The 144,179-nt window shown below is 42.3% G+C and overlaps 5 protein-coding genes across 8 annotated transcripts in view; 1 reads left to right on the top strand and 4 right to left on the bottom strand.

Moving 5' to 3' along the window:
* The window catches only part of cacng6b (calcium channel, voltage-dependent, gamma subunit 6b), an 8,313-nt gene extending 6,741 nt beyond the window's left edge, over positions 1 to 1,572 (top strand). Inside the window, exon 5 of the mRNA XM_004550711.4 lies at positions 1 to 1,572. This exon is cut by the window's left edge and continues 33 nt beyond it. Within this exon, the coding sequence (XP_004550768.1) occupies positions 1 to 188 (188 nt within the window). The 3' untranslated portion in view covers positions 189 to 1,572.
* Positions 1,573 to 6,635: 5,063 nt separating this feature from the next.
* cacng8b (calcium channel, voltage-dependent, gamma subunit 8b) lies at positions 6,636 to 34,942 on the bottom strand. Of its 3 annotated transcripts, none has more exons than XM_004550709.5 (6): positions 34,588 to 34,942; positions 16,278 to 16,567; positions 15,336 to 15,560; positions 12,385 to 12,468; positions 9,805 to 9,945; positions 6,636 to 9,182 (listed from the first exon to the last, which is right to left on the bottom strand). In XM_004550709.5, the coding sequence occupies exons 3-6, from the start codon at positions 15,556 to 15,558 to the stop codon at positions 8,380 to 8,382; spliced, it is 1,251 nt and encodes a 416-aa protein (XP_004550766.1). In that variant the 5' UTR covers positions 15,559 to 15,560; positions 16,278 to 16,567; positions 34,588 to 34,942; the 3' UTR covers positions 6,636 to 8,379. The 3 variants fall into 3 exon arrangements, with proteins under 3 accessions (XP_004550766.1, XP_004550767.1, XP_076746161.1); XM_004550710.4 differs by lacking the exon at positions 34,588 to 34,942 and adding an exon at positions 33,765 to 33,906; XM_076890046.1 differs by lacking the exon at positions 34,588 to 34,942 and adding an exon at positions 18,274 to 18,296.
* A 4,499-nt stretch (positions 34,943 to 39,441) lies between these two features.
* On the bottom strand, positions 39,442 to 53,797 carry cacng7b (calcium channel, voltage-dependent, gamma subunit 7b). 2 transcript variants are annotated; one of them, XM_004550708.2, is made up of 6 exons: positions 53,534 to 53,797; positions 48,439 to 48,634; positions 48,050 to 48,136; positions 46,985 to 47,125; positions 44,128 to 44,273; positions 39,442 to 41,386 (listed from the first exon to the last, which is right to left on the bottom strand). In XM_004550708.2, exons 2-6 carry the CDS (start codon positions 48,632 to 48,634, stop codon positions 40,931 to 40,933), a joined length of 1,026 nt encoding a protein of 341 aa, XP_004550765.1. In that variant the 5' UTR covers positions 53,534 to 53,797; the 3' UTR covers positions 39,442 to 40,930. The 2 variants fall into 2 exon arrangements, with proteins under 2 accessions (XP_004550765.1, XP_076746159.1); XM_076890044.1 differs by lacking the exon at positions 53,534 to 53,797 and having other exon boundaries at positions 48,439 to 51,804.
* Positions 53,798 to 55,615: 1,818 nt separating this feature from the next.
* On the bottom strand, positions 55,616 to 74,711 carry prkcg (protein kinase C, gamma). Its single transcript, XM_004550707.2, has 17 exons — positions 72,597 to 74,711; positions 71,358 to 71,689; positions 67,831 to 67,862; positions 67,642 to 67,724; positions 66,662 to 66,773; positions 66,008 to 66,136; positions 65,748 to 65,904; positions 65,311 to 65,512; positions 64,596 to 64,793; positions 62,558 to 62,731; positions 62,192 to 62,283; positions 61,677 to 61,739; positions 61,368 to 61,506; positions 59,515 to 59,595; positions 59,225 to 59,332; positions 58,391 to 58,531; positions 55,616 to 57,609 (listed from the first exon to the last, which is right to left on the bottom strand). Exons 2-17 carry the CDS (start codon positions 71,597 to 71,599, stop codon positions 57,448 to 57,450), a joined length of 2,115 nt encoding a protein of 704 aa, XP_004550764.2. The 5' UTR covers positions 71,600 to 71,689; positions 72,597 to 74,711; the 3' UTR covers positions 55,616 to 57,447.
* A 7,351-nt stretch (positions 74,712 to 82,062) lies between these two features.
* On the bottom strand, positions 82,063 to 142,340 carry grin2db (glutamate receptor, ionotropic, N-methyl D-aspartate 2D, b). Its single transcript, XM_004550706.4, has 16 exons — positions 142,063 to 142,340; positions 126,232 to 126,571; positions 125,724 to 125,930; positions 124,457 to 124,723; positions 121,028 to 121,356; positions 119,752 to 119,866; positions 110,200 to 110,405; positions 109,443 to 109,611; positions 107,915 to 108,068; positions 107,333 to 107,458; positions 106,219 to 106,448; positions 105,704 to 105,864; positions 102,220 to 102,289; positions 102,012 to 102,129; positions 97,788 to 98,023; positions 82,063 to 95,690 (listed from the first exon to the last, which is right to left on the bottom strand). The coding sequence occupies exons 2-16, from the start codon at positions 126,517 to 126,519 to the stop codon at positions 92,478 to 92,480; spliced, it is 5,889 nt and encodes a 1,962-aa protein (XP_004550763.2). The 5' UTR covers positions 126,520 to 126,571; positions 142,063 to 142,340; the 3' UTR covers positions 82,063 to 92,477.
* Between the last annotated feature and the right edge of the window lie 1,839 nt (positions 142,341 to 144,179).

Here is a 144,179-nt window from a genome sequence, read left to right as displayed (position 1 = left end):
ACCAGTCTGTGCTGGCCTTACTGTCCAGTGACCACTCCATACCTTTACACCATGAACTGTCCTGGTCTGTGGCCTGCGTGGGCTCAGCGGGAGGCATTCTTATTTTTGGAGGCGTCCTCTTCATCATTCTCGCTCTTCCTTTCAGCCCATGGCAGAAATGTTTTCCACACAAGAACAGCGACACCTAGCCCTCCGATGCTGCACACAGTATTCACGACGTCTTTGCTTATGAGGAAGGAGAAATTGATTTCTGACAGCTGTGATGTCAAGCTTGCTCTTGGCATTGGTTTTGCCAGAGAAGCCATACTAACTTGGTCTTAAATTTATGAAAGGGAGTCAACAACACATACACAACACAGCATGGCCTGCAGAGGTAGATTTTGCAACGAAGTGCTTTTGTTCATTTTAGCATAAAATCGAATGACTGACGGGGCTACTGCTGACTTTTTTAGTATTTACTCAAACCTGCGTCACAAATAGGTTTGTTAGTCCGCCTGTAGCTGTACAAACATATAAACCCAACCTTTATACTGGGATAAGTCGTGCAGATGCTTTTCTTTTTAATTGCTAAGACTTTTTTTTTGAGGTTTGAAAATGTTCATAGTCTGCTTTGTATGAAAGCTCACCTCTCCCTAAAAACACAGTTAAATTAGAATATACAGTGTAGTCCATGCCCTGGAGAAACTCTTCTCATACTAATGTTTTCTGATGTGACTATTGGCAAAATTACAATATTTAGCTGTGCATTTGAAGAATTCATTACATTACACCATAGTTTAAGTTTGATGAGGGCACAGTTAGGTTAGATCATGACACAAGTTAGAACGTTTACATGACCTAGATTGGTATTACAATAATTTAAGATAAGGGGAAAATGTTTTGTTGATCTACACACTCACTCATTTCTCATGCCTACTAATGTCAACTGACTTTCTAATCTCCGCTTGCTGTTCTTGGAAGAATGTGACACAAAATAATGCAATAGCAAAACCAAATTTGGACTTTAATCTGTTCGAATTATAAATAAACAAGTGAAAACTTTGGAATCAGGCTGCTTAATATTGTTATTTTTTATTTCTATTTATATCATGCTTAAATTGACATATATCAACATTAAACAGTAGCAAATGCTTTGTTTTGATAGCGCTAGTAATTATATCATGTACATGTTATATGATTACATGTACATGCAGGAAATTCTGTTAAGCTTTTTAAATCTTAATATTTTATGTATTACTATTTATTTTATTACCTGTGTTTTACACTTGTGTAAATGCTGCTTCAGTGTAGCAGATGAATGTAAGTTGAATGAAACAGATGAAACACTATGTTGATATCAGAGAAGTATGTGGCCATGCGTCCTCTGTATATAAAAGGATTTGTTTTGTGCTTTATGAATGGTCAATGCTTGTGGTGTTGTCTCTAATCACTCTATGTGCAATGCAGTAAATACAATTTATTTTTGTCATAGGATGCTAACGTCTCAAACAGGAAACATTGGTTTACAGTATGTAAACTGTGCTCAGTATATGGCACCACTATTGGTTATTATTAAAACGATTTGACATAAAATAGCTGCCTTCCTTTGTTCTGCTGGCACGACACCATGTCTGCCCTCCAATTTGACATTCACCCATTTTCACCCCTTTGCAGAGTGACTCTTAACCCCTCTGCCAAACACCCCCCTCCCCCAGACTCCACTCCTCTATAATTAGGCCAGAGCTCATCGCAATGCATTTCACTGCAGAGGTTGGGAAACTTAATACTTGAATTTTAACTATGTACCCCTATCCTCATACCTATGCGGCCTCCCCGTCTCGTTCTGCCACCCCGACCTCACTGCGTCACCGCCAGCATGCCACCCGAGTTTTTTGCTCCATCCAAAAACCGACTGATTATCTCAGAAATAACAAATCTTCACACTCATCTCTCTAGAGACTACTTGACATCCTGGCAGTCACATACATTCCCATGCATGCATGTGTGCATGTAGACTCACATGTTTTTACCTCCCCAGTGGGCAGAAACTGAATCCACATGACACACTATCCGGGTTGTATATATAGCTGTTTAATAGTTCTACTGAGACTGCATGAAAAGTGGTTCGTAGGCACTTGTTACGTGTTTGTAAATGGAGAAATGCTTCCTGGAATTCTTTATGATGGACCTGTAGACTGAATGTGACAAGTAAAAGAGCATGAAATGATGAAGGGCTGTCATTATTGATTGTATATATAAATATATATGTATCTATATGATATATATGATAAACTGTTAATGGTGCTTGTGCAGTAGATTTGTTTGCTTTGGCAGTCCCTCTCCTTAAATGTTTCATCACAGTCATCCTTATTGTGACTGCAGCTACGTTGCAGTAAGTATGATAATATGCAGGGAAAGACACTCACTAATCCTCAGGGTGCTGGAGCACTTCTAGGATTCTCAGGCCCCTTGTCAAGGATGTCACTGCTTCCTCCTGCTCAAATGCATCTGGAGTATCATCTCTTGTCAGTAATGGGAGTCTTTGAGCTGCCACTCCTCTGCATCCCTCTGAGGAGAGTAGTGACCGAAGCACACCTTTACAGTATTTTGTAATCGTTCATGCAAAAAACGTGCATGAGGTACCAGATGGCCCTATGAGGCGGAAAAAAGTTATTTGGAGGTAGGGCTCAGTGAATTAACTTTCAGTTGCTCTTCTCATTATCTTCTCTGGCAAGTACCACCCATCTGGCACTATCCATATATTTGCAAATATTAGGAGCCTCAAGACTGACAGGGAAGGTTGAAATCGTTTTAGGATCACAGCAAACAAAACATTAGCTAAGAGTCCTTGAGCCACAGTAACTACTAAGAGCAGTGTTTATGACAAACTGTTTGTGTTATTGACAAGTGGTGAAATATCACAGTTGCTGTAATGTACTGCACTCACTTTAAAATTCTACTCTACCAAATATTTATGGAAAATAATGCAACGATTGCTCCAATACGTCAAACAGTTAAATCTGGCTTTAGCAGATTAAACTGCAGCATTAAAATTGCGCCTGTATGTTAGTTAAAGGATGACGATAATAATCCTTCTTCTTCGTCTTTCGGCTGCTCGCTTGAGGGGTCTCACCTGCCTCCATCTCAGCCTATCCCTAGCATCCTCCCCTGTCATACCAACACTCTTCATATCCTTCACAACACATCCATAAATCTTCTCTGTGGTCTTCCTGTTTTCTTCCTGCCTAGAAGCTCTATCTTAAACATCTTTTGTCCAATTTATCCACTATTCCTTATGTGAACATTTCCAAACCATCCTAACTTTGCGTGTCTAACTTGTCAACTACTCAACCTAACTGCTCCCTCTGATTTTCTCATTTCTAATCCTGGCCATTCTGGTCACGCTTAGTGAAAATCTTAACATCTTCAAATCTGCCACCTCGAGTTTCCTGTCTTTTGGTCAGTGCCACTGTCTTCAAAACATAGATCATAGCAGGTCTTAATACTGTTTTATAAACTTTCACTCTTGCTGCTATAATTCTGCCACTAACCACCCTGACACCCGTTTCCATCCACTCCACCCTGCTTACACCCTCTTCTTCACCTTTTTTTGTGCTCTATATGCTGCTTTGCATGGTATTTAAACTCACCTCCACCTTCACTACATCTCCTTGCAACTTTACCTTTTCTGTCTAGCTCTCATTCACACGCATGTAGTCTTACTTCTACTAAATTTCATTCTTCTTCTCTCTTGAGCATACCTCCGCGTCACCAGGTTCTCTTCCACCTGGTCCCTACTCCTACTTCAAATCACATTGTCATCTGCAAACATCACAGTCCTCAGAGACTCTTGTCTGACCTCATCTGTCAGAATGTCCATCACAATCGCAGTATGATAATAATCCAACTATTTCATAACATAAAAGTGACAGAGGCCATCATGAGTACCTTTAGTTTTGATGCTTTAAGTAAATTTTGTTGTAAATACCTTATCTCATGGCACTTTTTTTAGATTACTTTGATATGGATCAGAGTTTGTGAAATGGTCTCTTGACCAAACAGTTGAATATGCTCACATCGTGTTCAGACTACTGGCTTCAAGACACGTTCAGTGGAGGCATGTGATGTAACGTGCCAAACTGTCGCACAACACTTGGAGCTCGGTGACAGTCATGATGGTGTAGAGATGAAAGCTGGGTTCTCCTTAATTTTTTAGCTCTCTAATGATACGGTGAAGTACTAACTTCAACTCTGCAACAATGTAACTGGCCAAGCTTTGGCATTTTACCATTTTGTCACTTGCAGAGTGAGCAGAAAAATCAATTGCTCTCCTTAGCTGTAATTGAAAAAAAAATTTTTTTAAATTATGCAAATATTCGCTTATTTCAAAGTATTAAGTGCAAAAAAGGATCTTCTAGTTAACTGAGAAGTCCATTCTCAGTCATGAACTAGACTTGCAGATCTCACTTTCAAGGTCATAGTTTGGTGCACTTCTGGGTGGTTTTCAGCAGCATTCTGTTTTTAGATTGTTCCTTACAAGTACCACTGTGTCTCTTGGCACTTGTTTCTCTGCAGTGGGTGCTGGATTTCTTCCAATGTGTCAAAATGGGGATCCTTCAACTTGATTTTCCTTTTTGGGAAGTGGATGAAGTTGCAAGGAGCCAAATCTGGTGGTGAGCAAAGGTTGTGTTTGTCTAGCCAAGAAATTTTGCGCTTTTTAGTGCACTCTGAGTGGGACAGTGGCACGGCTGCCCCTCTGTTGGTCTTCCTTGGTCTCTTGTGTTCTGGGGGCCTCTGGATGTCTGGAGTCTTGATCTCCTCCATACCTGCTTCATGCCCTGGAGGACGGGGCTGTGGCCCCCCCACACCCTCTAGCAGATCATTACATGAAGGAACCTTTTAAAAAAACAAGCGCATCCATGCTCACAGGTGTACACACGGGTGATCACACCCACAAACTACACCCTTTTTGGCTCCTACCTCAAAGCACACTGTGTTCTGTTGATCTTATGTGCTGCACAATAATGTTTAATATTTAGTATTTACTGTCATATTCCCATATATCATTGTGATGTTGTTTATTCTATTACTCTTGTTCTCTTCTGCTTGTTTTCTTTTTTCTTTCTCAACAGGTGATCCAGGTGATTGATATATGCATTTTTTTCTGCCCATTCTGTTGGTTTTTGTTTTTTGCCCTTCTTCCCCGTCCCTCTTCTCAGCTGTTTCTCTTTCCCTCTTTCTTTCTCCCCCTTCTTTCCGCCAGTCAAGTCTGTCCCGTATTCAGCAAGTGAAAATAAAATAAACAATAAAAGGTGAATCAAATGGACCATTATGGCAAGGCTGGGATGGTCAGTTTGGTAAAGTAAATCCGTTGGGCATCTTTCTTTGCCTTTAGACAATAATTCTGATGGCAAAAGAGCCAAACGGGACAGGCAAGAAGAATAAAATAAATAAAAAAATAAAAAAGGTTGTGTTTGTCTAGCCAAGAAATTTTGCGCTTTTTAGTGCACTCTGAGCCAGCACGAGGTGTCACACTCGTATGCCCTACAGTTAAGAAGGTGGAATATTCTCCCTAAGACGTTACAGCAGAACTCCATCTTTACAGCCTGTCCCTGGGGGCTGAATTCACAATGGTGAGCCCAAGAAAAGGAAAAGAAAAAGAAAAGATGAACATAGTCTCACTACTAATCTTGAAATCTGCAGACTCAACTCAGAACAACTGAAAACCACTTGGTCTCACCCAGCACCCCAGCTTTCATAATCAGCAGTTATCCTCCGCACAATATTTAGGTGAGTCTGAAACAGAAGTTGATGATTGCTCTCAGGTATAAGGTCCATGACCTCTGCCAAATTGCAGGTCACGGTGTAAGTTGTCTATAGGGAACTCTTGTTGTTGTTGTTTTTATAACTTTTTGATCCACTTATATGGACTGGAGAGTCTTAACTGACAGGAGTCATACTCAGTGCTGCGTTTAGCTACTGTTGCCCATCTGCTTCAAGGTTTGGCATGATGCATGTTCAGAGATGCTCCTCTGCATACCTTTCACCTGCATACCTGCAGACCATTCTCTGTAAACCCTAGAGGTGGTTGTGTGGGAAAATCCCAGTAGATCAGCATTTTCTGAAACAGACTGACAACAGCAACCATGCCACTTTCAAAGTTACTTAAATTGCCTTTCTTCCCCATTCTGAAGCTCGATTTGAACTTCAGCAGGTTGTCTCGCTGATATCTGTATGCCTAAATGCACTGAATTTCTGCCATGTGACTGGCTGATTAGATACTTGAGTTGACAACATAATAAAGTGTCTATCAAGTTAATGCCTAATTAACTTGTTTTTGTCAACCACCATAACAAATTAAAATAAACTAAATCATTTTATATATGAATATGCACTGAATATGAACGGAATTAAATCTGAATCTTTATGATTCAACTGTGTTTTTTCACAGCCTTCTACTGTAGCGCAACAACAGGAGAAAGAACATGAAACACAAATTAACTGCAGGACTTTTTTTTAGTGCAGTATTTGTAAAATATTGTATTGCTTCATTTACTCGGGTAAAAAACCAGAATATTCCACCTTTTTTTTTCAGTCAATTTGGAGGTTCTACTGAACAACAAAAAAAGGAAAAAAAAGACAGCACTCTGTAAATATTTCTGTTATTGTTTTTTTTATAAACTTCGTGCAATACAGTGTTTTAAGTTTATCACACATTTAGATAAACCATAATCATTTATCTAGATATATCTATTCTCAACTACATACTATTCATATTGCCCACATAAATGCTATCTGTGTGCATTTTTAATCACATTTTTTTCTTTTTCTGAAATGAAATCAACGAAATGAAAATAATCTGGAAGCATCTGGTCATTGTTTTTGTTTCTTCATTATACCACGTAGCAGGTGAATCCACAGTTTCCACCTAGATCTGCAGTCACTCGGGACAGTTTGGAAGAGGGTGGGATGGCTGGGTGTTACATGTGTCTACATTCTCATCCACATAAACAGCGCAGAGTTCAGACTCAGGAGTTACTGGGGAAGCACAGTGAAAGGAATCTTTGGGGAGCTTAAGGGGTTGTCTGTGGTGAAGCCGCCATTGGTGATAAAGTAGGGAAAACACTGATCGTGTGGCCGTAAATGGGCAGATATGGCGGGCCAGGGTTGGCGGTTGAAACCACCCGACAAGAGTCCAGGGACGGCACTGGGAGCAAAACACTTAAGCCAAACCGGCTCGTTCCAAAATGCATACCCATTTTGAACAGTGGTCCCGAGAAACATGTCTATAGACGTTACAAATATATGTATGCATAATTACAATGTACAGGTATCTTTTTTAAACCCTTTAACCCACATATACAGAGTGTTTTTCTTTTTTGCCACTGAAAATGATGATTTGCATGTGTCACTTTGGGACTTTTCATAGAAAAAAATCTGCTTTTTTTTGTTTTGTTTTTCTCCTCAGGCAGCAACCTTCACCTGATTCTGTACAAATGTGTAATTCTATGTCTCTTTTTTTTTCCTGCTACGTCTGAGCAGAGGTTCTGTTAATGCCCAAGAACAAACATCTTCAACACGACTAGAGCTACAATTACTACTGTTCACACTGATTAGAATGGAAATAAGACTAACAGAGGCCCATAGAAAACTCAGACTCATAATAACAATGAAGTTGGTGAGCTGTCGCAGTCACTCACATTATTGTTGCATTTCTTTCAGTATCAATATTGGAAGACAATTTACAGTATTCACATCTGACTTCATCATATAAATGAAAATCATACAACATTTGGGTTAAAAAAGAAAAAATAATTATACAGGCTCTCATTCTCCCACGTTATTGTGCACACTCATGCTGGACACTGACATATTACAGCTCACTGTTAGTCCCAGTGGCTCTGCATGGAAGAGATTCACAGTAAAAGTCATAAAGGAAAAGAAAATGTGAAAATTAAAATTTCATTCTAAATTATAGTGTTTGCACATACAGCTAGCCTGTAATAACTCTAAGAATAATCACAACAACAATTTTACATCAATGATGGCCTGGTTAAATTAGCGGTAATATTGCACAAAAATTATGTGAAACATTTTCATAATAGCCCAAGGTTAATTGCGTTTGATCATTAACAAAATAAATCATTTCTAGCACATTAAAATATCAAAATAGTTTTATTGTGAAAGTTCATTGTTGTTGTTATTATCGCTCTGTTATTACTCTTCTTTTTATCTTCAGTGAGATTGAGTAGACTAAATAACAGTGAACATGGAGGGAGAGATGTAGCGTTTTACCTGTGTTTCTACCTCCTGTTGAGCCTGCAGTGCTCCTTTCTGGCTTCCCTCTTTCTTTACTACCCATCCTCCTCCCTCCTCACCTACCCCTCTAATACCCTTCCTCTACACAGGTGTTGTTTTTCTATTGAGGGTGTTAGAGTTGCTCTCCCTGTCTCCCTTCAGCCTGTCCAGAGTCCCCATCCCTCGCTCCCTGTCGACTGTGGATGAGGTGAAGGGCGGAGGGCCAGAGCCCACAGAGTTGGGAATTGGTGGATTGGAATTGGAAGAATTGGAAGGGTTGTGGGACTTGAGTGATGGGAGAGTGCCGCTCATCATCACCCCCCCTCCCCCTACGCCTCCATCCTTTGGAAAGCAGTTGTGGAGCTGGTAGAGCGTGGCCCTGTCCACCGTTCCATACATGGGCGGCAACCCTCCCAACTTGGGGTCACGGGACAACGTGTACAGGGAGATGTCTCCTCCAGCCAGGGCTGTGTGGGAGCGAGAGTGCGGGTTGGGTAGAGTGGACACTGAAATGGGGCCCTGGGAAAGTAGTGCAGAGGGGGGCAGCCCGAAGTTCTTTCCTCCACCTCCCCCCACAGGCGAGGGGTCTCGGGAGCGGGAAGGGTCAGTCGAACGGGATGAGGAGCGAGAGCGGCGGCGGAAGCGGTAGCTGGGCAGGCGGAGCATGGCGTGCGTGGTACTTTTGAAAATGTCGGTGCGAGAACGGCAGCGGAGCTCCTTGTTCTTCTCGATGTAGATGTTGACAGCCAGCACCCCCACCATTTCAGCCATAATGAAGGAAAGGCCTCCAAAGTAAAAGGACCAACCATAGGAGTACTGCCATTTCTTATCTTCATCCTTCTTCGGAGAAATGTCCCCCAGCGCAGCCGAGATGTAGACAATCACACCAATTATGTTGCTCAGACCTGCGACAGCACAGAAATACGATATTTATAAAAGATGTACACAAACATGGGCCTGCATACAGTGCTAATACATAAATTTGTCTGACATTTGTTAATAAAAACAACAGGTAGCCATTAATTTGGCAGCGACAGGCACCCCCAAACAAAGCATAGAAACTGTTGTGCCACATGATATTCTGAGGACAGGGCCCACTAGACAATGTCAGGCCCCGAGGCCACCCTCACGAAGCCTGTTTTTGATTATTTGGTCAGGCACATTCACACTAGAGGCCTGCTGTAGGTAATTTTTGACCCTAGCAAAATGCAAAACTAGTGAAAAAACAGTCAGGAAAAATAAGGAGGGAAAAATGTAATTTCCTCTCTAGGGGATTGTCTCACTGTTGTCCCTCTAGTGCATCCGTGTTAATTTCATTAACTCCAAAAGAGATGAAACTGATTAACAACCCCCTCTGCTACTTAACCAACCAGATCAATATCCCAGAGGTGTAACTGACTTGGCACTACTATAAAAATGTGTTCCTGTAATTTTTTTATAGCAGTGTAGATAAATACATGAAGACATGTGCACACAAGCACAGATACTGAGCTACATACAGAGTTACGTAAAACAGTCCTCACTTACCTGCAGCCACGAAGAGGATCCCTGCCCCCAGGATAATATTCCTTTTGCTTTTATAGAAACGACTAGCAGCAATGCAAACTCCTCCCATCAGCAGAAGGATGGCACTAAGGATGGGGAAGATGTTGGAAGCCCTGACTACCCCTAAAAGAATGGAAGATGAAGAGTAAATGAAACAAGCAAAAAGCTATTACTGTGCAACATGACATCAAGAAACTTAATGAATAGAAGATTTTCACCAGATCAAAACTTGCTTTTGATAAAGTTTGTGTAATATAATCAAATTACCTAAATAAGCACAAGTTATTTAGCTCTTGTATACAGGACAGAACAGTCAATTATGTCATAGGTTTTCTAACAGAGTATCACAAGCATTTTATTCTGAAATAGGTCTGTTAGAAAAACCCTATACAAAAAATAAGATCATTGTTGCAACTGTGATTGGCTTCTTCATTAAATCAGCATGCAATTGTTGTGCCTGTGCTGCAGGCAAATTTACAAATTGCTCTTCTGATGTGTTTTTGACAAAGTAGGTGCTCAGAGAGTGTTTATTGTGCATCCTGGCACTACGACAACTAGGACTAAATCTTTTATGCTCATTTGTAGCACTTTCACATTTAAAGAAAACATTTATTCTCTGTCTGAAAAAAGTACCACAAGGCTCCATTTTTGGACCTCCATCTTTCTCTTTGTACCACTTGGCACTATTTTCCAGACACATAATATTTGCTTTAACTGTTATGACTGTCAAGTTTATTTTTATAGTGAAACACATTGGTGCATGTCCTGTCCAGCCTTTCCTTAACTGGCTTATTGATTAAATTTTCCAAATTTTAATGAGAGCAAGACAGAAGTTATGTTGTTCCAGTGGCACCAAATGCACCTCCTGTGTCACATTTTCTTCTTGACCTTATATAAGAAATTCATTATCACTAATTTAGGTGTGAAAATGAATCATTCTCTATAGTTCGATCCTCATGGGAACACAGTGTCTAATTCCTGCCTTTTCCACTTGAGGCTGCTGTCACAAATCAAGCCTCTCCTGTCCATATGCAAACCTTGAAACATTAATACATGCTTTTATTACGTCTCATCTCGATTACTGCAATGCACTTTTCATAGGAATTAGCTTGACTTCACGCTCCTTTGCACCTCCTACAACTGGTGCAGAACACTAGATTTTTATCTGGTGCAACCAATAACACTCCAATTTTAGTTTCTCTACACTGGCTTCCAGAGCCTTTACAAATCCACTGTAAAATCCTTTTATTTGTTTTTAATTCTCTAAGTGGTTGTTTCCCCCGTTTCAGCTGTGTGCGCTGTTACATCCTTACATCCCGTCTTGTTCTCTCAGGTTAGCAGACCAGACGACTTCGCTTGTTACAAAGATGCAACACAAACTCAAAGACGATAGAGCTTTCACAGCTGCGGCTCCATGTATGTGGAACAATTTGCCATCGCACTTCAGGCAGTCTCCTTCACTTGCTGTTTTTAACTCTTGTTTACAGACACATTTTTACGCCATGGCCTTTGACCCAGTGTGTTCTCTAACTTTTACCCTTTGGTCTTTTATGTTTGCTGTTATTGTGCAGCACTTTGATCAGCACTGTAGTGCTTTATAAATAAAGTGGTATGGCATGGTAACCTAAGCCATGTTAAAATAAGAAATATAAGGAAAATCGTTCTGAGCTGACATCAACTCGACACAAGAGTAGAAAACCCATTGGAAACCAAGCGTTTAGTGCTGTCTGACCCCTGACCTTTTGGCTCACTGGGATTTCTTTCGCTATGCTTAATATGATCATCTAACATTGAAACTGTAAGAAGCATATTTCCCTATAAGGATTACAAGGAAGAAATTATAGCCAACCTGTTTCTGTGCTCCTACTGTAGTGACAGGTGGAGAAAAACATTCTATGTCCTTGTTAACCAAGGCTTAGAAAATGTGAGAAAAATGGGTAAAAATGCTATGAAATAATTAAATATGTTGAAATTTGCTTTAAATAAAATACACAGAATACTTTTTTGAGGAAATTAATTACTCAGTTCTAGGCACCCAACTGAATCAAACCCTTCCCATGTGGCCCCCGGTCCTTTCAGGAGGTCTGCCAACCACACACACACACACACACACACACACACACACACACACACACACACACACACACACACACACACACACACACACACACACACACACACACACATTAACACGCCTCTCTCATCTAGGACAACTAGGCCACAGGAGAGAAAATGCCACCTAAATGCCAGCAAAATGCCTCTGCAACATTGTAAACAGAGCACAAGCTTTTCTTTACGTATGCACGGGCACACATGCATCATATCAGTGCAGAAAAGACATGTCTGCAGGGCATTGAGCATGAACTAGGGCACCCCTTCTCTCATGGCTTTGTAAACCTTGTCACGTGTTTATTTCTTAATGTGATTGAGAGAATGAGCAATAAAACGCCAAGTTTAAAGCATCAAGGCATCATTTTATACTTTGCTCTTAATTTGTTTTCAGGTTGTTTTTTTGTTCCCCCTCTACATCACCCACATCTGGCACTTCAGGTAATAACTTACGTAGGACGTACTCTGCCCCATCATGGTCAAAGTCTGCATCCTCTGGGAAGTGGTTAATCTGAGAGCACACTCCTCTCTTCACTCCTGAGACAGACAAGAAGAAAAATGGTGACCAGACTCAACAAAAGGCAACAACTCAAAGCTGAAGCCTTATGAGAACAGTTTCTATCCTCTTGATGAAAAGACTGATTGACCTGGAAAATGTTGTACCGTGATTTGAAAATGAATCCAAGCAAATGCGCTGAATGGTAAATTTGGGTATATTGTTTAGGAACATCATCGAGGTTAATGACTCTCGTTGTAATTACAGCTTATGTTAGTAATGTCACAAACACAGTGAACGCACAGGCACAACGTAAATACATACAAGCAGACACACAGGCAGACCGATAACTACCCGGCGGGGTCTTGAATGTAGACAGACAGACGAACGGAGGGACGCACGGAACGATGATGACAGCCCACCACTGTTGTTGGTGGATGGATTTTGAGAAAGGTGGAGTGATGAAATTAAGAGACACAGACTGAGGGAGAGACGAACAGATGTGGGGTGAGATGGTCTCTCAGTGCTCCTACATTTCCACAGGTAGGTCTGTAAAGAAACAGATGGTGGTACAATGGGAGGGAAATACTGGATGAGCCACATGGATCAGGCATTTTTGAAACCCTGCATTAGTCTATGTTGGCATTTTCCATCGTCCTTTATTAAACCACAAATCCAGGACTGTGAAAATACCACCTTATGCACACACGTTCTTAGAGTATTCTATATCTATAGTCTTATATAAATGTAAGAGTTAGTTTTAGAAACACTGGTTCATGTGGTCTGCTGCCCTAAGAGGCAGAGAGAGTGAATAAAACGTTTCAGTAGCCAAATAGGCTAGTCAGTATTTCAGAAACTGCTGATCTGCTGGGATTTTCCTACACAATCATCTCTATGATTTACAGAGAATTGTCTTAAAAACAGAAAACATCCAATGTGCAGCAGTTCTTTAGGTGAAAATGCTTCATTGATATGAGAGGACAGAGGACTGCTTCGTGTAATAAACCTCATTACAACCAATATATACATCTCTCAATTCATTTCATGGATTCCCATCAGCTGTGTGACGCTGTCATTCCAATATGGAGCAACATTTCAGAGGAACATTTCCAGCACCTTGTTGAATTTGTGCCAGGAAATAATTAAGGTAGCTCTGAAGACAAAAGGGGCAACTGAATAAAGTATTCAATGAGTGTATGTGAACGTGCTTCCAATATTATCTCACTACATGACCTCAAACACAGCTGTGCTAAGTGACTCTGGCAGCTGACATGTTCAGTATCGGGCTCACACATTTGTGGAATTATCTAACAAAAAATCACACAGACAGATAAAATCTTCATTGACTGGTAAGTCAGTGCAACCCCACCTTGAATGAGTCTGCAGAGGGGAGAAGAGGACAGGACACGTCTATATCCACAGCACAATGTGCCACCCACCTGCAGGCATAAATCTTTTGGAGCTAGCATGTCCTGCATTTCCACCCCTTCTACACCTCACTGCATCACTGCACAACTACTGAGCATCTATCTTGGCTGAATACTCCACAGACATCAAGGATACTTGACCTCTAAGCCACGCCAAGACTCTGTCAGCTTTACTGCAGCAGAAAAGGCTGAAAACGAGAGGAAACTACAAGGAGGCAAAGATGAGGACAAACCAGTGAAAGATGAAATGTAAAAATGTTTGGGGGAGGAAGGCAGAGGGATAGCATGTGGAAAAAACTGAGAGAGAGAGCGGTGAGGGAAAGAGTGGGTGGGGGTGCACTGCAGCAGAGCTGCAAGGGCTAGAGCTTATCTCTAATTGGCTGCTTTGCTATCAGGAAGCTTAGAGATGAGGACAAATTAGCTTTGTACAATGACCAAGCCCAGGATGGGCCAGGGATGCTTTATAAAGAGAGCCAAGCGGTTTTCCCGGAGACAAAAAAAAGCTTTTACCTCAGTCTGCATGTGAGCAAAGGCACAGATCGCAAACTCACACCACCCCTTTGCTTCTTCACTGTTAACTCCATCCCAGCTTTTACTGTAGAGTGTCAGGCAGGCAGTGTAATGTATAATGAATTAGCAGCTTGTGTTGCAGTGACACAAGAAGTGAAGATTGAGAGATGGTTGCTGCCAGATTCTGTATCTTCCGCCACTTGAAATGAGAAGCCGATGGGTGAACAGAGGCTTTTGTTTCAGCAATTGACTTGAATGAATGCATCCTGAATCACAGACAATGATTAATGGATTATTTTGGATGAGGGTTACGCTTCAGTATCACGTAATTATATTGCAATTATGCAAAATTGTTTTTTTTGGCCCTGTGGCACGGTCGACCAAATACAAATGAAATGTGTATGTTGGTGCTGCTGCAGTGCTGCGCCCTCCTGAACAAAGTTTTTCTAAAGTCAAGTGAGAGGTTCTTGCTGTTAGACTCTGATCCCATTTAACAGAAGAACAATGCATACTATTAAAAATATGTGACTGAATAATGGGAAATGTACTCCCATTTATAAGCTTTAACATTTCAATGAGATACGATTGTCTCGTTGGACCTCAGGAGCGGGTTTCAGGCCACCAGCTTGAAGGTTAAATATTTGAATATAGAAAATTAAAAAAAGAGCCAATAAATACAGTATAATAAACAGAGTATCAAAATTACTGCGTGCAGTGATTAATGTGATTTAAACAGTGGTTCAATTCATCTGCTGCCTGCACAGCATCCAGTCTGAAACCGCCACGACCATAACTTAAAGTCACACAATACTGTGAGTGCCCTTCCACCCTGCAACTCTATTATATCTCTCAGTTGAATATGAACCTAAAGATCCAGAAAGTAGCTATAAACTTCAAACTTTTTCAAACATGCGTCTACTTAAGTCCAAATCCCGCACACAGATTCCTGTCGATGAAAGCTCTTTTGTTACCTTCCAAGCAGCATATTCTCCATAGACCGGAGTGGGTGAGAGCACCAGGGTCCTTCTTGTCCTTATTATGAGGGTCATCCTGGGTCACGTTGGCTGTGCTGTTGCAGATGAGGGCACGGGAGTACAGCCAGTAGTCCGTGCCTATTGCCACCGTCATCAGGCCGAAGGCAGCGAATGCCCCCACGGTGGTGAGAAGGATCTGGATCCCCTTCTCACACACCATGCCTTTAAGGGAAACCAGAAAGTGGAGGAAGAGGTGAGTGAGAAGTTGGAGAGAGTGGGCATCAGGAGTGCAAATAAAAAGCATTTATCGAAGAGTAGGAGAACAAGGAAGAACTTAACAAAGTGCAGTTTATTAAAAAAGACAGCAAACAAAGAAGGTGAGATGATGAGGAGCAGGAGGAGGCGAGGGGCACCGGTGGGAGGGAGAGAGGGAGGCGATGAGAAAAGATGAGCGCGAGGTGTAGGCGGATGTGGGAGGTGCATAAGTGGCTCTATGATGTGTCCTTGGAGGAGAGTTTGATGACTCTGCTGACTCTGCTTAACAAGACAGAATTGATGTGAAGCACAACAGATCTCACCCTCCCAAACTCAGTCTACTCCATATTCATGACCCTGACAATGTTCTCCCCCTCGGTATCAGCAGGGCTCGATGCACACACACACACACACACACACACACACACACACACACACACACACACACACACACACACACACACACACACACACACAGAGCAGATGAAACATGGGATCACCTTGCACCTACTTCTATTACAGAGGCAATGTTGGTGAACCTCTTACATACAAACATCCATGTATACACTCACACATTATCGCAGAGTTACCTCCACAGATATTTCTGTTGTGTTAAAAGTTTCCTTTTCACAGACACAAATGTGCTAAACCTGACGGTGCAGAGAGTGACAAAGTGAGACCTACCTGACGGCGAGTTTCTATCCTTCGACTCAATTTTGAAATCTTTCTTTTCCTCGTCAGTGAAGAACGTGCTGTCCCCTCGATCCGGACAGCATCCATCGACTGTGTTCACCCGCTCTCCTCTCTCCTTCTTGCTCTTGTCCTCTCTCTTGCCTCTGTCTCTTTCTCTCTCTTTCTTTTCGACTCACTGGAAAGTTGGTGCTGGTGGAAGTTGTGGACGGTTGTCCCGCCCTCTGCTCGTCTGCTGTTAGCAGGAAACTTGCAGATAGAAGTCCATGGTCACTGCTCTGATGCTGCACATGAACAAAGACAGAAATATATTGCACTGTATTAAATTTATGTACAGCAGTAAATATTAAGTCATGACTCTGCAGATGAGGGCTATTATGTAACGGTTGACATGAGCCATTGTTGTATTTAACTTCTTTTCACATGTGCATCTATAAGACTTTTTAGCTGGTATCATGGATAACAAAGAGCTGTATAAATTAGGACTAAATTAGTAAATGGACTCTTATTGTTGCTGTGATTTTTGGGTCAACGACATATTATGAAAAAAGTAAATGTGGCACATTACATTACTTTCCTTAAATTAAAATTTCATTTTGCCAGCTCAACAGTAGGGTTAGGGCTAGGGTATCCTTCGTATCCTTATATTTGAGGAAAATGATATTTCTGTTGGCATGTGGTCATTTGGGAAGACTTCCATAAAATTCTTTAAGTTATTATGAATTAATTTAAGTTATCCCAAGTAAGATTTATAATATGCTCAATATTTGCTTGGAACCAAGTCGCAACCTCTGTGGATTGAAATAGAAACATGCAGTTCCTCAAATGCACAGCTCTACAACAACGTTATACATTCACCAGCCTATTTGTAAGGTCCATCTCGAGAGTAATGGGTTGGACCTTCTTAAAGCTGGTGTGTGCCAAGAAAATATCCCCCACAACATTATCCCACCACCAGCAGCAGCCTGAACCATTAATACTTAATAATTTATCAGTGGGTGGCTGTAGCTCAGGAGGCCAATCGGAAGGTTGGTGTTTCGATCCCTGGCTCCTCTGGTCTCCAGTCTGCATGTCTCAGTATCCTTGGGAAAGATACTGAACCCCAAGTGGCTCTCCCATGTCTTCCATGGAGTATGTTAGATAGAACGCACTTATGTGTAGCAAACAATACTTGTATGAATGAGTGAATGTGCCATGTTGTATAAAGCACTTTGAGTAGAACAGAAGGGTGGTCTACAAGAACCACTTAATTTACTATTTATACTTTCACACTGCTAATGTCAAATTCTCACCTTACCTTCTGAATGTTGCAGCAATGTTTTTCTAATCTTCTACTGTCTAATTTTGATGAGCCTGTGGGATTTGTAGCCTCAGTTTCATGTTCTTAGCTGACATGAATGGCACTTGGTGTGGTCTTCAGCTGTTGTAGCACATTTTCTTGAAGGTTTGAGATGTTGTGTTATCAGAAATGCTCTTCTGTATACCGTGCTTGTAACAAGTGGAAGGCAACAGTTTGAACTTTGGCTGCCTTCCTATTATCCTGAAGTGGTCTGGCCATTCTATTCTGACCTCTAACATCAACAAAGTATTCAGCTCACCTGTTTATTCAGTCTATTCAGGCTTAAAGTTTATTTATTAGCGCCATGGCTGCCTTAACTAGCCAATGCTAACTGCTAGCTTCTTCTGCTGGGATTCACCAATTTGTTTTTAATTCACTGAGCTTGACCTCTTTACAGTTTGGCCTTTTATATATTTAATTGTACTAATGGACCTCCCAAAAATTCTGTGCATCCCCTTTGGTGAGTGAATGTCTTATGTTTATTTAATTACACATCACAGTTAGCAGGTGTATGTGATATGCACTCAGCTAGCTAAGCTTGGGGCGATCATGGCTCAACAGTTGGCAGTTTGTCCTGTATTCGGAAGGTTGCCAGTTCGAGCCCCAGCTCCGACAGTCTTGGTCGTTGTGTCCTTGGGCAAGACACCTCACCTGTTGCCTACTGGTGGTGGTCAGAGGGCCCGGTGGTGCTAGTGTCCTGCAGCCTCGCCTCTGTCAGTGCGCCCAAGGGTAGCTGTGGCTACAATGTAGCTTGCCATCACCAGTGTGTGTGAATGACTGAATGTAGTGTAAAGCGCTTTGGGTCCTTAGGGACTATACAAATACAGGCCATTTACTTGTTAGCATTCATGGATAAATTAGCACTCCAACCTTGGTTATTGAATCTGAAATTAAAAATGGTGAAACAACATTTTATGTACTTGAAATCGGCACACTGTCACCGTGATAGTGATGTGTCGTCGCAAACGAAATGGCTCTTAGAGCCGGATCTTTGGCGTGAATGACGCGAGCCGGCTCCTTATCGCGAGCTGTGGGGTTTTTTTTCTTTCTCTCACCCTCTCTCGCACTTTTTTCCGCTTCACTCCGCACGTGAGCCTTGTGCTTTGCGCTGGGAAGAGGGAGAGGGGCAGTAGTTACACTTGCAGTAGCACAGGAACAGAGCGGGAGGGAGAGGCAGAGAAAGAGAGCCAGGGACAACAACCTCACATTAGAAAGGTATAGTAATCAACCACAACTATTTTCAGTTGCAGATGCTAAAGGATTCAGAAAGTTTATTCATGCAGGCCCATATGACAGAGAATGTGCATCTTCTTTTTGTTTTCATATTTTAATTTATATTTAATTGTGTTGTGGTTTGCAGTGTTTTGTGTTGTTTCACTTTAAATTTGTTTAAAAGGAAAAAGCTGAAATTTTAAATAATTAAAAGTTGAAATATAAATAGTTGTTTTTTGTATTATATGATTTATTTATTGCATTTTATGTGGAGTGAATAAATAAAAGTATATCTACGATGGCCCCTCGAGACAAAGCCCATACAAACTTCAAAACACGTACGAACTCTGAAGCACGTACAAACTCCAAAACACGTAAAAACTCAGAAGAACATAAAAACTCCAAAACACGTACAAAAGACAAGAAGTGCTCCAGGATGCTAGGGCGCAGTGTTGAGTTTTTGTTACCTAGTGGCTACACAAGCCAGCAAGTACCAACGACCGGATTTGGTGTGTGGTAGTAACAGGTAAATGAACATTTTTTTAAATTATTTGATTATATATGTGTGCTTGTGTATAAATACACAAACAATACACATATGCCTTCAATTGTGTAATTTAAGTGATCTAGGTAGCTCTGTTTTGGAAGTTCAGTTAACGCTAGAAATGTGTTTTGGAGTTTGTACGTGCTTTGTCTCTAGGTCTAGGGGCCACCACATATATTTATATATAAACATATATAAATTAAACCACTTTTTTTTTTACATTAGTAATTCATTTTGTGCATAATTTTATATTATTGGTAATAATAAATTAATTAAAGCAACAAAATAACCCGAAGAGCCGGTTCGGAGCCGAAAGAACCGGCTCTTTTTAGTGAGCCGAGCCGAAAGAGCCGGAAATCCCATCGCTACACCGTGAGGCATGCTGATGTTAGCATTTAGCTCGACTGCTGCCTAACAGACCTGTGTGGCATTCAGGAATGTCGACGGTTTGTAAATTAATGGAAGTGAAGTGTATGACATGAGTTATGATTTATTTTCCATGCTTAGGGTTATGGCCAAATTAGTTTTTCCATTTTCAGCTCTGCTCTGTTGTGTGTTTTAACACTGTTTACAGAAAGTGTAGTCACAGGAGGGACAGCTTTAAAGGTTAAAGAGAGAATGAATCCAGAGCAAGGAAACTGCATCTACTCTGAATAAGAGGAGCAAGAGGGGGAGGCAGGGAGGACCAACCCGACATTGTTACCATAGCAACATTGAATTCCAAAGTCTGGATCAGCATCGAGCGAGGGGGGTGATGGGGGGAGACAGAGGGAGAAAGGGGCAGAGATGGGAAAGAAAGAGGCAGAAATAAGGCAGATATTTCAAGACACTAACGGCGTGTTGACTCTGAGGCCGGGGCAGAAGGACGAGCGTGCTAAAGCTTTATCAATAGATAAATGTGTGACCACAGCAACACAGATGCTCTGGGTCACACACACACGCACGCTCATAAATACACATGAATAAAGACTAAACGGCATCCGTTACCGAGGGCACAGGAAGTATTTCCTTTTCTCAGCGTCTTTGTATGATGGGTTTTGAAACAAACACGAGGGTAGGATGAAGCAGCACACATTATTCAGCAAACATTATTTAGCAGACATAATGCAGTGCAGTCAAGTCTGTTAATATTTGATGATGCAATATGGCACCGTGATCAAAATAGGTTACATCCTGTTTGCATTGTGAGGCCCAAAACAGAGCTGCCTCAGAGACAGAAAAAGAGACATGGAAGGAGAAACGGTGTGTGTGTGTGTGTGTGCACATTTCCTCTCCAGTGCTTCTGAGGATGGGTCTAGTCCAATCTTATTGAATCCCAGCAATGTTCCCCTCAGCTCCCTTTGGTTAGACAGTTAGCCTTGTATCTCTGCTTTCAGGCATCTTATTATGTAAACTGTCAAATGACACCACCACAGTGTGGCTTATTATTTATACACTGTGGTTGAATATGTGTAAGCAAACAAGCGAAAGTGATTGTGTGTGTGTGTGTGTGTGTGAGTGTGCCGTATGACCTTCCAACCCTATCAACATGCTGCCTCTCCCTGTGGAAAATACATTTCTAGAAGGGATTACACTATCTCCAAGGCGTAAAAATACAGTATCTAATCTGTGTGTACGTGTATGTGTGTGTGTGTATAGTCTTTGACTCCATGTAATGAATGACCTTAAGAATAACCTACAAAGTTACTCTCCCGAGTAAAAACTCCCCTGCGTGGGCGGAGATCATAATTGTCATTTAATTATCTGTAATTTCTATTTTCCAGCAATAATTAAGAAAGAGGGGAAAGAAGAGAATGGCACAGAAGCTAGAGCAAGAGAGCGTGAAAGAACAAGAGGCCATGAAAAAAAATTAAAGAGCTGCACAAAAAATATTAAAGGGGTTCAAGGTCAGATAAGGGAGAAGGCATTGTAACTTTTCTTTAGGCTAACAGGAGTCTTGCTTTTTTTAAAAAAGTCTTTATGGTGTAGTTAAAAGGGTATGTGAACATGACATGCTTCTTTTGCAGTTTAAAATGAGAAGACTTTGTATTTTGGGGAAACATATACTGATTTAGGCTAGGTTGTATCAGGTAAAACAATAAAAAAAGAGACTGCAATAACACTGTCTCTACCAAAAACCTCCTCCATGCAGGGATTTTGTTGCTCTATGAAACCCCACTTTGGCATTTTGATAATGAGCCATACTGCTGTAACCATGCAAAGTAGACTTATTATAAGCTATGACACCACAATGCTTTGTGCTCCTGTGGAAACAACAAGTCCGTATTATGTTAACAATCTTTGACAAAAATGCATTTAATTTGAAATGTTGCAGAAAAGAACTACTCTACCTACAATCCTAAACTGATATAATCTCTGACTGATGGGAGTTGCTGTTACTGTGGAAATGTTTAAACCCTGTAGCATCATGTCACTTATTGATCACAAAACCTCAAAAACCATCAGAGCGGTGATTGCATTCAGGAGCGAAGCACTGTACCATAACCAGGCTATATTACTTTACGGCCTGATTATTGACAAAAAAAACCTACGTACTGTTATTATACAACACTATTATTAATCACATTAATCACAAACCCTACGATAATGAAAAGGAGTCAATTCAACTGCTATGGAATTAGAGACTCACAGTTGGTTATTTAAGGAGTAGTTCCTTCACCATTAAAATAATTAAGTTCGGTCCTTTAAAGTTTTTTTTTTGCTTTGTTTTTCTTCTTTTTTGATCCAAATATTTTTTTTATGGTCACGATACAACTGACAACCAGTATTATCTTTTTTTAAAAATTCAATGTCTGGTTAGAAAATACAGAAAAAACACAATGGTACGTTATATTGTAACTTTACAGAGCTTTTTTCAGTGTAAGGAAGGTACAAACAGCAAGTTCACCTGTGGAAATGGAGAACTTATAAAAGTGGAATTTCTATTGTCTGTAAAAATACCGGTATAAACTTTTACGTAAAATAAAAGTGTCATATAACAATATAATTTAAATATAGGGATGGCATGCATTTACACGCCCTTGTGCACCACACCAGCCTTTCTTTTTAGGCAGAATGATCATTTCTACCTAAAAAGGTAGTACCGGTAATCATAACCAAGCACTACTTCAACAATTTGCAAGATATTTTCCAATACTTTTCCCCCCAAAACTGTTTGTTAAAGATGGAAACAACAAACTTGTTTCAACACTTGAGGCAAAAACACAAAGTCGAGCATAAGCAGGCTATGATGGCATGTGAGAAGAAGATCCTAACAAACCACAGAGTAAATAATTAATCTCTGTAACTCTGGTTAGTTGCACTCCAAATGACAGAAAGAGCAAACAGTGGATGGGAAATATTGATGACATTATATGGTGATGGTCTTAAACAGCTTTAAAAACCTTGACCCAAGATGTAACATCCCAGGCTGAAATTTTTTTTTCAGTTATATTATGTGACAATATTGTGCGGCTCCTGAAGCCTTACAAGGTTAGTTACTGTTAAAGTGTTAAACAGTTATGTTAACACTTTTACTTCTCCACTGAAAACACTACCTGAGCTCTGTGAACTGGCTACATGCTACTGTTTGACTATAACTCTGGTGGTGCTGCTGAAACTTTGCAGCAACAGATTCACAGTTTGATTTAGGCAGTCTTTCATCAATGGAATATATCTTTTGTTTTGTTTACACTAATACATATTGCTGTATTGCAAACTGCAATCATTAATATATCATGTAATCAGTATTGCTTTTCTATATCATCATAAATATCATTATCATTAGTGATAAATACCATTATTGCAAATATCATGATATAATTTTGAGGCTACAGCATCCACCCCCTAGTGGTCAGTGTTGAGCTCTGCAGAGTCTTTTGTCAGCAGACATTTGCAACTGACAGTGTTGTTAATCTTGCAAGCACTGGGGTTGTACTCTTGACTGCTGATTGGCCGATCCATACACTCGATGATCTACTGTGTTACTGACACAAGTGGGACATCAGTTACATGCCAGAGTTAACCCATTTTTGCAGCAGAAAGAACGGTAACACTTTATAATACAGCCTGCAACCAAAGACATAATTCTTCTGTAATTAAATGGAATTTCCATGTATTTTGCTGTTCCATGTAAATAACATTGTAATAATGTTTAGATGGACAAACTTAAAGGTAGTAAACTAGATTAAGGGGCTCAGTCAGCTTTTTACAGGAAACCAAGAAAAAATTATATTGTAGGTAAATTTCAGTAGTGCGTAAGTCATTTTAAGTACTGCATACGTAACAACACATGCAGGTATTTTGCAGGAAAAGAAATACAAATTATACTGTAAGCTTAAGTTATTTTAAGTGTGGTAATACATCAGCATAATTACGATGCGAGATGGGGAAAGAATAAGACTTTTCAGTATTATAAAGTGGCTTAACTTCTGGGTATTTTATAAGAAAGGAGACACACATTGTATTTGAAGTAATTTTAAGAACAGTGTAAGTAAAAAAGGACAGCTGCATAACACAAAATTCATCATGCACATTAGCTAAATGAATATTAAATAATGATGTAAAAAAAATAAAGACGTAAAAGGTAAAGTTAAGTCACTCCATAATATGGTGTATTCCCGACATAAAATGGGAAAATATTGCATTTGCTCAAAGGTAAACACACATTACTTAAAATTACATACAGTATAATTTGTGTCACTCTCCTTGCAAAATAGCTGGAAGTTAGAAAAGATGAAGTCACTACATAATATGGACCTTGCCCCAAAATGTAAGATGGGAAAATATTGTTTGTTTATTGTACATCTTTGTCTACATTACTAGGAAATTATCCAGTACTTACAATTACTTATGCACTACATACATTTACTTGCAATATAATTTCTGGTTTGTTTGACTTGTTACCCTCTTATTCTTGTGTAATGCCTTTATATATTTTCATGTAAATATAATTACAATGTAATTTTGAATAAAATCCATCGAACTCCCTTTTTATTGCAGGAAAATTAAACCCGTAGTAACGAGCCGTATTGCAAAGTGTTACCGAAAGAATACACCATCTGCAACAAACTGGGCATCTTTACTACTTTGAACTTACCTAACCTAAACGAGATTTCTAAGTCTAACTTACTTAACCTTTACAAACTGTCCGCATGACTGCATTTCATAAAATAAAATAAAAAATCAAAGAGACAACATTCCAATCACAGGGCAACGAGGCAACAACCAACAAAGTATGTATTCTAAAAACCGTAGGCTACATTTTCAGTAACAGGATGTTCTGTAAATCAAGAATTAACGTATTTTAATATAGTTTGTCCCATAATTGCTCTTTGGAATACTTGCAGTGGGCAACAGCTGTCAGCAACAGCAGCAGTCCACCTACACCAAGCTGGATGTAAAGTATTCTCTCTCATCAAAAAGTAAAATTTATATCATGATAGGAAATGTCAGATGTGTTGTTGCTCTGGATATTTAGAGATACAGATTTGGAATGTAATGAGCACATGTTGGAGTAGTGTATGCTCTGCAATTCTACTACATTGTTAGGTGGTTGGCAGAAAACACGTTGATGTCATAATATATCATGTTTACTTCAGGTTTTGTGGATCAAAATTCTTAAATGTTATTGGAATAAAATTATAGTAACACATGATATAGATATAGAAGAACCTTGAGGAGTCTATGATGTACCTGTGTGCCAAGTTTGGCTGCTCAACTTCTGACTTGGTAGAAGTTCGCAGACAGACAGGCAGGCAGAAGGATTTTGTGTATTTTATTAAGATATGGACAGGTCTGTTGTTATCATTTCTGTGTAAGATAACAAGGTTAAAATGATTTATGATGCACCAATGCAAGCTTAATGTCTGTTTATAATTCATTTAGGCCAGGAGGGCTCACAGGTGGAGTGCACTCAAGTTTAGGCCACAATGCACTCAAGTGCCTTGTGGCATATATAGAAAGTCTGTATATGTTTTTTGGTTGAAGAGTAGATGACTTCTAAAGGCCAAGATTTTCTAACTGCACCCTGAGGAATTAGTGGATAATTAACAGTGGCAGTATTATTTCAATAGTTGCGTTACAGTGATTAGTTCAAACGTTAATGTGGACAAAAGATTTTACACATTTAGTTCTGTTTGCAGGTCCTGTGGGGTACTACTGCATATGTGCAGAAATCTGTACAAATGCCCTCTGTGGCTCCCAAGGGGGCTGCGCAAGATCTGACAAGCGATTTCACTTGACTCAGTGCTGATCTGAGCTGAGGAATACAAAAAAAGGAGGAGGGGGGAGTTTGAATATGAAAGAGGTGAGCTTAGCCAGACCTCTAACTCTCTCCTCACCCCTGCTTGAGGCTAGCAGATCAAAGCAACATTAACCACAACTAACATAGCAGACCTGAATCTCAAATACACACTGTCAGCGGCCATTGTGTACCGTGCTTAATGCAGGTGCCAGGTTGAAGGATGAAGAATGTGAGAAATAAATAAGATAGTACCTGTAGCTCAATTCTGATCCTTTTTTAAACTGTTGCAAGCCTGACGATGTCATAAGAGTGCACTGCAGCATCACCTTTTTTACATTATGAAATAATGGGTTCAGAGCCACTCTTCTCGGCAATAATGTTCACACTGGTCGTAATAGCAAATGATTGCAGGAGTGGTGATAAATTCTGGATAGTACTGGAGTTTGTGTGGATGTAATATACACATTCCCCTTTGCCATAAATCTGAGCATCCCGGACCTAACACCCTCACAGTGATGCCTTCATTGTATGTTGCTAGCTAGGGGCAATTAGCTGTAGCTGGACTTACTGCAGAAACAAAGGCTTTGGAAGCAAGCGGCTGCAGGGACCATTACAGAACCAGGCTCTCACTTGCCTAAAAAAAAAACTTCAGATATAATCAGATCTACCTGCGTGACTCATTCCCAGCAAGGCAGGCCACCTTGCTTGTATGAAATACAAGCATGCCCAATGAGTTGTGGCGCTAATAACACAGCCATAAATCACACAGGAGATTTGAATTTTGTAGCAGCTGCTCCATTAGCTATTCATTGCATAAATCAGCTACCAAACTGCTTGTTGAATAAATGATGACAGCCGTAATAAGTTTTTCCACACATGTGAAAGGCAGTGGTCCTGCATGGGCGAGTGTGGAAGTTTTCAGTGCAGCATCTACACACACACACACACACACACACACACACACACACACACACACACACACACACACACACACACACACACACACACACACACACAAGGGTATCACATGGAAAGAAGAATTATGTCTGGTCTCCACAGGACCAGAATCGGGACTGTAGTTATTGAAAATGACATAAGCTAACAGTGAGTGCTTGACCAAAAGTGAGTGCTTGACCAAAAACATGCACTAGGCCTACTTATGATGGCAGATCTAAAAATACAAGCCGAGTATTCTATTCTGAGGTGCTGATGGCGGCAGTGAACATTAGGAAAACATGCACAAATATTCAGAGCAGTGACTTTTGGTAGCCGCAGTGATTTTTCCCCTTAATCATGAGAAAGAGCTACACACCTGAGCTCATTGCTGAGCTCCCACATCTGGCAGGCGCACATTTACATCTTTGCACGCTCACATGCAGAAACACACTCGTGAATGCACAGGAAAAAAAAAAGAAAAATAGGAAGAAATCCACATGCAAACGAACCAAGCACATATGCGGCCTTTAACACCCACAACTGTCAAAATGATGACAACAAATGCATAAAATAGGTCATCTTTAAAAGGTACTTTAAAGTGTAGCTGAACTGCCATTAAGCCCTCGTGAAGAGTCTGCTAAGATCCTCTGACTCCATGTGACCAAGGCTTTGCCTGTCTGAGCAGAAGTGCCTGAGGAGGCAGTGGCAGTAACACCTTGGTTTAAGAGGCTCTCAAAATAAAGTGTCTCTGAATGACTGGATGCTCATGAACCCGTGAATCCATGCTTAAACACATGGACACTTGCAACCATGAACTTTAAATATTCCAGTCTTCACAGATTAAACCGCTTTCTGACAGCAATTCTAACACAAAATTGCCCTTTAAATTTATAGTTATTATACATAAAAGAGTAAGTTATCCTGTTATGTAAGTGCAGCAGGGGAGAAACAAATTAACCAGGAAACAAGCTTGCAAATAACTCAAGAAGAAAGCTGGCCGTTGTAAAGATAGAAAAACTGGGGATTATAATTATTTTATTACTGCTCTAATACAGAGTTTAGTCAACAAGACTTTGGGAAACTCAAACAAGTGCCTATCCAGTTTAACCAGGGAGATATCTTCCAGTAATGGGTGATCAGCAGTTAAATTAGGCCTGCAACAGATTTTCATTACTGATTCATACATTATACGACTGTCTCGTTAATTTAATTTTAATTACCATTTGGCTTCAAATGATTAATAAAATGAGAGAATTGAGATGAAATGATTATTGGTTTTTTTTTGTTTTTTTGTGTCCCGTTTGGATCTTTAGCCATCAGAATTTAGCCAAGCGGATTTATTTTACCAAGTGGATCATCATGGCCTTGCCATATTGGTCCATTTGATTGACCTTTATTATAATTATGAATTTATTTTATTTTCAGTTGCTACAAACGGGACAGACATGACTGGGGGATAGGACAGGGAGAAAGAATGAAAGAAAGAGAGGGAGAGAAAGAAAACCAAAGGGGAGAAGAGACGGTGAGAAGGGGGGGGGGGGGGGGGGGAGAAAGAAAAAAACCCAAAACAAAACACCTGGATCACCTGTATGGAGAAAAAAAACAGAAGAGAAAGCAAACAACAAAGAGCAACATAATAAAAAAAACAGCACCATCACAATAAACTAGCTAACAGTAGATAACAGTAGATACTAAATAATAAACGATATTGTGCCACCCTCCTGGGAAGAGCTGAGTAGAGCCCCAAAGGAGAGGTCACCCCGCAGCTACGGAGCAGAGGCCAGAGGGGGTTGCAGTGGCGTGCCCACGGGCTCTGCCGGCAGCCAGCTGTGGCAAAGAGGGCCGAGCTTCAGGCCCAGAGGCCTGAGGGCACCCCACCCCCCGGAAGGGGCCCAGCCGGGCCACAGGCGCCAGGCCCTGCCAATCGGCCACCAGGAGTGAGCCGGTACATACATGAGCGCCCAGCCCCAGACGACAAGGACCACCAACACACCAACGTCTGAGGGCATCAGCCACCGGCAGGGAGTGTGGTGAGGGGAGATAGGCCTCCGTACTTTAGAGGGCCTGAGATGTACCCAGACATCAACCTGACATATAGACACAGACGAACAGGCACACGCGGACACAGACGTGCATTCCCACCCCATATGCACAACCAAATACTCGGCACTCACCCAACGTGTAGACAGACACAAATTGACACTGCACAGACAGTCGCACTCCCCAAACATACTCTATATCCCAGGTCCAGGTACCCCCGCCCTCAGAGGGGCAAGCCGCACCTAGACCTAGGAGATGTAACCCTTCTCTCTGGGGTGGAGGCAAGCGGACCACCTCCTTATCTGCAGTAGCAGGGAGGCCCCGCATCCGAGACCCCAGTCTGACGGCCAGCACCTCCTCCCAGCCCCCCAGCCCTGACGGCTAACAGAACCGGGGTGAGTGAAGACCTCAAACCTCCCTACGCCCGCTCATATGTAGTGTTGCTGTGTGCTGTTCTAAAGTGCATTTAAAACTCAGGAGAGCATGGTACTAGCTTCCTCTCAGAGAGCAGCACGGCTCTTCCCGAAAACCCTTAGTGTCTAAATGCATTTAAAATTGAGGGTAGGGCACCAGCGCCAGAGGTGGGTTGGAGTACACCGACCATCCTCTGGATGCTGTAAAACGTGCCCACCCCCAAGGCCCTATATGTATGTGTTATGTGAGAGTGTGAGTAATGTGGATGTCTAGGTTGCAGAATATAATTGAGGCACAGGCGGCCAGAAGGGGACAGAGGGGGAGTGCCCCCCCTGCACCCTGGTGACATACCTGCACCCCAAGCCCTGCGTGTGTGGGTGGGTGTGGTAGAGCGGGAATAGGGAGGCAGCTGAGGATGGGGAGGGAAGAAAGGGAGGGGCAAGGAACCTCACAATCTGGAACCCACCAGGGCAAGGGGGCCCAGGCCCATCTGGACCGGGGCCCGCAGCAGCAGCACCGCCCAGCCCCACAGAGTCCGGGGCAGCCCACCCGACTCCATCCCAGAGAAAACTGCACCCACCCCATCATCCAATCATCTCCCAAACTACACAGGACAATAGACACCCAGGTTGAGTTCATTCTCCACCTCTCCTATATCTCTCCCTCCACCTGCAGAGTGAGTGATTGATTATTGTACTTCATTCTGTTTTTGAATCCCTCTCCCTCTTCACTTTTGCACCTCCCTTAAAGTCTAAATACACAATGTCATGCTGTGGCATATTTAGTTCAGTTCACATTTATTTATTATTTATTTCATTTTTTTCCAGTTGATTTATAATTTATGTTCAAAGAAATGCACTTAAATACAAATAAAGTAACAATAATTAATAGGTTTCACCATAAATGAGTAGTTCAAATGTGGTGCCTGTTTTCTTTATGATTTGGTTCCTGTTAACAAAATATCAAACTTACCTAAAGCCCAAGCAGGTGATTTAAAGATGTTTTAACTGTCTGACAAACAGGCCACCAGGTGAAGGCATCACTGTGAGGGTGTTAGGTCCGGGATGCTCAGATTTATGGCAAAGGGGAATGTGTATATTACAACCACACAAACTCCAGTACTATCCAGAATTTATCACCACTTATGCATCGTGTAAGAAATGCATGAAATCTTCATTAATGAGAAGGTAAAAATGAGTCCCCAACCCCACTAAACAGAATATCAACATATGTAGCATATCTAAATATGTAACTAAAGATACTAAGTTAAACACTTGCCGCATCATCTTCATTATTTCTTAGGTTGATGCAGTGATGTTATGGGTGTTTTTTATTTTTGTATAAACTGAAAAACAAAGAAAGATTTAAAAAAATGATAAATGTTATAATTAATAAGTTTTTCGTTGATAGATCTCGGCCAGTTGTTTAAAAATATGATATTCAGATTTTCTTTCAGACATGTGAAACATAAACTGATTTCCTGAACATTTGTTATGTTTGGTGATTTATTTACTCGTCTACGCTCTGTCCACCTCTGCTTGGATCAGCTGACTGTGTTGGGATTCCAAACACGCCTATTGCCAGAAAAAGCCACCAATTGTATCTTTACATTTTGCAATTAAAATGGGAAGAAGTGCAGCGATTTAATAAAACACTTGCAAACATAAATGTAAATAAAGCATGTAAGCCAAAAACAGTTCGTACAATTCTAACGACTTTGAAAGTCAATATTTGGTATGACCACCTTTATTTTTCAACTGCCTGAACTCTCTTAAGCAAGCGTTCCTGTCATTTCTTTGAGTAGTCTTCAGAAATAGTTCTCTGGGATTCTTGAAGGACATTCAAAGCACTTCTTCGGATTTTGGCTGCCTTTTGTTCTGTTCTCTGTCAAGATGATCCCAGACTGGTTCACTAATGTTGAGTTTACTATGGATCAGTCCTGGACTAACAATCATGGTTTGGCTCCAAGGGAGACCAATCCATTACTGACAGTGTTCAACTGTGGGTTTTTCTATCCGGCTATGTTTTTAGTGCACTGGCAGTGTGTTTGGGATCATCGTCATACTAAGAAATGAAGCTGTTATCAATCAGAGGCTTTCCAGATGGTACTGCATGGTGGATCAGAATCTGATGGTACTTTTCTTCCTTCCCAATTTGATCAATTCTGACAAGATCCCCAACACCAATGACTGAAGTGCAGCCACAAACATGACAGAGTCTCCAGCATGTTTTACACATGGCTGTAGACACTCACTGTTGTACCTTATCCTGACCTCCTCTGTACATTTAACATTACCCATTGCAAACCTTTCAGTTGATTACAATGGTAATGCCAGCTGTATCAAAAAACTAGGAATTCAGGGTAACAACACAAAGTACATTCAAACCCGACTCTTACTGCCTCGTGGCAGCTACACCAGTCACCATCATGAGGTTTTGCTTTTCCGAGTGTGGTTTTTCCTGCACTTGTGGGTGTCATTTTTCTTCAGTGTGTAATGATACACTAGGACGCTTGGTTCCTGTGACATCCCTAGGTTTATGAGAATACACATAAGCCTATTTAAGAAACTGTTGAGCAGAGTTTTCTCAAGGTCTGCATACTAGATAATTTCTGGATCGTTTCATAAATAAATAGGGAAAAGAGTTGATGACAAATGTAAATGAGCAAACTCTTGTGGACCTGGGGTCTGCTCTGTTAATCACTCAGCTAATCTCAAACAGATGTTTAGCAGATAGTCATTCATTTATTTACTCATAGGCCTAATAGTAGAGTGATATGTCTGCACCTACTCTGAGTCACATAATCTATTTCATGTGTGAGCAGCTTCAATATTCTAATATAAACAACTAAGACTCTCACTCACACCTACACCGTTTTGTAATCTGTTTGTGGGATTTAGTTACAGGTGCTGCAACCTGTATCTACAGCCTTGTGCTGGCCTATCAGACATGCTAACACGGTTTCTGTCGTGTTTTTATGCTGCATGCTCCTGCACACACGGACAGGTCAGCTAACAGCATATCACTGACACAACACGGTTCAATCACAGGCTCTTACAACCCTGCTCTTAGGCTATACAAGCTTAAACAAAGCACTTAAAAACACCAAAGCTCTGGGTTAATTGATGCATGGGTCATAGCCACTGAGAACGGAGTCATTTAGAATGCTTTGGATAAAAGCCTCTGCTCACTGGAGTTATAAGCAGTGTTGTGTATTGAATGTAAGCTTTCCCAATACTGCAAGACTTGCTACAAGTGTAAGTTTAGACTTTTTCTTTAAATATGCAGGAGTTTCTTTTTACTAATAGGGTAGAGATGAAAAGTTATGCAGTAATGTGAATGAACATTAGATTGTTAAGGGGCTGTATTTCAAACTGAGGCATTTGTGGCTCTTGTACAGCACTGGGCTTCCTCCTGCACTAAAGAGAGGAATGAACAGTGTGAAATCTCAGACCATCAAGAAAATTGCAGCAAAGGCATTGATCCTCTGAACAACAGCTACATGACAGATGTGATGATCATTGCAGAATTACTTCTCCTCAAAGGGAGAAAGCGAGATATAGAGAGAGAAAGAGACCAACCAGGAGTGAAATTTAAGCGAGACAGGTAAACGAGTGGAAACAGTCAAAAGTTAGAGATCCTTTCCGATTGTTGTGGACCGCTTGAGCATTAGATGATTATAATTTGGCCAGCGTTAAATCACACCTACAGCCTGTTTGGGCTACGCATCAGTATTGACTGCAGTGAGTCACCTTAGAGTGTAAAAAGCAGATCTTAGAGCCAACTCAGGGGTTTTGAAAGTGATCCAAAGTCCACAGAGACGATCATCAAGGCCACACGTACATCACACACACGGCACAGACGGTGTTTAGCACGTGGGAGGCGGAGGAACTGATGGGGTGTGACAGGGCCAAGACCACTTAATGAAAGAATCACTGATAGCTGATAAAGAGGTGGGCGGCAAATGGCAGCAGCGTGATACAAAAACGACACCTTTGATTTCTCATCAGAAATAACCGCAAACTTTTAGGCCCTTTCGGTGTGCAGTGTGTAACATGAAACTTGCACTTGCACTGTCATTAAGTCACACAACTGAAGTTATAGCGCAAACAGTAACTGCATGCATTTTCGCAGAATTACACGCAGTTAATTAATGATTTGAGGTGTAGTTAAGAAATGAACAACTTTAGGCTCTCATCCATTATCTCATTGCTGATAATATTTAAGAAATGCACAAATATTTCAGTTCAGCTGCCACCCAGTGGCAATCGCATTTGGCATGATCACAAAGGAAAAGTTCAACAGCAAACTTGTAACATCAAGTGACAGAAAACAAAACAAAACAAGGGTATAAATGAACAGTGTAAAAGCAGAGCGCTGACGGTCATTTATGCTGGCTTTTTAAAACCAAAGGCTGGTCCCCAAACGGAATAGATGCAGCACTCAGTGAGAAGCTGAGCTTAGTGGGTATAAACTTGTGCTACAGTCATCAACACTGTAGGCTAGCACAACAGCGTATTTCTCATTGAATAATGAAAATTTCTGAGAAAACACTCAGAGCTGTAACCTGCCATGGGCTGCAGGCACAATGAAGACAGGTATAAGTCACTGTGCTGTTTGCTGACAGTGCACAGAAACTCCTGAATACTGCAGTGCACACTCCTACATAATTTCCAATTCAAGACGTTTCAGTCCTCCTTTAGCAATGACATGATGTGAGCTGTGATGAATACTGAATGGCTGATCGCGTGCCAGGTGTTCGGTGCCCTTTACCTCTGGATCTGTCGAAGCTGCACAGGTTGTTCAGTGAGAGAAGACTGTGGAAAATAATGGAAAAAAATACGCGTCTGATGCAATGATGTGGCCCAGGTTCAACATGGAGCCAAGATGAGATGCTGGCCCTGCACTCCAAAGCGGTGCATAACACACTGATGAGACACATACGAGCTCAGAGCCACGGGGCCGAGAGCGTGCAGAGCTGACTTATAGTGATGCGGACTGCGGTGCATTTGTTAACAGAGTACGCTACACACATCACCCTGCCTGCATAGGCTGCACGGTGGAAAATGGACGCCTAGCATCGAGAGACCAGTACAGAGAAAACTCAGCGGACTGGGACACGAATGACACACCGAGACTCGCATTCGCACACGCTGAAATAACTCTCCATCCTCGGGGAAGCGGCCGATCATGTCAGCGAACGCAGCAGATATTTTAGTCTCCACTGCTGCGGCGTGAATGCAGGCAGAGCTTAAAAACGAGCTATTAAAATGATCATTTGCATAATAGACGTTGCGGTCGCTAATTATAGGCCCGCGCAAAATAGGTGGGAATATTATCATTCAGCATTTAATCAGAGAGAGAGAGAGAGAGGGAGATGGAGAGGAGTGGTGGAAGTCTGAGAAATATTATTATTCTTTTCTGGAATTACGATATCAACACTGTCAGTAGTGTGTTAAGTTGCAGGCAACGTGAAACAAATCAATGTGCTATGAAAATGAGCCTGGATGAACTGTCATTCATTAAGCTGCAAAGTCAAAACAACAGTGTCTCAATGCAATTATAATCATTTTAAAGAAGCTTACGGCGGTCTTACCTGCAGGCTCCCTCTCTCTCTCTTTTTTTTTTTTAAATTTCCGAGCTTCGCAGCGCCTTGCACTCCCAGAGAGAGAAGGGGATGGAGGGAACAGGAGAGAGGAGGTGGACGGCGCTAAATAACGGGTCTATCGAGGCAACAAAATAAATAATTAAATCGAAAGGGGTGATTAAAAATCATGAATTTAGGAGCAAAAAGAAAAAAAAGAGTGAAGTCTCAGGTCCCGGTTAAATTTAAGTCTGAGGTGGAAAATGGTTCAATGTGTATATATTAAAAAAAAGGCTAGTACAAAACACGTCACTGAACACGGATTTGTCTACAGTGGATGTGGCCGCTGCTTGTGTGTACTCGGGGAGAATGCGTCTCCCCCTCCCCTCCGGTTGGATGAGCGCTCGCCCGCCTGTCTGCTCCTCCATCGATTTCTTCCACACTGCGCGCGGCGCGAGCAACTTGTCGCATCACACTAAAACTCCACGCTAAATGTGAATGAGGTTGGATCGTCGACACAAGATGAAATCTCCCACAGTAGCCTATGTTGTGCTACGAGATCACTACGAAGGCATGACCCCCCTCACCCCCCTCTTATATTGAGGGAATTGGTCTGGATGTGCTTATTGGAGCGTGTGCCACACGCTCATGGTTGCGCGCTCGTAAGTAGCCTATTATGACCAGCTCGTAAGTGCGCGAGCGTTATTGATGTCGATATTTCTTTTTTCCTTTGCTGGAGAGCGACTTGATGGAGCGCCAGTGGGACACTTTTCCTCTGTAGTGATGATGCTGATGATGAGGGCCGCGCTGGTAGTTCTGGGAAATGGAGCACAAGCGCAGCCCTGCAGAGAGAGGGAGAGAGGAGGAGGGGGAGGAGTAAGAGAGAGAGAGAGAGAGATGGGGGGGGGGGGGGGTTTATAAGACGGAATCAAACATCCACAGGTTAATATCAGTGTATCAGCAATATCAGCAAAAACGGAAATTCAGCAGTAGCGCTGTAATATTAGTGGTAAAATGATCAAATCATCTGGGGAAATTACACAGCTGGTGTGGTATAGATCGGATTATTTCACGCGCAGATCTATAAAAATGAAGCCAGAGCTGCTGACCTCACACAGCATTTAGTGCGCATAAAACAGAGTGAGCGAACAATGACCTTCAGTAGCTTTAAAATGGCTTTACTGCCTAGTTCAACCTTTCCCTCCCCCCCCCCCTCTCTCTCTCTCACACACACACACACACACACACACACACACACACACACACACACACACACACGCACGCACGCACGCACGCACACACACAGAGGGGAAGAGGCAGAACCTAATACAGACTGACAGGGCTTTCATGCAGTAATGGTGATGGTGAAAAGAGAGATCCACTCAACACACACACACACACACACACATGAAACTTTGTATGTACACACACAAACAAAAGGCAGGGGAAAACAGAAGTCAACACACGCTCACGGTGTAAAGTACACTATTGCAGAAAAGTGTCCAAACAAGCACAGGCCACGGTTTAATCTCACTTGTTTGCAGCTACAGTCGGGCTTCATTCATCAGGAGAGGCGCTCGCACACAGGAAACCCTCAGTCCAGATGATCACACAGCAGAGTTTACACATTGTTTTAGTTGTATTGACTGTGGATGTTTGACTTTCTGATGTCAAACCAGGCATGCTGCACCTCCTATGCATCTATGCACATGTTTAGCATCTTGCGCTTCATTTTTAATTAATAATGGTTTCAGTCAGAAATATGTGTGTTAATTTTTTTTCTAAAGATTGATATGAGTTACAGCTTGGTCATAAACCACAACGAGGCTGTTGCACTGTACGTATTATTAGTTCACCTACACAACGCCCTCCTTTTTTGTACTTCCTTTGTGACCTTCACCAAAAACTGGCATTTCTGTCTTACTGTGACACACTTTTAAAAGACACAGTGTTCAGCACAGACATCCCTGCTTTTGGAGACAGGAATAAGTAAAAAAATTTTTTTTATATCTCTCACTGTTAATTCTTATCCTTTTTTTCAAGTCTCACTGTGATAAACACAAGTACACATGCCAGCAAATGCAGCCACACACACACACACACACACACACACACACACACACACACACACACACACACACACACACACACACACACAACACTCTGATCAATTGTTGCCCTCAGGCTGTGCTGGCGTGCTATGACTGAGGAGGGAGTCTAGTTAACACCCAGTGATTCATTGCAGTACAGCATCCATCCACTTGCAGGTTCCCTCAATCAAAGAGAGCAGCCAGAAGCCAGGACAATGTCTAATCACATGACTACAATATTGTAGTAGTAGTAGTAGTGCTATAATATATAAAATAATTAAAATGAAATGGCAACATTTTGAACATCTAACAACAGAAGTGCAAACAGAGCACAATCAACCCACATTAAAAGTTTTGTACAAAAGTGTTGTACAGCAGAGCAAAGTGAGTGTCAGAGACCAACTTTTTAAAAGCAGTGACTTTCTTCTGCATCATATAGCACCAGATTAGACAGCATTAGTGAAGGAAATTGCCGTCCCGGGTTTCCTCTGTGGCGTGAGCGATAAGCAGAGTTCTGTCCTTTCCTTCTAAGATTCCTAATTATTTAAAGTAACACTCAGGTATGCCATTCAGCGTGTTAGTACGAGCTCGGGAGCAGCTTGGGAGAACAAGAAAACAGAGACTGCTTTAGGTTGCCTTCCCAATCGACTCAAAGGTTTATTTGATACACAGCAGTTTATATAGAGGAAAAAAGGTTCGTGTGTCAGCTTTCCCAGTTCAAACCGGTACAGACTAAATAAGGAAACGTCTTCCTGCCTTGTGAGCCAAGAAGTATCCTGTGTGTAGTTTATCAGTTCAGCTATAATTTATGATCATCCCAGCAAAATACACTCCTAGACATAAAATACAGAGTTCTTTCATTAGTGAATTCTGAAACGAACCACCTAGCCTTTAACGAGCCTTTTCCAGGAGATAAAGAAAAGGGAGGATGGGAGTAAAGGAGTGGTCTCATCTCTGTGGTGTTTTCGACCTTGGAGTACCAGCCTGTGAGTCCTACACATTAATTCTTGGGTCATAGAGAAAGAGAAAAACAACTAGTATATGGGCCTTATTGAGTAACAGTTTTCCTGTATAAAACAATATCCTGTAAATGCTACTATGGTATCAAAATATCATAACAATTAGTATCTTTGAAACACTAAAAAAAGGATTCTTTTGCCCATTTTTTATTTTAGAAAGCTGGTAATGTGGATGAAGATCAGGCTGTTCCGCAGAAGCAAGCACAGCTACACTCTTTTATATAATCATGAGGCAAACGAATCATGAGGCTAGGGATAGAGATGGAAAAACAAAGAGTTGCAGAGATGAAAGGAGTTTAGGAGTTATAAAAGTATTATTAAATACTTCTGAGAATTAAAAGGGAAAGTTATTTTCAGCTGCTCCAAAGTCATTTAGTGAAGCACACTTTAACTGACTGGAGAAAAAAACTTTAACAGCTACTGTTGAGGTGTGCCTGAGCAAGGCACTTGACCCCTTAACTGCAACAGCACAATCAACAAAGACAGCTGCAGGTACACTGGGTGTCATCTCAATTCCAATGTGTGCAAGTGCTTAAAGAAAAAGCAGGGGAGTGTATAACCCTGCATGTAGGTGAAACATGACATCACAATGATCTCACTTTATACTTGTGAGCTGTGAGCTATAATTTTCATCCCACTCATGCAGTGAAGGACATCAGTGTGTTTCCCTATCTCCAGCATCACAGTGATCTTTATAATGAGCCCATATACACTATTATTATAGGGATGTCTCGCTGTGAGAGATGCACCTTAAAACAAACAGCAAATGTGTCTATTATAGAGGAAAGAATTATGTTTCTGATGTGCAGGTTCTTCTTGCCTTGCTCTGGGTTTTGTGATACTGCATCATTTAACAAGCGTTCAACTTCTAGAGCAGGGATGTCAAACTCATTGTACATCATGGGCCGGACCAGTGAAACACCCCTTTCTGTCAGTGTGAAGAAGTTTAACTATGCCTTTAATCGCTATCTTGATATAAGAAAAAGAAGTGCACTTTCAACAACGTGTCTCAATTCTTCTACGTGATAAAGAAATGAAGCTGCAATAAATGAAAGAAATCGGTCAGCATGACTCTTTGTGCTAAAATTGTCAGAAATAGATGTGTAAAATTACTGAAAAAGTTCTAGTAGCTCATTTCCCACTGTCCTGTAATTATAAAACAGTTGTTGTTGTTGTTTTTTACTGTGGATCCAATGTAAAAAACAAAAAACAAAACAGACATTTCTTTAGTAAGTGGAAAAGTGTAAACTTTTCTGTCACTTAAATGTTTATCTATTAGTGTTTTATGAATAGCCAAGGGGAAGGAAAAGTTGTAAAACTTATGAAAGCACAGTTAAAAATCCAAAATGTGTATCCTTCTTCACAACTGGACTCTTTTCTGGGAAGATTCTGGCCCCCGGGCCTTATTTTGGACACCCCTGTTCTAGACCGTCTGAGAAAGCACCTCACTACACTTCAAAACCACCACAAAATAATCACGTGTGGCTACAAACATCTTACAGAAGAGCCTCCTATGTCTGCTGGTACAGGGAATCCATCCCAGAGAGAGATGCTGAAGTCTGTTTATCCGTAGTTTATTAACAGAAAATTAATCTGCAACTATTAAAATCTATAAATCATGTTAATTATTACTGAAAAAAAATCTGCATCATTATGTGAGGATTTTATGTTCCCTGCCTGAGAGCAAGCTGAATGTGTTGAAAACTCTGGAACTGCAATGAAAAATTATAACAAATTTTTAATCGTCATTTGTCGGCATTTCATAGACACAGGGATCACTCAGAGACTCATCAACACACAGAAAGAGCTCAACGTTATATTTTTTAGTTTTTCACATTATTTCAGATATTCTAAAAACTTTGTACTAATGCTGTCACAAATGCCTGCCAAACAAGCTGCAATAATAAAATGTTAAATTAAATGTTGCCTTTAATGGTGTGTGCCGCTGTTCGTTAAGCAGCAAGTAAAAATGCAATTAATACTTAGTTGTGACTTTTTCCAGATAGACATTTACAGCTACAAAGCTTTTAAAATCTTTCTAATCATTCTTTAAAGTTATGTGTCACTCCTGATTTGTATCGTTCACAAACACTCGTCTCATCATCGTCATACATTCCTTACATGAGTGTAACTTTGTCATCTGTGCTGCACCAGCCATAGACACACAGTGGAGGTCAGGGAAGCAGGAAGAGTGCATTAAAGTAGTGAACCAGACCCATGGCTGATACCGGGGTCAGTGCAGGACAGTGGCCAGTAGAGGGCATCAGCCGCCTGTATCATTGTTGGGTGGTTCCTCCTTCAAACCAGCATGCCTGCATCCTGAGGGCGTGTTGTTGACTGTGGTGTGCCTGTTGCAGAGTCTTCCTCCAAAGCAGAATGAGTCAGACCTTTCATTGATGTAATTTGTGCCAAAGCTTCATTTACAGTTTACTACAGACACCCTCGTGAGCAATTATATACAGCAAGTTAGAAATTTGTATCTTATACAAAGATGTAAAACAGTAAGTTGATTTCTCCTGACGATGTTTCATTGCATCATCAATTTCTGTGTTTTTTTTATTTTCACACGATATCCATACACAGTTTTCTCAATTCAGCATTACTTAACTTCTTTTTAAAACTATTTTTAATTCATGATATTGATCACTCTAACTTGACAGTGTGAGTTGTGAAACTGAATTGATGATTTACTAAATTCAGAGAAGACAATAGAATATTTAACTGCATTTGCCATTTGGTAAAAATGTACATAGTTCATGTATCGGCATAGTATATGTATGTTAAAAAAAAAAGCTATGTGCATTCTCTCTTTGTGAAGAGTGTTTTGCATTGTACATTTCCAAGTGCATACAAATTTCCTGCAGCACTGCAGTATCTCCGTATTATACCGCAGCCCCACGCTCTGTCTGCCTCACTCTCCCTCGCTGGTATCTCCTCTGTAACTCAGCTTAACCTTCTATGTCTTTCTAGGAATCACTTTTTCCTCCCATTTATTTCTCCCTTCTTCCATGTTTTGTCCTATTTGTTTCTCTCAGTCCACAGTTTTTGTTAAAGCTTCCCGCTCAATCTCCAAAACTGCCTTTGATCTCAGTTCATATTTGCTCCAAAACTAACATTTGAAAATATATTTGGTCTCCTTCCACTTCCTCTGACATGATCTGCAATTCAAGCTCAACATTTACTGTCATCACATATAAATGTACATGATTATGAAGAGTCTACTTTCCTTCCTGAAGCTCCTTATTCCTAACAGGGGGAAGCGCTCATGTGCACGTGTGTGTGATAATGAGGGGGAGGTACGGGTGATGGAGGCATGGCCATTGGAAGAGCCTGGCCCTGGGGATGTGAGGAGTGAGACCTGGGCAGGGTGTGTGTGGAGGGATAACCGGTAGGCTGTGGGGGCATCTGGTAGCTTCCTGCGGAAGAAGAGCCAGAAGGTGGGCTGCCTGGACCAACCGCTTGGAGGTTGCTTTTTGATGGGGCTGGCGGAGTCTGGTTAAGCTGGATGGAGATGTCGCTGGAGGCCTCAGAGGTGCTGCGTCCACGTTTTGGTGGGGGCCAGGAGGAGTCTGGTTGGAGGAACTGGCCGCTATAGTCGCTGCTCTCAGACAAGCGGGGGCGGTAGAGCGCAGGGTGGGGGCGGTACATCTCTTCTTCTGCATAACGTTTCATGAACAGATAGACTGACATCACACCGGCCCCCTAAAGAGATGAGCGAGATTAGATTATATGTGACAGTGCGTATTTTGTTCAGAGACAACATTTCAAAGAAACAGTAACGAGTAGGTGTGTGGGATGTGATTATAAATGACTAATAAAAGGAGACATGAAGAAGAATGTATAAAATAAATTTAAAGGTAAAACAATAGCCAACAAGGAGTCCGGAGAAAAGAAAAGATGAGGGAAAAATCAGAGGAGACAGTTAGTTTACACTGAATCAGCCACTGCAGCACATTAAGAGCAGGGCCACTGATGACAGGAGAGAGGAAGCTGCAGGACGGGGAGGAGGAAGGAGAGAAGGAAGGGATATGTGAAGATGAGGACTCACGTGAAACTGCACCATGCACGAATTCACACATGAGCACAGCTGTACGGAAACCCTGCTGTTCTGCATCATAACCACTAATACCTCACATTACCTTCAGAATACAGATCATCACACTCAGCAGGGAGTACCTGCACCATACAAACTGTGTTGCACGTGTGCAATCAGACACTCAAGCACACACTATAGCCCCTGTCAGACATCTCTCATATATTACAGCATCAGCTTCATGGTCACTTTTTCTTAATGCTGGCTTGTCAATTTTTAAGCAGCACAAGTTTGAACTACCTCCAGTCACATTACAGGAAAGCAGGCACAATATTACAACTTCACGTGTGTCTTCTGTTACTTTGTGAGCTGTTAAACTCCTAACATGGGGACATTTGGCATGATGCATTTTTGCTATTCTAAATCCACAAGAGACAAGAAAAGTCTTTCTCTTGAAGCCTGTGTGCCAGCGGTGTATCGCAGCTTTCTCTCAGCTGCAGAGATCCTGCTCTTAGTTACACTAGTGGAAACAACAACAAAGTGTTGATAGGACACTTTAAATTGTTGTGTTCAAAAGTGTTGTTATACTTCACAACAGTCAATACTGGCAATGTTTTTCGACAGATGTGAAGCAAACGTAATTGATTAGTGTAGGTGTGTTTCTAGGATATATATATTTTTAAGAGGAATGGCACAATAAGAAGGAGTCATAGAGACTATGGGAAAACATAAATGTCTTTCAAAAATAAGGATTGTGTTGAAAATTTGGTTAGAAGTGATCTTCAAGTCTGTTGTGTTCTGATACACTTTTTTCAATGCTCTTAATATTTTTCTATCTAACATTCACACTCTGATGGATGCATTTGGCCCAACGATAGTTGGCATGCAGATTGGAATTGAACCACCAACCTTCCAATTACTAGGTAACCTGCTTCACCACCTGAGCTACAGCCACCCAAATTTCTACAGTGCATTAGAGTACAAATCACTTTTAAACACATGTTCATAAAATGCTTTAATCAATGCAACTTAAGCACTTTATCTGCTTTATCCAGAATCTTAGAACTGTAGTAGCATGAGGAAACCAATGAAGAGACAGGGAGGACATGCAAACTCCACACAGGGAGTCCCCCGCCCACCACAAGATTCAAACCAACATCTGCTGTGAGGCTGACAGACCTAACCCCTGCACCAACAGCACAATATGTAATATAGACACAATATATTACTAACAACAGAACTGATAATGGTCGAGGTTTGGAAATAATCACTAACAGCTTCTTCTCTTCTGGGAATGCTTTCCACAAGGTTTAGGAGTGTGTTTACAGAAATTTTTGACAATTCTTTCAGAAGGGCATTTGTGACATCAGACACTAACGTTGGATGAGAAGGCCTCGCTCAAGTTTCCCTTCTAATTCATCCCAAAGATGTTCTGTCGGGTTAAGGTCAGGGCTAATCCACGTCTTTATGGACCTTCCTTTATGCACTGGTGCTCAGTCATGTTGGAACAGGACCGTTCCGAAAGTGTTCCCACAATGTTGGGAGCATGAAATTGTCTAAAATGTCTTTGTATGCTGAAGCATTAAGATTTCCTATCACTGGAAATAAGGGGCTGAGCCCAGACCTGAACAACAACCCCACACTAGAATCCCCCATAATCCCCTATACTCAAAAACTACTGGTCTCCTGGCAACTGCCAAACCCAGACTCGTCCATCAGATTGCCAGATGGAGAAGAGAAGATTCGTCACTCCAGAGAACACATCTCCACTGCTCTATAGTCCAGTGACAGCGTGCTTTACACCGCTGCACGTGACGCTTTACTTTGTGGTTGGTGATGTAAGGCTTGGATGCAGCTGGGTGTCCATAAAAACCCATTCCATGAAGCTCTCTATGCACTGTTCTCGAGCTAATCTAAAAGAATCAGCATCTGCTGACCCTGCTTTGTGATTTTACGTGGCTTATCACTTCATAGTTAAAATGCTGTCAGTCCCACTCATTTCCACTTTGTTATAAAACCACTAACAGCTGACCGTTAGCCACGAGGAAATTTCACGCTCGCACTTGTAAAGGTGGCATGGAAGTGGCCACAGGTGTACAAAGGAAAGAACACCTGAATTCATTGATTTGGATGGGTGAGTGAATACTTTTGGCAATATAGTGCTTTTGCACACTCTGATACTCTGAGGCAGACACCTAACACAGGAATGGGAATCTGGAGATGCCCCTGATGCAGTGGGAATATTTTAATGAAGCAGTGAGGAAAATATTGTATAAGCGAACCATGTCTGAATGACAAAATGCTGTGCTTTAACAAAAAGATGAAGCAGCTTCACGTTTTCATGTCTGAAAAGGGCCTCTCACTCTCTTTCCCAAATTTTCTAACTAGCACACACAGAGCCTCGACTGACCTCTTTGAGTAAGAAGGAAGAGGCAGCGAAGGCAAAGGACCAGCCGTAGTGGTAATTGAAGAACTGCTCAGGCTCTCTGGGACGGTTCATCACCTCGTCATTAATACTGGAGATGTAGAGCACCAGCCCCACCACCAGACTGAGGCCTGCACACAGCACATTAACAATGACACTGAGTGTAAGAAAGAAAGTCACATACAAAAGTGATCCAGACAGCCACACCAATGTGTGCAGAGTGAAAGAGAAAGATGGGGAGGGGCCAGGCCAGCTAATTAGCTTTCAAAATACTTACACTGATCGAGAAATGGAAAAGACACCAGAGAGACAGACGAGAAATTTCATATCAGTTATTCACAAAGACCTTTGAACATTTTTCCTTTTACAATGAAAACAGTCTTTTTAAAAAATAAGATTCTTTTTGCAAAAAATAAAATAAAAAGAAATAAAATAGAGCATACTGTCACTGTGGATTACTTTCAGCGGCAAATGATTTTAACATGCAGTTAACATGTAACTAGGTTCAGGATTCAAAAGCACTTTTGTGACAATTTGATTTAAAAAGGATATATCAGGATATATCAACGTAACCTGTCACACCACCTTTGTGTTTTTCCAGGTTTAACCATAACACCAGTGTTTCTATAACCAAGTGCTTAACACACCTTTAACCACCTCAAACATAATCCTGTAAAAAAGTTTCAAATCCTTTAGTTTTTATGATGTGAGGATTGCAACACATTACAAGGAAAGCCACATTCTTTTTAATATATGAGTGGATGAATGAACATGCTGGCATACTGTATGTCATTCATATCCTCATCAGGCAAATAAATAAATACATAATAATAAATCTTCATTATAAAAATGTCTTATTATGCTAGCACAACTTAATTAATAACTTAATTCACTAAGACAGACTGGCAGCATGTCAGGGTATGAAAGGTGGGAAAATGAATTACTGGGAGGAAAATTATAATTTAAGTATTATAAGGTTCTCTTATAATGACTGCTGTTTCTGATTAGGTGTATGTAAGGATATTTCTCTTTATTAAACAGTTAACAGTTACTTGCTATTTATCTTAAGGCAGAAGAAGAAGAAACCCTGAAAAAAACCCACTTAAAATGTAACAAAAGAAAGAGAATAATTCTGCTCCTCTAACATAGCATGCTAATTAAAGTCATGCAGTCAGAATTGATGCAGCATGCTGTGAAAACTTGAATATGTTATAGTGAAAAATTCAGTATATTCACTGTACTGGAAACAGAAGTGCCTTTCAAACGTGAACGGATGATCTGGAATCAGCCAGAAGCATCCCATACAACATTTAAACCTCTCTTGTCCAGGAACACTTACCTGCCCTCCACCTTACTTTGGCTATGTTAAAATTATGAGATGCAACATATGGCCAACATCACAGTATCAATATTCAAAGACAGCATCATGCTGTAAGCAGCGAATATGAATATTTCACCGCAACATTCAAGTGCACTACAGGGCTGTCAAGTGCTTATGCCCTCTACGTGAATGGCCTGGTTTCGTTGTTGACTTAAATTTGAAACGCGTGGGAAATGCAGAAACCGTGCTGCTGTCAATCCTGCAGCAGAAGTACATCTTTATCTGAGTTAATGCCTGAAAATCCAAAGGAACACACAGGCACGTGCACAGTCAGAGGCAGGAAAAGAAGAAGTGTTGAGTGTGAGACAAAGGGGAAGCAAACATGAAGGTAAATGGTGCAAGGAGGCGTGCAGCTCATCTGTGGTGTGTTTGTTGGGGGAAGAGATAAACAGAAAAAGAGAGGGAGGGAAAGCGAGTAACAGAGAGAGCGGGAGAGCCTCTAACCAAGATTAAACATCTGTGGCCCCATGCTGTTTTTTTATTTCCTGCGCTGAATACTGTTATGTTAACCAGAACAGGGTGCCATTGCACCCAGCCTGCCAATACAAACTACAATATTTACCAGACTACAGCGTCAGAGATGCCAGTGGAACATCCTTCCGCACACACCACTGCAGCAACAATGACTCAGAAATAATATCCTTTGAATGAAGGGGTGAGGAAAGGAATAGGAGGAAGGAGAGGGGCTGGGGAGGGAGGGTTGAGAGGGGTGTGTAGTAGGGAAGGCAGGAGGAAGGCACAGAGAGGCTTAGTGCAGCAGAGTATGTAAGCAATTTGATACACTTGCACCTTATTATCACCCTATTATCAAAATAAGGCATAAAGTAAAACACTGTGACACTCCAGCAGAGGCTATAAACATTATGTAACCTTCATTACATAACATTTATTACCTCGTATACTCTGAAATGGCATGTCGAAGTCATCATATCAGACTCTGCGTGATACTCCTCTGAGCTCTGCAGTCACGCTTCCTCCTCAAAAGTGCATGTTAGGAGAAAGAACCGCCAGAGAACACAAGCTCCAATGTGGCCACTGACGATCAGGCTGAGCACCAGAAACGGGAGCATTACCGCCATCTGCTGTTCAACAAGACCGGCTGCACTAATGAAGAAAATGCTGCTGAAAAACCTGCTTAAGCTGCTTAAGAAATATTCAAAGGTTTTTGCAATTTTTTTTAACACTCTTTTAAAAATATGCCACTAAAATATGGAGGAAGAGCTACTCCTAATTAACAAGTTAATAAAGTTTATACGAGACAAAGTCAAATGAAAAACCCAGCGGGAACATTCAAAGCAAATCCATTGACCTTTTCTATTGACACTCCCCACACCTGCATCACAGACCAGAAATAGAGCTGTGATGGAGTGTCTGCATGTGTGACACAGGACACACCAGGACGCTGTAATCAATCACAGAGTGAGGGAGCAGTAACAGCAGGACATGAGTAATGGGTCCCACCTGAGAGGATGAAGAAGATGCCGGACACAAAGGCCAGGATGGTGCGCTGAGGTCGGATGTGTCCGATGTTACTGATGACGAAGGCAGTGAAGACAAAGAGCAGCGACACCATCGGGAAGGGCGTGGCCGTACGCACCATCTCTGGAGGAAGGAGAGGTCACAGTGTTAAATGCACGTTTTAGGATGTGACCTTAAACTGGGGAGAGAGGAGATGATAATCTTGGCCTTAAAAGAGTTAAATTACATTATTTTTTTATGTCTTGCATGTTTCATAAGACTTATGTCTCATCCTAGATGAATTGAGCATGAATTGAATAAACTTTTTTTTTTTTTTACAATGGGGTCACGTCTACGAGGAAAGTCCTATAAAACTTGTAAAACACAAACATTTCTACTTGGAGACAACAGGAATTTGTCATTTCCCCCCCTCTAATTCCTTGTAATTTTCTTCTTTCTGACTTCTGACAACAACATATAAATAAATGGCATTACAGCAATTGCAGATATACAAAAATATAATCACTCACTCTCTACAACCCAGACAGACCACTGAGGTCACCAGGCTCAAATGTTTTACGTTTTCAGAGTCAGATCTCAGTCCACAAAGGGTGCTTTCAGTTAGTGTGGATACATTGTCTGTGCGTACATTCAAAAACAGACTCAAAACCTTTTTATTAACACAGTCCTACACTTAATACGTGCTATATAAATAAAATTTGTAGTGAAATATCTAATAGATTATGGAGTTAAATCACTGAATTTACTAATTCATTGGTAATCTACTGCAATCTGAAGGGTTTAACACAAAACATATTATACCTCATGCAAAGTCTTTACAATGAAAAAATAAAACCTTTGAATCACTGGATGAATAATTTTTCTAAATTCAACATCTTTGGATTTCTTTTTCTCAAACTTGTCAACTTACAGAACCTGCTGATGAATTTTAACACTGATGAACTGCTGCACTCAAACATCAGTACCCTCAAACAGTCAGCAGGGGGACACCGCTGCAGGCTCTCACACAGTAGATGAAGTGTAATGCCGCTGCTGTGTTTTACTCACTCAGGATGTTCGCAGTGTTTTCAGTGGTGATCTCTATATCGGGCTCGGTGAAATACTCTGACGCAACACATCTCCCATTTTCTGATCCTGTGAGCAACCACAAAAGGTGGAAAATGTTGGGGTTGGTCAAGGATCAAAGTCAGTGGTGCATGAAGAAACACACTAAAATCAAAAGAGCATGTGGGTCTCTGCAGTCCTGCTCACAGGTAACGATCATGTTTTGTGACAGCTATGATTCCAAAGGCCGGAAGGTTGCTAGCTGTCTTTTCTCTGATTTCTGCTCTCTCACTCTGTTGCTCTTTCTGTGTGTTTGTCACTGCGTGATGATCAAATATGAATTCAGTCATTCTTTGCATATATATATATATACATGTGCTGTATCTTCCTACCAGCCACAAAGCAAACTCTCCAGAGGCCTGAATGGAGCGCCATCTTCACCTCCTGGCTCTGGTTCTGCTGTAGGATGATTCCCTCCACCATTATGAGCCAATAGTCCGTGGACACAGCCACCCCGACCAGCAACAGTCCGCAGGCGCCGAACACTGTGGACAGGATGGTTAACGCACGGCTGCTACACGTACTCATCTGGAAGGCAGGATGAGAGAGGCACATCAAAACTGCAGACAGAAATATAGGTAGATATGGAAGGGCTCACTAAGGGGAGGTCATTAGAGACGGGAAACTCTGAGACAGACATGTGACACGCTCACATGGGGAAAAAGAGCTACAGGCTATCCTCCTGTCCTGCCTTGTTATTGCTAAAGAAGAGTTAGTGACACATTCACTGGCAACCAATCCTGTTTAAGGTTAGAGAGGAGCCAACAAAACGAATGATGAATTCACAAATAAAATTATGAAAGGACTAAAAAAAAAAAGCAGAAAAACAGATACACAGATTAGGAAGGAGAGTTGAGGTCTTACGTGACTCACACATGGTCTTTCTGTGACTTAATTCTGGTTGACCGGGAAAGACTTGAACATGCTGTCTGTATAGATTCAAGAGTTTCTGTGTCTGTGTAGCCTCTGCTTAATTTGGAACCTTGTTCAGTGTCATCAGCTTCATAAGTAATGGAGGCATGCGAAACACAGAGAAGGCTGATGCTTACTGTAATTTGTTATAGCTATATTGTGAGGTTTATTACAATAATGAAGATGACTTGTCAGCCTGAGAGTTTGAATATTTTCCTTTGATTTGTATTCACTGCAGTGTTTGCAAAAGTGGAGGACATCAGGCTGACGTTCCTTTCACTTTTCAAAATCTTATACTTGCCCCCCTTTGCTTTTCCTGCTAAAAATCTCTTTAAATCCAGATGAAGGAAGAGAAGAGAGAACAGCTTTCAGGTACTATGATGCACAACATGCCTAACGAGCTTAATGAGCCTAATGAGCAGACGTGAGTGTCTGCCAGACGGTCTTCACCCTGGTTTTTCCCTTACCTTATTAACACAGGTTTTTTGAGCTGCATAGTGTGTGGTGATCACCTGCAGACACTCCCACTAACTAATCATGGTGTTTGCATTTCTTTACACATTTCCCTATGTATGATCATATAATCTTTAAACATTCTTAACACTCCTTAGAAAAATATGTTTCTCTAGCTTTAGACGGCTAATTAGGTCCAACTGTCAACATTTGAAATCACTTAGATGCTGGAGATGTGTCTGGAATGACTTGCATTTATCAGCAGCTGCACACTTTTTTAGTTTGTGATTTTCACATTCTTGCAGTGTGTGCAGCAATTAAGATGAAATAAATAAAACCTGACAGTGTAATAGAAGCATTAAATAAGCACTGCAATCTGACATAAGCCACTAAAAACTACTTTAGTGTCCTAGTGCTTACTAAGGAAACATCATTTTTCAGGGCTGTGTTCATCGAAACTGTGGGCTATAGGTAGAATAAGTAATCCATCCATCCATCCATCCTCTTCTGCTTATCCAATTCAGTGTCGTGGGGCTGCCATTGTGGGAGAGGCAGGGTACACCCTGGACAGGTCACAGAAAACCATTCCACCTATTTATAATCACTAATTAACCCAACCCCACTAACTGCATGCTTTTGAACTGTGGAAGGAAGCCAGAGAGAACATGCGAACTCCACACAGAAAGGCCCTGGCCCAGATGGTGGATTTGAACCCAGTACCTTCTTGCTGTGAGGCAACAGTGCTAACCATTGCGCTCTAGAATTAAGTAGCCACTTTAAAATATAACCCTTAGCTTGCTTGAGACCAGAGTTGATTTTCACCACACCATGGATGGTTTTTCACCCTTACCATCCATCCATCCATTCGCTTCCGCTTATCCTTTTCAGGGTCGCAGGGGGTGCTGGAGCCAATCCCAGCTGTCATAGGGCGAGAGGCGGGGTACACCCTGACAGGTCGCCAGTCTGTCGCAGGGCCAACACACAGGGACAGACAACCATTCACACCTAGTGGCAATTTGGATTATCCAATGAACCTATCCCCACAAGCTGCATGTCTTTGGACGGTGGGAGGAAGCCGGAGTACCCGGAGGGAACCCACGCAGACACCGGGAGAACATACAAACTCCACACAGAAAGACCCCGGCCTGATGGTGGAATTGAACTCAGGACCTTCTTGCGGTGCGGCAACAGTGCTAACCACCGTGCCGCCGTGCTGCCCCTTTTTCACCCTTACACCATCTAATTTTGGTAAACATGTAGCAACTCATTTGGGTAGGTTCTCAGTCATCCAGGTCATGGCAATCTAAGGAGCTTGGAAAGAAAGCAAAAGAACTTCTTTAAACAACAACTCAAGCTTCAACCTCTTGTTCTTTCAGTAGAGGACGGGAGTGGAATCATCCATGTTCTTCAGCTGATGTAACACGTTGCTTTAAGGTTTGAAAAATGTGCGCTTGAGCCTTTCCTCAGCATATCACTGCTGCTCTGAGCTCTTATTTGAACTCACACTACACTGTTTCACGGTCATTAATAAAAATCTCCACAGTTTCTTGCATCACCCCTTGTAAATCCTGACCCCCTTTTTGCTGCACAGAAACTGCAAATCAATTATTCACACCTATTAAACATACGACAATACATCTGCATAAAATAATGACTTAAAAAAGTAACGCTCAGGGTTGCAAATTAATTTAACAGCGTGGGCCATTTATCGTGCACCTCCGACGGCTGTGACAACAGAAACTTTAATGTCAAATAATGACTAAAACATGAGAACCACTTTATTATTCTGCTCTCTCTTTGTATGACAAACCTTTGAGTCTTTGAGAAGTCTGGTTACAAAAAAAAGTAGTCTACTGGGGAACAAACTCTTAAAGATTAAGCCTGGTCTCGTCTTATCTGGACACCCATTGTGGGAGATGTGACCACTAAGTTCCCTCAGTTTCTATGCAGCAGCAGGGATGAATAGAGTTTCTTTTGTGCGCTAGGCACAATAATGATGTGTAAGAACAGAACTGGGTGATGGTAGAGGGTACACATTAGAGAAATAGTCTGAGAAATGACAAGTTTGGGCATCTGAAAGGATGAAAGAAGCAGATGAAGTAAGGATTGCATTACTAATGGGGCAGACAGAAGTGAGGAACCACAACCACAAAAAGTCCAGTCAGACAAACACATGAAAGATGGAAAGCCACTGAGATTAAAAGGAAAACTTACAAGATACATAAATGGGAAAGGATACAAATTGGCACTGTCATCTGCCACACAAGGGAACAACTGAGGATTTGCATGGGCTTAAGCTGTACATGAGTTTCCTGCTGCCCTGGTCTTAACTTTCCTTCTTTAACTGGGGGGTCTAAATCACACGGCAGGCCAATTTCAGCTCCCGCTGCCACAGTAACAGTCGACTGGTGCTGAAAAGTTTAAGTTAAAGAGTTCAAGGCAGGGTCACCGTGAACTCAAAAACAACTCCGTGAAATGACACAGCATGATTGGAGGGATAGACCGATGAGGTATAAAGATAAGATCAGAGGACACAGAGGAGTGGGCTCACGAAGAAATAATCACACTTCCCAACTTGTTGGAGGAAATGCCAGAGTGGTCAGAAACGAGTGTGAATCAAAGTGGAGTTGCAAAATTGCACAAACGAGTTGATGTGCCCGAGTTGCTCTCCTAGGCTTGTTCAGCACCACGGACAGCACCCTGTTTTCAGACTTGTTCAGCACCACGGACAGCACCCTGTTTTTGAGCACAACGTCATAGAAACACACTGAAATCCAAGAACAACAACAAAAATACGACCTGCTGGCTCGTAACAGATTGGGATTAAAAATTAAAAGCACTGATTTATTGTGCCAGAAATCTTCTAAAGGGCTGCTGTGGCTTTTGAAGAAATAAGCACTCAGACTTAAGATTGGGTTTGAGTTTGAAAAAAAGAGCAAAGGAGAAAAAAAATCAGTTTCCTGTTAGATTTGTGATAACAATCCCATTTTAGTGCTCTGACACAGCCCCTCAGCTCCTTCATCCTGAAAGCAATGAGCCAATTGAATTGGTTAGATAGGAGCCACAAGGGGGACAAAAGGTTTAATTCACTCCAATCTGTCACAATCTGCAGACTGACATCACCTGTAAGCCTCTCAGGAAAGAGACACCAAGAAAGAAAGAGGCAGTGATGGAAAAGAGGAGAGGATGTGAAAGAAACAACCCAGCTTAAATAAAACGAAAGCAAAAGCAGCAGAAAGAAGAGAAGATGGGGACGAACTACGTGTGGAGAGATCTTTTAAAGACAGGCACAGAAGGAGTGTATCGAGAAGATATAGGTTAACACGAGAAAAGACCTTGGCCCAAAAAATGGAAGGAGTACTCGACATGGACGCGCACGACGGGAGTGCGCGTACCCCGAATTAAAAGGTGTGCACTGGTTGTCAGCCCTGGAGAAATCAATGAAACCACTCATTAGGAAATAAAAGACTTCACGGGAACTAAACGTGGATACCATGACTCAGTAGAAGGTTTTGCTCGTGGTTTCTGCGCAGACACACTCTGACAATCCACTCGCATCATTTCTTTCTCTTTTTTTCACGGTGCAAAGCGGATAGATAAACACTGCCACTATACTCTCACGTACCCGCAAAAGAACACCCTAGTACTGAGTGAGGCAGTCACACGAGCATCTATACGGGTTTGTTTAGCCCCCCACCCCCGCAGCTGTCACACGCACTCACACGCGGAGTTTTGAGATGATAAACACAGAGCAGGGAACATGTGAGCGACTCACGTTGAAAAACCGGAATGGGTAAAATAAATAGAGCTGCTCAACGACTTAGCTGTCAGGTAAGAACATTTTTTGCCCCCCACCACCACCTCGCGTGCGCTCTCACTGGAGCACGAGCGGCTATCTTTACGCTAACACGACTTATGAATTCAGCTCTTTTCACAGCTGTCACACAGGCACGTACATTTTAAGTCGGGTTAAAAAGACGAAACAAAACGGGGAGTCATGATTATAATTTCTACGAAAAGACGCATAAATGCAGGTATTCAATGAGAGGGGGAAATACTCACCGTGCCACGAGAGTCGTGCGCACACGTCAGTAAGCCAAGAAACCTCACACCAGGGAGGCTTGCTGGGGTTTTGTCTCTCCTCTCACTCTCTTCTCTCCTTTTTCCCCTTTCCTTCTTACTCTCTCTCTCTCCCTGTCTTCTTCTCTCCTCTGTGTGTTTTCCCTTAAGCCCCCTTACCCATCCTCTAAAATTCCTCACTCTCTCTTTCACTCCGTCTGTCCCAGGCACTGCGGTGGATCGGTTCAGGAAGCTACTTTGGTTACCAAAGAGACATACTGTAGCGGGAGCAGGGGGGTAAAAGTGTCGAAGGGAGAGAGAGTGAGAGAGAAAGAGAGAGAGTATATGTGAGTATGTGTGTGTGAGAGAGAGAGGTGGAGTGGAGTGATGTCATATCGCACTTCACTGTATAAACTGTTGTATAGTAATACTCACTCATCCTTTTTAACATCAATTTTTCTGGATGTGTTGTCACATTTAAAGAAAATAATATAGGCTTTTTTTTTTAATACTTGCTTTTGTACTCACTCTTTAAAACTCTTTGAAACTGTCCCAGCAACCTTCACAGAAGCTGCCATGAGCATACAGTTTCTATAAATTACTTGATGTCACATCTTTTAAAATGATTTTAAGGGAATAAATAACGTCCATGTGGTAAACATTTGCAATAATTTTCTCACACGATGAACAGTAATATACAATATTATATATCACTATATAATAAATATAACGTTTTCCAGCCAAGAGAAGCTGAACGAAAAAAGTTGAGGACTCATTAGTGAGTATCTTTAGGGATGGAAAGGGTGAAAAACTCCAAATTTCACACATTTGCTGTGTGGAGTTTTGAAAATAAACACAAACGATAGATTACCTACCCTCAGTATCGCACAGTAGATAACTAATGACTGAATAAGGACTTTCATTCAACCCCACAGTACTGATGAATATCAGAAAAACGTGTAGTAACCTCTCCTTCACGTTCTCCTCCTGTCCCCTCCTTCTTTGTCTCCTGTGGTCTGTGTCCCTTACTCTATTTTTAGCTGGCTGGTGGAGGATTCATATATTTTTAGCAACGATATCAATAGTCTACAGCACACTCTGACCTCAGGGCACGAGCGAGAACGAGAGTGAGAGATTAAGGGGGGCGAGAATAAGAGACTGAGGCGCGATAGGAGCGACGAAGGATAGAGATAGAAGCAGAGGAGGCAGTGGCGAAGGAGGGGGATGATATCGTGTCAGAGTGACAGTGAATGATGGACTGCACATACAACTCCAACCACTGAGCGCTGGTGGTTCAGTTACACCAAGGCTGATGCTGTCAGTGCTAGAGAAAAGATTGTGATGGAAGTTAAGAATCAGCTTTAGATGTAAAAGAAACAGGCTGATGAGGAAAAGTGTCATTACGTGCTTTATTTTCTGTTTGACACTCTTCAGGTCTGCACTGCAGATTAGAAACATATCCCAGACAATTAAGAAGGTTTATCTGTCATTACAAACATATCTACCTCAGGTATATTCAGATTAAAGTCACTTTAACGTAAGCAAGTATGAACAATGGCTTTTTTAAAAATAAAGAAATAAATCAACACAAAGATCAAGAAGGTTTTTTTTCATTAAAATATGCTTTTATATGATATAGTCCACTCAAAATTATACTCCTACATATCCACTGCCTGAACACCATTAGCATAGAAAATACTGTATAAGTGTAAATCAGATCATAATACTGATGTAGAGGCCGGGAGAAGACAAGCTACACATATCAACAGCCAGCAACAGGAGTATTTCAAAGAGATACAAGCAACACAATAAATTTGGACAGGTGATTATTGAAGAATGATGTACAACGATGCAGTAAAGCATTTACAGTGCAGAACTGACAGAAAAGACAAACAGAGGGGAACAGAGATGAAGGGCAGATAGAGAAGGGAGGGAAGTAGACAGGGAGATGGGAAGTTGATGAGATTTTAATGTGAAGGTCAACTTGTTATAACTCAGATCTCCACAGGGATATTAGTCCCATCATGGTGATGCTGGAGGGGCCGGGGGGGGGGGGGGGGGGGGGGGGGCTGCTTCAGAGGAGGGAGATGCCTGAGAGGTGTTTTTGCTGGTTCAACAGCTACAGTAGCCCACTGAACAGAGGGGTCAGCATCTTCTCCGTGCGTGAGTGTGTTCACATGCCAGGGATTGCACTTTTGAGCGTGAGTATGTGTGAAAGTGCGGGGAGGAGCGTGACAGGGAGGCAGGCTCGTAGTGAAGACAAAGCGAGAGGCCGTGCGTGTTTGTTTGTCAGCAGCTTCGCACGCCATCACAGAAAGAGACACTTCACTGGTGCTGTTTCATCATTTTTTCCCATCAACTTTATTTTCTTTTTCCAGCACATAAAAACAAAACCTATCAGATACATGATCTATCAATGATCTATTGCACTATTGATCATCATCTATTGTAATTATCGTACTGAGGGATTGTGTGCACTGACATCTGACTTTGGCTCAATCGGATCTAAAATAACAGGCAAACAGATGTAAAGCAAAACTGTACATGAAAAAAAGAATCAAAGAAATAAAGCATATTTATGTGTAAAATGACCAGCTGGTTCATTAGATAAGAGCACGGGGATGAGATTTTTGCACAGCAAGTTTGCAGCCACCTGCTCTGCTCAGATAGGGCTTAATGACAGCACTGCTGTTATTTTTCCACGTATTGAACAGTCCCAGTGAGCCTCACTTTTAATTACTCCTAATCAATACTGTGAGCACATCATTACACAGCAAAAAGCTTTACGGCATACACCATTAAAATCATAAGTATATGTACCTGTGCAAGCTAACAAGCCTCTCGTCTGGGAAAGACATTAAAAAGAGGCTTTTATTGATAAAACTGTAATGTTTACTTGGAGTAATAGGATATTTGTAGTTGCAATGCAGATAGGCCATATTCCATAGCGTGCTCAAGAATAAAAAAATAATAATAATGCAGATAAACTGTGAATGTCAAATGAGGACTCCCTTCCAGTGACATTACACACCACACAGTGTGAGCCTGGGTGGGTGGAGCAGAGCTGTGGTCCACCCTAACTGTCACATTGTGATAACTGCATTGTTTAAACATCTCAGTGGGTCATCTGAAGTCGTTAAACCTTGAGGTCGAGCCAGGTCAGAGGAGTCTGACTAAGCGCTTCCACAGGACGCCTCTCTTATAAAATACACAAATATCTAAAAATGGCTCCCCGCTCAATTTGCTTCATAGTCAACATGTCATTTATCCAAAATAGAGAGCACAAAAAACCCCAGAGTGAGATACTGTAGGTAGTCAGAAAGAAACATTTAAGTGCTGTTGATGCTGAGTACTTGCAATGGACAATACAAAGTGCTAAGGTGGAATTGGCATCAAAATGGTGAGATGTCCTGCTTTTACATACTGTGTGGTCATTGTAGCTGCATGAATGAAACCCTGACTGGTGAAATATAACTGGTAAATTGCACGTGTGCACAACATATGACTACTTTACTTAAAGGAAAGGAAAGTAAAGTATCTGCCTTGGATAGTCTAGTGCTATAAAAACTATCTGCATGCATAGAGATTATTTTTCTCACGTTCATACTACAGTACCTTTAGATCAAGTTAAGTCTTATAAAAAAAGTCTAAGATGGCAGTCCATAGTACTGACTATGTTTGCAGTGTTGATACACATTGTGTGATGAGTGAGTTAATAGACATGCATCAAAGAGAGTGCCCGAAAATCGAGGTGTCTTGGCATTTTCATGTAAACGTCTGAATTTGGTTATGAGAGGTGTAATACTCGCTGCTAGCTCTCACGTTCAAATTCTCTGCTATAAAACTACAATCGGAAGGATAACAGGATCATCTGGCTAGACTTGGAACGGCGGCTGGAGCAGATTTGGGAGCCGTTTTCAAACAGCGGTGAGCGGTGACGGAGCAAAGTCTGGGTTGATGAAGGAGAAGCCTTCGAAGTCTTCCTGGTTCATGGCTGCGAGTATATCCGGGTCCGAGGGGGTGAGCGCCGTTTGAGCAGCTGTGAAGAACTTGTCAAAGTTCTCACCTTTTTTCCCACCCTGGCGATGAAGAAGAAGAGAAGGTATGTACACACAAGACTGAGATTGGGGCACATCTTCATGCATGCATGATATTGCATCCACAATAAACTTTACAAAATCCCTCCCCCCGGAACAAAAATAGTTTATTAAAAATGTTAAACTATAAAAAGAATCCACCCCCACGTTTTTTCCTCACTGAGACCTCCTTTTATCTCACTACAGAAGCACACAGGAAGAAAGCTGATCACATATCCTCCCCAGATGCCTAACAGCATATGACAGCCGTTCTGCCGAATGATATGAATCTCATTTGGCTAATGGGCCTGGCCTCTAACCCCTGAGCATACTCGGCTCACTCAAGGCACACCTCACAAACGGCCAGTGCGCCGGCACTTTGGCAAGTGGCAGGCTAATGATGACATACATTTGCATATGGGAGGAGTAGGCAAGACCCCAAGGTCAGAAGGTCTTGTCTGTTATGACTGAACTGTCTGTTCCTGAGCTCTTAAAGCCTATCTAAGAACCCAAAGAGGTGATAAATGAGGAAATAGAGGGGATGTGAAGGGGAGAGAGGAAGAGACAGAGAGAGGAAGAGGGAATGAAAAGGCCAAGGCAAATGTGGAGGAAACACGCAGGGAAACGAGGGACAATGTGGGAGTCAGAGAAAAAGGAGACAGATGGAAGAAAGTGACAGCTCCAATTCCCTATAAGTGTCCTCAGAGAGGCAGAGAAGAGAAGAAAGAGAGGAGGAGGAGGAAGAAAGAAGGAACATGTGGTTCATCTGTTTAACTGAACTGACAGTTCTGGGTTTGAAAGGTGGCGGGATTTCCAGTCTCTCCAGACGGTCCCAGTCAATCCAGCGGAAGAACGGATGCTCTCTGATCTCCCTCTCTGCATCTTCTCCTTCACCCAGGCGCTTGGCCGGGTGCTTTGTCAGGAGCTGAGTCAAGAGAGGAGGAAATGAGGGGAGAAATGTGAGAAAAAGCGACTAGGCTGGGATAATAATGTGATACAATAAATGACTTCTGTTTATGATCTGCCTCGGTTAGAGCAGTCGGTGTGCATGATAAGCTTTGCTTTATTTTGGAATCATGTACTGTAATCCAATTCCTTTGTTGTCTTGCCAACGAATGGATTTTTATTGCACTATCACTTTGAAAAACCTTGACATTTTTTGGGAATTATGCTTGTTTGCTTCTTGCAGAGAGATGAAGATCATTAAGATTCTGCTATCTGTACACCAATTATGAAGCTACAGCCAGCAGCCACTTAGCTATGCATAAACAACCGGAAAAAAAACAAAACAGTTCTTACTCACTATTTGTGAGTAATAAAACTCAACTGTCCAAAACATGGATAAAAACACTGTAGTGTAAAAATAAAAAGTTTTGCGCTGAAGAGTAAAGTTGGTTGCCTCCAGCCTGATATCTAACAGGCAGTTGTAAAAGTGGTGTCGGTCCAGCTCTTTGTAAAGAAGCAAATTAACATAGTTCCAAAAACTATTCCTTTAGGCGACCGAATACAATCTTGCACGAGTAAAGAGTTATTTCATTTCCTGATTTACAGTACATGAACTTTTATCTTAATTGCCCGTGTGTTAAAAGTTAATATGAGAAACGAGGATTGAACTCACTCCCTTGCAGATAGCTACAGCCTCCCGAGAGAGACTTTTTGGGTATGAGACACTCTGCTCCATGATGGACTGAAACAGCTCCTCCTCGTCAATGCCATCAAATGGCGGCTTAAAGGAAAAGAGAGTGAGGGAGAGAGCGGAAGAGTTTAAGCACAGACCTGTGGGCAAATTGATAACGAATATAATGAAATTAAAGTTCTTTGAAAGTCTTTTGAAGTGATTACAAAGGACGAGTACTGGGGGCTTAAAGTGTCTGTGCACGCTATTGTTAGGATTAAGCTGAGTGTTACCTGTCCTGCCAGCATTTCATACAGCAGCACTCCATAAGACCACCAGTCCACTGCTTTATTATAGGGCTGATAGGCCACAATCTGGGGGAGGGAAAAAGGATGGAGAATGTATGAGAAGATATAAATGGGGAAGAATGGCAGTGCAGCGATAGGAAGAGAGAGGCAGCTGGCTGCTTGGATGATATGCAGCTACAAGAAACAGCAGGGGTGAAAAACAGAGAGAAGCGAAAGGATAAAGTGCGGCGTAAGGGAGGGTTCATGTGTGAATGAGCTCAGAAATAATCAACACACGGATTTGGATTTCCACTTGTGTTCACAAGCTTGTGTGTGTGTTTGTTTGTTTGTTTCCCCGATACGTGCGCGCGTGTGTGTGGATGCCAGGAGGGGGAGGTGGTGGTGTGCTGTGCAGAGGGGCACGAGGGAACAATCCCCAGCCTCTGGGGAAATATATTGCAACTCTTCCAAAATGGCAGACACAGGAGAATCAATGGGTGTTTACATAACAGAGTCAATACCCAGGGGTTCCACAGCAAGGTTTACAATATCAAAGACGCACACAACAGTCGCTTCCCCACTTTCTCTCCCCCCCCCCCCGTATCACTCAGCTACGAGTCCACCGACCGAGATGCGCCTTCACGCCTTCTCTGAAGTAAATTGTTTAAGATCACTTCACACGGTAAGGGGCACATACGCATTTCCAACAATTTGTAAGGTAAACATTATACAGGCAGACAGTTATGGTTTACATATCAAAAGAACGTCAAGCAAAACCACCTTTGCTTTTTCATTATTTCACTGCGGCTGATATTTGCACTGACATTAGTGACATCCCTTTTAGTCTTTTGGTGCTTCATCTCATTATGTTCACACAATTTCAGCTCCGTCTTCAACCACAGACAGTGGCGCACATGAAAACTGAAACAGGATTTCTTTGTTACAAATTTATACTGACCGATGAAACGGATTTCTCTACTTTAAAAAAAAATACAGATAATAGCCGAGCTTTTTGCCACCCTTTTCCTATCATTCAGAAAAATAAACTGCTGACTTGAAGTAATGTGATTACATGTAAATTCTCAATGTAATACTATTGCATAGGTACAATGTGGAACATTAACTTCAATGGAATCTGGTCAAAAGAAATGTATTTTATTGGTATACACTCATTTTATACCAAGGATATTTTCCTTAATTATTCATTACTTAACAACCTTTCATCTTTCATGTTTATGAGGGCAAAGAATCATTTTTTAGGTGCTCCACCGCAGCTCAACACAAACACTTCTTTGTTTGCTTCCTTCAACTCATTAACCATAACTTTAAATAAAAACCTACTTAATTTTACAGACTGCTGAAATCCCATAATAACATGAAATAAACCTCACTACATTTTCTGGAAATGTACTAAAAAGTAAAGTTGGCAAAATTTATAACTGCCGGGTATGAGCAAGGGCAAGCTACCCATTGTAGTGGTTTGTTTAACTATTTTTAAATAAAGACTTTACATGCAAGTTAAACCTGTCAGCGGCTGTGAGAAAGCGGCGCTATGCTCGTAAAACAATGTCTCTGAAGGACAGTAGTGACTTCTATGCAACACTCTCATAGTACAATCACACACCACTGCTTACTGAATCATGTGAAGTTAATTATTCACAAACTGCTGACAAGGTCAGAGAGGACAGAAGAGACGAGGGGGAGCTGCAGCGAAGCAACTCGGCGTCTCGCGGCAATGCAGAACAGGTCAAGCAAACTAAGAGGGGTGAAATGAGGGAAAATGAGGGAAAATAAGGAACAAATGAGGGAAATATCAGGAGTGACTGTGGACAATAGCGTGAGGGCAGTGGTCACGGTACCTCAGGGGCGATGTAGTCAGGAGTGCCGCAGAAGGTACGTGTGGTGTCGCCCTCGAACATGCCCTCCCTGCACATCCCAAAGTCTGCTATCTTTATGTGGCCCTCGCTGTCGAGCAGCACATTATCCAGCTTTAGATCCCTGAGAGGGGAGAAACGCCACACAGGTATGAATCACTTTGATAGATACCATCTTTATAACAGTCATTAGCTACAAGAGACATGATAAATCTGTGTCGTGTCTGTGCCGAACGCAGACTGAAGTGAACACGGGCAAACCAGGCCACGTTATGAAGCAGCCCACTTCTTTACCTGTAGATGATGCCTTTGCTGTGGAGGAAGAAGAGGCCGACCGCTATCTCTGCCGCATAAAACCTGGAGGGAGAGAGGAGGAGGAGAAGGAGGGACAGAGAATCAGCTAATTCAAAAGAGGATGATGACAAGAGGTTAGGAGAGAGGGAATGGCGCTGGAGAGGGTGATGAAAGGGAGAAGCAACCAAAGAGATGAAAGGCAGGAAAATGAAGAAAGAGAGATGGAAATGAGCAACAGGGCAAAAATTTGTTTTAGATGATTGATCAAAGATTATTGATTAGAAGAACAGCCAGGGGGAGGGAGAATGTAGATGATACGATAAGATTAGTGGGAGGAGAAAGTCGGGGAAGAGAAAAGGGCTGGCACTTGAGTTGATGACTTTTTATGAGTCACCAGGTATAATGAACAAAGCTAAGGGACGAGTGTGTATGTAAGAGAGCACAGAACAAAAAGGCAGGAAATGAGACTTTGTGTAGATAAGGACGGTGATTAAAGGAGCTTTTTGACTACATACGCTGCGTGAGGCTCTTTGAACTTCCCAACTATCTGAATGTGAAACATCAGGTCTCCTCCGTTGACATATTCCATCACGTAATACAGTCGGTCCTGCAGAAGCAAAAACACACACACACACATGCGCAAGCTCCTCATGCATAAGCACCTCTTGTCCAAATTAAAAAGCAATCTGTTAAAATACCTCCTTCAGGACCGAGGACCTTGTTAAAGAAAGCAAGCTAATTATTTCATTTATTAATCGGAATTCACCCAACCTGGACCGAAACAACTCCTGGGAGGACGATGCAGCCAAAGTGTCAGGCAGCTTTATGGCCAATTTAATGAAATTTAGATAGATCATTTGGGAACCCAGATACCCACACACCTCAGTCTGGAAGGCGCAGTAGAGGGACGTGAGGAAGTGAGGACGAGAAAGGAGCGCCAGAACCCTCCTCTCTACTAGAGCGCTCTCCGTGTCCTCGTCCTGGAAGAGAACGTCTTTCTTCAGCACTTTTATGGCAAACAGACGCTCGCTGCCTCGCTCCTCTGCCAGCAGCACCTGTGCAGGAGCGGGAAGAGAAGAGAAAGTTTCTGAAGAAACAAGGAGACAAGCGTGAATCCCAAAAGTCTGCAAAGCAGCTACCGTATGTCTTCAAAACCCATAAATAAACAAAATGTTTACAGAAAACACAGGACTGGCTTTCGGGTTGAAATGTTAGAGAGTCGAGAAAACACAATTTCCCCAAAATTCCAAAGTCACCTTTGAACATTTCTGAACGGATAACACAACAGCAGCAAACCAGGAGCAGCTTTAAAAAAATGACTATAACTTTGGCATAAAGTCCTCTCAGACTTAAAAAAAAATCCCCAATGCAACTCTTCTCGCTCCAAAGACAGCCATGCATGTGACGTGCTGTACTGCAGTCAGGTCTGAGTGTTTTTTAGGTTATTGTGTTAGCAGTGATGAGGTGCACTGGTCGCAGGAGAAAACTAGTTCCACTGTTTAAATAAACCAGCGCCCGTGTAAAATGAATAAAAGGCATATATAGTGCAAGAGGAAAAGAAAAAGTTATAACTTCAGAATGGATAACAGCAAGTTTGGTAATGTACATGTATGATGAAATAACTCAATGTAAAGTTTAATTAAAGTTGAAACAGGCCTGAGGGTTTCGAGACATTAATGTCTCGAGTGGACAGGGAAAGCCCTAAAAGCTTGCTCTCGTGTTTTAATCAGACATTAAAAACACATTTTCTCACTCCTATTAAACTGGCTGCTCGTGGGTAGCTCTGAGTGCTAATGATGCTATAATTTTCCACAATGAGTGCCACGTGATCCAGGTTTCACTGAGATAAATATGGTCAATAAATATGGAAAATGCTGACAACAACACTGTTAGAAATGATCAACCCTCAGTGCTGAGCTGTAATAGAGGCGAGTGGAAATTAAGGATCTCATTTTACTTTCAAGTGGAGGTGAATAGCACTGAAAATTACACCGTTTTTAAAAATATATATATAAAACAGTGCGACTACGCTAAGATCACTCCCTCTGTGTGTGTGTGTGCAGGGCTATTGATGAACTGCCAGTCAGCAGGAGAAATCCTACCATCTGTGATTGTGTCTCCTGCTCTGCGTCGTGGTTTTAAACCAACTCACATAAAAATAGGACTCATCACCCTGCAGAATATTACAAATCTTAGTAGCATGTACTTTTTCTATTTGCCGCTCTTGTTATCCCATTTCCTTTTTGGTCATTTTGTCACTTTCTGCAGCACAGTAATCCTTCTCTCTTCCCTCTATCTCTGTCTGTCTCCTTCTCACTTTCCCTCACTCAGCAGCCCCGGGGTCTGTCTCTCCTTTCTTGGGTCCTTTTTTTTTTTTTTCCTCTCTCCTCACATCTTACGTAAGTCGAGTCTATTTCTCCTGTCCTCTGTAGACTCTCCTCTGACAGTTATGAAACAGCACAGGGGGATTTCAGAAGAGGAAGAAGGACTCAAAACTCCTCTCTCTTCATTATGTCTCATCTACTGGGGAATTAAAGAGAAAATGGAGAGCAAAGGCTCCCTTGAAATGAACACCTCCAGGATGACTGCCTGTGTAGCATGTGGGAAGCTCACGACTGCTGACAACACAAAAGCAGAAAAGGGTTAAATGAATCATTTGGCAGCAGAAGTAAAGACAGTGAGTATGTTCGTAAGAAAGGGTAATTTATTATTTTTTTCAAAGAAATTCTGGTTTCCTGTGCCTGGGAGCTGCTGCATGAAATGCCACTTGAAGGTCAAGTCCATCGATAGAAGAAAGGATTTAAATCCAGGAATAATCTTTGTTGTTTCCAGCATGAATGGTCTCTTTGATATCATTCACAGTTGCTGGATAAGAGGTGATGATTGTGTGTACAAAAGAAAAGATGGCATTTCGTTTACCTTGCCAAAGCTGCCTTTTCCAAGAACCATGAGGAAGTTGAAATCGTGGATGCCCATTTTAACTTTGCCAGGGCCCGGAGTGTGGACAGGGGGACAGGAGGGAATGAGGGTCGGGGACAGGGCCACGGGAAATGGTTCAGACAGCGGGGAAGGCATCGCTTGAGGCAAAGAAGGTGTAGTAGCATCTGGCTGAGGCTCCTGGAGAAATAAAATGGGATGTTCGAGAGATAAACGACACACACCCACACAGATCCATAAAACAGGAACCCAAGACAAACCTCAAACTCCCTCCTACCCCCCAGTTTTGGACTGCAGTCAGGCAGCACAATTCTGCACCCTGGTGGATGCAGAGTGCAACAGAGAAGAAAGGGCACTCAGTATAATTTATTATCTAATTATTTAGCAATAACACCGGCATTAATCTTCCAAGTTTTTTTTTTCTTCCTTAGATAGAACTGTAGGAAACGGGATAGTTCAGCAGGACAGACGCTGACCCAGTATGAGCTGTGGCAGCTGCTGTTTGTTAGATGTAGGTAATTATAAGCTGATAAAAGCTATGCCAAGGTCTAAGGATGAATGGTCAAAGGCATGGCACAAAATAAAGGGTTGCTCCACTTCCTGGTGAATACAGGTATAAATATCCCGTCACTTGCTTTTTGTTCACCTTGAGCCCATCTGATGGCTTTATGTCCATATAAAGCAGCCTGCTGCCTACCTGCAGGTCCGGGTCTGGCACAGGAATGTTGTAGTACTCTCCCTCATCTTGGGCCAGCAGTTTGAACCAACCACTGATTGGACGCCTGAAGATCTCACTCACGCCAAACGACAGCGCTCCCATGAAATCGTTCCTAGACGTCCGGTCCCAGTCCCATATCTCCACAGACAGACGCCTGTCCCACTGGTGACCACGCACGGAGCTGAGGAGTCAAACACACACTTGTGACAATTTGATACATGATGAAACACAAAGCATAGAACGAAATCATCCCTTTTCAGTGTGACCTTTGCTGAAATGTCTTATTTCCCCTGGATATCAAAGATGCACCTATAAGAAAGTAAAGGTTAACGCCGCTGAGTAATCCGATTTTACATATAGCAACGTTTGTGGCAGAACCCTGTAAATTTTCAACCCTAAAGTTTGCAAGGACTCACAAGGTGAAGCTCTCATTCCAGACGGGATTGAGTGTTGAGCGGATGGTCTTAGTCTTCTGTTTGCTGTGGCTCTTTGGGTCTGGAATCAATTTCAGTTTAACATACGGGTCTGACAAGCCATTTGGGTCCATGGGCATCAAGTTACGAGCCTCCCGCACTGAAACAGCAGTGAAACAATAAAAGGAAAGAAGAGAAACCTTACATTTCCTGCAGAAGCCTGCTTTTTGTTTAAATTGGTTGAATCCAGCGGGTCCTCCCACCTGTGACAAAGACGTCCTCCTTTTCTCCTCTGATGGTCAGATGGATTCTTCCTCTCTTCTCTGTGTGATCCTGGCCACACAGACTGGGGACGCTGGTCTCGCATCGCCGATGGACGTTCATGTCACAGCCTCACCACACAAAGACGCACAAAAGACAAAGTGTGAACACAGACATGCGCTGGATACATGTGGAGTAATTAGTTGTAATCAGTCTAAATCCACTAGCTTTATTAAGCATAATAATTAAAAAGATGAGATGAGGAATAGTGGTTGTGGGCTTCACTAGCTTTCAAAAAACAAGAACATTTATGTGAGCAAGTTCTGAAATTATTGGTTGGTATGTGCCAGACATTCTTCACGGGGTATAGAAGCCTCCTGGACTCTCCACTAGTTTCCAAACTCTTCATCTAATTCTCAGCAAGAAAGTGAACAAGCGCTTTTTCTTTTCTTTTTTTAGTGACTAACTATTCCTTTATCTTAGCCAAAAAAAAAAAGAAAAGAAAAAAAGATTAATGATAATAATAGCTGGAAGTCTTCTCCAGATGTGAGTTTCAGCAATGTGCATATGTGGAGTGATATTCATCTGAGCATAATAGCTAATAAAGGCTCGAAGCACGTAGATTTATGTATCTCATAGAGTGGAGTGAAACTCACTGGTACATTTCATGCCCTGGTGTATGAGGCCATACAGCAACGAGCCACAGTGGTCACAAAATGTAGGGCTGGAGTACGTGTGGATCTTAAATGTGTGTCGACTCTTCAGGTCCTGAAATAAAACAGAAAAACAATCTGCGCTGAGAACTCGTTCTCTCTCACACACACATACATACGATGATTGTGGAACACACACACAGACACACACACACACACACACACGTGCAGAGCGTGATTAGCGGAGAGAAGATGAGTGGGGCATTCGTGGACAAGCCAATTAGATCTCTCCACTCGGAGAGGACACACAGTGTCTGCGTGTGTGTGAGCGTGTATATACTGTGCACAGAGGGATGAATCATTTTTATCTCTCTTCAGCTCATCAGACCACCCCACCGCCACGCTTCATACACCACCTTCTCCCAAACTGTTTTCCCTCCCTTGTCGCACTGAGTCGCTATTTAAAAACTGTCACCCTGTTTCTTCTCTTTCCCTCTGTGTGTTCTTTCACTGTCTCATCCATTTTCGATCTCTCACACATGCACACACACACACACACACACATTTTCTCATTGACCTCAATTCTCAGGCAGTTTATTTAGCTGGTAGAAAAAAAATGTGAGTGAAAGACAAATCTCCCTGAAATCCTCAAAATGCCACACAGAAGAAGACTGAGCAGTCTGTGGCTCTCGCTCTCTTTCTCCCCCCTCTAATTCTCACTCTTATCAGTCCATCCTGCCCTCCACCTGTGTCTCCCCCACACCCTATCTCCCACTCCCAGCATTTCAGATGCCTTCTAGGACTGCACGACATGAGTGCAGACGTCATGGATGGAAACAGGCTGCATGATGAGAAAGATGCATGGACTGATGGCTGACTCACGCACACATGCTACTGTCATCAAAGGATGTTGAAAAATGATGATGACGATGCAAATCTTCACAAAAACCGAAAATAAGAAGGGAAAAGATATGTCTGCTCACATCTGGTCTGGGGGCGGTCACAGAGCCGGGGCACGTGAAGGTCACAAACTCGTGACATCTTTTGTGGACCACAAAACTGCAAACTAGAGAAAGCAAACATCTCAGAATGAATCTGCTTTGCAGGACAAAAAATACATCAGAGAAGATTAACGCTGCAAGGAAAGGCAATAATGCTAGGTTTATCTCTACCTTGACATTGGAATCCCTGTTTCCCAATGCCCCTGTGTGAAAAAGACACATGGATTAAGATACAAAAACAATTTTCTGCAGTCCTCCTTAAGGTGAAATATTTAGCTTTGGAGAATGAGATATTGCTGTTGCGTTACTCTGCACTGTATAAAGACAGGAATGCAGACTCTAGTGGAGAACAAATTGTCTCATAAAAAGACAAAAAAACACCAACAACTTGATATACTAAGTCATTATGTGTGAAGTTTGAGTGCTTTTCCTTTCAAAGCCTCACCGCTGACCAGGTCAAACACTTACACGCACACACACCAATACAATGCTTCTGCAATGTTGGCTAGCTTCCATGGTCTCCTTAAAGCTTTAATTGAATAATTAAGTCATTGATTGACTAAACAGTCCACTCAGCAGCTTGCCTGTTGTGGATCAAGTTTTGATTAGAAGACTTAGAAAGGCAGGCAAACGAGAGACCTCGACAGCTCCTCTACAGTCATACCGGAGAGGCTCAGGGGTTCATAGGAAACTGATCATAATCACTGATCTACAATCAGTTCACCATCTGGCTGAGTAATAATTAAAGAAAGGGTTGCTGAGGGTAATCTGATCCTTGATAGGCACTCAACAGAAGTCCGTGTCTGCAGCACCAAATGCATCCGACCAGTTCTGCTTTTTGACCAGCAGAGAGCATTAGAGAACCAGATATGGTGAGGATTCACAGAGCTGCTTTCTGGCCAGATATCACAGAGAATTTAATGTAGGGGATAACTGCATTTTGAATTAATGATGTGAAAAAAATCTACCAAACACATGCAATTGAATAAAATGCTTCTATAAAAAAATCAGACTAACCCCTCTTGGAGCTTTTTTTTGAGAAAGCTCTTTATCAAAAAACACACTTTGACATGTGACAATAGAACAAACACATAATAAACAAATGAATTTTGCTGCTGCAGATAGAGAATCTATGACACTCTCTCTGATGGTAATTAGCACCGTCCCCTCACAGCGAGCAGGTCCTGGATTCGAATCCATCAGCCGGCTGGGGCCTTTATGGGTGGAGTTTGCATGGGTTCCCTTCGGGTACTCTGGCACAGTCCAAAGACATGCTTGTTAGGTGTTAACTGGTAATTCTAAATTGGCCATAGGTGTGACTGTGAGCGTGAATGGTTGTCTGCCTCTCTGTGTGAGCCCGGCAATAGATTGGCGAGCTGTCCAGGGTGTACCCCCCCCAACTCCCGCCCTATGACAGCTTGGATAGGCTCCAGCCCAACTGCAATCCCTTATTGGATAACTAGATGGATGGATGCTGCAGTTGGTGGCACAGCGGTGCAGTGGTTAGCACTGTTATCTCACAGCAAGAAGTGCCCGAGATTGAACCCGATGACTGGCTGGGGCCTTTCTGTGAGGATGCATGTGCCTGTGTGGATTCTTTCCAAGTTTGCTGGCTTCCTCCCACAGCCCAAAGACATGCATGTTAGGTTAACCGGTGATTCTAATTTGGCTCCAGATGCTAATGTGAGCATGAAATTGTGTGTCCTGTTGTTAGCTCTGTGACACACTGGAGACTTGTCTCTACCTTGACAATACGGATGCTTTAATTTCAGACCATTCTGATGTGGCTCACTATTATGGCTTATTGAGACACTTGATGGTGATGTTATGACCAGCAAATCTGATCTCCATCTATGCCAAATCACAATTCAGCCTTCTTCAGCCTCCTAACATCCACCAGGTGCTCTGGTTAGGATAAGGATTAGGTTAGGATCCAGTCTATTTATAGATAGGGTTTTTTTGTCCTACTTGGCACACACAAGTGGAAAAGCTTGTAAAAGAATAAAAAACAAAACAAAAAATAAACACAGGACCAAAATGACACTATATATGCAATGTTTCCTTAAATAATCCACTTGTTTAGTATATGGATAATACCATCTGACCCTAACAGTAAGCAGGTGACCAGCAGCTTGGTAGATGTTAAAAGGTTTAAGTATCATAACAAATATTTTAAAAACTATGATCCTTGTTAGTATGCTAAGACTGGACTGTGACACGAAGCAATTTCACTTTTTTAATGTTTTCAGACAGTTTAGCTTAGTTATTACCCAAAGGAGCCAAAACAGGTACAACCCACTCCTCTTTAAGACCTTGACTTAATAAACAAGATATTTACATTTACAAATTAGAACAATCTTGCCTTAGTCTTTAATTAATCTAACAATCTCCCCGGGGCCTCTAACACCGTGATTGAAAGCGTCTGCTCTGACATCTTGTGCAAAATAAGAGAGTTTTCAACCTCATCTAAGAGCTGCTACCACTGCCAAGACAGCAGCCAGTTGGAGAAATGTCCTGAAAGATACCCAGAGGCTGCTGGCACGTACAGCGCCCTGCATCCAACATACACTCCCACCATATGTTCAAACACACAGCCCCTTACACTCACAACGATAAACACAGACTACTGCGCCTTCAGTGGTCGCGCTCACAGGGTGTCGTCTGATCATAAAGAAGTCAAATCTGATTCTAAATTCATGTATACGCGCATAAATGTTATAAATGATGATAAGCACTGGTATGTTATTTTACTCTCAGGTTTTTTTTTTTAAAGGTAATCTAATATTTTAAGTTATTAAAGTCACCTGTAAATACTTATATGTACTTCTAGATACTTAAAACCTTAAATACTTACACCAAATCCCAGTTTGGGATTTAGGTGTTTCTGAGATTAATGTCAGAGTTTCTGTAACATTAATCTCAAATCTCCAAATGCAGTCCAGCACCATCTGGAGCAATTACAGCAGATAGTAAACATGGTAAAACTCTATCAGTGCCAAACCGACTGCATTTTAGAATTTTTACTGCTTTTTACTGTATTTTACTGCTTTTTACTGTATTTTACTGCTTGGTTTAGTTTACTCATTAAAAAGCATACTACTAACTCTGTGAAAACAATCCTATGATGTGTTTTGCCTCTCAGGAGGAGACTGCAGAAGTCTGAAACATTAACCCTTTTGAAGTCTCAGTCTGAATTTCAGACTGAATGTTTTCTACTCCTGCATTATTATTGTGGATATCTCAGATTCTTCAGTCCATCCCTTATGAGTCCTTCAGATTTATGAAACTAAAGAGTACCCCTTTAAAAAAAGAAAGTTAATTATTACTAAAAAATTAAATTACTTCAGGGTTGGTGCCTGTCTGTTTTAATGCAGTCAGGCTAAAGTTCATATTCTAATTAAGTTCTTGTTTGTGTGTGTTTTTTCAGTATATAAATCAATGCATCGGCGTGTGTGAGTTCCTAAAGTAACGCCTGGATTATGTGGGCGGCAGTGTGGAGGTGAGGTTATGTGATCAGAGCAGGTCAGTGTGGGCAGTCTCTCCAGCAGGCAGCTGGAAAGGGTGAAAGAAAGAGAAAAGAAAAAAAAGCAGTGAAAGTCAGCACTACGTGGAGTGGTGGGATGCCTGAGGAGGTGGTGTTTGAACAGTTGGGGTGGTTTCTGTGTAGCTGTGTGTGAGTCTGTGTGTACGTGTGTTACCATATGAAGTCGGTGCAATGACTGCAGAAGGTGGGCTGTTTGAAGAAGCGTGCTGTAAACTGGTGGTCTTTCACTTCGACAATCCTTTTGTGTTTGAGCGCTCCCTTCCTCTGAAACACGGGCACCCTGGGTGGAGGGGAGAGAGGCGAGGGCAGAGGGGAGGCACTGGGGGAGGTTGCAGATGTAGGGGAGGCCAGTGTCAGTGGGGAGAGCGAGGGGGACGGGGAGACTGGGGTAGACATGATGCCTGGAGGATGCGGTAAAAAGATGAAAAGGTAAGGGGGATTGGATGATGAGTGTTAGTAACGAAGGCTTTGCTTTGAGCAGAAGACCTTGAATAGAACAGAGGAGAGGGCGGAGAGGAGGAAGCAAGGACAAGGAGGAGGAGCGGGAGGAGGACGATGGATGAAAAGTGTAATGGGTCAGAAGTTGTATTAATGGCACATGGGATGTAGGGTAGGGAGCGGTGAAAGAGTGACGCGATGAGGAGAAAGATCGAGAAGGGATGAATGGGCCGGAAGTGCAGCGCAAAAGAGGGAGCACAGGGAAAGTGGCAGGTAGAGATTGAAAGAGAAAGAAGAGATATAATGAAGGAGACAGGGAGGTTAATTCACATGCTGAGACAGGAGTCTCTTAAGAGACGCTAAACGATTAGTGCAACTCGCTGCGTCCCACATACTGCCTGCCCATGCTACCCATGCATATCCATGTCCCTCGCAGCTATGACTACCCCCCTTCCCTTCCTACCCCCTGGTCGTTATGTCAACTGTACTTCTGTTGCCATGTCAACAACACCCCCACCAGCTGCTCCAATATTAGAGCCTGGTTTCTCCTCATCTTCCTGCCTGCCTTTTTTAGCAATTAGTCCCATTTCTGAAGAAAAGTTTGGACCAGAATAATATGTACATGTCTATAGGGAATGAGATGCGCTGGAAAAAGTGCAAAACGGCAATATTAGCTGGAGAGATTGTGGTGCAAGAGTTGCACGCTACTAAATGATAAATGAAACACCAACAGAGATTTAATGAATAAATAAATAAGCCCACAGCGAAAACCCATACCATAAAAGAAATGTGATGAAATGTTTGTGTCTCAGCAAAGAAGCAGGAGCAAATCAATCAAAGGCGTGAAAGTGGACGGTAAGAAAAATGGCACAGGGCTCAGTAATGAGTAGAATAATGACAAGAAGAAATAAATGTTGTACAGACTCACACGGAAAAGATAATAAAGACTTAATACCTGAATTTGGGACAATTTTGGAGGAAAGTTTTGAGCTGAAGATGTCTTTCTCCTCGTGTTCTCCTCCTCCTCTCTGTCTGGCTCACTTCAAATGAAAGGCTAAGGTGTCACACCTGTAGCTGGTCACCTCAGGAAAAAGAGAACAGGGGGAAGAAAAAGCAGTGGCTAGCAGGGGAAAAACAGCCCCAAAAAAAGAAAAAAATGAAAAGAAAAATGTAAAAATGAAAAATGGGTAAGCAACAAGCGTTTTGAGAGACTCAAGCTTTCTAGGAACCAAATATAGAGAAGTGAAGTGATATATATCCGTTAACCCAGAGGCAGGGTGAGGAGGAGGACGAGATAGAGAGGTGGTATTCTCTTTCCAAGATTGATTCGGTTTTTACTAGGAGGAGGACGAGAGAAAGAGAAAAGGAGAGAGAGTGGAAGTAAAAACAGAAATACGGAGAGAGAGAGAGAGAGAGAGAGAGAGAGAGAGAGAGAGAGAGAGGAGAAAGATTGAGGGGAATAGGCGGCGATTCATTTTGAAATCTGGGTTACTTCTCTCAGGAGAGGGTGAGGGAGGTAGAGGAAGGAGGACGGATGAGGTAGAACATGCCATTTTAGCACCACAAATACAGTATGGACGAGCAAGTGCCAACTGTCTCTCACTTCCTCTTGTGCCAGATGGAGAGAGAGGATTCAGTCTGAAAGAAAAACGCAGAGCTTCTGAGAAATGGCTGAGTGTAGCTAAAAGTGGAAACAAACTCAAGTTTGCTGCCGATCCAGCTGACTGAAGGATCAACAGGCCTGCAAAACAAACAACCCTGTTAGTCCATGCTGCTACGGCTCAGTTTCGGGCTTTTCACATCAGCGTTCTGAGATCAGGAGTAGAGTGGCGATATAGTAACACTGCTCCGCTCTGCACTGAAACCAGGTCAGCTAAGCCTGATGGGAAGAGTAGTCTCCATGAGAGTGGGACTTTTTGTCTGCCGCCTCTACAGTTTGTGGGCATTCAAAGGACAGGCAGATAGTGAGACACACATGGCCCATAAAAACACAAAGCCTTACAGTCCAAACTACAACAGCAGATGCAACCTATTGCTGCATACACAGCCGAGCAGTAGCTTCTTACCTTTTCTATAGGGACACATATTTATTGAGACCCGGTAAGAGTCCAAAGAACTAAATGCTTCCAGATTTGTAGTAGAAGCATCCATCCATTTTCTTCTGCTTATCCAATTTAGGGTTGCAGTTGGGCTGGAGCCTATCCCAGATGTCATAAGGAAAAAGGAGTGTTTGCCCTGTGCCAAACGGTAGACGCGCTAACACATAGAGACAGACAACCATTCACACTCACATTCAATCAAGATTTGAACACAGGACCTTCTTGCTAGGCTGATCACTGCACCACACACGCTCCTGCCCCTCCAAGAGCTTCATATACAAATTTCTTGATAATGAATAAACAACCTAGGCCAGAGATCATTATGGATTGGCGGTGGCTGCTATGGGCCTGGTAGATCCCCTGATACCTTTGAGAGAGCTTTATAACCTCAAAAAGAAGGGGAACAAATTTATAGACAAATGACCAGAGGGGGTGATTTGTCTATACCACAGCCCAGAAGGGCCAGGGTGTGCTCCAGCACGTCAAATTCAGATAAATGGCCTCTACTTATAAAAGTAAGACTAGAATATAAGATATTTGCAAATGTGCCTTTTCACTTTCTTGCCAGATGAGAACAATGACATCTCATGTCCGTTTAGCAAATATGGAGCTGGAACAAAGAGCTGGTTAGCTTTCCAAAAAGACAAAACAGTGGGTAACCACCAGCCACGCTCAGACAGTGGGAGAAGGGCAGAGTAACCAGAGAGAACCCACACAAAGTCAGGGATCAAGACTAAGACCCAGACTGGATTTAAACCCAGGACCTTCTTACTATGCTTAGACCAGGGGTGTCGAACTCCAGGCCTCGAGGGCCGGTGTCCTGCAGGTTTTAGATCTCACCCTGGGTTAACACACCTGAATCACATGATTAGTTCATTACCAGGCCTCTGGAGAACATCAAGACATGTTGAAGAGGTAATTTAGCCATTTAAATCAGCTGTGTTGGATCAAGGACACATCTAAAACCTCCAGGACACCGGCCCTTGAGGCCTGGAGTTCGACACCTGTGGCTTAGACAGTAACAAAAGCTACCAATCTGCACTACTGAGCTCTCAGCAAGTCTTTGTAAATAGCATTCATGCAGCAATCATAGTGTAAGAATGATGCCGCTGTTTTTGGAGACTACGTGCCATGGTTAGCAGTGCAATGCTCATTATGATCTTTGGATGTGCTGAGATGTCAACAAGAGCCAGGCTATATTTAGAAGTCATTCATGAGAGATTGCAATGATCTTTACACCTGACTGTCACTCAGAAGTAAATAAACACATTTTCATAATTCATTAGTTTAACTTTAAAATCACAATCCCTTTCACAGGTTGAAAGCTCATGAAGCAACAGCAAGAACAAACGTTTGTCATCACAATGCTACTAATGCAAGCGCACACAGACACAATTAATCACAGTTTATGTGTGCATGTATGTGTGCAGGCCATGTGTGGTCCACGGATGATCCTGGGAGAAGAGAGCAGCAGGCAGGATCAGAGGCAGAGGATGGAGGGGTGGATTGGAGTGGGACAGAGAGACTGAGAGAGGGAGCGAAGGGTTGAAGGTCTAATTAATGGAAATGTAGGTTATTAGTCTCCTGATGAGGACACTGGCAGAGAATTAATTAACAATTATAATTAGCAAGATTGTTAGAGAGCAAAATGGTGTCAGCCAGCAAGATAATAGTGAGCTAGCGTGCATAAGGTGTGCGTGTGTGTTAGAGCCAGTCATTTTTGGTGAAAAAAAATAACAGCTGTGTGAACATGCCCTATCTGACAATGATATATGTCATTTCAGCATTAGTCATGCAGAACCAGCAGCTGATTGGAAATGATAGGGAGGGGGCTTTCCTTTGCTTTTTCTCTATAGAACTGCCTTTGCTGTCTTCATTTTCTGGCCCATAAGACTCCCAGTCTTCATTGGTCTTATCTTGGATGAGTCATGTTCTTGTTCTGTTGTCACAACTAAATGAGAAAGATGTCCTTGCGCAGTGAGAGAAAGACACAGGGGCACAAAAATATAAGCAGCAGACCATGCACTCTTCAGTAATAAATGCATTGGAAAACAAAACATAAATGGCTCCCAATGCGTTCTCTCCATGCGGCATGATGAGTAAGCACTTATGGCTCTAAAAGTGTCTGTATCAGTGTGCTTTTGCATGCCCATTGAAGCATGTGTGCGTGTTTGATCCCGGGCCATAAAAGTGAGCTGGTGTGCAGCCAGCCAATGATGCATTAAGGCTGTAAACCAAAAAGACATATACACGTGGAAGTGTGCAAAACACACTGATTCGGCCTGCATGATTAACAGCAAAGGGAAATGCTATAGACACAGAAAGAACTGAAGCCAAAAGGAAATATATATCTGACAATGGAAAAAAACAGAAGGCTGAAGACACCACAAAAAACCTGTCTCAGTTATGACCAACCACTAGTCCCTACTCACTCTTTTTCTCTCACAGTCTACAGATGGCCATCTCATTATTTCTGACCATGGCTTAATGAAACAGAAAATTCTCCTCCGATAGAATCTTTTTGAGGGGGGAGCAATCAGCACTTTACCAATTACATGCATCCATTATCATCTAACGAGTGCTCAGTCGTATCAAGCACCGACTTCAACCTTGCTGGCTGGCTGGCTTTCTCCAATGAAATTAAGGTAAATTGACTTGCCTAACTGTTGTTTGTGGAATCAGGGGAGAAGTGGTGTCTGAGGTAATCATATCTGCCTGTTAAATTTGTCTCTTCAGAATCAAATTGGCTCTGTTTGCCAGTATTGGCTTCTATTTGCTTTTTTAATGAAGTGTGGTCCGCTGTGTTTTTCAAAGAGAGCAACAAACCTCCACGCCAGTCAGATGAGACATTTGGCAGGCGATTAGGGTCTGTCAACATGGCCTACAAAACTCTCAGTCCTGAAACAAATAAGCCTGCTCTCCATATTTGTTTTACTCCTGACCTGACTCTCAGTGCAATGTGAAATGCTGCAAAGTGGAAAACCGCACGCCTAAACAGAGGCATTTGAGCAAATCAAACATCTAAGCGTGTAAGAGGTGTCAGGTATTAATGTCTTTAATATTACATCACTTTGTGCAGTCGTTTACAAGTTATGATTTTCATTACAACTCTGCTGAACCGGTGTAGTTCCAGGAAGTCTGTCTCTGTCATAGCTTGATTAAAGATGGACTCAAGCTGTGGGATCCCATTTTGAAATATTGAATTTCAGGCGTTCACCATCTTGGTGTTTTGAAACCAAATAAGCAAGTGTGGGGTGGATATGACCAAGGAGCTGAGAAGACTGCACACTCATAAAGTATGCCTTGCCCTAAAGCAAATCCTTCTTTTTTATTTTCCTCTAAATACGGCCATAACTTAGAAAATGAACCTCATGGTGTATTAAAAAAGACTTTAAACTAGCATCTGAAACCATAACTGTAATAGGAACGTGTTTACTGACCTATTAAATCAAGTGAGCCGTAGACTTCTATACAATTAGACTTTTTAGAAATCACAGGAGTTGCCATCTGCTAACACATGCTCTCTTCCATCTTATCACAAGCTGATGTGTGGTCAGGGAATGCTTCTAGTCATATTTCCACTTAGTGTCATTTTCCCTGTAGTTTCCTTTTTACATGTGAGGAAGAAAGAAAACCTACAGTCTATGCCCACGTTAGAAGGGGGTGGTGGATGGCACAATTGCACAGCCTTAAACCAGAAGTTTGAGTCTTGTCTGACAGCTCCTTGGTCACCACGGTTACACTGAGGCGACACCACCAGAGCACTGTTCCTGTTCTCACTGGACCAATTTCAAATGCTGAGTACGTCCTACTGACTCTCAGACTACTACAACTGCATATACAAAAAATGATGCTCAAAGGAGTATCCAGACCACCTACAAGTCCTCAGCTAGGAAGCTAAAAAGAATGCAAGGTTGGCTTTTGCACACTGGCTTCATTTCTCAGATACAAAGAATCTATCCATCGATTTAAATACAACACTAATGTCTCGGGCCCACTAGAGTAAAAATGGGACAGGACCTCCTTATGACTGAGAAAAATGTGGTTGCCTGATGATTGCACAGAATCTTTTGACATTCAGTGACTGTTTGCAAGTATTTGCAGCAGTTGCCCGGAGACTGAACGTGCAAGACCCTTAACTTCTGGGTGATTATTCTCAATTGCAAGGTGTGTGCAGAGGCTGCCTGATGGGATCCAACCTGTCTCTAAATATTTACAAAACTGACTGCAACCACTGCTTTGCAAAAAAATTGCCATCTAATTTATAATCATAGTTTATAAAATAGTTAATAATCTCATTGCCATTTAATCTGTCCTGATGCACTAAAATCACTTCTGAAGACTTGAGTGGTGGCCGACCTGGTCCACATCTTTGCAGAAGCCATTTTTAAAGGTAACTAGATTTTTTAATCTCCAACCAACCACTGTTTTTCCTTTGTATGCCTGTAGCGCAACAAACTGCTTTCCTATTTTGTTTTAGCACATTCTAGCATGCTGCTTCAGCATAATGCTTTCCACTGATGTGTAACTGTGCATTACCATATGCAGAGGGAAACCATATGTAATGGCTCTTGCTTAACTTGAATGATTGTATAAATGCATATGATTTACAAATGTTTTAGAAACTTTTAGAAACACTCAGGCAGTGAGCTTGACCCTGATGTCTGATTGTGTTAACTAATAGTTTTTTATTTACACATCCAACAGCAACAGAGGAACATGAGCATTCGCGTAAATGTAAGTTCACTTTTCTTGTAGCTGTTTTGTTGGGAATACTGAGCGGTACAGACATCTGTATGATGAACTTCTTTCATATACCTGTAGTTATGTATTATACCATTACTTTAAAATAAGGACTTTGTGAACTTTAAACTTCTTTCTACCTTGACCATTTTTTAATTTTGATATATAAAACATTCACCATTGGCAGACCTTGTCTCCACTGGGTATGTGCAAAAGAAAAAAAAACTAACAAGAACTCAAAGCCTCAGCTTTTGGGCTGCAAAACCTTCCTTACTGCTACAAGGAGGAAAAGAAGGTTGTGAACAAAATGCGCTCAAGGGGAAGGATGAAAGCAGGAGGGCAGGGGTTTGAGGGTAAGAGGGGCGATTGGATAATGAGGCATGTGGAGAACAAGGTAAAGTCTGAGGATATCTTAATCTTCATCCCAGTTTTCTAGGATGAATTCCCTTTGGGCAGGCGGCACTACGCACGCACACACACACACACACACACACACACACACCCACACACACACACACACACACACACACACACACACACACACACACACACACACAAGCAGTGGCAAATAAGGATGTAATACGAATAATTATTGTGTCCTAGATGCGGTGTTAATGTTGTTGCACACATACTAGCTGCACAAGACAGCAAACTTGCATTGCTGTTGATGTGAATGCTCCCTCTTAAGGACTGTCAGCACTGAAACACTGACTTTAGAGACGAATCAAGAAAATACAATTTAAATAGGGTGAACAGCGCCGGCGCTCAGATTAGAGCTGAAATGATTATTCTATTAATTGTTCAGTTCATTCATAGAAAATTACTTTTTTTAAACAAGATGATTCATTCAATGTTTTTTTTAAAGCCTCATATTCTCTTAAGGCTACTCAAATGTACTACCCTGCTCTCCTCTGTTTTATCTTTATGTAAATATAATATCTATAACTTCGGGATAGTAGGCTGAACTAAAAAGAGGCTTTTAACACATCACCTCTAGCAATCTGCCATTGTGATGGCCGTTTTTTTGAACTATTCTTAGAACAAGCACTTCATTGAGAAAAAAAAACAAACAAAAAACATCATCTTGGGTAATCTGTGTCAGCATGAGCACAATGCAGAACAACAGAAAATACACGTTGCTGTGGTTTACTCTAATGGTTTGAGACGGACTATCCGCAGAGATGCGAATAAATGAGAAAATTTGCATAAAAAATTGCATGTGCATTATTGTGTAAACACCCTCTGTTCTCATTACCATTAAAACTAATCAAATAGCCACAGATTGCAACAAACACTGCTTGGGATGGCCAAAATAAAGGAAGTGCAAACATACAAACACACATTTGTGCACATGTTGTCTCTCTCTTACTCTCTGTCACACACATAAACAAACATTGGTTTTAGCTGTGGGTCAGTTAGCCCATTTGTCCCCGGATGTAGCTCGTGGCTCGTGTGGAAGAAGCGAGAAATTGGCTGTGTAGCTGGGGAAAAAAAGAGCAAGATGAAAGGATGCTTGGATGTTTTTTCAACTTCAGAGATCAAGCTGATGAGTTGTAGAACCCTGTGGCGGAGCATACATGATAAAAAAGAAACAGAGCACTCTTTCCACATATGCTGTCTGAGTGAAGTGTGTGAGATACACATGGATATAGATATAAAGACAGAAAGAAGATAAGAAATTATATAATAATGTATACATATCAATATGTATAATTATACAAAAATGCATATGGCATGTGCAACAGACAATAAAAGATTAGAAGAAACAATGTAGGAATTCAATCAAATAGTGCAGGAACACACTGGTTAGAAATATTTTAAGGAAGGGATAAACTAGAGAAAGCAGAATATAAATGAAATGACAGAGTCAGTCGGAGGAAACAGAATCAAAAGAAGATCAAAACACAAGATGAAGGAAACCTGTTACTGGCAGAATAGTGAGAAAGATGGAGATTGGAGAGGTGTAGGAGCATGGAGCCACTGCACTGCTTAGCAAGACACAACGCTAGACAGAGGCAGAATGATAGCGACAAAGACAGAAAGAGAGCGAGCGAGTGTTAAGCCCTGCGCTGCAGACATGCGTTACAAATCCCCAGGGAGCCGGTGGCAGATCAGTACAGGATCAATCTGCTGCACCTCAGCAGGGACGCAGAACACTCCTTCAATTCCCGCACACCCTTCATCAATGTGTGTGTCATCATACTGTATGTGTTTGAATACCTGAGGTTGGGTGCGCTAGGGTGGTGGTGTGTGGAGGAGAAGATGGGAAAATTGGGGGTTGGGTTGGGTTTAGTTATTCTTCAGCAGATTAACCCAAACTACAGTACTGCGCAAAATTCTTGAGCCACTTCTCATTTCTTTATATTTTGCGAGGAAAACGTGAAATAGGTCCGATTATCTATTGAAACATAAGCAGTATATAAGGCAAAAACAGAGTTTATAAGTCAAGTCAAAGAAACTTTATTTATATAGCATGTTTTAAACAACCTTCGTTGACCAAAGTGCAAAATATACAAAACGTACACCATAGAAAACAGTTACTAAATTAAAAATAAAAATAAACTAAAAAACCGAATAAAACAAGTAAATAAGACTGATTGGATAATCAAAGCCAGGGTATTATGCTCAACTAGACCTGAAAGCAACAAATACGTTTTTAAAAGAGTTTTAAAATGACTGAGAGACTGGGAGCAGCTAGTTTAACCTTGGTACTCTGGTACTCTGGTAGGATTTCAAAAGTTCTGTTAAGTAAGGTGGCTCCAAACCATTAAGACTCTTAAAAACAAGTAATAAAACTGGAATGGACTGGAAGCCAGTGTAAGGAGCCCAGTATACGTGTGATGTGATCACACCATGTCTTTCCAGTCGAAAGGCCAGCTGTTGTATTTTGAACAGCTTGCAGGCGACAAAGTAAGGACATATCAGAGCCAACATATAAAGTGTTACAATAGTTTAGACAAAAAGTAAATTATAGTGTGATCTCTCAAAGTCATGTGGCAGGAGGCAGACCTTCACCTTACTGAGAAGCCTTAGTTGAAAGAAACTTGTCTTAACATCAAATTTTAAAGCACTGTCAACTCACACCAAGTTTCTTTGCAAAAAAGCTAAAAGACCGATGGCGCTGTCATATCCATCTAAGAGGTCGGGTTACCCAAATACAATTTCTGTTTTTCTTTTGTTCAGATTAAAGAAGTTTATCTCCAACCAGGATTGTACATCTCTGCGACTGTTTACTAGTGTCTGAATAGAAACATGGCTGTTGGTTTTATAGGCAAATATATCTTTAGGTCATCTGCAAAGCAATGAAAGGAGACATTATGCTTTTTAAAAATGGAGCCCAACAAGCTTGAAAGCAAGTACTTCAAATTATTACCTTTATTCTTCATCACAGCCTGAACTGTCTTAGGCATCTTTCTTGTAATTTCTTTAAGCAGTCTTCAGGAATAGTTCTCCAGGATTCTTAAACAAAATTAAAAACTGTTCTTCGAAACTTGGCTGCCTTTTGTTTGGTTCTCTGTCAAATTGATTTCGCACTGCTTCAATAATTTTAAGGGTGTGTGTGTGTGTGTGTGTGGGGGGGGGGGGGGGGGGTTCTCTAGGGAGACCAATCCATGACTGATAGTTCCACTGTGTGTTTTTCTATCCAGCTATGCTCGTAAAGCATTGGCCGTGTCTTTAGGATCACTGTCCTACTGAAAAATGAAGACGCTGCCAATCAGAAGCTTTATAAATGGTATTGCATGGTGGATCAAAATCTGATGGTACTTTTCTGCGTTCATCATCCCATCAATTTTGACAAGATCTCCAACACCACTGTTTTACAGATGTCTGTAGATACTCACAGTTGTACCTCCTATATACAGACGATAAGGAAACCAGAAATTTCTCATTTGGATTCATCGCTCCATAAGACTTGTTGTCACACATTTTCAGTCCACTTCTTTATTATTTTCCTTTCTTGCAGACATGACGTTCAGACACTGTTCATCTACTGTAGATAGTCTTAGGCCTGCCACATCTTTTGTACTCTACTTTTCAGTTTCCTTTTACATTTTCCTCAGTTTTTTCAGTTTTTTCTCTCTGGAAATCACCTTGCTGATACAAAATTACTATTTTTCTGCCTGTTTAACTCTGCTATCTTTTCAGTGTTCATTGATTTAACGAAAGAAATGGGAACAAATTAGGTGTTGTCTCTTATGTGTAGACACAACACATCCTTGAGTTAGGTGCCTTTTACAGGCTTGAATAATTCATACGCAGTGTTGGGAACTTTTAAAATGTATTCCACTACAGATTACAGAAGACATGCCCTCAAATGTATTTTGTAATGTATTCCTTTACGTTACTCAATGACAGTAACGTATTCTGAATATTTTGGTTTACTTTTTTACAACTACATGAATGTACTATTGCTGTGTGATTACTGAAGAATACTTGCCATCCGATTGTTAAGTGATGACGTGACAAATCCTACTTCCGGGCCTAAAGTAGTCTGCGTTTAATATGGCTTTTGTGTTGTTAACATGTTTAATGTTATGTATTTTCTTTTATTTAATCTCAAAAAGCTCCTAAAACAGTCAGTGATCACTGTTGACCTCCCTCGGCTTTTATTACCGCTAATCATTTATTTAAGCTCAGTTTTTAAAATCTTAGGATGTAACTACAGCCTAGCCCATGCAGCAGTATATGAATGACTAACCTCGTATTATGGATGGATTATCTCAGTTGTTCTCCTGGCTGAAGTTTGGTCCTTTTACAGCATCCTGCCATGCGATTACATTTGTTCCTGACCACCGAGAATACTCACGTTAACTTTTATTGAGTGGAAAAAAAGTTAGCTTGTTTATATTATGCTAACCTAGCTGTCTCGCTAGCGGTCATGTAGCACATCATTAAATACCAGCTAGCCCAACTTCAGTAACCCTACAAACGTCACTGCTGTTTAGTTTTCTGTCTTCATTTATGTTGGAAATGATAACAGAGCTGTACGTTTTAATTTGTTTCCAAAACCCAGCAGTCAGGACATGCTATATTGTATTTAGATAGAAAATTAGCGAGCTAACTCCCTGCTAACTTCTAACTCCGTTAAATGTCATAAATTCCGTTTTCATGGATGCCTGGATGTTAAACTCAATTGTTACACCTGGTAGAGCAGAACACTGATCATTTTATTAAAGATGAAAGACTTTAGACAGTTTTTCAACTCTCAGTAATGCCATAGTGATCGTTTGATATATGGACCTGCAGCGGAGTTTAGGTCCAGACACGGCTAGTGACGTCAGACTGAACAACCGGATACCAATACCAACTAGATTTTTAATTCTTAATATAAAATGAGTAACAGTAGGGTGGACATTAGGTAAGGCTGCAATTTTTGCAGTGATCTCGTATAGAAAACAGGTCCCTGGCTCCGAACTGTAGTAAAGGGACCTCTGACTAATACGTTGGGTTGGTGTTGGGCTCGTAGCCGAAAACTAGCTTTGCTCTGCTGTCTGGGTCAACTTTGCTAGTGAGAGACAGAGAGAGGCGTTGAAAGGCTGCTCCAACGAAATTTACTGTTTCGGAGAAAAACACGAACAAAGTGTATACAGTCGAGTCTTAATAGCTCACTTACAACTGGGCTACACTGCCCATGAAGCTACATTCTTTAGGGCTATGCCTGTAAGACTCTGCCTATTGCCTTCATATTAAATCATTTTTTGAATAATAATTTTTACAAATATTTCGTCACGTCATTATGCGGGCCGCAAGTAGAGGTGACATGGGCCGCGAGATTGAGACACAGACATTAGAGCCTCTTAGTGCGTGTTTTACTTGGGTTTCCAACGGCGTGAAATTACCAAAAATAGAGAGGGCACAGCCTAACATATGAAACAGGAATAAACCGCGGTGTAATCCATTTATTTCAACAAAGTAACTGTATTCTGAATACCACCTTTTTAAACGGTAACTGTAACAGAATACAGTTACTCATATTCTGTATTTTAAATACGTAACGCCGGTGCATGTATTCTGTTACTCCCCAACACTGTTCATAGGTCAGTGTCGTGGTTTAACCAAAAAACATTCCAATGAAAATGGTCAGACAGAAAGACTGGACTGAAATTAAGAAGAAAAAAAAAGCAGCCAATGTCAAAAGAAAAACTTTGACAGAACTCCAGAAAGACTTGAACCCTTGCACTTTTAAAAATTACAAGAAAATCTGGCTCCTTGGAAGGCAAATATAAAGAGATTAGGAGTGGCTCAAGACTTTTGCACACTACTGTTTTTACTATAAAACTTCCAGAGAAAAGCAGAGTTGAGCAGCATGCACTTAATATAATGTATACTTAATCAAATAAAATTTGTATTCCCGTATTTGACATTCACAAAAGCGCTCAGTGGGAAACTACATCACTGCTGGCATCCAACTGCACACGACTCTAAGATAAATGATGAGACACAATGCAATTGATAGAAGTATCACATGGGAGATCATGGAACAGTTTATCCCCATCTACTCTCCCATCATAGTCATTAGAGAGAAAAGCATAACACTGACCTCAGATCAGTGCTTGGGGACACAATGATCCAAGTGCCTGTAACTCAATCTTATTAGAGCGTTAAGTCATTACTGCATGTACACACAGAGGCCTCACAATGCAATTAGCCATTAGCCCATCACACTAACAAAGCACGGCTAATTAGGAGATCACAGGCGCACGGGGAGCTGAACAAAACATATTTAAGACCCCCTCAACGCTCTTATCGAATATCATGTGTCAGGTAATATTTAGATGTTTTTTTCTCGCTTGGCTGTGCCATATCTTTTAATATATTTTCAGCAGTGGCAACTAGATAAGAGATTTTTAAGAAATGGTGATGATGACAATTTCAAAGTCAGTTTCATATAACTTTGTGTTTTCTATATTCACTATTCGTGATAATGACTTCAGTCCATGCAGTTTAAACAGTGGTCTTCCAATACAAACATGCTACAAGAGTCTACAGCTGACATCCTAGAAATTTACATTAGGGAAAAGGTCTGTTGTGTGTGAAATTCTATTCTGATCATCGAAAACACATTTGTTTGTGTGTTTTAGCAGGTCCTGAGCTGGTCAGGCGGCTCTGATTTGTACTCTGTAGCCTGAAGTTGTGGGTTAAGGCAGTGTGTTAGGTGTGTTCCTCTTTTTGAGGGCAAAAGAAGTGGATTATGTTAGGTCAACTCTGGCCAGATCAAAGCAGAAGTCTGACAGGAGCTGAGAAAACTCTGAGGAAAAATATGCTACAGAGCATGCACACACACACACACACACACACACACACACACACACACACACACACACACACACATATACAAACACACGCACGCACACTCTGGCAGGACAGCCTGATAGAATGCCAAAGAAACTACTCTTTGAGCTCTCCATAAATTTACTTTGAAGGAGTTCTGACTGAGTAATAGCTTGTATGGAAAATACTGTCACAAGCTAAAACACACTCACACAGACATGCCACGCTCCACAAACACAATCTCAGCGGCCCTTATTTATGAGCGCATTCGAGACAACAGAATTGGAAGGAAACACAGCACCACTGGCATTAATTAAAGAGAATCATATTTTATGAAGCAATTCTCAGGAAGTAAGTGCAGCACTGACCCTCCAGCCCTACCCCAGACAGACAATGTCAAATAAACTAACACATTTAAATTAGGGCATAGACCAGACCAGTCTGGGCTAGGAGCGACATCACCCAACTAGCAACCCGCCTTAGCAACCCATAAGTAGGCCTGTAGTGTTGGCAAGGTTACTAGAGCAAAACTGGGCCTTGTACAATGTCGAAAACACACACATGCACACACACACACACGCACTGGCTGCTGTGGGTATATGTGCCCTGTCACTGTGGTAGGATAAGCTTTTCACAGAGCGACATGCAGACCCTAGACCTGACGAGTGTTAACGTGTGACACTCCGGTATTTCCGTGATATAATTCATGGCCGATTCAGCCAATGAGGACCCTGTTTGAATTCTGGAGCGCCACACGTATTAGTTCCCAGGTCACGGGCCAATAGACAGAGGGAATAAGCTTGAGGCTGCACCAAGATCTCTTACAAACTCAGGCACTACAGCACACTGTACTAGGCTGGACTGGACTGTTGAATGCATGCATTTTGAACAAACGGAAAATCTGATGAATCAAAGCAGATTAAGCCAGCGGGGTAAATCAAAGGAAGAGCAAGTAAAACAAATTGAACTTGGCTATTCAACACAAGAATTGAAGGATTAGAGAGCAAAGCAGAGTGCAGGGCTATACAGAAAACTCAAGAGACCGACAGCTTAAAACAAGCAGAACAGTCATTGTGAATGTACTTAACCTTCACAGGGTAGCTAAATTTGCAAAAAAGACACTTTTAAGAAATAAGTTACAGGGTGTGTTAGTGTGTGTTGAGCGTTTTCAAAGCCAGACATCTACCTGTGTGACATCATCAGACTACTTGAGGCAATGATTCATTTGCAGTGAGGGTTAGGAGAAGATGAAGATTGTTGCTTGAGTGAAGCGGGAACAGGAAAATTTCGAAATAATGCTTTTGATCATTTATGCACATGATACACGTGCATATATGTCACCATAACACAAAAACCTTTTAAATCAGGAATATGAAATTGCAGACAAAGGCTACATTCAGACTGCAGGCAAAGGTGTTCTGATCTTTGTTGTTTTTCTGCTCAGATTTAGATCTGATTTGTGTGTGGATTTGTGTATGTGTGTGTGTGTGTGCTCGCGTGTGCGTGTGTGCGTGTGTGTCTGCACAACTTGCATGCAGTCCTATCTTTTCAATTCTAATTTTGACCACTCCGCGTTTTGCTAAATTGGATACAAATCTGATTTTTACTTTTACTCAGTCTGAACAGTGAATTTGAAATGACACACTTTTCTACTTCACTGTGTTGGGATGGAGGTACACTGCTATATAGTTTATCAAAAAAATATATCCTTAATTTTTTTTTGACCAAATCTGTTTCACTGAGGCTATTCACCTCATAATCCCACCATTGCTGGCTTCAACTGCACTTGCAAGAAAAGAAACACGGCAGGGCTCCATTTTTACCTATTTATTGCATCACAAAGAATGTGACATTTAAGCACCACTGCTGAAGAGTTCTGATGAAAAGCAGTGGTTGGAAATGTGGCATTCTTTGTGGTGCAATAAATAGGTAAAACTGGAGCCCTGCAGTGTGCAAGCTGTTGATTTTTTTCCTTTGCTGTATGCCTGTTTTCAACCTAGCACCTGCCCCTTCTTGGCATGGTGCATTTTTCTAGCTTCCACACACTTCTTTTTACAGAAGTGGCGCTGCATCAAAAATGTCAGAACTGAGAAGTCTCTTTCTTCTCATCCTAGCCCTTGTTAACATCTGCTCACAAATTTGCTAGCTTCCACTGCTCATCAGCCTATTAACGATGCTCTAATCGCTGTGTTCAGTGGTCTCTATATTTACAGCAACATTCTGCTTGTAATGCCCTTGGATTTGTTCTTTCTACCATGCAGGTTATTCATACAGGGGTCAAAAACTAATTTAAACAAGCAAAAAAAGAAGAAGAAAAAGAAGAAGAAATGGCAGATGTGAACAAGAAATTCAAACTGAGCACCGAGGCTTGCAGTGTGAACATGGCAAAGGAGCCACATCTGGATCCCGACTGGTTTCAGGCTATAAGTGATATGAAGGTGAAGGGAGAACATGCTGAGCAGCACACACAGATGATTTAAAGATTAGGTGATCAACTCAGTATTGACACTCATAGCCATTTCGAGCCAAACCAGTCCAGTCTAGATCAGCATTAACAGCAGACATGTCACCACCATGCTGCCCCTTTTTAAATATTCCAAGTCCTATATCTTAAGGTCTTAAGCTATGCAGAGGGAAGCACAGCGGAACTATGACCATTACTTTGGGGAAAGTGAAGGACATTATGCTATATTACCCAGCAGGCACCAGGTGGTGGCGGTGCAGAGGACACCATGGCAACGCCATGAAAATGCCATGGCAACACCATAGCAACTGTGGCCCCATTTGCTCCCTGGTGGTGTGGTACAGCCCAGACTCACTACAGTGGTGTGGTCGTCAGATACACACTTCAGTCACATCAGTAATAGCAACATTGTTCATTAATTATTTTTTATCAATCAATTAATTGATCATCATCATCAACAATCAGTCAAAAGGAGCAAGAACACAGTATCTACTGGTCTCTGTTTTTTGCTAAGTGAGAGACAGAGTAATGAGCTGATTTAACAAAAAAAAAAAACAAGAAAGTGATCAAAGGAAACAAAAACAAAGGTCAATGGATGGGTTAATTAACAAAGAGATGTGATCACCATGAGATGCGGCTTTAAAAGAGGAGAGGTGGAGAGTGTTCATAGCTTGTTAATAAAAAACAGGAGAAGGAACTGCAGAGGAGAGCAGTAAAAAGCAAAAGAGACAGCAGACTGTGTGGGAGAAACATACTGATGTGTAAAAGCAGCGAATGCCAAAAAAGTCATGTTAGGTAGTACTGTAGAGGAGTGACAGACTGATAGCTATAGTAGATACAGATGAATAGAGAGTTTCGACTTTTACTTGTCTTTTTTGTCACAGGCACTAATGTCTTCACAGTCATATAGGAGGAATCAAAATTCAAAAATGATTTCAGTGTCTAGGATCGCTACAAAGCTAAAACATTTAAAACTATTTCATCTAACACTTCCTCCAAATATACCAAACTTAACTAATATATATATATACCTGTATGTATATATATGTATATATTTATTTGTACATATATATTTCTTTATAGATAAATGATAGAATTCAAATGATAATTGAATACAATAAAATATCTCAGTTAAATCACAGTATAACATGGTACATTCTCAAAAACATAGTATATTTTTAATATATTCTTTTTTTTCTCAGCATAAAATAAAATAAGTAAAACAAAATAAGCCAGAGGGTTTTTAAGAGTCACTTCTGTTCATGCAGTCACAGACTTAAGTATTAGCGCCTCAATAGAAATCAATAATGCTCAATGACATACCAGGTTTAAACCCTGTTGATTGGTTGGAAAGAACCTTGTTCTAGTGTGCAGGAAGCAGTCGCACTGTTGACGTGTTTTCCACTGTTGGGGTGCAGAGTAGAGCGAGCTTGCTATCTCACTGAAAGGTGGCTGTCCTGGGTCCTAAGCATTAGCTAAAACTGAACTACACAACCCTCCCACCACAAATCTTTGAGGTTTCATTCAGCTAAACATGCAATGATTCCGGGGCTTTCCAAAGAATGGGAAACGGCAAAAGCATTTCTCTAAAAACAGCGACAGATTGTTTTTAAAAATTGCCCCACGCAGACTTAGAAAAAAAGCAATCCATGTGCAGATAAAAGGTACAGTCTGGCCTCACTGCAAGGCAAAGGAGTTAAAAAGGGGGATACAAGAAGGTCGACTAACCCTTCGATCTGTGACGACATGCACAAACACAACGCACAGCCCATGACATAGCAGGTCAACCCCCTCCCTCCTTCTAACCCTTATCAACAGCATCCAAAAAAAGAAAAACAAAACGAAAAGCTACAAAGTCTAAAAGTAGGTGTTCTTTTGCTACATCATGTCAAAGCTACATTCAACTACGACAGAAGAAGAGCTGGGCTGTGGCTGGTCTTAGCGTGAGAGATGAGGTGGATTATGAAAATACAGAGTCTATGCACTGCATTATTGGCACAGTTTACACAGTAGATGGCTTTTTGCACAGCTCACAGAAGGTGCAATGCTACACAACACTACCCTCTCTGAAACACATTTTTTAAATAGTCATACTTGTCAGCTACAGCCTGGTGCTTTGGACGTACAGACCTGATCACAATCGTATCTGACCAGGTTAGATGAAATTTGTCCTACCGATAAGAAAATAATTGAACGAATGGAACACCTCTGATTTTTTTACATTTTAAAATAGAGTTAAAACTTGAATGTGTCCGATGCAAAAAGATGTGCTATTGCATCCATGTCACATTGGAGGTGGGAATATTGCTCAGAGTCAAACAGTCATCTGATAATCTTGATAACGCGAGTTATCACTGACTGCATTCAGTGAAGTGTCAGCTAGTGTAGGTGCACCTCAAAACGTTCACAGTATATATATCGTTCAGTCTTATTTGCCAAAAGGAAACAGCCACAGCGGGCAGTTTCCTCAGCACAAGTGTCGTGGTACTTAAACACTGGTTACAGTGGATTTTATTCTCCGTTATAGCAACATGACTTCAACATTAAGTGAATAGTTACACCAACAAAATATGGTACCTGGAGATTGTGCATGCACAAGTGTGGCACACGTGTTTGAAAAAAATATATAATGAGGAATTGTGCTTCTTATAATCCATCACCTACAAACTCTGCCAAGGTACAATAGAGTAGCAACATAAAATCACATCCTAAGAGAGCTTTTTCCAATGCACTGCACTTTTTTTTTTAACTCTCCTCGGCTCCTCAGAATAAATCCTGACTGGCCACTTTCATAAAAGTAATAAAGTTTATAGCTAAACAACCCTTCCTCCGTATCATGTACTTACAACTCCTGCTTCCAACTCCTGCCTCCTGCACAATTGTCTCATAAGCTTATTTGAATATTATGCAGCCATCTAGTGCCAATTACAGATATTGCACCAATCATCCTCTTGATCCACTTCCATGAGGGTGAATTATGCGCAGTTTGCATGTGGAAATAAAAAATGGGATTTCATCTGTGAAGACGGATAACTTGCAAACCAATTTTACTTAAAAGCTCTTCACTTAAATTTGGCACAGCTGTTGAATCATTCCCACTTCCAACACTAGCCACATCCAGCCTCCTCTTTATTAAAACACTAACACAATCAGATATTGATAGAATAAAAAAGAGGGCATGGGGAGAAAAGTCTGAATAAGAAAAGAAAAGACAGACATGAAAGAAAATCTGCTACATGTCTTTTTTGTTCTTATTGTTATTTCTCTTTTTGATCTCCAGTTTGTTATTCAAATATGCTGATACTCAACTGTGTTCAAGCATTACAAGCTCCAACAGGGAAGAGGAGAAGTTGTTCCTTTTCTCTCTGATTGGTTAAAAGGGTTTCTAGTAAAACATGACATCACGTAGATGGTCCTGGGGTAGAGCTAGATGGGTCTGATGGTGTCATGAGGTCAAAGGGCAAATAAGTAGCACTGTCCTCACTGCCCAGTGAAAGGTGATCAGGCAGACAGTGCATGAGAGAGGTGACTGCATTGCTTTTCATATCATCTGATTTACAAAAGGGAAGAGGAAGGAGTGGTCTCTCCAACACATGACAAGCAGTCCTCCAGTCCAGTTCAAAAGCCAAAAGCCAGACAGGAGAGGAAGCCAGACACAACAACTATTCTGGCATCTTTTTGGAGAAGGTGGGTCTTTCCTCATCCCACCGAGGTGTGTTCTCAAAGCCAGAGGGAGGGAGACGTTTTGAGCATTTTATCTGTGTATGTGTGTGTGTTCGTGCGTGTGTGTGTGTGTACAAACATGACATCATTACTCACAGGTTGGAGACTACTGTTATCCACAGTTGTGACTCGGGGAGGGGAGGAGAACCGAAGATGACATCACAAAGCTCATTTCTGAGCAGAGAAGAAGTTCTGGGGCTGCTGTCCCCGGAGATGCAGCCTCGCCTTCACTCTCATCATCATCGTGGGAACCATCCAGGCGCACATAGCTCACCCTGGTATGGCGTCTCACTGTCGCCCTCACTAGAACGTGTACAATGGAGCGGGTGGCAGCAGTGTTGCTCTCACACTGGCTCGTGTTAACAATAGAGCTACTGTCCGTATCAGCTCCAGCAGTGGTAGTTGCTAATTGATTACCTGTGGTCACCTGGGCAGCCATATCTCCGACGTCATCCCTGGCTCCAGCTGCCATGGCACCACGGTTCTCAACAGCAGTGGTGCTCGCTCTCACGTCTCCCTCTCTCCTCTCCCCCTGTCATACCTCGCTCTCCAGGCTAGAGAAGTGGGCCGACCCTCGACGTGAGCACAGGCTCTTGGCTTTGAGTGGCAGGTGGGGAGAGTAGAACCTCCGTGGCTGTGGCACAGAGCGCAGTCTCTGATATTGGAGTTTGGCACTGGCTGAAGCCGGAGCCTGGGCCTGGCCTTCCATCCCTACCCCTGCTGGTGGCGAGACAGAGGATGAGGAGGGTGGAGGTGGGATGGGCATCGGGAGGGACGTGGGAGACATGGACGGCTGCTGTGGTGGTGACGGTGAGGGCTGAGGCGGATGGTCTGTGGGCTGTGTGCTAAGGCTGAGGTTAGATTGGCTGCCTGATTTGGCCTGGCTGGAATCGGGTTTGGGGGGCAGCGGCTTAGGACGAGAGACACCGCTGAAGCTGTGGCAGTGGGGGAGAAGCTCTTCCTGGCTATGGGAAAGTGCTGTGGATCCTCTCTTGGAATGGGAGGTGTGTGAGCGGCTGTGGGGATGTGGATAAGGATGGGGTTGGGGGTAAAGGCTACAGGAACACATGGTCGCCCGTGGCGCTTCTTCCTCCCTTTCCCTAGATCGTCCCTTGTTCTTCCCTCCTCCACTCTTCCACTTTTTCTCACCCTTCACAGGAATTTTGTCCATAGACCAGTATCGTCGAGGTGGAGGGAAGGCTGCTGGAGGTGGTGGCCACTGCGAACCCAAACCCCCACTCCCTCCCCCAGAACCCCAACCAACACCTGGTCCCGATCCCCAGAAATCAGCTCCAATCCAGCCTTCTGCTCTAGTTCCTAGTAATGAATCATCTCGACTGTTGACACTGCCCCCTTTCTCTCTGGAGGGGTAGGTACCAAAGAACCAGCCTCCTCCTCCTATGCCCCCTATCCCAGTGACACTTCCCCCTGAACCTCCCTCCCAGTATCTTTCAAAACGGCCAAACTCCCCCGACGAGCCCTCATCTGAGTAACTGTCCTCTGCCCTGGCCCTGTCCCTCTCTGACTCAGAGACGGCCCCCCTACCTGCCCTCCTTCCCCTGCCCTCCACCCGTTCCCTCACTCTATCCCTCTCCTCCTCTTCCTCCTCCTCCTCATCATCATCATCGTCGTCTTCAGAGTCCCACTCATGGAAGGATAGCCCTTCTCTTGTGTGTGCTTTCTCTTTTTCATAACGCATTAACAAAGGACGCCGTTCTCCAAGCCTGCCGCTATCATCTCTATCCATCCCCCCACTTCTTCGCCGCTTAGAGGACGGAAGAAGCGGATGGAGGGATATTGGAGGAGCATTAGAGTCACCTCCTCTTCCATTTACCCAAAATTTGACGGACGCAGGGAGCTTGTTCAGGTTAGGATAGCGCTTACTGGGTGTACGATGCCTTGAATGAGAGTGTGAGGATTTAGGGCGCCTATCCCTGCTTCTTCCACTGTCCTCCTCTTCCCTGTCATTGCCCTCATCTCCTCCTTCTCTTCTACATCTCTCCCTATCTCCTTCCCATGAATCGCGCCCCTTTTCCCCAAATGTGCTCCGATACTGCGCAGAAAATGAAGAGTAGTCTTGTATTCCTCCTTCCCTCTCTCCCTCTGCCTCTCCTTCCCTGTCTGCCTCTATATCACCCTCCTCTGTCTCAGACCGCTTTCCCCCTGTTGATTTCTTCCTTTTCTTTGTTTTAAGGGCCTTCTTCTTCCTCTTTTTTACTTTTCTACGCTTCCTTTCTCTCTCTCGCTCTCTTTCCCTTTCTTCTCGCTTTTTCCTCTTTTTGTTCTTTTTCTTTTTCTTCTTCTCCTTTTCCTTCTCTTTTCTTCTCTTCTTTTCCCTTTTTTGCCGCTCAGCATCTCCACCTGCTCCACTCCTCTCTCTCTCACTCCAGCTTGCCCACCACTCTTGGAGCTGAGACAGTTGGCTCCCACCTCTTTCTCTCCCTCGTTCCCTTTCTCTGTCACCCCAGGACGTGCGTGGTTTCCTGGGGGGTATGGGTGGTGGCAGGCGGCCGTGACTGAGAGAACGAGGCCGGATGATTGAGCGCTCCCTCTCTCTTCCCCTCCCAAGGAGGAGGCTTGACTCTTCTGTCAGCTCCTCATCGTCATCATCATCCTCTCCATCTATTCCTCCAGTTCTGTCCCGTGTGCTCCTGGAGGAGCTGTAAGAGTAAGTAGGAGAGGTGGAGCGAGAAGATGAGGCAGATGACGACGTGGATGTGGATGATGTGGTTGACGAAGAGGACGAGGATGTATAGTGCAAGGATGCAGAGGGAGAAGGAGGGGTATAGGAGGGGCTGAGGGGTACCGGTACAGGAAGTGAGAGTGGGGGAGAGAGGGGGCGTGCCCTCCTCCCTACTCCCTCCCTCACACCATCTCGTGCTCCTCCCCTCCGCCCTAGGGGCAGAATGTTCTCATATAGTGGACCCCCGGACTCTTTGGGCTTCTTGGGCCTTCGTTTCCTCAAGAAGGATGAGGGGAGAGGGGGGGAGGGGTGTGGCAGCGGGGGTGTAGGAGGTAGAGGTGCCTGACTCTTAGGAGGCAGTCTGGGAGTGCCCAGAGGTTTAACAGCCCCTTTCCCCTGACCCCCGCTGCCACCTCCTACCACCTTCTTCCCCACCCCATGGTCGATGCCCTTCTCTGAGTAGAAGGCCACACTGGCTGGAGGGGGCTGAGGGTGGCCCCTGGGCATAGTCTTGGGGGTCTGGGACCCTGCCTGCTGCTCCATGCAGGGCCCCAGTCCCTCAGGGTCAATGGGACCATAGTAACGCTTATAACCATCAAGTCCCCCAGCCCCTCCAGCAGTGGAAGCCCAGTTTGGTGGGACTTTCTGAGCAAAGGGTCCCATGTCACTGATACCCCCCCTTACAGCCATTGGGTTGGTGGCTGTAGCAGATTTGGGCAGCCTCCAACGATCCACCACAGCCAGTCTGCGGTCTGGTCGTGGCAGGAAGGTGGAGCAAGGTAGGGGCGCACCAGCTATCGGTGTGTTAGCTGGACCCAGTGCTGTCCCAGAATGCACCACGGTGGGAGGAGAGCCCGGTAGAGGTGTTTTGTACACGGGCTGCGGTTGCTGCGGTTGCGGTTGTTGCTGCTGTTGCGCCATTGCAATTGCTGGGTTGGTCAAAGACGTTGAGACAACATGTGACTGTGACGGAACTGTAACCATTGCTGTGTGGTGATGCGTTGGCAGACTTTTAGCTCCACCTGTTGCTGTTTCATCCTCAAAGCTACAGCAGCTGTACATGCCCTAAGACAAAGAGAGAACAAATACAAAACTAGTCACTTAAAAGGCTAAAGAATCAAATGTATTCTCCCAAATAAATATCAGGACATAATTAATTAAATCTTGCTTTGAAGAGGGAATAAATGTAAGTATATTAGGGATGTAACAGTTTTTTAAATTCACGGTTTGTTTCATACCTCCTCACCTGAAGCATCTTTAAACATTTAAGCTGTCACTAGATTAGCAATGCTTTAATCAGGTATTAAACGCCACAGCTCCACATGGCTAATTAGCATTCCATTCAACACCCAGATAAGCTATTTCTCAATTCTTATTGTACCAACATGCTTGCCACAACACCGCAAAAATATGTTAAACTGTTAACTGTGAATTTCACCAGAAAGCTTGGCTAACATTCCAATAGCTAACAGCTGGTAGCTTAGCAGCTCATTGATCAAGTGAGCGTTCCATTTCTCCACCATGGCTGTCACAAAAGCCTCCTGGGGGTAGCCTGTCCCATAACCCACTTCAGCGTTTACATCCACGCTCTGCATTCCACTTTTACATTGCTTCTTTTCAGTGTCTTATCATGCCGCTATAATAGCAATAAAGCTCCCCTCCAATGTCACTTGACTAGAGTGCTGTTAATCTTATAATGCCCAACACCACTGGATAACAGCATGGACAGATCCAGGCAGAATGGAAATGACTACATTTGCTCAAGTACTTTACTAAAGGTTTATTGTAATTGTACTTAACTATTTCTATGTTATGCTACTTTCTGCTTTTACTCTACTATATTTTGGATCCAAATAGTTTACTTTGTAGTTCATATCATTTATTTTAAACCTTTAGTTTCTTATTATTTTGCAAATCAATTGCAATTTTACATCAGCCATATTAAGTAAGTTCAATCATATATAAAAGTAATTAAAATCATCAGCAGTTGGAAAATCAGTGAGATATATACACACATAAATGATCAATAAATGTGATCCAGTAATACATATATAGATACATATGTAGTAATCTGAAAAGTGCCATTCTACATAATGAGCTTTACTACTTTCAGTACTTTCGATATATTTTGATTATAAAACTTAAGTAGGATTATAACTTTTATTAATAAAAGTCTTAATACTTTTTCCCACATTTTGCAAAACAATTATCTAACACAAAATTATATTTTAAAACTTGTGCATCATCACTTTTCACTTAACAAATCTGTAATTGCACACAGGGGTGCAGTCTGAAAATCATGCCCAGTGTTTTCTGTGCCAATTTGCTACACTGATTTTATTTCTGATTAAATATTCTAATTTGCTTTTGCTGCTTTACTCTAAAATTCTGGAAATGCTCCTGTGGGTGAGGACCTCAAGAACGATGGCAGTTTACATTGCAAACTGTTTGACTAAACCCCCTAAAAGTGACAGCTACAAAAGTTACAAAAGGCACAGTATTTTACTGTATATGTAGCTTACATTAAAGATAATGAAGGAGCGAGGAAGAGCAGAACAGAATAAGAATGGAGCGCGTAAGAATAAAACGCTATCCATAAACTTACGGTGTTTTAAAGAAATGCAAATTTGCCGTTTTCAGTTTTACATTCATTACTATTTATAAGTACAGCTGTGCGCAGCACGGTTAATAAAATGCATTCATAAATGCATAAACTGAGACCACAGTAGTGGGAAATGGATAATTTGTCAGTGAAGCTACAATAATTACATACATGGAGTCGGTTGTTTCTGTCAAGGTCACTGTCAGAGGAAGAGGATATCCAGTATGTGAGCAGAATTGAATTTCAATTAATCTCCTGAATTGACAGAGGGGAATTGAAATGACCCCAAAGCTCACAATTTCTAACACTCACGCTTAGTAACAGGAAAGGTCACACACAGGATCATGCTTACACATGTGTGTTCAGATGGTGACAAGCACAGCCTTCTGTCTACCATCATGTTGCCAGATTTAGCACAAAAAGAGGTTTTCAGGGTGAAAATGGCCGTCGACACATGGACATAAAACACATTGACAGCCAGAATGTCTTCAAAACAGTGAGAAATTTAACATGTTTGCACATTAAGAAAAAACCCAACACACGAAGGGGAAAACACTTACCCTGCTGATTGCCAAGAGAAAGTCCAATTTTCCAGAACTAGTGGCCATGCAGTGGCGCAGCTTCCAGTACACTAAGTGTTCCCAAGCAAACACCAGCAGGCTGAGGCCCATAGCCACCAGCAGCATGTAGAAGACCCCAGCCATGTTGTCAATGTCCAGTTTACTGCTCATCACCTCAATTTTGTCATTATGGCAGATACCTGACAGCCAGAGGCGCTCCAGCATCTCAATCTCATCTGGAAGGGAAGGATGAGGATAAAGGATAGAAGAGAAGGGGGGTAGCGAGTGAAAGTAGAGGGAATGAAGGGAAAGAGACAATAGGATTTTAGTTAGTTTAAGGAGACAGACAGACAGACAGACAGACAGACAGACAGACAGACAGATAGATAGATAGATAGATAGATAGATAGATAGATAGATAGATAGATAGATAGATAGATAGATAGATAGATAGATAGATAGATAGATAGATAGATAGATAGATAGATAGATAGATAAGCACTGAAGTACAGGTCTGTAGGCTTGTTTTTTGCCCATTATCCAAGGTGACACTTCAAGGTCAGAGGTCAGCAATACAAAGAACAGAGTCCAAAACAACAAAGAGAAAGGGGACTGAGACAGAGAGGGGGAGAGGGTCCAAAACAATGAAGAAGCACTGAGAAGCAAAATGGCATCGACAACCTAATCTCAACATTGTAACCCAGAGTAAATGAGGAGAAGAGAAGAGAGACCAGGAGCCACAGTGAGATGGCTGGATAGGTTGAGCGAGCATGGAAAAGTGTAAGAGCGGTAATGAGGGAGCCTTAGAAAGAGAGAGGAGGAACGGCATTCTCTCTCCGTCCACGAACGTGTCAGGGAGAATGAGACAGACAGAGTTAGAGAGGGCTGCAAGAAGGAAAACAGAGATGGAGGGCTGTGTGAGATTGTGTCATCATGACAAACAGTGGAACGCTCCTCAGCTTGAAGAGGATGGGAGGAGAGAAAAAGAGGAAAAATGTGAAGAGAGAGATTTGATAGAAAATGGCAGAGATGGGGAGAGAAGATCATAATCAGTTAATTGTGCTGGAGGGATGGTCAGGATCCTCACCCAGGTGGTAAGCTCTGGGGGTTTTAAGATCCCCATCTAATAACCAACCGAGAACCAACTTTTTACCCATAACTATATCTTTTCTTAACAAATCTGAGTTTCCAGGCTAAATGTGTGACTGGCTACAGGGGTTACTGGTGTAACCATAGTGCTGATCATTTACAAGATGCGGCGCATGATTCATGTTAGAGTTATATCATGACTAACAGAAGTCATAATGAGAGCTTTCTGTCGCACTAATAACAACGGCCCGATGAGCAGTGCTGCGATAACCAGGTATGAAGTTGCCTTCACTGCACACTGCACTCTCTGAACTATTTCAAATGAAAAGCAAGAGCAGAGTTTAAAAGCTGACAAGTCACACATCTAGTCGTAACACTGCACTTCTCTTCGAAAACTCAACCTTTTGCCTTTTCATTTGTGCCATCATTAGCCCTGCTCGCGTAGCTTAGATGAAGCTGATGCAGTCATCTGTGTGAACTGGTTAATGTGTCTCCTGTAGAACATCATCAGCCAACAGGCCGTAGCGTCCAGCTACATCAACAGATGGACACACTGCTACTGCAGCCCGCTGGCAGTTTAAGGTAACAACTCACTGTCTTATCTTATGCTCACACTTTTTTAGACACAATGTCTGTTTTTAACTCTATAATGTAGTCCCCACTGTGGAGAATTCATTGGAATTATTGACCTTCAGTGGCAGTTGTGTGTCCAAACAGGAGCCCGATTTGGAAACATCAAATATCTTACTTGAGGGTGCAGATAAACAGGTAGTCCCACAAGTGTCCTGTACTTCACAAGTCTCAGCTGAATGCTTTCTCCGATCTCTCGCTCTCATTTCCTGGCTCCGCTGCCATTTGACTCCGAGTGATTCATCTTGTGCTTCTTCGTCTCCCTCATGAATTGGACTCTTTTTTCAATGTGCATGTTTCTTCTCTCCCTTAGACCTTTATGATGGCGGTTGTCTCTGCCTCTAAGTCACAGCCAGCTCAGGTCTGCCAAATCTGACAGGTGTGTCAAATCCACACTCTACCTATGTCGTTTCTGGCAGGTCAGGTCAGGTAGAGCTGGCGAGACTGCAAACACGGAGCTGGCAGCGCACCACAAAGACATTATTTAATAAGAGAAAAACGTATTTGTGTGTGTGTGTCTAAGTGTGTGGGCGAGTGTGCATATGTAAATGTGCAAGTGTACATTTGCATTTTGCACTGTGCCAGATGGGGCATCATGCCAGACATGTCCAGAGACACTGAGCTCCACAGCTGTTGAGCAGCAAACCATGACCCGTACAATCCCATGCTTTTATCGCAACATGACAAACCTCTCTGCATTCATTGCAAGATTTCTGGGGGAAAAAAAAATTAAAAATCTGCCAGCCAAGAGCTAAAAACCCAGCTTCTCACATTTTTAATATCTACTCACTGAATAATATATTATTAGAATCAAAATCATGATACTATGCAAAATACAGGAGTGGATCTGATAAGAAGGGGAAAGGGAAATCTTGTTACTCAGCAGTTTTGATTTATCACGAAAAAACGTTGTAGTGAGATCAATGGACCAGCTCTTAAAGCTGTGGTATGAATCACAAGAGGTGACAACAAGGAGAACAATGTGCTCACATTGGAGAAAGCAGTGGAAAGTATCTCGGGTGCTCTGCTATCCTCTAATTCAGTTGTAAAAAAAAAATGATAGCACTCAAACACAGCATGGTACAATAATGATGTAACACTGTGACACGACTTAGCCCCGCTGAAGGTGCGACGCTGAGTCCTTGAGCCGCAGGGCGATTGTTGAGATGCAGCCTTTGAGGGCACGCTGAATGCGAGCCCCCCAACCCCCCACCCCCTGCTGCTCTCCGCATCCAAACAAACTAATCCTCTTCCTTAGTAATCCACTCCAATAATGCCTTCCTACAACTACAATTCTCAACATTCAACACCACCCTGTAACTAGATCCATCCAGCGTGCACAGCTGTTAAGGGTTTGTGCTACAATGAACATAAGCAAGGACAAGGAAATCTATCAAGAATTAAAAGAAATGACAAACACTGCATGTCAAGGCTGTCTGGGCTCCCTATTTTTCTAGCTAACACACACACACACACACACACTCGCATCCTTTTCCAGGTCCAGCTATTCAGCTCCAGACGCCAGTCTTATTTAATAGATCTTGGCACCAAATTGGCATTATCAGTGTGTAAGCAGCTAAAGCGTCTGCATGCCAGAAACAGCTAAAGGGCTTTGTCCGCCACGCCATAAGCAAAGCTGATTTAAAACACGAGAAAAAGCCAAACAAGCGGCATCCGACTGAGACAATAAACGTGTGTGGCGGACTGTGTAAAATGACAATCAAGCATTAGTGTACCGACGACTAAAAACAGATTCTCATGTGCTAATCACGAGTGTGTAAAGTAGACAAAGCGCACTAATAACATCTCTATTTAATGATAGTTGTTTTTTATACCTCGTTTTACTTTCCTATTCAGAGCATTTTCAGGTGTTTCTTTTCACTTTTTTGCCACACTTCCTCACTTTGTATGTCAGTTTCAGCTAATCTGCAATAGGTATAAATCTGTCACCACCACACAAGTTGTGACTTTCTTTTTTTTTTTTTTTTTACAACAGTGACTCACACAAGTAAATCTTTTTTTTTTCTGTTAGCTTTTCAAACAGGGAGAAAAGGAAAGCCAGAGAAATTCAGACAGGTTTGTACGAGAGTAGCGAGACAGTGGGGGAGGCAGATATCAACACAATCAAGTCATTTTTGCTAAGAAACAAACAAACAAAACAATTTTCTTCTTGCTCTGTTGTTTCTCCTCCTCTCCTCTGGCCAATAAAGAGATGTGCAAACCTCTTTAAAAGTGCCATCGGCCCTCTCCTACGCACTCTTATTCCCTGTGTCACAATCAAAACACCTTAGAGCCTTCAGCCTCTCCACACACCTTACACTCCCCCCGTCCACCACTCCACATCCTCTCATTCATCTACCCCCTGGGTCCTCCATCCACCCCACACTCTTGTGCTACTCTGTGGCTCGTTTCTCTATCCTTTTCATTTTTACTGTAACCTTCTCTTTGCTCCTGCATTGTCCTAATTATTTTCATCTGAACCCCTCCCCTCCTCACAGTCCTCACCATCTCCCACCAGCTGCAGCAGGGCCAGGTCAAGAGGACGTTTCCAGCGTGAGTTTTTGTGCAGGGCGATACCGTAGCCTGTGGTGGCAAAAACCTTCCCCGAGCCTATGGTCATCACCTTGAAAGAGAGGACAACGAGCAGAACTTGAGAAACCCACCGAGGTGAATGCATGCCGCATGCACATACGTGTGAGTAAAAAGTCCTCACCTTACAACCTTCGTCCTTCCGAGCCATATAGTTCAGTACTGCAGCGTCATAAATAAAGGCATCCAGTTTCCTGTAAAGGGATGAAGGGAGAATTCATTCATCATTTAATGGGAGACAAGAGCAAAGGGATGGAGAGACTGACTGAGGCAAGAGAGGGGATATAAAGGTATAGCGCCGCAATGTACCTGGGAAGGGAGTTAGGGTGCAAAAATATATAGCAGACAGGCGCACAGAATGATAGAGAGGGCATAAAAAGTTAAATCATGACAAGAAAAGGGAAGAAGAGTGGAATAGTAAAGCAGGTTCGGCGGAAAGAGTGAAAACACAAGGAGAATAAAATAAGGCAGAGATCAGGAAAAGATGTGTGGGTAAGAGGGAGCGGGATGGTGGTGGAGGCAGCGGAGGGGACGAGGAGGATGGGGATTTATACGGTGCGGAGAGCGTTGTGACAGGGAGTGAGAGAGAGGGGGGAGAGATTTACACACTTCAGGGGGGAAAAGACATGGGATAGAGCTAGAGAGTGATGAGGATTATAAAGTTTAAATACAGACACACTGAGAAAGCACACTGGGAGGGGAAAGAATGGACCAAAAAAAAAAGGAGGAGAAAGAAAAGACATGGCGACATAGGAGGGCAGATGAAGAGGAGAAGGGAAAGATAAGTACCGAGGAGCAGAAGAGAAAGCTGCTGGAGAAAAGCAGGTGTTCCTCATTCTTTTGCATGTTAACACTGAGTTATAATTGTGGTGTCAAGGCAAGATTCAGTGGGGGCTGATGGGGGAGGGGGGGTGACAGAAGCTTAGGATAAAGTAAACTGGGATTATCCAACACATGACGGGTGATAGAGATTCTACTAGAAACTGAAGAGGGAAATGCTGTTTGCACTGCGTGCGTGGGTGGAGATAGCGGCAAAGGTGGAGAGAGAAAGGGAAAGAGTAAAGGTGAGAGACTCTTTGCGGGAAAGCATGAAGTGTGACAAAAGATGTGAAACGTTAGCTGGAGTTGAAAAGAATGAGTGTGTGATGGCCTGCTGGTGTGAGACTGAGAACATTAAAAACCCGGAGCAAACAGTGACAGCGGGCCACATCTGCTGTCGTTCATTGCTGCAACTATTTCCATTCCGTCCGACGCAAACAAACGTGCCAGAGGCGTTTCAAACACACGGATTTGTTGAATGTCAACTGCAGCTTCCCAGGTCAAGGAGGAACCTGCATTTATGCAAACGCAGGCCACTGATTCCAGCTCAAACTCCCATCAGCTGATAGCACAGCTGTTTGGCCTGCTGCACATCTCACTGGCAAATTTGGGACACGCTATCTGAGATGCTTCAACCTGCACAGAAGTGCTGCTTTCTCTGCAAACCACTTTGCAAACCACCTCCTCCATTTCATGCCACTCGTGACATTCTGAATTAATAAATGTCATCCATGGCTACTGATGCCTGTTTTGCTCTGTAAAGGATCTTGCTGCTGGTCTCCTGCCTTCCATGCTTTCTATGATCCTGACATAACATTAACTAAAAGATTTCACTAATTGGAGAAAAAAAAGCTTGGTTTGTTTTTTATCGTCTTGAGGAAACAAACTGATTTGGCCTTTTTTTTTTTTGTGAGATTTAAAGATAAACAACAGCTGCTGAATATCCCATGTGGTAGAATATTTTCATTATATAATATATATCTAAGCTTAATCTAAGTGCAGTGAAAAAGATCGAGAAAATCAAGTTAAGTATACCGGGCAAGTATTTACCCCCTTCATCTTTGCTTATTTTTTTGCATATTTAGCATATTTAAATGTTTCAGAGCATCCAACTCATTTTAATTTTAGACAATATTTAGCACAATATCACATTAGACAAAGATAACCTGAATAAACACAAAATGGAGGTTTTCATTTATTAAGGGAAAAAAGCCATCCAAGTCTACCTGGCCCTGTGTGAAAAAGTAATTGCCTCCTAAACCTGATAACTGGTTGTGCCACCTTTGGCAGCAAGAAATGCAATCAAGAGTTTGCGATAACTGGCAATGAGTCTTTCACTTCACTGTGGAGGAACGTTGGCCCACTCTTCTTTATAGAAGTGTTTTCATTCAGCCACACTGGAAGGATTTAAGGTTGTGCCAAAGCATCTCAATCTGATTTAAGTCTGGACTTTGACTGGGCCACAACAAAACCTTTTTCTGAGGTATTCAGAGGTTGATTTGCTAGTGTGTTTCCCATTATTCTCCTGCTGCATAATCTAAGTGTGCCTTATATTTTCCTTCAGGATTTTGTGGTTCTTTCAATGACAGCAAGTCGTCCTGAAGCAACAAAGCAGCCTCAGACCATCACACTCCCACCACCATGCCTGAATGTTGGTGTGATGTTCTTTTTATGAAATGCTGTGTTAGTTTTACACCAGATGTAACAGGATACAAGCCTTCCAGAAAGTTTAACTTTTTCTTCATCAGTCCACAGAATATTTTTCAAACAGTAGTTTTTGCTAGGATCTCTCACACAGATGCCATTTTTCACCATTGAAGCTTTACCACCATTCCAGGTTTTCTCCATTTGTGGATAATGGCTCTCACTGTGGTTCGCAGTGGTTAGAAATGGTGGTGCAATCCTTTACAGACTGATAGATGTCAGTGACTTTGTTTCCCAGCTGTTTCTTTAGATTGTGACACAGTGCTTTTTTGAATCGGAGAAAAAAGTGATTCAAACCTGCCTGAGCTTCTGTGGAAAAGTAATTTTCTCCCTTGTTAAATTATAAAAATAGCTGTGATTAACCACATATTTAGAAAGCTGGATTGGATTTCACTAGCCACGCCCAGGCCTGATAACTGCTAGACCTGTTGAATCAAGAAATCCTTTAAGTTCAGCCTCTCTGACAAAATGAGGTAGGCTGAAAAATCACTTAAGAAATTAAATCTTTATTCAAAAACTGAATTTTGCATCGACTCGGGTTGTCTTTGCCCATATTAAACTTTGTCTGATGATCTCAAATATGTAGTGTGACAAATATACAAAAAGAAAAAAGCGGGCAAAACCTTTTTCAGAGCACTGTATACTTGCTTTGATATGTAATAATATATATTGATTTATCTGTTGTCCCCTTAAAGTCTTAGGCAAATGATTTTATGTTAAATTTGAGGACATTTTACAAAAATGAGCGCATGTGCAAACCAGGTGGCATGTTGGCCCAGTGGATGTCACTTCACAAAACGAAGGCTCTGGGTTCCAGTCTGCTTGTTGAGTGGGGTATCTGCACATGTGCGGGTTTTCTTAAGGTACTCTGGTTTCCTTTTACAGCCCAAAGACAAGCATGTGAGTGATTTTTAATTGGCTGCAGGTGTGGATGTGTCGTTCCACGTTAACCTTGTGATGGACAGGCTGCGCACCTCCTTTTACCCAAAGTCCCTGCTACTCTATTTAGATAGGCAGTTACGGATGGATGAAGGAGTGAGAGAGGAGTGGAGTAAGACAAAGGTAAAGGTTCATGGCAGACAGACCCGGTTTTGAGGTTCAGTATGGCATCCTCCACTCCTTTCTGGTTGTATTTTCCCATGTACTGGTGCATGTCTGGGTAGTTGGAGCGGATGTTTTTTTCTGTGCTACCGTTGGGCACCGTGCCAAACTTCAGAGGTGGGTACTGCTCCTCGGGATGCTGAAACTAGCAGAGCAAAGGGAGACGAGGGAGGGAGACGGAAGGGGCATGAGACACACCAGGCTGTGCACCAATCTGTCTGACCTATTTCTGTCCACTCTCCAGACTAACTTACAACACTCCATGCACAGTCAAATCTTTGAAAAGAGAGCAGTCTGTGGACTTAAATTAGTATTTAGGACTGTCTTTTAAGTATTCGAGAACTGTGGTAATTGAGTTCTGTTAAATGAGATTTTATTCATTTCTAAATTCCTGTGCTTTAATCAATTTAACATTCAAATGCATGGGATTTAGCTCACTCTAATACTTTAATTCTCCTTCTGCTTTTTCTGCTTAATCAGTATTCAAGCCATGAAGTACCTTCTTGTCCGAGAGGCCTGACACTGTGTCAATGTACTCCTCCTGGATCATGAAGGCAGCCAGGTTAGCAGTGTAGGAGGCCAGAAAAATGACAGCAAAGAAGGCCCAAATCAGCACCATGATCTTGCTTGTGGTTCCTCTTGGGTTCTCCACTGGCACAGAGTTGTTAAAGACAATGGCCCACAAAAGCCAGACAGACTTTCCTATAGTGAAAGTAGACCCTCCAGCCTCTGTCCAGAAAGATAAGGAAGAAAAGAAGAAATTAAAAAGAAGATCTTTCAGTTTAAAAAGAGCAGTTGTAACACTATATTTACTTCTAGGAAGTGATCCAGCCAGTACTCAGAACAAGTGTATTCACAGGCATCTGTAAATGACGTGGCTGACTCAGATTAAACGCGTCTGAATGAAAAACAGCCTCGGAGCATATGAAAAAGGAAACCTTGCAGATTTTCTTTTGACAACAAACCTCATAAGGTGGCGCCTATACGTTACGTAGATGGCAGATATCAATTCATCTGCTACACGATCCAACAAACCACCTGGTGCAAAAACACTATTCAAAAGGACTCAAACACTCCTGCCTTTACACAGCGGGAATAAAGGAGGCAGGAAGAAGAGAGGCGAGAGTGAATAAGAGGGATATATGGGAGGATGACAGAGGAGTAAATTTATGTAGAACACAGCAATCATGCAGTAAAAGAGGCGAGCCAGGCTGGGTATTGGACCAAGGCATCAGGCATACTGAATATCACAGGGGTACAAACTATGCTGCTGAATAATAAATGGCTTCTTCGGTATTGAGAATACTTGGAAGGAGTTCAGTATACTGTAGGTATAATTTCCTCTTTGCTACACTCACAGCTAAAGATTCATGGCAGCTGATTCAAAATACACATCGATTTTTTCCCCATCTAATGCAACAGCTAACTAACGAGACAGTGAAAAACAAAAAAAACAATCAGATGCTTTCATAAGATCATTGTGACTAAGATTTTTTTTTTTTGAACCAGTTTTCCAGGAGTGTGTTTAATGTTTCTTCTTTTGATCCATTTGGCAACAGTGATGGACTTCACAGAGATGCATTAAACACAGACAGCTTGGACTCATCACTCACTCTTGCCGGTCTGGAGACTGCGGTTGTAGCCTACGGGGCTGAAGAACTCAAAAATAAAGACAGTCACAGCCACGACGGTCAGGCACATGACAAACATCATCACCCACACCGCTGGACTGTAGGGCTCTGTGGAAAAAAACAAAAACATGCACTTTTTTGTACTCTTATTGCATTATTAAATTACTGTAACTGTCATTATCAGTATAAGAAACAAGAATGTTTCATAAATCTAGCCCATAATGGAGACTATATATGCAGAGAAATAAAAACCACTGGAGCAAATATATTCTCCAAAAGCCCATAAACACACTCTCTTCTCTTTCTTCTTCTTCTTTTTTTTTTTTACAATCATCTCAATGCAGTCTATAGGCCCATAACACTATTCTCCCGCTGGAGCCTGGAGTCTGCTGACGGAGTGAAAGTAAAAGTTAAGAAGACGTGAACCTAAGAAAAACTAATGGCTAATCTTGATGTAAAGAACTAGCAACCAAAGGCTGGGGCGTGTTATGCAAACTCAGCGCTCCACAATTAGATTAGATTCTGTACATCAGCTACACGCCGCCCACAAACACAGCCTCTTACCTAAGAAAGCTGATGGCGATACAGTCCCATTGCTACGGGAGACCATGACACTGATCCCCGTCTCCACAAAGGGCACGGAGAAATCCACAACTTCTGACCTCTCCTCATTGATAGTCAGCGAGCCAATGGCCATATCCGCCCGCTTGTACACCACCTAAAGGGGGACAAACAGCACCGCTAAGAAATAAATCGGCTGTAATTATGAGTAAATCGTGTACCTGTTACAGCTAGACAAAGCCCATCCTTTTCGGTCCAGAAGGTTTTCAGGTAAGGTGCTGACAAGTCACACCTTGACCCTTTGTACATCATTAAACTTGCCTGCATGAGAAACTCGGTCTTGTACAAATACTGAACACGTGTCTCTTCAGCATCCCTTTAGCATACAAAATGAGTTAGGACGCTTCTCAACCCTGCCACCATCTAGCAAAAACCTGAAAACCGCTGTGTCCGCTGATTGTATGAGTGAAATGTTAATCTACATTAGACATGGCACATTCGCTCTTCAGAGCAAATCAGCAGAAAAATGAAGCGAAGTGGAAAGCAAAGCACCCTCCTCTCAACTTTGCCAAGTCTCTGGATTACCTGATCAAAGAATGGCCGGCTTTGGAACATCTGATCAAAAGACAGACATTAGTTTGAGAAAACAAAATTCGCTTGCCCTTTTGCATGTAAAAAATAGATTCGACAGACGGGCTCAAGTTATAAATGATAGAGCAGGAGAGCGCAGTGGAACTGTTTTGGAACCTGTGACAACTGGCGTTTGGCAAGTTCCCTCTGGGACAAAGATAGAAACAGCAGGGCGCTTCAATGAAACAGCAGCTCCCGTATCGATCTCGGCTGGTGTGTGAGGATGTGTGCATGCTTTTCTGTCTGTCTGTGCATGCTTCTTTTTTTTTTTTTTTCATTTTCTTGCCAGCATCTCTGTACTTGATGGTGGATGATGAACTATATTACCACGAAAATATCAAGGACTACCAGCTAGGGGGTATCTGACAGAGTGTGTGTTTGTGTGTGCGCGTTTGTGACTAAGGATGTGTCTCTGCAGATAACACACTGTCGGGACGCGTTTGTAGGAGAGTGAGCTCACTGCATGTGTTACACATTATGCTTGTCCTTCTAATTTGTTTAACCGTGAGTTATTTTCTCTCTAATACAGTATGCGTTCTGTTTTGTGTGTGTGTGTGTGTGTGTGTGTGTGTGTGTGTGCACGCCTGCTGCAGTGTGTAATAAATGACAGCTGTCTGATTGCTAGCAGTGGTTAAGTGGCCATAACTCTCACAGCGATTGATGTGACACTTAGCGTTTAACTGGTCACCCAGGACGCGAGACCACACACTGAGGAATGCTACTACTTGACCGAAAATGCAACTCAAATATGCAGAGGCACACACACACACACACATACACCCTTTTCACACATGCACAAGTGATACGGGAGCGACATTGAGAACACATTGCTCACAAAGGCAGACAGGCAGAACCGGGAGCTTCCACGGGCTTACAGACACACACACTCACAAAGACTTGCCTCTCCAATCATGCCGTTCCAAACCCCATCAATTTTCTTCCCATGTTTCCCATTGGTCACTAAGTAAAGATCGTAGGTGAAGCCGACTATTTTGGCCAATCTCTTGAGGATGTCAATGCAGAAACCCTTGCAGCACTGCTTCATTGGAGCCACACCCTCATGGATGGCACTATGAAAAAGACACAGCATAGAGAGTAAAAGATAATAGCAAAAAATAATCATAGTAAAACTTTAAAGGTGAAAATCTTTAAGGAAAGGTAAGGAAAGGAAAGGAAGACAGTTGGATATGGTCACAAAAACGGAGTACTGTGGCCAAGCACTTGTTGACAGGTTTGATCGACCTGTGCAGGATAGGTGCTGTCATCCCTTCAGAAGCTGATGAACCATAAAGCTCCACTGTGGTCATATCTGATTCCAGACCCCTGAGTCATTCCACTGATCCTCTGGAGAGCAGTCTGTTATTGATTACGGCCAGGGAGTGAAGAGACCACAGTTTTGATAGGTGACTGATGTCACCTCAATTGGATGGCATCATGAGAGCTTAGGAACTCCATTCCAAACACTAGTAAATAAAGCAGTCTCTAGTACTCCTTTCAATTAGATTACCCTCCGTTATTTCTTTTCCCAAAGTACCACCATCTTTGAAATGAAAGTGTCCAAAAATAAGGTATGGAAAAGATAATCACATCACATACATAATAAAATACGTGAGTTATTTCTTTTACATTTCTCCCTCTTCCTTTCAAGGCTTTCAAACCTGGCATTAAGGGGTCGTCTGCAGGGAACTGAGTCACGGATGCAGGTTCCAGATGCAGGGTCTGCAAGCTCTACAATGACAAATGGCCTTTCTTCCAGTGTGACAACACGCAGGTGCTGGGCATCATCGGGTGGTTTAAGGAATGGCCCGTAGCGGGACCAGGCTGGGTACCGTAACCTCAGCACGCCATTCTCCCACCAGCCTACCTAGGGGAACAGACAAGAGAAACATTAGAGGAAGTGCAGTACTCTAGTGCAAAAGACCTTTAGTTGTAATGATAAATAAGCACGTAATCTTTCCCATATAGATTAAAAAGCATTAGAAAAAACTTAGACAGGTCATATTCACATTGTCTCAAGACTTGTTAGAAAGTAATAGCTAAATTAACTTGGATTAATGTTTCAAGTAATTCAAACGAGCGTTTTCCAAATGTGTAACAGAATCAGTTTGTGTAACCATTTTTGGAAACAGAATGTTCACTAATCTCAGAAGATAATTTGGCTCAAACCGCTGCTATCTTTAAGGCTTTTTTCAGGCCCATTTCTGGGGTTGTCTTTTTCACCGATCTGCAAGAAAGTTGGAAGCAAGGGCTGATTTTAATCTTGTATCTGGGCATCTGGTTGAAAGGCTGATAAAAATGTGTGACCTTGGCAGAGAAGCAAGAGGTGTAAGATGGCAGTATTCCAGTTCATTCATGAGTTATCTCAAATTAAGTCTGGATTCTGATTGGCCAGGAGGGTTGAATCAACCTTAACAAGTAACAAAATATTTCAGAGAACTTTGTTAGACTCACTCTCTTTCCCATTTACTTTATAAATTTATGTGTGTCCATGTGCATATAATCTGCATTAGAAATTCAGAGTATTTCTGTTAGGCTGTGTTTTATGCACCTGTGGACGTTTCCCAGTAGCACTGTGAAGTTTTCAGTGTCTGACTGAACACTGTGGCTGTACCTTTCTCTGAAATTCACGACCGAGTTTCATTCCTGTCAGATCATGAATTGTTATTAACTTCCAGTTATTGGTCTGCTTTGCTTCTTTCCTGGACTTTCCCGAGATATCTCTCTGATGTCTAGCTGGCTTGAGGAGGGGCATGGAAAGGACTTCTCATTCAGAAAATACTGTTTATGCAGTTTAAGACGAGATTTAATAATGGTCTGCGCTACAGCTGTTTAAAAAGCTGCTGCTGGTATTTACTAAAGGGGGGCAGTGTTGATTTTCCAACTGAACAGAGATGTTTTTGTGGCTGTCCATGTATTTGTTGTTCTCTTTTAGAGGGCAAAAAATTGGGACTATTCATTGAGGCATAATTAACTGCAAATTATTATTAGATCCCAGTCCCATATATTTGTCGTCCTCAATCATACTGGTAACTTGATCACAGAGGAAGAATCCCAGTACAAGTTACGCACATTGAGGTGCACATATTGGTACACACACACAGCCACGTTGTTTTTAACAGTGAGCAGAGCGGACTGCAGTGTTTTAGGACCAAATGGTCACATTTCCACACACAGACTAATTCACAGTAAAATAGTTTCTGCATGTCTTTTCTCAGCAGTGGTTTTTAGAGCACCTTAATATTTAAAAAACAAACACAAACACAACAAAAAATCATACTGAAATGTTGGTCAAAAATAAGTATTGGCTGAGGGGCTTAGAAATAATATGCCATTTAAAAAATAATTTTTTTAAAAGAAAGAAATAATACGCTATCTGAAGTTTATAATATTTACCTCCAGACTAAAATAAATGCTCACAATTATGCACGCGGCACAGTAACAGTAACGTAGGTGGCGTTCTTCTTCTGCAGGTCAACAGTTGAGCACATGTGGTAGAGAGGTTTGTAAAAAAAAAAGTTTTTTTTTACAGCAAGAAGCTGAACTCTAGCTGTGTTTTAACAAGATGGCGCCTTTACATTCAGTAGTTTGTGAGAACTACTATTGAAAGAGACTAGTTCATTATAAAAGTGTCTAAAGGCACAGGTGGTACTACAAATATAATTTTATGTGAACACTTACTATAGAGTTTTGATAAAAATGTTGAGAATCTACTGGGTTTTTTCCCCAAGTATTAAAAACAGTCAACAATTCATTTTATATAAAAATGGCTGTAACTGCTAAAAAATTAATGCAAAATGTTTGTAAAACTGTCCCCCTCAGTCCTCCTGTTTCTCCTCGTGCTTGAGTTTCTGTGTCTGTGTTCATGGACGGGACTCATTGCGGTTTGCCTCTGGCTGAACGCACCTGCTGCCAGGAATGGAGTGTTAGTGAAAACAATGAGGAACAACCCGTGCAACTTGCACAGGCCGACTCTCCCTCGCAGAACAGCTCTCAGCTGGCGAGTGCCTTTATTTTGGAGTGAAAGGACATTTCATTTATGCCTGTCCTGTGTGCCCAAAAGACCACGCTCGCAAGTAGTAGTAGGGATACTGGCGAGCGAGCAGTGAAATGGCTCAACCCTACCTCATGTTCAGGCTCGTGTTTCCAGCAGAAATCATCTTAAATCATCCTCTCATTCTCTCTGGCAACAACTCAAAACAACTTTGTCTGTCTTCTTGAGGCCCCTCTCACTCCTCTCGAAGTTAGTCACACCTGGTCGAGATGCCATAACCCAAACATAGACTGGAATAAAAACCAGAATGTCTCTTTCAAACATTCGCTTCAGAGTCTCACTATGGGCAACGTTCTCCCAGCGTTGTCCTCAGAAGCCTCTATATCAGGGGTGTCAAACTCCAGTCCTCGAGGGCTGGTGTCCTGAAACTTTTAAACGTGTCCCTGCTGCAACACACCTGAATAAAATTAGTAGGTCATTAGCAAGACTCTATAGGACTCAACTGCATGCTGGCAGCCAAGTTCTATAGAGAACTTGCTGATCACTATCTGTATGTATCACAGTTAATTCACTGTTAATAAATGCACTCGAGTTCACCACTCTAAGTCCTGCGATTGGGTCCACTCTGCCCAGTGTTCTTCACAAAAACCCCTTGAATTAAAGCTCAAAGTCTCCACTTCCATCACATATCGATGGCTGGATCCACTGCTGTGGTTTGCAGAAGTTATCTCTGTCCAACAAATTATGGACCTAACTGTATGTATGCTTGTATGAAGTAATAGAGTACCTATCACAACCAAAGGGCAGAGCATAAAAACGATCTCAGAAAGCCCTTCAACAGAGACATGTTTATTAAATACACTTATATCTGTAGTTTTTGTTGGCTTGGATGTTTTCTGAAATCCTTGTATTACATAAATAGAAAAAAAAGACAGAAAAAACAATCCAATGCAGCAACCACACAAAATAGTGGCACCAGATGATTGCAGCTACAATGAAGATCTGTTTGACAGTCTCAATAAAAACTGAATCTTAAAGGGGGTCATAAAGGTAGCACTTTGTGAAAGGCTGTAATCATATTTACTGTTAATAACTTGGATGCTGCGCTTACTCACTCTGTTTTAGAAAACCGTGCCTTTAATATTCACTGTCATGTGGCCAATCTGTGGTTGTGCAAAGGGTGCAGCTGTTACTCACATATGTTTGTCAAATCAGACATTAAACTAAATAAGAACATTATTCATGGTAATGGTTCTGAGTAGAATGAACCAATTAAAATCCATCTCCTGGCATTGATTAAATCTGCCAAAACTCACCTCTGTTCATTAAAATGACAAATTTCATTTCCCCCCTGAAAATAAAGCCTTCATGTCTTAAAATGCCTTAGATGCAACTCTGTGCTTTTAACTTATTTAATTAACATCATTCCTCAGCTAACTGCCTGCAGACCCTCTCCACTCACCCTCTGCATCTGCCTTACAAATTCTCTTATTAAATACATCGTGGTTTACACAGCCAAAGTCCATTTTTTGTTAGAGTTGTTTAGTAGAGTAAAATGTGCTTAATTTATAAATCAGGATGTCCAAAGCACATGTTGTTTCTGTGTTTCAGAGGAAAGACAAAACCAAGGTTTGCATCCAGTTCCAGGAGTACACTACATGATGCTAAGGCTTAGTGTTAAAACTAAACAAGTTTGCAATCACAAATAAAGCATTTTGATGGATTAACTCTTCTTGGGAAGCTTGTTGACGACTTAAGTAACGTTATCCTTACTTCACCTGTCTTTTCTCTGCTACATTCCTTGTGTGTCTGTGGTCTGTTTGTAAAGCAGAGCATAGGAGGAGGACAGGTGAGACACTTGTGGTGAGCAGAAGACTCACACATGCCCTTAAACAGTATCACCCTTCACGATGTCATTTATCAGTTAATATAGTGTCTTTCTGATGTTATACAAACTTTGCTCTGATAAATTAGCCAGATGCAGCAAGTTCACAGGACTGGTTTCGATCGGTTTGTTGCATGTCCAGCCTCAACTCTGACTGGATTTTTTATTTATTTATTTTACTCATGATCCGACTACCAAAAATAAATGAATGACTAAATAAAACACCATATGAACAAGGTTAAAAATTTGACTTCAATCAGAGGTGCCATTAAGTTTCAAATAGAAGGAGGGCTTTACTGAGATGGGGCTAACTGTGCTGAGCTTAAATCCATAGACATTTTGGACATTTAACAGCCTGGAGCCAAAGTTATGCTTTCATTTGACTTTTTTTAATTTAAAAAAAAACTGGCCCTAACATTTTATTTTTGTTTTGATAATCTTACATGAAGCTATGAGACCAGATTGTTCTGTCCTCTATCGACCTGAAAATGTCTATCAAGCATCTTTTCACTAGTATCATCGTTGTCTCCTTCTCTTAGCATTATTTATAGCAATGCAGCCGGGATGGACTGGATGCCTCTGCCTGGGTGCCTGGGATATTCACACTTCTTAAGCAGCACAAGGATGAACCACACCCAGGAACAGTGAGTTTATTTGTGAAACTTCCTCTACCGGCCTCTCTTGACAATTCTCGGCGTGATCACCCAATAAAAGTCACATCACAGTGTCGTGACAAGTGAAAAAGACACAACATAATAGAAAGTGCACATGGAAACTGTAAACACATGCACAAAAAAGAAGATATGCCGTTAAATGCACACACATACACACGCGCGCGCACACACACACACACACACACACACACACACACACACACAGTCACATAAAAAAAGATAAGAAATGAAAATGTGAGTGCTTTAGCAGGCCAGTACTGTAAAGTTTGACAGCTTTGTGCCGCCTTCCTGTCTGTATAATGCGAGCACTGGCAGAGAAGAGGAGGCGGTGACAACAATGACTGTATTTCGACAGCACTTCGACCAAGGCTCCACAGCAGACGTTCAATCAAAACACACTCAGGAAACGCAGAGAAAACAGACAAAGCTTATGGGAGAACACATTACTTTCTACAAGAAACATCCCCAAAAGGCAAAAGCGCAAATGTCCGAAAAAGACCAGCCAAAAAACGTAAAAAATGAAAATTGCTGAATATATTCATAAGTTCGGGAACTGGGAGCCACTTTAAACTCAGACCTTCTTCTTTAGCAGTTCTGATTGTCATTAATAAAGGTTCATTCTAGTAATCTGTCTCTCTGTGCTTTTCTCATATGTGAAACGAGCCGCGCAAAAGCTGGACAACCTTCAGTACTAGTCTGCAGTGTTTCAGCGTACTAAGCTGGGTGCTCCCATGCTCTAGGTAATGGTGCAGTCATTGTAAAGAGAACATTAAATATTCAGGGAGAGCCAACAGCGTGGATGTGCATAATAGGCAGATGCAGGCGTCTTATCCTTATTGAGGGTGTGTGTGTGTGTGTAATAAGGATTGTGCAAGAAGGGTGTAGGCATACTCTATGCTCTCTCATTTGTGTGCACATATGTAGATGTCTGCATGTGAGCTCTAAGCATGTGTGTATGTGGGCGAGTTTCGCACCCTGCGTTTGCACAGAGTCGAAGGACCAGCGCAGGAGCTTCTAATTGAAAGGGATTTGAGGGATATGGCAGGAGTCAGCATGTTACGACATGCTGAGACTGGACTCTGGTGGGCTGTTAAAACCAGCAGGAGGCTGAGAACCACCAATGTGTGTATTTGCGGTTGTGTGTAAGCGTATGTTGGTGCATTGCTGTTTGTATTTGTGCAGAATTGAATCCAGTCGCAGAATTAATGTTCTGAGATTTTTGTGTCTTTATGCATGTGCAGTGTGGGAAAGAAAGGCAGGTGTGTGTGTGTGTGTGAAAATGAGCCTCGCTCTCTCTCCTCTGACACTGACGAGGGGAAAATCCCAGCGCATTAAAGGGAAAACATCCCCAACAGGTGACAAGGCTTCGTATTAAGGATTCCTGAACAAATGCTGTTTTATAGAATATGCATGACACGCCAGGCGTACAGGTGCTCGGTAGATGTGCACACAAAACAATGGTGAGGCTACAATCAGATGCAGATGAAGCCCAGAAACCTTCAGGACTATTTAAGTCTGATTTTCACTTTATTTTAGAAAAAAAAAAAAACAAATCAGCAACTATTAGTCTAAACAACATCAAGAAATCGATTTCTGTGAATGGACAAAGAATAAAGTAAATAAACATGTTTAACTGCATTTTCATTTGAATAAAATTCTCTTATAGTTCTACTTATTTTCTCTTATACATATATAAATTTACACATATATAAACACTATTAGGATTGCTCTAAACAGTCAATTTCTTCTACTCTAGAACCTGGATGACATTAAAGATTGAGGATATTTTAATTACACTCCTGTCGGGCACACAGTTCTAGTCTAACTTGAAAAGTTTGTTCACCGCTCTGAAGTACTCATGAGTTTTGGAGGTTAAGCAAAAAAAATAAATAAATAAACAAAAATAATTCATCAGCTAGAATACTTTACATTTAACTTAAGATGTCGTTTCTTTTTTTAAGGCCATCAACAGACAAAAGTTGCCCAGACTGTATACTGAGCTTTGTTTGTTCACAAAGCTCAGTATACAGCTGGATTTTAGCTTCATTAAAGATAAAAGACAAAGCGTTTCATCTAGGGGAATAGTGAGTGAGAATGGCGAGATATAATTAACATATCACTGAAATGTTGATCTTAATGATCATACTGAATAGCCTGTTAATATACTTTCTGTAAAAACAATGGGAATATTTCAGTGTAGCTTTACTGAACCTTATAATTCTGATAATTCTATAATTGCAGCTGTTACTACGTGTATAAAAATGTTCAATCTCAAGTATGATCGTATGCAGACACATAGAAACATCAGTCATCAGCTACATACACTCACTATCCACTTTATTAGGGTACACTAGCTCAACAACTCCTGCAAATATCTAATCAGCCAATCACATGACAGTATCTCAGTGCATTTAGGGACGTAGGCATGGTCGAGACGACCTGCTGAAATTTAAACTAAGCATCAGAATGAGGAAGAAAAGTGACTTGAGTGACTTTGAATGTGTCATGGTTGTTGGTGCCAGAAAGGCAGGTGAGCAGAAACTGCTCATCTACTGGGATTTCCCACACAAACATCTCTAGGGTTTACAGAGAATAGTCCAAAAAAAGAGAAAATATATCCAGTGAGCAGCAGTTCTCTGGGTGAAAATACCTCGTTGATGCCAGAGGTCAGAGGAGAATGGCCAAACTGCTTCGGGCTAATAGGAAGGCAACAGTAACTCAAGTACCTACTTGCTACAACCAAAATATGCAGAACAGCACATCTGAAGATACAACAGACTGAACCTTGGAGCAGATGGGCTACAGCAGCAGAAGACCACTCCTGTCAGCTAACAACAGGAAAGTGACGCTACAATTTACACATTCTCATCAAAATTAGACAATAGAAGACTGCTCTGATGAGTTTTGATTGCCACGTTTGGGTGGTAGCATCACAATTTGGCATAAACAACATGAAAGCATTGGACCCATCCTGCCTTGTACCAATGGTTCAGGCCTTTGGTGGTGTGAGAATATAGGGGATACTCTCTTGGCAAGGGTTGGACGCCAACTGAGGATCATTTAAACACCACAGCCTACCTGAGTATTGTTGCTGACCATGGGGAGCACAGTGTGCCCATCTTCTGATAACAAGCTACGTCCCAAAGCTTAAATAATCTCCAAAGTAGATTCTTGAATATGACGATCTCAATCCAATAGGAATGTGAGCTCATGAATGCACATCCAATCTGCAGCAACATCATCATAACATGAAGCAAAATCTCAGAGAAATGGTTCCAGCACTTAGATGAATCTATGCCACAAAGTATTAAAACAGTTCAAGAGCCAACACACCTGGCACCAGAAAGATGTAACTAATAAAGTGTCAGGTGAGTCCATTTATTTATTCCAAAAAAGGAGCTCATGATTAAATACTGAAATGTTTTTGCTGCAGTCCAATCTTAATTTTCATTAGATTCATGCTCAAATATAAACTAACAGCTGGGAACGGATTTGCAAAGTTACAGTTTTTTGTGGAATGGAATTGGTATTTTTTGGTAGGTTTACAGTTTGTTTCCCGAGCCGACACACCAGCAAGTGAACGAGGTGGTGCTCATCAGTGTCTGTTCTTTATGGGGCAAACAGAACGATGGCTTAAAGGAAAGGGAGCTAAAGCAGCTTGTTTCAGACAGTGGATGAACTGTGGGACTGCAGACCATGTTGAAGATAAATAGGGATTATTTTGAAACATGAATCATGCAACACTGCTCCTTTAGAGTCCAAGAATAAAACCTTTGCCACCAGCGGCCACTCAAGTCAATCCTCATAAACTCCCATGGCGATATGTTTCCATGCCCCTTTCCAACAACTTCAAAACAGCTAATTCAAGTCGCTAAACTGGAGCTCTATTGGTGCCTTTTGAAGCAATTTCAGTAAAATTATCAAATAATATGGCCTCCCTGTGGTCATGGGGGGAGGCCATTGTTGCTTATTGGTCAAACCAAAGAAAACCAAACAAAAAAACATGAGAAATGTTCAGTTTAAAGTGATATATATATATAAAAAAGCAGGAAATTTCATTTTAGAAGCTGGAGAGCGTGCATGTTTTGCTTAATAGGTGAATTCAAAAAATTATAATCATCAAACTTGAGGATGATTAGATGTTTGTCAATGCTCCGATCATTACAGAGTAATAAGTGTGTCCGTTCGTGCGTGTGTGTGTGTGTGCAATCTTGTTTGTGGTATTACGTGAATGCACTGTAACCATGAAATGAACTGAATAAGCAGCATTAACCAAACAGGCAGAGTACAGCAAGTGTGCACATTCACAAAGCGCAGTCAGATGGTCAGCAGCAGCAGCCAGCTTCTCTCTCCTGAGGCACCAACAGCGAAATCCTGAACTTCACATGAGCATGCACCTTTGTGACCTGCATATCTTCACTGTCAAGTTTATGTGCCTATTACTCGAACATGAATCTCTTCTACTTGCTCGCATACTGTAGAGATATTATTCATTTTGCTCAAATCAGCAAAAAAAGGTTGCTCTGGGGGTCAGCAGCTAAGAGCTTTTGTTTTGTTCCCTACTTGTAGTCTCAAGACTGTCAACAAAAAACTAATTATCCTTTTACACCTCAATAAATCTGCAAATAAAAGATTCAAAGAAGTTATGTCATGTCCTTACATCTTCCCATCCACGTCCAGGTGTCCACGAGATGACGTCCAGGAAGGGGTTGGCCAGGTAACCGTCACTATTAAAAGAGTAATCTCGACCACCAAGCGTGATGTTGCTGAAATATCTGCATTGAAGAGCGGCAGAAGGGGAGAGGACAGAAAGCGCATAATATCAGCGAATGAATTAACATTCATCTTAAAGATATGAGGAGAAAAGAAACGTCACTTGTGTTTGATGCAACAGAATGCCTGCCCTGCTCTCACTTGAAACTAAATCACAGATCCTCTGTGGTGACAGTCAGGGCTTGTCTGTTAATTAAATGTACAGACGAATGATCAGACACACAGAATTGTCAGGATCTTTGAAGTCAAACAACTGCTGCTCTCGGCATCGGCTGCGGGCTCTATAGTTTGTCTGGTAATCACACAGGACAGGCTTTCTAATTGTCTCCTTATGTCATCTTGCTGGCTTCAAAACACAAAATATGAGAGCTTTTCTTTTTTTTTTCTGTAATGCATGACAGAAAGCTTCATATGGAACAGCAGCTTGTAGTTGCAGACAGTGAACAGCAGGTAGCAGTGCAAAAAAAATAGAAACGAAAACATCTTTCTGCTCTGTTCCTAGACATAATTTATAAACAAACAGAGGAGAATCCATTAATCATTTCCCAATAATTGCCTCACCGTTTGTGCTGAGGATCATTTACAAAAAAATTACAGCAAATAAACTAATCAATTTCATGTTTGAAAACTACTTAGAGTACTCTCTCCATACAATATTGTGTTCAATGTGCACATAGAGTGAGAATGACTGGTGTTATATATGAACCGGGGTAACCACAGCCACCTGACATACCTGTTAAGAGTGTGCTGCTTGTGCGTTTGTACAGCCTACGAGGAATATATTAAAGCTAGTTCATTAATATACATGAGACATGGTCTGCTTGCTACAGATGCTGTGGTAATTTCGCCAACTCACAACTACACGCACCAACAACATCTATTTTGCATGGATGATAGCCAGCTCCAAATTCAGATATCCCTTTTGTGCCTGCTCTCTGACACTGAATTTACCAGCTCCACCCATATATCTTCCAGCTCATTCTGGCGAAGAACCAGACCTCCTTTCATAGACTAAACCATGTTCCATCTCTATTTCTGTTCCTTCCTATTTCAAAGATTTTGTCTGGAGCTTGCCAGCTGTGTTTTACCCTCCAACCTAATATTTCTCCTCCTTCCCTCCTCATTTCTCTAGAGCTTCACTCTTTCCCCGATATCTCTCTCACCTCATCCTGCCTCGCAGCCTCTGGGTCTGATTGGCATCCGTCATGCAGTTGGTGACAAAGTTTGGCCCGCCCGTGGTTCCGTATTCCTTTCGCATTGCCACTGCCCCATGAGTCAGCACCGACACACCGCGAGCGATCCTTCGGCGGGGCTCGTCCCTCCAGCCCTGAGGCCGTACAGCAAATAAAGCCCGGGGCAGGTTTTCCATGCCCAAACCGGAGAGGGCTGGTCCCACAGCAAACCACATGTGCGAGGCTCCGGCTTGACCTGCGGCCCAGGCAGCTCGGAAAACCAGCTCAGCCTCCTCCTGGGAGCAGTACAGCAAACGTACCTGGAGGACAGCAGGAAGGCAGGGAGGGAACAGGGACGAGGGGAGACACACACACACATACACACTAGTGAGATAAGGAGGGGAAAGGGGAGACGTGGAGAGAGACAGAGGGTGGGAGAAGTAAGGGGAGAAAGATAGAGCCGGAGAAGAGGTGTACCTGAATGGGAGGGGAGGAGGTTTGATAAAAAGGCCATATCAGCAAATAACAAGGATGCTGGATGAGGTAAGAGGAGCGATAGCTGTAAGCTGATGTGATAAGGTGCATGGAAGTCGGGTGTTAGACTTCAAGAGGGATGCAGGCGCTCTAAAAAGAGGGAAGACTGCAGGGCAGCATGTGATGTGTGCTAAGAGGTGCGTAGCAGTAAAGGTCAGTGCTTGATGAGCTTAGGCCTAATGAAACAAGTTACATTTATGGTTAATAAAAACAGAAGTAAAACAAGGAAAGGAAAAAAAATCAAACAACTCTAAGCGGTGGAGCAGAGAAGCGGCAAGGAAGAGGTGGGGATCTAGAAGAGGAGGAGGAGGAGGGGTGGCGGTTAAAGTCCAAACACACCTGAGGGAAAACAAGGGGGAAGAGGTTAAGCTCTGACATGTTATTAAAAAACAGGATAGAGAAAGACAACGGGAGACAACCAGGGCAAAGTGAGCGGATGAGGAGGATAGTCAGAGAATAGTCAGTCCTTGGAGATCAAAAAGGGGGGAAGGAGGGTTAGAGAAGAAAAGCAAAGGATGATATTTTGGTGAAATCAGTGCCTGGAGAGATAAGAGATGTTTGTGAAAGAAGGGTTTGGATGATTGAGTGGGGCTGGGAAGAAAGAGAGAAAAAAATATTAAAGCTAGACAGAAGTAACATGGGATGAGCGCCCTGCTGCAAATGCTGAGGTAAGGAGGGTTGAAATTGACAGGGTTTTTAAGGGGTTACTGGGAAACTGGAGAGAGAAGGAAGTGGAGAGAGGAAGTAGCATCTGGAAGCAGGAAGTCAGAGAAAGAAGGTGAGGGCAAATACCAAAAAAGAAGTGAAGTGTTTAGAATAAATGAGGAAACCAAAAATAAAACTACAGCTTGAAAAAAAGAGACAAAGCAGAATTGAAGGGCAAAAAAGAGAAAGACAACTCTTTCATGCAATAGGAGGGGGTGTCAGGGAAACAGACTGAAAGCACATTTTGAGAATTGCGCCTTCATTGAATTTTGAACTGTAATGGCTTGGCAAAACAATCCTGCCCGTATGCCAATAAACCTCCAGTGAATTAGGCAGGGAATGAGAGTGACAGAGGAGGAGGAGGAGGAGGGAGACAGAGGGTGGAAGACAGAGATTGGGAGACTTAATTGAGAAGGAAGGATGAAATCAGCTGTTAAAAAAAGACACACAATATCTAAAGATAGGAAATGAGGATGAGAAACACAAAACAGACAAAAAGAGCGAGATGAAGACAGAAGGAGCAGAAGAAACACTGACAAAGCAGAAGCTGGAAGAGGAATGGGACAAATGAAAGACAGCGAGAGAGCCGAGCTGAAATTGACCCAGACCTGCAAGGGGCCATCTACAATGTGGAAGACATTATCATAAATGTAGCGCAGAGAAAGAGAGAGAGAGAGAGAGAGAGAGAGAAGAGAGCACGCAATGCAAACACATACATCACTAGCCAATCACGAGCATTTATTAGCAATAGAGAAAAGCTAAAACAAGGGAGCTGTCATGAAAAGCAAGGTTAAAAAGCAAGCTCTCCGTATAGGCAACTCGCCGCAGGCGGTATGTTAGATTAACAGTGACACCAGCTGAGTGGAGCCTAAGGAATCCAATACACATGCACACACTTACAGACACAAATGCACACGCGCACACACACACACGCAGAGCTGCAGTAGCCATTCTGGGACATTAGCGATGACATTGAGACCCAGACTAAACCGAGCCAACGGTAAGCAGAGTCTGTGGCCAGGAAGACGTGCAGCAGGAGGGATGTGCGACTGAATGAGTGGTAGCCATACAGAGATGGGGCTGAAAAGCAAAGCGGCAGAGGAGACTGAGCTTGTCTCCAGGCAAAGAAGCACAGGAGGGGAGGCAGAGAGGGAGAAAGGGAGCTTTGAAGGGGAGGTGGGGTAGGCATAAGAACACGGACATTAGTAACAAATCTGAACAGGAGGATCATGGGGGTTAAAAGGGGGCTTAAGAGAGGTTGGTGGTATAAAAAAATGTGAGTGAAAGACAGTGTGATGAAAGTGGATGTATGAAAGAAGGTAAGAAGGGGCAAGCATACAGTACAAAGGAATGAAACGTGTCAGAAGTACAAAGCAAAACCACAAATCATCCTGGTCGAGATTAATAAGTCAAAGAAAATTTGAAGCATAAGCTTTAGAATTGATTGATTTTCTTGTAATATTTGGATATTTTAAGTTAAAGCCAGTTTAAGTTTAAGCCAAAATAAAGAGAGTGAGAGTTACATAATGGGAAGCAATTGTGTAGCATCAGCTTGTTAATGGATGAATTATGAATTAGAAAAAGGAAAAAAAGAAAATCGGTTACGGTCATTTTCTTCCAACAAGCAGCTGCGCACTAACTGATCGCTCATTACAAACTCATTCTGTGCGGCTAAATATTGTTTTTTTAAGACGATGAACAGTCCTGTTTATCTTTTTTTTTTTTTACAATCCAGTTTCTATTCATACAGTAATGAGTATGACAGGCCGAAAACACCAAAAAAAAAGAACACGACATAAGACATTTGGCAACTTTTTTAACCTTAAAGCTTCTTAAAAGGAAAACGGGTGAAAACTGTATGATAAGTGCTGGATTTCTTCAGCGCTCCGCATCACCACAGAACATACAATGCCACACAAAAGCCAGTCGGCAAAGTCAGACCGACTCGTGGTTTTTCGTTGTACCGATGAACTCTTTATGCTTTGGCAAGACGGGAGGGGAAGAGAAGAACAGAGGGATAGAGGAGAGAGGGGAGAGAGAGACGTGAAGGGACAGAGGGAGAGATGAAGAAGGAAGGAAAAAGCTGGGAAGCCACCTGTCAGAAAGGGGGGCCCCCAATGATAGTTGCAGCACTTCCTCCCCTTTCCTCCCCCTCTCCCTCCTCCCTCCCCCCTGTCTCACCTGCGCCTCGTTCTCCTTCAGCAGCCTTCGTGTGCGTGCCCCCCCAGGGTCGTCGGTCACGTTCAGGATCACCACGCTCTTCTTCTCCCATCCGATGAACGAGCCGTCCGTTAGGCCCTCCACCACAGACAGGAAATCCCGGTAGCCGTGGTGGCGCGTGGACACCACGGAAAAGGCGGTCCAGTCATACTCCTCCAACACCTCAAAGATGACTTCTAATTGGAGTGCGGTAGAGGAGCTGAACTGGAGAAAGACGGAACCTGATTCCTAATTTGGGGAAGATAGTGGCAGATGTGGTTAAAAATCTCACTTTAAAATTCCCCCTCTGTGTCTAAACTGTAGCTGCACTAGCATGAGTAACTAACAAACAACATTTTCACTAAAAAGAACTACAATGCCCTGGACTGCTCCATCTTTATGCACAACATCGAGGCATCACGGGGCTTGTAGTTGTTACAGAGCAGCAGCAATCGCTCCGCCGCAGGGCTAAAACAGCTTGGATTGTTGCACGAATTCTCCTATGACATCCAGAAGGGAGTGTTTCTAAAAAGTCTGTGCAGGAGGTGGGAGGGAATGAGGATTAGGCGAGGGTACAGCTTCAAAGGAAGTTCATCAAAGTGCTACAATTTAATTCCTCAAGAGTAAATGGTTAAAACAGTTATTTGTAAGCACAAATGCACTGCTTTTTATTTCTTCCCCCCCTTGTTTGGTGATGAAATTTGGCACTAGTTTTCTCTGATGCATACACAATCATGTAATTCAAAAAAAAAAATGTACAGTCTGCAGACACATCCTTACTCACTGACATACACACTCGTGTCTACTCACTGCTTCCCTCCCCAAAACATCACAGGCATAGCAATAGCCCCAGTTGGTGCCATTTACAGATCAAACACTGTAAAGTTTCTGCAGATCAGTGACCCTGACCTTCAGCTTGCCCTCCATCCCGCAGGCACTTCCCTGGCACCTTTTCTTCACAAACAGGATGTGCAAAGTTGTGACATTGTTGTTATGGGGATAGCAGTTTTCCCTTTATAGTCCATTAAAAATCCCGTCAATCCGAGATGCTTCAGTGTGCGACACATCATACTAAGATTGTTTTACCTGCTTTTTCTCACAATTGCAGCTACACAATCTGGGACACTGGCCTCTTGTATATATACATATATATATATATTTTTTTTAATTCTCTCCTAACTTCATCTCACACACACTCAAGTCGCAAACACCTCCTCACCTACCCCAATTACAACCTCCCTCCTCCTACCTGTGGCATCCTCCCCAGCCCCGCTCCCCCTCCTACAGCCACTATGGGCAGTCCTGTTTGTGCAGAGACAAACTCCAGCATGGGGGCCAAAGGTCCCCAAGCTGTGCGAGGGGGCCTCTCCTCTTCATAAACCAGACCCTGCAGGGGCCGCGCCGCCAGCAGCTCACACAGCTGGGACAGTACTGTCTTAGGACTACTGTCATTCACCTGCAAGATGAAGGGAGGAACGAAGACAGACAGAGAGAAAAAGAGAGTGGGTCAGTGTGTCTTGACTTTGCCTTAGTCACAAAGAAGGTGTCTGTAGTATTCATGGCATGTCTGGCTCCTCATACAAGTTGTGGTCAAGGAGCAGAGCTCCCTGCTCATTCAGCAGGGCCTATACACACAGCAGCAATGTGCTGCCTATTCAGCTAAAATAATGAGTGATTATGAATAATGGATCGTCATTGTTATTCCCCTCCTTCAAGTAAAGCTGAACAAGCACTAGATAGAGGAGACAGTGTGTAACCTGTAGCCAGATGACGTTAGCAGAGCCCCACTGGGTGACCACGCTCTCCCCCAGGGAGCCGTAGACCCGGCCAAAGCCGGGATAGAGCACCCTTCCCCCAGGCCCCGCCACCGCCGCCTCCGCCTGCACTGTCGCACCGGCATGGATCACAGCGATGTTGAAGTTCATCATGGCCCCTGCATCACGCTCCCGCGGACTCGGCCGGAGCAGGAGGTGGGGGGAGGCGTCCACCAGACCTGCCCACTCTGCCAGGACCAATAGGAGAGAGAGAGTAGGTATGGCGACCATGGCAACCTGCCGAGGGGGGGAGGCAGATATATATCGCACTAAGAGAGGGTGCCTGAAAGAAAGAGAGACAGCAAGGAGAAGAAAAAAAGGGAGGTGAAGAAGAAGGAAAAAAGCAAGAGCGAAGACATTAAGTTAGACTTTTCTATCATGTCCAATACAGAGGACATCAAATCAAATTAGAGAATAAAGAAAAACTGAAGAAAAGAAGAGGGTAAGAAGGACACACTAAGTAAGAGTTGTAGAAGAAAGAACGGGGGAGAAAAAGAGAGAGAAAGTGATCAGAGACTTCATACAGTCAACTGGGAAACAAATTCTGAATCCAATCATGAGGTAATGAAAGTTAGTCTTGGTTGAAGAAAATACTGGACGAAAGATGCAGGATAAGAAAAAAAAACAAAACAATGAAGGACGGAGAAGAAAGGAAGACAGAGAGAAGATGAAATGGGTGCTATTTAGGCTGCAGGCTGAGGAGGAACAATAAGAGGAAAAATAGAAACTGGCCGTTAGAGAAAAGGTGGGTGAGAGGGAGAGAGAGTTAATAGCAGACAGAGACAAAGATTGGGGCGGAGGTGGTTATTGTGCTGCATGAATGATAACAACAATTAAGATAACTGTAAACACACTCGCCCTCACGCGCAACCGCGTCCACGCGCATACACAAGCATGCAAGCGTTTGAAGCCACACAAACATTCCTGAGATAAATTCATAGCAGCACTGCGCCTGTAGAGCACCTTAATGATAGAGAGATATGAGGGTTAATGCAGTATGCATGGCTGTACGCGCTCACATCCACGCAAACAGCAACACAGAAAGATAATGACTACCTGGGAGATAGCAGGGTTAATATGTGCACACACGCACACTCTCACTAAAAAAAAGAGAAAAAACACAGCAAATCATTTTCAATTTGCTCCTGGTGCCAGCTGCCCTCCTTCCTTCCCTCCCTCCTCCATCCCTTTCCCCACGTCCTCCTCACTTTCAGCCCACTCTCTTGTGCTCTGCCGTTTTTACATTCCCGTCTCTTCTCCCAGTTTTTCATGGCTTCAGGTACCAGGCACAGTTGCATTGATTAGCAGGGGCCTTCTGACATAATCTTCTCTCTACAGTAACTCTCTGTGCCTCTGTTTGGCCTATCCTCCCCTCTATGTTGTTTGCTCTGTCTTCATCCGACTCGCCTCTCTTTGTCACAGTCTGCCGATTCTTTGACCCTGATCAGTCTTTTGGATAAAAAAAGACAGCAGTGAAGAAAAAGAAGGACCGGAGGAATGCAAGATAGGGAGCAGCCACAAGAGAGAGCTGTGCAATGAATAGGAATGAAAAGTACTGTAAATATTCGGAGCATATGACTTAGGATGTACTGAGCGAGAGACTGTGTGGAGGAGCAGGCCACACGGTGGCGGGGGAGAGGGGAGGGCGAAGGTGGGTGGGGAGGTTGGAGGTGGTGTAAAATATGACAGGGGAGAGTAGCAGGAAAAGAAATATTGATCACTGGGATGTGTATACGTGTCTGGCCTAGGCAAATGTACTGCCAAACCTTCTGTTTTGAGTGACAGGGTGTGTGTGGTGGGGAAGTAGAGAGAAAAAGGAAGAATGAGAGAGAGCGAGAGTGGGATGAGAGGGTGAATAAGGGAGGCTGATAGAAATGGGTGAGAAAAAGAGATGGAGATGTGGAGAGATAGGGGGAGACAAACTTGTTAGTAGAAGAAAGGGAAAAGGAGGAGCTAATAATGAAGAGGAGAGGTAGGAAAACAGGGCTTTGTTGGGTTTTTTTCCTCTTTTTTTGGTTTGGTTTCTGTGTTTTTTGATGTAAGGAAGCTGCGGTAGGAAAGGACATACGGAGACGGGCAGAAAGGTAGAAAATGAGAACGCCAGAGATGGAACTGCAGGAATACAGTACATCATTTCATTTGGAGAAGATGTATTCTACGGTGCCGAGCTCACAGCCAATAACTGTTAGGGCTGTCACCGTATTTCAGTCTCACGAGGTGTTTACGTTGCACTGCACAACCAGTGTGTGCTATTCCACCTTCGGTGAGCCTCGCTGGAAGCGCGAACAGCGCATTACTACATTCAGCATCCACATTTCTTACAGCACACTCTGCCCGTTATCAAAAGTGCAAATTGCAACATCTCACTGGGGCGTGCTTCAATAAAGTTAATTATAAATAAATCCTCATTTAAATATATCTTACTATAAGTTCATTATTTTCCTACGATCTGTGAAATTTTGCAGACTGAATAAAAAAAGCAGGCTTACATTTAACACACACGCGAGGAATGAGAAGGAGTGGGAGAGAACGAGTGAGAGATTACAGTTCCATTTGATTTTCTAACGTAAATTAATCTTTAGTTAAAATGCTTTTTATTCTCTTCCATTTTAGTATGCCCCCCCTAATTTTAAAAACCATCCTCTTCAGTCCCCTGGAGCTTCCTCCAGACAAGCGCTGGATACTCCAAATGTACTTGGCAAGAGGCTGCCCACAATCCAGGGATTGCTTTACGTGGGATCACTTAATCAAAAGGTGTATAGATTTCTGTTTCTTACTGAAAGTCATTAAAGGCAAGTTATCTATTATTGTAGAGTCGTTTCTTAAACACGTGTGCGTTATTAGGTGAACTGCCTGGACCTTGTCTGTCATCTGCAGATGCAATAAATATGTAACGGAAAATCTGAATTTATGGAAAAGTGCTTCCTTTGATTTTTTTGATTTTTTATTTTTTTACCTAACCACAACTTTAAATTCATCACGGCCCCTCAATCATTATAAGCTCTCTAAATCATTACATCAGCGGCTCCATTAAAACTATGTGCACTGTGCAGTGTTGATCTCTCCGTTTGTCAATCAATCTTGTAATAAGCCGCTTACTGTAGCTACAGTTTAATTATTATAATTTTTTTCTGCTGAGGCTGTTTAGTTTGTCTTTTTAAACAAAGAAAGTGGCATTTACAGCACCATAGACAGCCAGCGTACATGCCAGTGACTCTTAGAAGCAAACTAAAAACACCTTCAGGAATATTTACCGGGTACTTAAGAGCAGAGCATATTCTTAGGCCGACAGAGACAGCTAATCAAGAAGATGAGAGAGAAAACATTCACACAGGCAAGCCAGTCTCGTCTTTCTCTTCCAAAATTGCCAGCCAGTACTTCACAATCAAAACACATCTTATCATATTTCTGCTTAAACATTTGATTTACTCTGCATAATGCGCTTGCTGCCATTTCAAATCATTACTTATAGGAATTAATGGCGAGTGTATGTGCAGCTTATGCGAAAACTCTCTCCCTGGTCTGTGAAATATCAAAATAGGTTTGCAGCTTTGTGCAGCGGAAGGCAAATCAGCTTTGAAGGTACAGTACATCCTTCTATAAAGGAGAACAGCGAAGCCTATATTACTCCTGCCAAAGCTAAAGGGACCAAAAAACTTGTATAGCCTCTGAACACAAAAATGAAATTGATTCTTGGTGTCAGTGCGATGGTAGGGAAACAATCACAATGTTTAAGATCACCTACTCCCCCTTCTCCTGTATGCTCGAACGCCTGCGGTGACTGTAGAAGAGCAGGTCCTGAGAGAGGTGGGGAGCTCTTGGGTAGATGTCAGTTGCTGGCATCCACACTTCTCTGAGCCCCTTTCACACTGAACTCCAATGGAGGCAGCGTGCCAGACCGCGCGCTGCATCGGATCTGCTGGGAAACGTGAGCGGGGATGGGAGTTTGAGTAGTCTGGAGTTTGTGCAGTGTGGAGTTGCGGAAGTGCGGTGTTCAGCGTTGTGTTTAGCCCACAATGAGGCTCTGCTGCTCATTCCTTGCTGTCACGCAGAGTAATGGACCTGCTCTCAGCTGCCTGTGGCACGAGCTGCACTGAATCAGCTTAGGCCATTTTCCACAGCCAACACACACAAGAAAACATATCTGAAATATATGCAATCTAATAAATACTGTGCTATACTCTATTAGAAGAGATTGCAGCTTCTCGCTCTAAGTGCCTAGGTTAAGAAACACACATTCATGAAGATGAAGACTCAATTCATCTCCTTTTTTTTCATTTGTCCACATTTAAGCCCGACAGTGTACTTGAGAAAACGGCCATGTGTAGCCTCAATAATTTTCTTTGGTACATAGCTCTACTGTACTAAAAGATAAGATAAAGTGCCAGCACAGTGTGGTGTCCATAGTGTGCATATATGTGAGTGTATCAATGTGTGTGTGTGTTGTGGGGGATAATATGGCAGTGTGTGGGAGCGGAGGAATGAAGAGAAGAGTGCAGCTGGAGCTCAATGCTCCTCGTGTTAATTGGCCCATACTTCAATCACAGCCACTGGAGTGTGTCCTCTCTGACGGAACAGATCCTCTCTCCCTCTCTTTCCCCCCTTCCCAATATCGCACCCTCTCTCTCTCTCTCTTTCCCTTCCCCCCTCCCTCTCTGTCCTGCTGCACTTGTTCATCCACTCACTCATGCACTCTCACTTAACACACACACACACACACTCCCTCACTCAGTCTGTCTCACTAAGTCACGTTTGGATTTTTTGGTGTTTTACTCGTTCATTCATCCTCTCATTCATTCATTCATTCATTCATTCATTCATTCATTCAGTCTCTCTACCACCTCACTCTGCAGCATGCCACTGTAACCGACTCTCCTGCCCTCTCTCCTTTCCCTCTGTTTTCCTCTATCGCTCCCCATTCTTTCCCTTCACGCACGTCTTTGTCCTGCGCTTCTTTCACTCTCTGCTTCCTCCCCTCCCTCCCTCACTTACTTCCTCTCTCCCATTTCTCTCCGTCCCTATCGCTCTCTTTCTCTTTGATCCCTGTCGAGTAGAAGAGCCACCAGGCAGGCGAGCGGCTCTTGTTCCCATTGTGCATAGTGTGCAGAGTGATCGACAAGAAGCTCAGCGTGCAGCAGTAGGGCGTACAGTGCTCTGTGTGTTTCTACTGCATGGCTGTAAACAGCAGTAGTAAAGCTTGCTGCAGCCACAGCTGCCCTGCTTGGACTTGCAGAGCTGTGACTATCATAAGCCATTCAAGGAAAAAAAATCACACAGGCATCTATCAGCTCAGCAGGTCCTCAAAGAGGAAAGACAAATCACAATATGTTGCTTCTGTTATGAGACAGCTTTGCATATGGATTGTTTAAATTTAAGGTTAGGTGATATAGAAGATGCGAAATAAATCGAGTTTGCCTCTTTATCAAATAAAAAGAAACTCTTCGATATTAAGTCTCAAGGCCGCCGCTCTACTTTGTCTTCCCACAAAATGCAAATGTATATACTGTATATGATATTATTTCATATAAGCTGCAGCACTATGTGAGATGGGAAAGCAAAATCTCCCCTTGGCTCTTCATGCCAAACATTTGTTTCTGGCAGGTAGTCTCCACATGTCCTTTTCATATTTCGTAACCCTTTGGAAGAACAAAATGAAACAGTCACCTTGACATCTCACTTTGATGTTTCTTCACAGCAAGACGGCATTTTATTCTGACATTTCAAGCTTCCATGTGGTCATACAAAATGCACCTCACTCCGAGGTTCAGAGGATCTTGCCTTTAATTCAGGCTTTTTTCTTCTTTTTTTTTTTACGTTTCGGATTAAACTCTCCTGCCAAGAGACAGTGTCAATTAATTGGGCTCCACTTCTGTACATTGAGGGGATAACTTTCATTACTTGAATGGGAGAACACTCCTTGTTTCTCGTCCCTCTATGGATTGATGGAAATGAGATGAAGCTGACCTTGGACCCTGCCTCAGTGTTGCACTAACAATTCACTGACCTCGTTTTTTAACAAAAAGGAAAATGTCTCTGTGGTTTCTGGCACACCAGACACACAAAGCAGTGACGGGAAAATCACATCCATTACGGATGATCATTATTGAAATATTTGACATTATCCACATCTCATCTTTCTAACTCGCACCATTCAGGACAGAGTGTATAATTACCTAAGTGGAGAATGCCTTTTGATTTTGCTTATTATGAACCTGCACATGCCGGGTAATTGCTGTAATGCTCAGAAAAAAATGAACTCACGTAACCTGAGAGGAAAAATCAGCTGATAAAATTCATGGCCTTTAATTTTTCTCTGTAATAAAGCCTAGGCATCTTAAATTATCCACACTCTCTTGCTTTCCCCCTCTCTCTCTTTGGTTTTGTGTGTGTGTGTGTGTGTGTGTGTGTGTGTGTGTGTGTGTGTGTGTGTGTGTGTGTGTGTGTGTGTGTTTTATAAGTCAAGCTACAGGCACATAAATCTGTTTACATGGTCATATTTTGAAGATCCTGCCTCACTTTTCGGGATAAAAAGCATGTCCTCCTAACATAAATCCTTAGTTTAAGAATTATGTTTTGTCCAAGTAGTACTTAGGTTTAGGTTAAGGGTACATGTACAGCAAATAAGTCAGTGCTATGTCCTAAGAAGTGATGAAAACACAACTATCTTGTGTGTGTGTGTGTGTGTGTGTATGTGTTATCTTTCAACCCCGTCATTCATTTAATCCTCGGGGCATTTCAAGCTCACACACAGAGTGCTTTGAGCTGCACAGTCTGCATAAACAAAATCAATTTGTGTATGAATGATGAACAGAAATATTCTCTATTCTCTATTTTATCTTCTCCCTCCCTCAAACTCACAACCAACACATCCATTCAGTAAACATCGGCAACAAATGATCTACTACTCTCATGAGTTTTCAGACATAAATACCAGCGAGGTCATAAACTTTCATGTGGAAAGGCCAGCGTCTGGGGAGCTTGCAGCTGGAATTTGTACCTTACAAAGCATTATTTCAATAAGTCTAAATGGCCTATACTAGCTTTACTTGAATGAATGAAAAATGGTTTTGTAGGGAGACTACATAGCTTATATGTCCAGTGCTAATGCTGGTAAAAGGAGCAAAGGTATTTCATTTTCCCAACACAAAAGGCAGCAAAGGACTGCAGTGCTGGTGCCTGGCCCTCCCTTCTTTTCCCAGGTTGACTATGATATCATATAATTTACTCCTTCTAATGTACATATAAATTGTTTTTGTAGTTCCTCCCCCCCCTCAAATCTCTTAAGATGTGCTTACAACGCACAGCCTGGGGGATTATCTTATTACGTTTGTTTTTAAAAGGAATAAATTCTCACTGCACAACCTGCATCCAGAAACTCCGAGGGCTTTCGGTCTAGGGAAAATAGCTTCAATATTAGAGCACTATCAATGCATCTAATAATAAAAATGCATTCATACTGAGCATTTACATAACATACTGTACATTCATGAATGAAATGCTTGACTGATTGATGTTTTTAACAAGCACTGAGACTGAAATTAGGAACAAAATGGATGAAGGAGTCACAGCATACGTGATGAGGCAGTCGACATAAGCCTCGGAATATTCGCCATTTAGTGGCATCGCATTAAAGCATTGAACAAATACCACATTTTTAAGGATTGAAGCTAAACAGATTATTTTCCCACTCTAACTCGAACCAGTAGTCGCAAAGCCACACTGTTGCTTTGCTTCCATTAATTCCCTCATTGATTGGCCAGACACTGGGATCACCTAGCCAGATCTAAATCAGTCACTAATTAAAAGAGCAAGATGAAAAGCAGCCGACACAGCAGCCCTTCAGGACCTGTAAGGTGAAACATTCTTTAACAACTACAAACTAGGAAGCTGCTCAAGACTCACAGCAGAAAAAAGCACCTGGCTCTGCATAGTAATGATTCACAATCTTATTCTGGGGATAAACAGATTAAACCGGTGTGGGAAACCTTCACTGATAACTATTGTGTCTTTGTACAAGGTCATACACAGGCAAGTGCCAACGCACACAGTTGCACAAGCAGGCGAGCGTGCTCAAGGTTTGCACGTACGGGTGACTGTGTATAGCTCGTCTGTGACACTTACACAGGCGTCCAAATGTTTAGGAAAATTTAAAGTGGGAGAAATATTAAGCTCGTCTCATTCCAAGGAAGGTGCCAAATGTTGCTGAATCAAGCTGGATTCCTTCTGCATGAATTTGAAGCCGCGTAACAATATTGGATGCAGGTCTGAGCTGCATTCACAGCACATCTGGCTCCACCCACGCTCATAACCAAAGGTGTTAGCAACACTTCTGTCAGCCTATCGTCTGAACATTGGTGGATCAGGAAATGTACTCCGACGCAGACAGAGCAACCCTAACCAGCAAGGGGAGAAGAATATAAAGATCGAGACCAGCAAACGTTTTCAGGGTCTGATTTATAGCTTCAGTGGGAAATCTATGCCGCAACCTACGACGTAACCGCAAACCCCTCTGAACCCAACACCGGAATCCATCCATCTATCCCTTCTCTTCCGCTTATCCTTATCATGGTCACAGGGAGCCTGGAGCCTATCCTAGCTGCCACTGGGCGAGAGGCAGGGTACACCCTGGACAGATCACCGGTCTGTCGCAACTCAGAGAGACACACATCCATTCACACCCGCATTCAAACCTATGACCAGTTTAGAATCACCAATTAACCAAACCTCACTAACTGCAAAAGTTACCTGCCTACCTACCGCAGAAGCCTGAATCAGGACTCAGGGTGATTTTCAATAATAAGAGGTGGTGAGAGGTTAGTGAAGGGGATGTCAGAGCCCCGCTGTGTTCTCTTCACCCTTGGAGTTCACTAATGCTATGATGTTTGCTTCACAGTAACAAATATGAAATGTCTGTCTTCTCCATTTTTTTAAAATCCTGACATATGAAGCTGTGGTATCTCATCAGAGATGTGCTCAGTGGGCTGAGATGGCCACAGCTTTTTCAGCAGATTTCATATTATCGTTTACAGAATGCAATTATAAGCAGTGAGAAAACGGTTCATGTCATGAGATATCAAAAATTTCTGACAGCTGTGCTTTTGCTATTAGAGGAGAAAAAACCCCAAGAAGGAAAAAACTTCCCTGTGGTGGCTTTGGTCTCTGCCACAGCAGCCCATCATGTGCACAGTGCGACTTGTCTGCAATCACTCACCGTGCAGGTAAAGCTTGCAAACGTGAAAGGCAACCCCTTTTGCTGCAACCGACATGTTTCAAAAGGCACAACGTTGACTTAGAAAGCAAATAGTCTTCATTTGCAGTTTACGTCTCACTTTGCACAAGCACTCGATGAGTAGCTTGGAAGTCAGCTCGGACTTTGCAAAGTACGAGCAACCTGCAAGTGAGCAAAGCGATCGCAGTGATGTTTTCTGTGGTGCACCATATTCTTCTTTCTGACCAGTTTCACCTAGCGACTGGGCGTTTGGCTTCAGCAATCGATTTCACAGTGACTGCCATCAGCTTTCAGCAATTATTCACCAAACAGTCAGGGAATATACATTTTTTCCTAGTGATTTGTGTGACTCTCAAGACCTGTGTGACAGGGCCTAATTTACATGTAAATAAATAACACCATTAACCCACAACAATAAAGTTTCAGCCAATATCATGCAGGTTTTTATCATGCCAGCAAAACACAACTGAAAGATGGGACCCAGAGATGGCACATCCCACTGATGCTTGATCAGATTGGGTATTTGGAGAGTTTGGAGTTCGGGTTAGTGCCTTGGGCTCTTCAACATGTTCCTCACAACAATCCTGACCACTCTGAGTGCCAGATATACAAAAAGAAGCACTCTCTGTATTATAAAGAGAGCGCAGTGACAAGATTGTGTGTAAAAGGTGGGAACTCAGAGGTTTGTGCGGATGACCCTAATTGCACCAATAGTTAAAGCTTATTTTTGGTATTGAAATTAATTGACCGCACCTCTGATTAGAAAACAGGACAACATTTGTGAATAACCTGTAAAGCTAACCACATCTATCAGTGCTATTTGGGGATTGCGCTATGTTGCCCAATTTAGTAACTCTGACCCTTAGTGTTGTGGCAGAGCACTTTATCCTTCTGGAGGAGGCCACTGCCACTGGGGAGTGTCTTCAACACCCTCTAGGTGTTAAAACAGCATTCACGTGAAAGTGTGTTTTATCACAAGAAAAAGAAAAACTAGTCTTAATGTGATTCATCTGGTCTGAGTGGAAAGGTTCTAATAAAAATCGCATTACCCACTTTTTCCACCATTATGGCATGACTAACATATGACTGATGATTCATCTTTGTCGAGTCAGTGATGATACTGAGTCAAATTAAAAGCTAACGACAGCATAACAGTGAACACTGATCCACACACATACTCACAAAAACTAGTCTTCACAAAGTGACATTGCCCCGGAGAGTTCATGATAGGAGCTGCAAAAAGCTGACTTAATATTTGGGTGTAGATGACATGGAGCATATAGTGCCAAGAATTGATTTCCTTTCCGTCTCCTATACTGCTCCATGCAAAATGTGTGAACAAGTGTCCCTCTTTTCCCAAAGCTGCAGTCTTTTATAGAGTATATGCCACAGTTCACCACAGGACAGATCAAATAACAATCGCCCTGATGAGTCCGAACAAGGGTAGCTTAAGGACACGGTGGTTTATTGGCTCGTTTGACACATCAGATTCAAATTGCAATTACATAATTGAATAGAAGGCATTCGGTCCTAATTACCTTTAGAGATAGACTAAAGAGGACTTCGATGTGAGAAAATATTCGGGAGGAATAATGAAAAATCGCAACCTGAAATGAAAACAAATTAATTGTAATCCTGAGTTAGGCTAACAGCATCTGTGCACGTTGTACATTTCACTCTTTTCAGTGTCAAAAAAACGAAAAAAAAAGCAGGAGAGAGTCTGTAGAACTGTCTCAAATCACAAGGCCAGTTTTAGAAGCTGGAGCTATTTATGCAGAGATGAGGCACATTAAAACAGCACAGCAACATCAAACTATCTTCATCAGAGCCTTTTCTCCATCTCTGCGCTGACATTCCCTCTTCCTTCCTTGTCTTCCCCTCCTTGTTGTACTGTAGATAACACACTGTGCAAATTCCACTCAGGTGCAAACACACATATTTGCATTTTCAGCAGCTGTATGGTTGGCACCTGTTTATGGAGGAATTTCACATTCAAACTTAACATAAAAATAGTGCAAAGCTATTTTTATATGAAGTGATAAGACAATAAAACAAGTTTGACTTCGCACCTGGGACCTGCACCTTGTAAATCGCACACTGTACAAAGTCTACTATAAATGCCAGCTCCTGAGTTCTTTGAAAGGAGAATGACATTGAGTTTTAACAAAGCTCGCTCCACATGCAGCTCGGGGAAGACTCACAGATCCGAAGGCATGACACAATAGCTCGGGATGACTCGAGACATGGACTGCAGACACAGCCTAACGTAGTTTTTTATAAATGCCCCCATTTCCTCTTTTTAATAACCACTTATGCTGTCATTTCCTGCCCCATCCATCATCATGAAGGACCGCACCACATTGCTGCAAAACGCTGCGCTCCGCAAAACATTCCTGCACATCTCTTTATTTTCTTTCATTACTTTTCTTCGTCCTGCCTTTCCTCTTTGTGTCTGTCAGTGTGTGCGCATGTGTCTCAATGCAGTGTGCACACAAGTGTATATATACAGTGTATAAATGTGCGCATCTCGTGGCCAAGGTCCTCTCTCATCCAAAACTGTGTGTTTGTGTCTGTTTGAGTGCCAGTATTCCTTTTGTGTGTATTTCTGGGGTATGCTTTGGTGTGTGTGTGTGTGCGTGTGTGTCTGACTGCATACCCATGGGTCTCTCCCTGAATGTACTTTTTGAGAGTTTGTGTGCCTGTGTATTGCATGCAGCCATGTGAAGCTGTGTGCCTGCTTTCTGCCTCCAGACTTGTATTCCCAAAACAAGCCGCGGGGCTCTGGCTCAGGTTTGTGTGTGTGTGCATGCCTGCTTGAGTGTGTGCACACACCTGTTAGACAACACTGTGCAAGGAGTGCACGCTAAATGTCCCTCAGTTTTGTGTGTGTCTATGTGATTTTGTTTATCAGTGTGTCTGTCAGCCAGCCTGTCCACCTGTCCATTTGATTCTACTTCCCATCTGTTTGTTAGGTGACTATACAGGTGATATAGTCCAGGTATTTGAATGCACCTCTGAAGTCACTCTACTAAATGTAGCTCTATCAGCATAAAGGATTTGATACTGTACTACTGTATTGGATTTTCCAGTTATTTTAAATCATATTGAAAGCTATATTTGCACCACTTCAATCAACAGCTACTAATTCATTTACACGTTTATCCAAATACCTTATTCTGGGAGACGTCGCTCTCTAAAACATGGTTAACCAGATGATTTTTGTTTTTTTCCTCACACTTGTCACAATCAAGTGCATCATAATGTTACTTGTATAGCTAATTACTAGTAGATTGGTTGAGTTGTCACTGATAGCTTGGCAGCTGTAACGGAGCTAATCAGCAGAAATTTGAGGTACCTGCACTGATTTTACCAAAAAGGTTGTTTTGTTAAATTTGATTAGCAGACGCAGATTAAATTTGAATATATTAGAATTACTACTATACTCCTCTTTTTTCCTGATTTTAAATGGAAATGTAAAAATTTTGCTAGAAATAAAACCATAAATAAGCATCCTCTACTAAATGTACCTATTTGTAGCTTCATTAATGAAGCCTGACTCCTTCATTAACGATTTATAAACTTCCCTGTCCAGTGTGACGTGTGTTACTGTCTTTAAATACCCAGAATTTCAATGAAGGAAGAAAAGACACTGGACAAGCTGAAGCGAGAACATTTTGGATTTTTTAAAAATGTGTTTTTGCTTTAAAAGGTCTAAAATGATAGAAATTTTAAGATGTCTTATTATTTTTTGTGCAGGCAGTTAATTTATTATCTCAGCTATAACTATGCAGAATTTCACAATGGCACTTCCTGAAAAGATTCAGATTTATTAAATTTACTTTTAGTTGTAAGTCTTGTGTTGAGTGGCAGTTTCTTTTTTTAAGCCATAACAGAACATCATTTAATTTCTAAACACCTGTATCATTAATAAAAAAAAATGTTTTAAGTGATTTTAGGCATTAAAAGCTTGACGACTGTAGTATCCAATTTTACACTTTAGATCAATTTAAACTGTAGAGAAGAGTCAGTTTGATAAATTGTGTTCCCTGCTGATTTCAATGGAGGGCATTCTTTCCTGAAATTATATGGATTTGTTTAATGAGCACCAGTCAGAGGTGTTATCGTAGGAAAATACAGATTTGTCCTTAATGAGTTTGATTTATTTATTGCTGTGAGTAAGCCAACGAAGGGTTTTCAAATGAAAATAGCACAAGACAGTCAGATAATTCATCAAAAAAGGACATCTCACAGCCCACTCCCAACCACATGTATTAAATTCTGAGCTGCACTGCTGCAGGCCAAAGTGAATATGCAACACGTTTATCAATACAACCCAAAGAAGTGTCCAAAGGAGAAGACTGAGAGAGGAGAGTACAGTAATCGCTCCAAAACAGCGGCCTCTGATCTCGTTAAAGACTAATTGATGTTCTGTGCTAACGAGCTTTACCTTAAAAAGAACACTGGGTGCCACGTGTGCAGACGCTGGGAGAGGGGTTTGGGTGGGCGGCAGAATTGAGGAAACCATCCACTAACGTTGCGTTGAGCAAATGATATAAGGGCGGGCAGAAGGAAGGGGGGGAAAGGAACAGGAAACCTTGCAGCGGAAGTTACAGGTTGCAGAGGTGAGAGTTTTGATGGAAAGGATGGAGGCGATAGGGAACGGGGGACTGGGGGGAGACAAACGAAGCAGGGACTGAGCTAAGCTTGAAGGTTTTCTGCGCCAGAGTCAAAGAATCACTGAGATGAAATTGATGAAGAGCATGGGCTGAAGAAAACAAGCACACAAATGTTGACTCTATTGCTTCTCCTCATCTCTTCTCATGTGCTTTTCCAACTACACCCCCCCCCCCCCCCCGAGATTCAGTTCCAACCAACTCCTTCTCTTACTCTCCACCTCGTTTTCCTGCCTTCCCAATCTCTCGCCCAGTTCTCCCGCTCACATCCCTCCTCCACCCCCCTCCCCCTTGTCCTCACACCTCTCATCCTTGTCTTCCTCTCTCTGCCCCTCCACACCTGCTGTCTCTCTCATCCTCGTCCCCTCCCCTCCTGCCTGCCCCTACTCACAGCTGGTACAGTACAGCTCTCTCTGGGCAACTGTACGACAGATCGTCAGAGAAGGGGGGCTCTACTGACACTGAAAGCAACACTTTACGGGCAGCAGTGCAGGCAGCACACTGCTGCAGTACGCCTGTGCGTAGATTTCACAGGGTTTGTGAGGCAAAGTGATAAACTGTACCGAGCACGTCACCTGTGGGTGAAAGAGCTGATTGAAATGGATATCAGCTACAGAATTCAGCTGAGAGAGTGAAGGGGTGAGGGCGGCGGGGGTGGGGGGGGGAGACCAAACACCCCACAGAAACAGGGGAAAACAAACACATTAATTCCAATTTCCATCTGGATAAATGTTGGCCTCACAATGCATTGCCACTCTCAAACACTGCAGCAAATCTGTAATAGAAGCAACACTGTGCCTCTCCGTTTTACAGGTCAACAGCATGAGCTTCTCCATTGGTGGTCTCTTTGGGCCAAGGCCTATTTTTTTTTCTAGAAAATGACCGATGATGATGATGATGGTGTTGGTTGTGCCTGTTATTCACTCTATTAAAGTACCATAAGGCAAAAACAAAAGTTATTTGGGCACCCAAAGAGGTGCAGAAAATGTACATACAGAGTGAAATCTCTCACATACTCCTTTACGCAGCTGGGCAAAGAAAGAAAAAAAAAGCAGAGAGAGCTGTCTGAGAATGTTTGAGGCAAGTCAGCCTGTTGGGGGAAGATTCCTCGGTGGCAACAGAGGGATAACTGCGCGCTGCCATACGCCCAAATATTCAGCGTATCGGGATATAAATAGATCAAGAGGCAAAACTGATCGGCAATCTTGCGGGCTTAGCGCTATAGCGGTGCAAGACGAGCGAGCAGACGCGCTCACTCACACACAAACACAAGCACGCACTGACACTGACCACGCAGCCCGACAAAATGAGCATCAACAGATATGATCGCCTCAATTAATACATCCGCAGCAAAGTGAGGGGGAAACTGCAGCCAGCGCCGGTGTTTGAAGACTTAAACGGAACCCAAACTCTGTCTTTATTAATAATGCACAGAAATTTCCTGGCAGACAAAATCATAGCCTAAAGGTTTAGTCCATATGATTAATTGAACTACCGGTAAACTGTGTGTGCGTGTGTGTCTGTGTGTGTCATTAGACTACCTATCCCATCTGCTGTAAGGAACATATGCGTTAAGGTGCTTGTGAGTTCTCAGGCGCAGCAATGACAGAGGGGTCAAAGCCCCGGTGCGCCGGCCGTTTCCACATCTCCATCCATCCATCCATCTCTCCATCACCGGCGTCCGCACCCGACATGCCGACACCCGAGCCCGCTATCCCCGTCTCAATGACGCGTAGCACCCTCTCACTGCCCGAGCCGCAATTAATCTAAGCAGCAGCACAGAGTCTGTGTGCGTGGAGTGAAGCAGCGAAAAAAAAAGAAAAAGAAAAGATGCCTCCGCATTGCAAATATCATTAAAATAAATGTACTTACTGTTTTTCAGCAGCCTGTCCCCCCTCTTTTCCTGGGTCCCTCCATCCTTTTTCACATCCTTCCTTTTTGAGGTATCCGTTTTGCGGGTGTCCCCCTCTCGCCGCCGCCGCCGCCACACACACACACTCACACACTCACACACACACTCACACACACACAGACACGCGCGCTGTGAAAATATATATCTAAATATATATATGTTCTACATGTATTCAATTTCTCCGATCTCTCTCTTTTCCTCTCCCTCCCTCTCTCCTCTCCTCTCTCTCTCTCTCCCTCTCCAGCTCTCCCTCTTTCCCCGATCTTTTGTTAAAATTCAGTATATGCGCCCCGTCACCTAGCAACCGTCAACCTCTCTCTCTCCCCCCTTTCTCTCTCGATTTCTCCCCCCCCTCCCTCCCTCTCTCCATCACTGGCGACACGTGTTGAATGCTAAACTTAGCGGTCCGGAATAAAATTAATAAAGGGATGGACGCTCTATATATCCCCCCTTTCTCTGCCTTCCCCGTCTCCCTCTTTCACTGTCGCGCGTATCATAATGCAATATAAATATTTACTAGAACCACTCAGCCCTCTCATTGCCCCACCACCACCATCGCCACCTCCCTTGCGTCCCTCCGCATTTCCCCTCCCTCTCTCCCTCCCTCCATCCATCCATCCATCACCGGCTGCCTCCCTGCATCCCTCCCTCGCCGTCCTGCCTTTTTTTCCCCCTCCCTCCTGCCTCCTATCGCCTCTTTCTGCTTCTCCAAGCAAAACGGAGGCGCCACACCAGCGTTTGTGGATCCACATGTGAGTGTCATCCTGCCTGGTGCGTCTTTGCATTGCATGGAGTGTGTGTTTAAATGTGTGTGCGCGCGTGCGCAAGCGTGCATGTGAATGAGAAATTTACTACAGTAGCATGTCAGCGACCATGTGTGAGCGGCTTGCGGAGGATCAAGACGCATGCAGTAGGATCATAACGCTGCAGCCGAGTTAGGCCTGAGAGCTGAAATTACACATTTATATTAAAGTAACTTTTCACAACCGTTTGCAAAGAGAAATGCAAATGAAACAGTGGGGTAAATAATAAACTAAATTACTCCCTCTTTTATTTACAGTCCTCTCTCTCCCAAAAATTAATTTGTTAAATGTAGAAGGTGGTGTTGTCCTCATCTGTGTGTAATGTCAAATCAGCATTAATCAATAGTTAGTCTCAGATCGCTCTGGAAATGGTGCTGTGATAGGAGTTTAACCTTTCCAGCAGACTTTGAGATTGTGGGGAAAAAAGTAGACATGCATGTAAAAGAAACCACAGAAAGAGAGAAGGAGTCTCTTTGTATTGATGTATTCGAGTATTGCAGCTTAGTAAATGAAGGTACTCCTCGCTTCCAATTGAGTCATCATCAATTTGAAAATTATCTGTGTGCACACAAACTGCAGTTGTGCAGATGCAGACTCAGACAAATGTCTAGAGGCTCAAAGTCCTTTATCAGACTTTGAGCAATCAGTCTTAAAGATACTGCATCACACAGTCATCATCACAAATGTGCATGAAAAAAAGATTTTGTTGGTAAAGTGTTTTTTTATTATCTCAAGATGTAAGTTCCAAAAAAAAAAAAAAAATCCAAAAATATTCCAAACAGAAAAATCTATTTTTTGTTAATCACAACATTTTAAAAAAGAGAGCGAAAGAAAAATGTTGAGACAGAATCTATTTCCAGAAGCTGTGTCGTCATTAGGAGCTGCAAAATGTTTTCACACAGACTAAACTTCATTAGGAAAAACATTACCTCTTGACACCGAGACAGAAAACTCAGAGATAAAAATTTGGGAAATGAACACAAAACTAATTTCGCTGCTGTTGAAATAAAAGAAAAATTCGATTTTTATTTTGGTGGTGAAGAAGCTGATTTTCTACACGTAAAATTAGGAAAAGAGACACATGTTCATCCAAATTACCTGGATGGCAATTAAGTTAGTTTTATTTATTATCTTCCCACTTATGGTGATTACTAACTGATTAATCTGCAAATACTGACAGATACTTCTGTGAGACATCTGCTGATATCATAAAGCTAAGTCCACAAACACAAGCATGCGCAGTCCACCTCCACGCACACCAGTGCCCACCACGT

The sequence above is a fragment of the Maylandia zebra genome, linkage group LG11, assembly GCF_041146795.1.
Source record: "Maylandia zebra isolate NMK-2024a linkage group LG11, Mzebra_GT3a, whole genome shotgun sequence".
Taxonomy (NCBI): Eukaryota; Metazoa; Chordata; class Actinopteri; order Cichliformes; family Cichlidae; genus Maylandia; species Maylandia zebra.
Note: the sequence above shows the minus strand (reverse complement) of the source record. Positions and strands in the feature narration are given on the sequence as shown.

Bases quoted from the DNA above. Each gene is read 5' to 3' on its own strand.
- grin2db (XM_004550706.4), bottom strand. From the start codon at position 126,519: ATGGTCGCCATACCTACTCTCTCTCTCCTATTGGTCCTGGCAGAGTGG. The intron at 102,130-102,219 runs GTGAGGACTTTT...CTCTCTTTCAAG, and splicing joins GGAAGGACGAAGGTTGTAAG to GTGATGACCATAGGCTCGGG. The intron at 98,024-102,011 runs GTGAGGACTGTG...CTTCCCTTCCAG, and splicing joins GCTGCAGCTGGTGGGAGATG to ATGAGATTGAGATGCTGGAG.
- cacng8b (XM_004550709.5), bottom strand. From the start codon at position 15,558: ATGGTGTGTGAGAAGGGGATCCAGATCCTTCTCACCACCGTGGGGGCA. The intron at 12,469-15,335 runs GTAACAAAAGAG...TGTCTGTCTCAG, and splicing joins GAGAATATGCTGCTTGGAAG to GAGTGAAGAGAGGAGTGTGC. The intron at 9,183-9,804 runs GTAAGTGAGGAC...GTGCTGTCGCAG, and splicing joins GATCCTCTTCGTGGCTGCAG to GTCTGAGCAACATAATTGGT.
- cacng7b (XM_076890044.1), bottom strand. From the start codon at position 48,661: ATGTGCCTCTCTCATCCTGCCTTCCAGATGAGTACGTGTAGCAGCCGT. The intron at 48,137-48,438 runs GTAGGAAGATAC...GGTTGCTCACAG, and splicing joins GAGAGTTTGCTTTGTGGCTG to GATCAGAAAATGGGAGATGT. The intron at 47,126-48,049 runs GTGAGTAAAACA...TCCTTCCTCCAG, and splicing joins AAACACTGCGAACATCCTGA to AGATGGTGCGTACGGCCACG.
- prkcg (XM_004550707.2), bottom strand. From the start codon at position 71,599: ATGTCTACCCCAGTCTCCCCGTCCCCCTCGCTCTCCCCACTGACACTG. The intron at 67,725-67,830 runs GTAGAGATAAAC...TGCTTTCTCTAG, and splicing joins ACAGGGATTCCAATGTCAAG to TTTGCAGTTTTGTGGTCCAC. The intron at 66,137-66,661 runs GTGAGTTTCACT...TTGTGTGGTGAG, and splicing joins CCAGGGCATGAAATGTACCA to GCTGTGACATGAACGTCCAT.